The 144179-nt window shown below is 40.0% G+C and overlaps 7 protein-coding genes and 1 long non-coding RNA gene across 10 annotated transcripts; 5 read left to right on the top strand and 3 right to left on the bottom strand.

The window, feature by feature from the left end:
• Nucleotides 1-7458: 7458 nt before the first annotated feature.
• bfsp1 (beaded filament structural protein 1) lies at nucleotides 7459-22025 on the top strand. Its single transcript, XM_080868722.1, has 8 exons — nucleotides 7459-7921; nucleotides 8809-8869; nucleotides 10683-10778; nucleotides 12446-12538; nucleotides 17695-17808; nucleotides 19011-19231; nucleotides 20185-20276; nucleotides 20488-22025. The coding sequence occupies exons 1-8, from the start codon at nucleotides 7557-7559 to the stop codon at nucleotides 21483-21485; spliced, it is 2040 nt and encodes a 679-aa protein (XP_080724848.1). The 5' UTR covers nucleotides 7459-7556; the 3' UTR covers nucleotides 21486-22025.
• A 969-nt stretch (nucleotides 22026-22994) lies between these two features.
• Nucleotides 22995-52386, bottom strand: pcsk2 (proprotein convertase subtilisin/kexin type 2). Its single transcript, XM_080869473.1, has 12 exons — nucleotides 51881-52386; nucleotides 49946-50050; nucleotides 45738-45851; nucleotides 45197-45305; nucleotides 44464-44501; nucleotides 36528-36604; nucleotides 35498-35586; nucleotides 34760-34935; nucleotides 31475-31690; nucleotides 29802-29902; nucleotides 28241-28468; nucleotides 22995-24281 (listed from the first exon to the last, which is right to left on the bottom strand). Exons 1-12 carry the CDS (start codon nucleotides 52061-52063, stop codon nucleotides 23792-23794), a joined length of 1926 nt encoding a protein of 641 aa, XP_080725599.1. The 5' UTR covers nucleotides 52064-52386; the 3' UTR covers nucleotides 22995-23791.
• Nucleotides 52387-70676: 18290 nt separating this feature from the next.
• LOC308388225 (otoraplin-like) lies at nucleotides 70677-71558 on the bottom strand (the record flags this gene model as incomplete). Its single annotated transcript, XM_080868803.1, has 4 exons — nucleotides 70677-70700; nucleotides 70809-70919; nucleotides 71182-71321; nucleotides 71444-71558. 4 exons carry the CDS (start codon nucleotides 71556-71558, stop codon nucleotides 70677-70679), a joined length of 390 nt encoding a protein of 129 aa, XP_080724929.1.
• A 2765-nt stretch (nucleotides 71559-74323) lies between these two features.
• Nucleotides 74324-86233, top strand: gtpbp2a (GTP binding protein 2a). The gene is made up of 12 exons (XM_080869247.1): nucleotides 74324-74741; nucleotides 75716-75742; nucleotides 76087-76271; nucleotides 76383-76491; nucleotides 76582-76779; nucleotides 77551-77725; nucleotides 82055-82274; nucleotides 82404-82539; nucleotides 82785-82843; nucleotides 82942-83113; nucleotides 83290-83454; nucleotides 84239-86233. The coding sequence occupies exons 1-12, from the start codon at nucleotides 74547-74549 to the stop codon at nucleotides 84398-84400; spliced, it is 1803 nt and encodes a 600-aa protein (XP_080725373.1). The 5' UTR covers nucleotides 74324-74546; the 3' UTR covers nucleotides 84401-86233.
• Nucleotides 86234-86909: 676 nt separating this feature from the next.
• polh (polymerase (DNA directed), eta) lies at nucleotides 86910-92472 on the bottom strand. Its single transcript, XM_080868967.1, has 10 exons — nucleotides 92178-92472; nucleotides 90920-91054; nucleotides 90503-90735; nucleotides 90195-90373; nucleotides 90011-90114; nucleotides 89798-89917; nucleotides 89431-89554; nucleotides 89295-89360; nucleotides 88987-89159; nucleotides 86910-88866 (listed from the first exon to the last, which is right to left on the bottom strand). Exons 1-10 carry the CDS (start codon nucleotides 92312-92314, stop codon nucleotides 87921-87923), a joined length of 2217 nt encoding a protein of 738 aa, XP_080725093.1. The 5' UTR covers nucleotides 92315-92472; the 3' UTR covers nucleotides 86910-87920.
• Nucleotides 92473-92804: 332 nt separating this feature from the next.
• Nucleotides 92805-97858, top strand: LOC308388643. The gene is made up of 3 exons (XR_013970144.1): nucleotides 92805-97137; nucleotides 97355-97654; nucleotides 97789-97858. It is a non-coding gene; the product is annotated as an uncharacterized lncRNA (long non-coding RNA).
• A 2474-nt stretch (nucleotides 97859-100332) lies between these two features.
• LOC308388540 (polymeric immunoglobulin receptor-like) lies at nucleotides 100333-105315 on the top strand. 2 transcript variants are annotated; one of them, XM_080869311.1, is made up of 10 exons: nucleotides 100333-101097; nucleotides 101286-101606; nucleotides 101761-102060; nucleotides 102229-102289; nucleotides 102397-102491; nucleotides 102612-102646; nucleotides 102780-102836; nucleotides 103114-103170; nucleotides 103294-103395; nucleotides 104971-105315. In XM_080869311.1, exons 1-9 carry the CDS (start codon nucleotides 101052-101054, stop codon nucleotides 103357-103359), a joined length of 1038 nt encoding a protein of 345 aa, XP_080725437.1. In that variant the 5' UTR covers nucleotides 100333-101051; the 3' UTR covers nucleotides 103360-103395; nucleotides 104971-105315. The 2 variants fall into 2 exon arrangements, with proteins under 2 accessions (XP_080725437.1, XP_080725438.1); XM_080869312.1 differs by lacking the exon at nucleotides 102780-102836.
• An 8003-nt stretch (nucleotides 105316-113318) lies between these two features.
• Nucleotides 113319-116851, top strand: LOC308388728 (polymeric immunoglobulin receptor-like). Of its 2 annotated transcripts, XM_080869599.1 has the most exons (10): nucleotides 113319-113391; nucleotides 113768-113815; nucleotides 114015-114332; nucleotides 114524-114817; nucleotides 114947-115058; nucleotides 115202-115296; nucleotides 115422-115456; nucleotides 115596-115652; nucleotides 116150-116218; nucleotides 116344-116851. In XM_080869599.1, exons 2-10 carry the CDS (start codon nucleotides 113770-113772, stop codon nucleotides 116395-116397), a joined length of 1080 nt encoding a protein of 359 aa, XP_080725725.1. In that variant the 5' UTR covers nucleotides 113319-113391; nucleotides 113768-113769; the 3' UTR covers nucleotides 116398-116851. The 2 variants fall into 2 exon arrangements, with proteins under 2 accessions (XP_080725725.1, XP_080725726.1); XM_080869600.1 differs by lacking the exon at nucleotides 113319-113391 and having other exon boundaries at nucleotides 113448-113815.
• The last annotated feature ends 27328 nt before the right edge of the window (nucleotides 116852-144179 follow it).

Genomic DNA, 144179 nt, shown 5'->3' with positions numbered 1-144179 from the left:
TAGCCACTTGCTCTGCCTTGCTGTGTAACCCAGGAGGCTTGACCAGCAGGATAAACACCAAGCTTTCATTTCCAGCTAAGGGCAGCTCTATAATCTCACCCAGGCCCCAGATTTATTGCTTCTCGTAACCAGAGAAAATAGATAGAAAAGAGAACAAGGAGAACCTGCTTTTCTCTCCTCAGCCATGAATAATATGCACAAGACCTTTAATCTGTGGTTTCTGCATGTAGGTGGACGGATTGGAAATAATCTTTATTGGTTACAGTGTTTTCAGGGAATAAACAGCAAATGAATCAGAATCCATATAAATATATTTCAGGGGTTTTGAATTGGAACAGAAGCTGTTTGTTAAAAATGTTGGTTCTGTCAAGGACAACGGAACACATTTACAAGTCCCTTCGTTGGCCTGGCATAGGTAGTTTTCTGTTTCCTTCTCAGTCATTCATTATCTCTATGTGTGAAGTTGTGTGTAAACAAGTTATTAGATGTCCAGTTGTCTTTCTTTGCTTATGCAGGAAACAGATTGTATTGATCTGCTAGTAGGAGTCCCTCTTACAATGCTGATTGTAGGAAAGAAACAAACTTTCTAAATGAGGTCTAAATGAGCTTTGTTTAACAGGCAACATGTTAGGGTGCCCTTTAACCCTTTAAGACCTACCATAGAACCAAGTCCGCCAGAGCTTATATTATATTTTTACATGGTGTAGTGCCATTTTTGGGAGCATTTCAAGTTGCTATACATCAATACAACAATTATAGCCCAGATTTTAATAATATGTATTCATTAAGTGCATAGTAATTACATAAATTGCAAAAAAGTGCAATAAACTACAAAAAAATTGAAAATCGTTTTTGCTTTTTTAACATATATTTCTAGTTAGAGAATTTTAAGAGGCTTATCCCTCAAAACTGTAAATACAAAAAAGTTGCACAAAATAGTTTCCTACCACAGGAAATTTATTTTGAGTGTCTTCATAGTTTTATTTTTGAAATACACCAATTTTTATATACTGCAGGAAAAACGAAAATAAATATTATAGTGCAAATTTACAAAAAAGCAGCATATGCATCAAAATAAACTATTTCCAGCAGTGCAATTTGAGTTTTAAGCATCCCAGAAAAGACACAGAAAGTCATAAAGTCAAACATAACTTTTAAAAACACCAGTATAGGCCCTGAGGCCCTGATGGTAAAAAAAAACTACATTTCCGCGAAAATGACGTCACTTCCGGTTTCAGGCAGGTAATGGCGGACATGCAAAAGGCCACGCTGATGTCTATTCCAATGTAGGAAGTGTTATGAACAGCTGATCGGATCGGCAAAACGTGTTTCTGGAATATTATGTTTTTGTTGCTGCAAGTGCTTTTTATGCAGTTTTTGCAAAGCTATGTGGAAGGAATGTGACCTAGGACAAGCTGATGGCATAAGATGTAAGTACAACTCCTCCGGTTTCATATGCAAAAAAAATTACTGCGCTAGCTTACGTGGTTGCAGAGCTACCGGGATTTAAAAATAGTTACGCAAAACAGAGCATGCCCGCTCCGACCGGCTCTAAAGGGTTAATGTCAGTGAACATTTGTTGTAGTGCTACAGTTCAGTATGTGGAAAAGACAATTTCACAATCTAATCTCAGTGACTTTTGTTTGAAAGAGAAAAAAAATATATATATATATATATATATATATTTATATGTTGACATATGCAATGGTCTTTTCTACATTATGTATGAAGACCCTGATGAAGACCCTGGAGCAGCTGGTCCTGGCTCAGCTTCGGCACCTGGTGAGCTCATCATTGGACCCACTTCAGTTTGCCTACCAGCCTGGCATTGGTACGGATGATGCCGTCATTCACCTCGTGCGTCATTCCCTCGCTCACCTGGAGACCACTGGGAGCACTATGAGAATCGTGTTCTTTGATTTCACCAGTGCCTTCAACACTATTCTTCCCACAGTCCTGAAGGACAAGCTGGAGAACTCTGGAGTGGACCATCACCTCACTACCTGGATTTTGGACTACCTCACCGACCGACCACAGTATGTGAGAACTCAGGGCTGTGTGTCGGACAGGGTCGTCTGCAGTACGGGGGCCCCACAGGGAACGGTTCTGGCTCCATTCCTTTTCACCATCTACACTGCAGACTTCTCCCACAACTCCACCCAGTGCTTCCTGCAGAAGTTCTCTGATGACTCTGCAATAGTCGGCCTATTCACTGATGGGGACGACAAGGAGTACAGAGAACTGACACAAGACTTTGTGGACTGGTGCCAGCTGAACTACCTCCAGATTAACACCAGTAAAACCAAGGAGCTGGTGGTAGACTTTTGCAGGCACAAACATCCTCCACTGCAACCACTGAACATCCAAGGTATGGACACTGAGGCTGTGGACAGCTACAGGTACCTTGGTGTTCATCTGAACAACAAACTGGACTGGTCTCATAATTCAGACGCCCTCTACAGGAAAGGGCAGAGCAGGCTGTACCTGCTGCGGAGACTCAGATCTTTTGGAGTGGAGGGCCCACTCCTGAAGACCTTCTATGACTCTGTTGTGGCCTCAGCCATCTTTTATGGTGTGGTCTGCTGGGGTGGCAGCATCTCTGCTGGGAACAGGAAGAGACTGAACAGGCTGATCCGCAGGGCCAGCTCTGTTCTAGGATGCCCTCTGGACCCAGTGGAGGTGATGAGTGACATGAGAATGGTGGCTAAGTTGTCATCCCTGTTGGACAACATCTCCCACCCCATGCAGCAGACTCTGACAGCACTGAGCAGCTTCTTTAGTGGCAGGCTGCGGCACCCACGGTGTGGGACGGAGAGATTTCGCAGGTCTTTCCTCCCTACTGCTGTCAGACTCTACAACAAAAACTTCAACTGATCAAACACACACAAACCCACACATGTGCAATAAAACTAAGTGCAATATTCTTTTCTGACAAAGTTGTATTTTTACTCAGTTGTATATAGAATTTGTATTCTATTTTTTATCCTATTGTATATTTTATTCTATTTTATTCTACTGTATATAGTATTTTATTTTATTCTATTCTGTACAGCTGTGTACTGTATTTATTCTTATTATATTCTAATTTTTGCTATATAACTTTTGCACTGTCCACTTCCTGCTGTGACAAAACAAATTTCCCACGTGTGGGACTAATAAAGGTTATCTTATCTATGTTATCTATCTTATCTTATCTTATCTTATGTAGTGATGTAATGTAAAAAAAATAAATAAAAAGGAAATTGCTTTAAAAAAAAACATTTCTTTGAAACGCTGCCTACAGATAAAGATGGAATACTAAAACAGATCATACATAAAACCGACATACTGTAGTCATGTTTATCATGTCAAATTGTAATCAGTGAAATAAAACCCCTGGAGTCAAAGGGAGTGGAAAATATTGAAATAAGTCACCCTATTGTCAATCATTTGATGCAAACAATAAATCTCTAAGAACACTGCAAGTATTTCTTGCAGCACAAATTGCACAAATTTAACTTCCAAGAGAAATGTGCCCGGCAAAGCTTCTGCTTTCCGAAAGAAAGCCAGAGGAAAACTAATGTGTTCGAGTGAACATAAAAGCAAACACTATGCCTTCAAGAAACATTTATTCTGGACATCTGAATCCTTTTATTGCTTGCTTATAATAGCAGTAGACATGGTTGACTAAAGACTGCTTCCCAGGAGAACTCACAGCAAGTGTGAAATATGGTGGCTGAAGTTTTCAGACTTTAGTCTTTGGTTGAGGTTACTCTCAGCCTAAACCTCTCAGCTACATGGAAGCTTCCAGAGTGCTTGGCATATGCTTGTTGTAAGCATATGTTTGTTAAGGTTATTACAAGAGACTGGACAATTTTCTGCATTGTGTTTGAGAATAAAATAACGCTGTCTTTATAGCTAGAGTTGTACCTTTCAGCAGGATGGTGATCCTAAGCACATGGCTGAAATTTACATACTGATGCCAGCATGCTAGAATGGTGTACTATGAAGTAAAGGTGAAATGAAACAACAACAAAGGTGAAGCCAAAAAATAACCACTGGTGATAATAGGTATCACAACAGTGATTATCAACTGTCTTTCTGCCTAGACTTTCTGCTTGAGGCAAAAATGATGAATTTTCTGCTTCATTTGACTTGTTTTTTGGTCAAAATGGATCAATTGAGTGCCACCTGCTACTGCCAGAGACAATATGAGACACAGGTGTTAGAGACACATAAAGAATATAAAAAATATAACAAAAGGCAACCATTGTTGCTGCAAATATGGAATGGGAGAACTGCATCACAAAATCATCAGTCTTGTGAATTCATACGTTAATATATTGATTTATCCGCTCAGTAAGCTCTTAGCTCTGCCATTCATTTCTAAAAAGAGCAGATATGACACAAAAACGAATTCAATTAAATTATTAATTTTCCAGATTATTTGGGGACAAAACTGAATTACCTCGTAATCTACATCTCCAGAACAAATATTTTGCACAGTCTTTACGAGGTTTTGATAATGCTTTAAAAACTCAAATATGCTTGAGCAGCCTTTACCCCTGGGACTATTACTGGATGTCGTGTATGGGAAATTAAACGTTTCCTCAACATTTTGGTGAAAAAGAATTTATAATAATAATTTATGTAATTAATATTAATTATTATAAGAGATTGAGTGATTGATTGGTTGATCATTTATTTGGATCATATGTATACAAGTATACAAAAAAAAAAAAAAAAAAAAAATATATATATATATATATATATATATATATGTACATATATACATATATATAAAATAGACTGGGGCACACTACTGGGGGCCCACTACTGACCCTTAGGGGACTCCACAAGCAATTTCCATGTACCCAAATCTAAATTCTCTGTGTGACATATATTGTCACACATACTGTGTGACAATATGTGTGAATAGAAGAGTGAAGATACAGGAAAGAGTAATAAAGAGACTTTAATTTGTATTACTAAAACCTTGGAAGAATTTTCCTGGAGAGACTCTATATATCAGGTATCATAGTTTTCAGCGTTCTCTGTTAAGCCAGGCTTTCTGTGTGTATCTCTGTGTGTGTATTCAGATGAAGGGGGGGATTCATGCCTCATATGACTCATCTTGTGCACAATGTGATGCTTTTGAGCGCCGCCTACTCCACTAGAGACATTATCACATCACAATGGTAAAAGGGCGATAAAAGTCTATAAAGACCATTTGTAACACTGTTGCAAATAAGACAGGAAATAATACTGTCGAAAAATTATTAATTTGGGGATTTAGCGCACAGAGAGGCAAAATAAACATTTTAATTTGAGTTATTTTATTGCTGAGTGCATTCTCAGTGCTGCTGTTTATTTCTGCCACAATGGATGCACATTAGAGCTCTGAAAGTTTAAACTGCACGCATTTAAACATTAAATGTTACCGTCTCATAGCCTAACAGAGACATGGAAATCACTTTAGTTTGTCAGCAGATCATAGTGAAATTATACTGAACGAATAAGAATTCTTGGGGTGTGTTTGCAATTGCGGCACTTTAATTAAAACAAACTTAGCAGCAGATTAGAATCAAATATAAAAACAACCAACATTTTCCACATTACCAAATTAACACATGCATGTTTCAGTGACAATGAAATGCACAGTTTGCACTGCTGTAATTTTACAATTGTGGTTCACTGGCGAAGTACAACTTACAACTTACAAGTTGGACATAAAAAGCTCTGCTAAATATCACAATAAGTGCATGAGAAAGAATCTAATTTTAAAGCGGACAGGGGCTTTCATTTCATTAATAGCAAATTGTCATGTTTCTGCTTCAGAGCCATCTTTTCAGCAAAACACAGAGATTCTACTTTGCTTTTCACTTGACTGAGCTCTGCAATTTGATTTGAAGTTAAAACAAATAACACAATGTGCAAGTACAACATTAAAAGAAAAGTTGTATGTGGTTAGGTCAGGACTTATTTCAGTTATGTCATGGTTCTTGTATTTATTGCTTCTATTGGAAATTAATAAAAACCCATTATTAACAACCTTTTGCGAGGAACCTAGGAGTGATTTTTGACTCTAATCTAACGTTTGACAAACAGATTAATGCTGTAATCAAGACCAGTTTCCTTAACCTTTGGCTACTTGCTAAAGTGAAGCCATTTCTCTATTTTAGAGACTTTGAAAGAGCTATCCATGGCTTCATTTCATCTCGCCTCGACTACTGTAATAGTCTTCACTCTGAAGTTAGTCTGTCATCAATTAGCCATCTGCATCATGATTACTAACTGGCACATGCAAGCGAGGCCACATATCCCCCATACTGGCATCATTACACTGGCTGCCAGTTAGTTTTAGAATTAATTTTAAGATTTTATTATTTATTTTTAAGGCGTTGCACGGGTTAGCACCCTCATACCTTTCTGATCTTTTAAATTGGTACACTCCAATGTAGCTTGCCATCACCAATGTGTGAATGTGTGCGTGAATGGGTGAATGACTGAATGTAGTGTAAAGCACTTTGGGGTCCTTAGGGACTAAGTAAAGTGTTATACAAATAAAGGCCAATTACTCCTGCAAGATCACTGAGGTCTGCGGATCAATTGCTCCTGCCTGTCCCGAGGTCCAGATTTAAGCACAGAGGAGATCGGGCCTTTGCTGCTCCTAAATTGCGGAACAAACTTCCCCTTCACATCAGGACCTCACCAACATTGGACACTTTTAAAACCTGTCTGAAAACCCACTTTTACTCCATGACTTTTAAATCAGAATAAGTTTGTATTACTTTTATTTATCTTACTTCTTACTCAAATCTTTTAATTTTATGATTCTTTTTCTTAACTTTTATCATGTCTGTGTATGTTTTTATTTCTTTTGATTATCTTAATTGTACAGCACCTTGGTCAACATTTGTTGTTTTAAATGTGCTATATAAATAAATTTGACTTTGACTTTGAACAATTGACTATACTGGATATCTCTGTATCTACTCACATGGCTGCTGTAATTGCGTGAATGTTAATACATTTGTTGTGCAATACCTTTGAGGTTATAAACAAAAACAGAATCAATACCAACTTGTAAATATAAACATAAGCAGAATGAGTATCAACAAGTAGCCACTTTCGGCAGGAATTGTTCTCCACACCTCCCACAAACTGCACTACATGAAATTTCCCCTGTGTCCTGTGGTGTGCCAATATCCACGCTGCCAGGGATCTAGAAAGCAGCTGACTAAGAACCAAAACAATGGTATGTGACATCCCAGTGCTTTCGTGGGCTGGCCATTTGTGTTTTCTTTGTGGTTTTGCTTTGTCATCAACAGTATTGCTTTTCTACTTTCTGCCACAAAGGCAACAATAATCTCTGGAAGCCCCCAGGATCAAAGCATGCATGGCAACAGCCAGAGGGTGGTTTGGGGGGCTATTTCGCCATCAGCCACTACTGTGCAGCGCTCAGTCTAGCATGAGACAGCCAAGGGTGAGCAACCAAGTTTTCACACATTAAAGGTGCTAAGGTGGACCAAGCACTCCGGGAATACCACCAGCCCACGGGAGAGAAGCGTGCCATCATGTTTAAGACAAGCTACCGGCATGAGGTGCACAAGGAAAAGTATGAGCGCTCGGATATCTTTGAGGATGATGCTGAAGAATCTGCAGGTATCTCAGCCATCCAGGGCTGGGAGAGCCTCCAGGAGCTCAACAGCCGTTTTGCCCGGTACATCAACAGGGCAAGAGTCTTAGAGCAGCGCAATGCCGTGTTCCGCAAGCAGCTGGAGACACTGCAGCGAATGGAAGAGGCCAGCGGCTTGGAGGAAGCCTTCACAGAGCAGATTGAAGTCAACAGGCAACGCATTCGAGAGCTGTTCTCCGACCATGCCAAGCTGCAGCGGGAGCTGAAGGATGCTTGCCGCATGCTGGATGAATATACCAACAAGTAAGAGAGTGGGTAGTGGCTGGTGTTTTATGTGCGTAAGGAGTCAAACTTCTTCCTCAGATATGGAGTAATGAGAAAAATGTCGTTACTATAGAAATGTCATTAAAATGCTAATGAACCCAATACTAAGATGATGATGACAATTGTTGCAAGAAGCGTGGCATTTTTTAAAAAAGCCTTCAAATGATCCTATTCTATAAGCAAGAATTGGAATACGGCAGTCAGGAAAATTTGTTATAAATGGTTTAAATCATATGTGCTATACTGTGTCACTAGTAATTATAAAACACAATGTTAGACATTAAATTGTGATAATGCCGCGAACTGTATAAAGGAATCAGATTATATACTTTTATATACTTTTTTTCTTTTACCCATAACAAAAAAGCAACACAAGCAAATATCCATCCACCCATTTTCTAATGCTTATCCACTCCAGGGTCATAAGGAAAAGTCTCAAATGTTTGTGAAGTAAAGCCCGAAGTATATCCATGGCTCCAGTATACTATTAGGAAAACAAGGGGGAGGGAGAGAGCGAGATATTTCTTTTGTAAATAAGGTGAATCAGTTGATTAATTGGAACTGTCTAGAAAGGCCTTGTAATCATTTATCTGCAGGCAGTCTTGCTGCATTATTGATCAGTTAAGAATAACATTAACCAGCTTTGGTTGAATTAGCAGATAAAGGCAGGTGGATTTCAGCATGTATAATCGGGATTTTTTTACTATGACACATTACAAATACAACAGAGTTTGTTCAGCTATCCCTTCTCACTGTGAGCTTACCATGTCAGCAGGGCATTATATATAAATAATGTGGTGGTATATAGTGTAATCACTGCACTCTGGCTTTATATGAACACATAAATGAGTTCTTTTGTCATTCAGATACAGAAATGAATGTGATTATCAGGAGCAGCTTCGAGGCACACTGGAACAGTTAAACAAGGTAATATCTATAGTTAAAGCTATGTTTGTTTAAGCACCCCTACAAAAGGACATTTATGACTGCGTTTCAGTAAATGTGCACTGTTACTCTCTAACATTTAAGTGTGGAGCATGTGTAAGTAAAAATATAAAAACCTTCGCTGATGATATTTTGGAAAAATGAAAGTTTGCCTTTTTTCCAATGCATTCTTCTATGGGGCGCTGTTTGTAAAGTGAAACATGCTGAAATTAACGGCAACATTTTTCCACATTTAGCTCAAAACCTTACAAAAACATATTTTTTCGAGTAATTTTTTACAACATTTAGTAAAATATTTGTAACTTTTCATCAAATGTTAAATATTAAATCTAAATATTATATTTAAATCTAAATGTTAAATGTTAAATCTAAATGTTAAATGTTAAATCTAAATGTTAAATGTTAAATCTAAATCTAAATGTTAAATCTAAATGCTAAATGTTAAATGTTAAACCTAAATATTTAGGCTAATATGCAAATTTATTGTACGGATCAACGGAAATACCAAAATAAAAGCTTCCCGAAAACCTCTGGTGCAAAATTGTGTCTGTTCTCCTCCTCACTTCTCCCCGCCATGTGCTGCTTCACTTCTTGCCTACGAGCATGTCCAGCGATTTTGCTGGACATGTGCTGCAGCGATTGTGAAGTGAAGACTGCAGCTACTAAGAGTGCACTACTGCTGAACCTTTGGATGGCCGACAAAACGGATCTTCCGATGTTTTCAGCTAAATCGCCGGACGTGCTTTCTCATGGTCGGGTTATGGCTGAATTCCAGTGGAATGACGGTCCCGCCATAATAGACGTTTCAGCCATGTGTTCCAGCCCTAAACCTAACCTTATCCCTAACTATAACCATATTCCTAACCTTTACTAGCAGTTAAATGACGTAAAATAGTGTTTTCCAAATCGATCTTTAGAAAATGAACGAACATGTGTAGATTGAGTCCAAACGGTTCTCATGTGCTCTCCTTTTTCCGATGCCATAATTTAGGAACATGTTGGGTACCCGAAAGCATAAAATGTTGACAATTTGTCACCTAGCGAAAATTATTACGCTTTGGGAGTGAGAACGAACGTGTCTGACCACTACCGGCACACTTTTGCACCGGAGGTTTTCGGAAAGCTTTTATTTTGGTATTTCCGCTGATCCGTGCAATAAATTTGCATGTTAGCCTAAACATTTAGATTTAACATTTAACATTTAGCATTTAGATTTAACATTTAGATTTAGATTTAAATATAATATTTAGATTTAACATTTAACATTTAGATTTAAATATAATATTTAGATTTAACATTTAGATTTAACATTTAGATTTAGATTTAAATATAATATTTAGATTTAACATTTAACATTTAGATTGAATATTTAACATTTAGATTTAACATTTAAAATTCTGTTTTAAATATGAAAAGTTACAAATATTTTACTAAATGTTGTAAAAAAAAGACTTGTTTTGAGCTAAATGTGGAAAAATGTTGCCGTTAATTTCAGCATGTTTCACTTTACAAACGGCGCCCCATATTCTTCTGTATTTTAAAAATTGACGAAAAGCAGAACCACAATGAAAAGATATTTCATCTGAAAAAAAAAATATCAGTATAAAGGATCAGATATAATTCATTTAGATTGAAAATACCAGAGCGCTACCACTATGACACTTTGTGGGACAGTAGAGAATTTTCTTCATTGTTATTTGAATGCAGTCTGCCACTGATGTTTTTGTTAAAGAAAAAAAAAATAACATTGTGGCACTCAATTATTTTTTCCTCTCTTGGGTCTCTTTACCTGCAGGAGGCTGACAGCGCTCTGCTGAGAAACCTGGAGTACCAGATCCAGTCTCAGTTTCTGCAGGATGACATCAGTTCCACCAGAGACAGACACAAGAAGGTCAGTACTCTAATGGGAAATGATCAAAGTTAACCTAAACCAAAAAAAGGAAATTACTTATTGAGCTTTGCTAACTACTAATCCTCTTAAGATCTTATTTAATCATACATGAAGTATTCTCAGCAAGAAGGCAGTAAGAGCTCACTGAGATCTGACTTCTATCCTGGCAGTGAATAGTATTAACAGCCATCATAGCGACATAGCAACGAAGCATGTTTGCCTAAGTCACCGAGATTACTATATTCTATTTCATATTTATCTCCTTTTTTATATACATGGCAATATCTTTTCTTGATTGAATACTATGATTGCTACTTGAAAGATTTACAGCGCACCAGATTCTCCTGAGGCTAAATGTAGTCTGCAAAAGCACTACTTTATTAAACATTACTAGAATAACATGGACTTTTTTCTGCATATTTACACGAGATTATCATTGCCTAACTCGTGTTTAGGGTTCATAATTAGCAATGCCAATACTTTAGTTGCTATCAGCAGATATTATACTGCTGAAAAAAAGAAAACGTAGAAAAAAGGCAAAGTCATTGTTGTGCTTTGTGCATTAAGTTTCCTTCAAAACTAATTTGCAGTAACAAATTATGCAAATTTAAAGGGAAAATAAGCAAATGCTGTAATGACGTGGATTAGAGGTTTCTCTAAAAATGCTCTGCTTGTTTATGCCATGTGTCTTTAAAACATCGATTAAAATGGTTAAAACTCTATAAAACACAATTTTTTTTATCAACTACAAACAAAGAGCGCTCATATAATAACCCCCTTTCAGTGTTTAATTACGCTCTGGCATCTTGAAATTGTTTTTTGACAACATAAATAAACTCAAGAGAGTTTTTTTGGTCTCGATTTATTGCCTATTCCCCACTCAGTCCTGTTCCTTTTGACCAGGCAGCCCACCTCAGGCTGCAACTCTTTGTTGTGACTCAAATCCTTGAAATTATTGCCAGTGGATATATTATGATGTTCCTGGGGATTTGTGAATTTACTGTCGGTGATGTGAGCGCGGAAAGTATTGCTCAGAAAATGCTCATCATATGACTGCAAAGCACATAGAAAAAATAAAAATAGACCCTCTTTTGTGATGTAGCAATAGCTAGAAGGTCCAAAACAATGGGTGCAAAAACACTGAAACAAAACAAAACAGCATACTTTGCACAGAATTTCATGCCTAAGCATTTTCTCTCCTTTTTACTTTCACCCAGCGGCGTGTTTGGTAATGAATTAATACATGACTCTGCAATACTGAGATCATGAGCAGATCAATGGGCACTACTGTCAGTGTATTATGTCAGAAATAATAGAGTCCTCTCACATGAATATTGGGCTTGTGGTCTCGAGCTTTGAAGTATCCTTGTGGAAAGACTCTGAGCTCAGCCTATTACAAAAGGATTTGGACAGAAAGTCTCGGCCATGCTCGAAGTAAATGTTGTGCCATTTATAAATACATTTCAGCTAAATGAAAGCCTTTTATCAAATATTTCATTTTCAGCTGATTTTCAATAGATTGTGATAAAGAAAAGAGAAAGGTTTGTTAGCTGAAGATTTTAGTCTACAAAGTGGAAGAGTTACAGATTTATTATTTTTATTTTCATTCTACTTTTGCAGAGTTTTCTTACTAAAACTTTCCTTTTATATTGTCTTTCTCTCCATAGAACCTCGCAGAGATCCAAACCTATGTAAACATTTTAAAGCAAATCAACCAGACGCTCCCCCTTGTTCCCAATGTGTCAGTTGGCATCTCCGAGGTGAGGTCACTAATGCTGTCATTGTGTGTGTGTGTGTGTGTGTGTGTGTGCGAGTGTGCATGGCCCTCCCTGGGGGAGAAGATGGTGTTTGCATGTGTGCCAGCCCCGGTTACATGTCTGGGGTTGATGAGGTTACTGGCTTCTCTGTCCAATTGGTTGCCTGTGACTGCATCTGTTTTTGTATACGTGTGTGAGTGCATGTGCAGAAAGCACAGGAGAGAGACAGTCACAGTGCCATCCAGACACATTGACAGGCCTGCAGTATGAGAGTGTCAGGGCACATAATGAAGCAAATGCTGTGAAGAACGGCTGTGCATGCTAATTTTCTAGTAGCGGCGCCACAGTGACAAGCGTTTGTGTGGCAAATTGGAGATTTATTTATATAAACATTTCTCAGAGGCATGTTGACTCTAAATGCAGAAATTGTTTAATTGGTTGGATTAAGTCTCTGCGGGTACTAACAAAGAGCCACAACTCTTGGCTCTGCTGTGCTGAGCTGACATCCAGTGGAAAATAAAGTGTAAGCAAGTGGGCATGACTTGTGCATGTGTGGCAGTTCCAGATGTTTCCACAAAAGACAAAGGAGGACACTGATTGCTGATGAAAATGGAAACTGTGTGGCCTTTGGAATTGACAGACCACTTTGAATTGCTAGATATAATTTTGTTGCACATGTACAATGACAATAAAGGGGTGTTTTATTTTATTCTACACTCTAGTCTAGTCTATTATATTTAACTGGGTTGAAATGGGGGTATTCTTTCTTCTGAAAAAGATAAATGAGGTATTCTTTGGGGTATAGTCACCCTACAGGGAGGTTTCAAGAACATCAAATACATATATACTGCAGATTACTGAAACTACCAGTTTGCCCAGTAAGACTTTAATATGTCACATTGTATTTATGTTGTCTTTCATGTCATCTTGAGCTCTAGAACTCAAAGCATGTCTTTTCAGAGAAATATTTGCATGGCCATTTTTTGAGAAAATTGTGAGACATCACTTCTCCTCAACAAAACTTTAAATCAAATCAAATCAAATCACTTTTATTGTCACATCACATGTGCAGGCACACTGGCACAGCACATGCGAGTGAAATTCTTGTGTGCGAGCCCCACAAGCAACAGAGATGTGCAAACACAACAACACAAACGAGCAAAATACAAGAATGGCCAACCTGAAACTAATAAATATATGTACAATATATAATAGTGTATGCATTTCTGGATGTGTATACTAAATATTTTCCTGTGTGTGTGTGTGTGTGTGTGTGTGTGTGTGTGTGTGTGTGTGTATACACATTTTTACAAATTAAATAGTAAAAAAATAATAATAATAATAATAATAATAATAATAATAAAATATATAAAATATACAGAGTTGAATATGTGCAAAACAAGTGGCATTTATATACAGTGTGGAGTGCATAATGTTGAAGTTCCAGTAGTGAAGCTGAGGTGTCTATGACGTGTTCAGCAGTCTGATGGCCTGATGGAAAAAGCTGTCTCTCAGTCTGCTGGTACGGGACCGGATGCTGCAGAACCTCCTTCCTGATGGAAGCAGTCTGAACAGTTTATGGCTGGGGTGACTGGAGTCCTTGATGATCCTCCCCGCTTTCCTCAGGCAGCGCTTCCTGTAGATGTCTTGGAGGGAGGGAAGCTCACCTCCAATTATCCGTTCAGAGCACCGCACTACTTGCTGGAGAGCTTTGCAGTTGTAGGCGGTGCTGTTGCCATACCAGGTGGTGATGCATCCAGTGAGGATGCTCTCAATGGCACAGTGATAGAAGGTCCTGAGGATGCGGGGGCTCATGCCGAATCTTTTCAGTCTCCTGAGAAAGAAGAGGCGCTGCTGCGCCTTCTTCACTGTTTTGTTTGTGTGTACTGACCACGTAAGATCCTCAGCCAGATGTACTCCAAGGAACCGGAAGCTGCTCACTCTCTCCACAGCAGCGCCGTTGATGGTGATGGGGGTGTGTACTTCTCTGCACCTCCGGAAGTCCACTATCAACTCCTTTGTCTTTGCGACGTTGAGGGTGAGATGGTTGTCTTGACACCAGTGGGTCAGGGCGCTGACCTCCTCCCTGTAAGCCGTCTCATCACCGTTGGTGATAAGACCCACCACTGTAGTGTCATCCGCAAACTTCACAATGATGTTGGAGTTGTTAGTGGCTGTGCAGTCGTAGGTGTAGAGTGAGTACAGGAGAGGGCTCAGTACACACCCCTGTGGAGCACCAGTGTTCAGTGTGACGGGGGATGAGGTGATGCTGCCCAGTCTGACCACCTGGCGTCTGTCAGACAGGAAGCTAAGGATCCAGCTGCAGAGGGAGCTGCTCAGTCCTAGATCCTGCAGTTTCCTGTCCAGCTTCGAGGGAACGATGGTATTGAATGCTGAGCTGTAATCTACAAACAGCATTCTCACATACGTGTCTCTCTTCTCCAGGTGTGACAGGGCAATGTGTAGTGTCAGGGCTATGGCATCATCAGTGGACCTGTTGTGGCGGTATGCAAACTGTAGAGGGTCCAGTGAGTCGGGTAGTGCAGAGCAGATGAAGTCCCTGACCAGCTTCTCGAAGCATTTGCTTACGATGGGGGTCAGGGCTACAGGTCGCCAGTCGTTCAATGAGGAGATGGTGGAGGATTTGGGTACAGGGACGATGGTGGCCATTTTGAAGCAGGCTGGGACTACAGACAGAGAGAGGGAAAGGTTGAAGATGTGTGTGAACACTCCAGCCAGCTGAGCCGCGCATGACCTGAGGACGCGGCCGGGAATCCCGTCCGGACCAGTAGCTTTGCGCGCGTTCACCTTCCTGAAGCACTTCCGCACATCCTCCTCAGACACAGTGTGCGCACTGACGTCATCCGCGGTGTGCACACTGTCCGGTCTCATGGTGTTCGCTGCGTCGAATCTAGCGTAGAATACGTTTAGATCCTCACACAGAGAGGCCGTGGTCTGCGGTGTGCTGGTTTTCCCTCTAAAGTCTGTGATCGTGTTTAGTCCCTGCCACATACTCCGAGGGTTGTCAAACTGTTGCTCCACCCTGTCCCTGTACTCACGTTTGGCTGCTTTGATCGTTATCCGGAGTTGGTAATGTGCGTGTTTGTAGTCCGATGTGTTCGCGGAGGCAAAGGCGGTGTTCCGTGCCGCCAGTGCCGCGCGAACATCTCCGTTAATCCAGGGTTTTTGATTTGGGAAGGATTTAACTGTTCTGGATGGGACGACATCTTCCACGCATTTCCTGATAAATCCACAGACTGAGTCTGTGTATTCATCAATGTCTCTGGCGGCCACGTGAAACATTTCCCAGTCCGCGTGATCAAAACAGTCCCGCAGCGCAGACTCCGATTGGTCCGTCCAACAGTGCGCCGCCCTCCGGGTTGGAGCTTCCTGTTTCAGCTTCTGCCTGTAGGCGGGCAGGAGCAGGATGGAGCAGTGATCTGATTGGCCGAATGGGGCGCGGGGGAGGGCTTTGTACGCATCCCGGAAAGAGGTGTAACAGTGGTCGAGTAGCCGGTTTCCACGTGTGTTAAAAAGGATGTGTTGATGGAGTTTTGGTGAGACTTTCTTCAGGTTTCCCTTATTAAAGTCTCCGGCTGTGATAAACGCTGCCTCTGGGTGTGCAGTTTCCTCACTGCTGATCGCGCTGTACAGTTCCCTGAGTGCACGGTCAGTGTCGGCTTGTGGGGGAATGTAAACAGCCGTAATAATCACTGCTGTAAATTCCCTCGGTAGCCAGAATGGCCGGCACTTAATCATCAGGTACTCCAGGTCCGGTGAGCAGAAGGATTTGACCGGGTGCACGTTCGCATAATCACACCAGCTGTTGTTGATCATGAAACACACACCACCGCCTCTGCTTTTCCCAGTAAGATCCTGTGACCTGTCCGCGCGATGCACGGAGAACCCCGGTAGTTGTATTGCGGAGTCCGGTACCTTGTCCGATAGCCAGGTTTCTGTGAGGCAGATCACGCAGCAGTCCCGCATCTCTCGCTGGAATGAGATCTGTGCCCGAAGCTCGCACATCTTGTTCTCCAGAGACTGCACATTAGCCAGTAATAAACTGGGTAACGGTGGTCTGTTAGTGCGCCGTCTCAGTCGAACCAGAACGCCAGATCTTCTCCCTCTGCGTCGGCGTTTGCGGCCTCCAGGGCCAGAGAACAAAGGCGTCTCAGGTGAGATGAATGGGGGGTCTGCAAACGGAGCGTCCGTGTTGCAAAACTTGAACTCCGGAAAGTTATAAGAAAGACCGTCTTTTATGTCTAGTAAGGTTTGTCGGTCGTACACAAGGAGACAAGTGCTGCTCGTGAAAAAATAAAGGAAAAGTAAAATTAATAATATTTATTGGTAGCAGTAATTAGTTTAAAGTACATGTGAAGTGTTTTGTATGTTTCTTGGTTTCTTTTTAGTTGTTTTGAATGGAAAAAATGAAATAAACGTATTTCTCTAAACCTTTAAGCTATATAATAACAATTAAGCTATTTCAGTCTTATAAATGGATGCCTTTTAAAGGACAGAGAAGCACACCAGCTTGTGACTTCAGTGATGCAGATGTGACTGTCTCTATCTTTCAGGCAAGATTAAAAAAAAAACCCATTCTGGGCACATTGTGAGCCAAGCTGATCTCTGTATACTGTATTTGACTAACTGACCTGCCAGCTGTTTGAATGCCTTGCCATGAATGTAATGTGAGTAACTATGAACATTTATCAGATCCCAATTTATCTTTATTTCTACTTGCAGCCTTTAGTTTAAGATGACCTAAAAAGTGTAAATTTCAGAAACGTCCTCTTAGCTTAACCTTTTATTGACAGCAGAACAGCCGTACGTATTAGAGATTGTCAGAGTAGTACAGACTTTTACTGCAGTAGCTGATGATACGTTTCAAGTATGGATTGGAAAAAAATGTACAAATGTTAATAATGTCACTTTCAACGACAACAGCAGAAAAGCCAGTAAGTATTGAAAATTACAAACTGTTAGATCTAAAAGGAATGCATTTCAAATTAACATAAAAAGCCACAAAATTCATTGAAAATTCCTTACTTCGGGAAGAGAGACCTTACTGCTGGCTAAGTATGTGTGGTATTACCTTCATTTTGTAGAGACACACTGCATTTGTCTGCATGTCTTCACTGATTTGTGCTCCATGTGTGAAGGAGCAGGAGAAGCTGTTGGCCCAAAAAAAAGTACCAGTGCTACAGAGTCAGCTGGAGGAATACAAGAGTGCCCTCTGCCAGCTGCAGGCCCAGAAACAGCGACTACAGACTGAGGTGGGTCACCATGACAACAGGAGGTTTCGCCTTAATTACATCATGTTTTTTCTTTTTTGTTTTATTTCCTTTGCTCTTTTTTTTTTATTGCCAAGCTGATATTTATAGAAGCACACAAAAGGATTTCTCAAAGGAGCCAAGAGTGTTTTTATTAGAGGAAAACTATATTCCACAAAGACCAGTCCAAACTCCCAGTGGCTGCTGTAACTAAGCTCACTTTTAGAGTTAACTGATGATTCATTTGGTCTAATTCTGCAAACATTATTCAGTTGCAAAATACACATCTGAAAGACTACAATATCACACTGCTCATTATTTGATTTTTCTCAGACCAAAATTCCAAAATCAGAATTTATTCTGATATCTTTGCACATTTGAAAAGCTGCATTTTGTGTGCTTTTGTGCTGCGTATGTATTTCCTTGTCTAATTAATCAATCCTTTCCATTCTAATGCATAGAGTGGGCTGTTATACAATTTATTTACAATAGTTTGCATTTTTCAGTATATATATATATCAATCCACTGTTCTATAAATTGTGTTTCAGTCTTTTTTTTTCTACACTTGGATCTGTAAGATATCCATATCAGTGGACATCCTTAGATATACATACAACTCTCGCTCTAAGTGCAAAATCCTGGACTGAGAAATAAGGATCCTTTAAAGCTATTCTAGTAAAATTCAAAAGTTGAAACACGAAGCTTGAAATGGAGGTTACAGGTTCCCTTTAAATAGGTTTTCACCTAACAGCGTCATTATGTCACAGCAAAAGATGCCGCAAATGTGCCAGTAGGTGTCAGCAACGGCCCTGCTATGGAAGATTAATAAGCTAAAAGGTAGAGTTTTGTCAAAGTAGTGTGTCCTTTCATGAAAGAGAAACACAGCAGTGCTTTATTTCAATAGCACAGATAACTCAAAAATAAATATATTGTCTGCACTGATTTCAAAGCACGTTCTTTCATCTGGCTGCGTTGCTTTTGATATAAAACCTCTGCTATATGCACAAATAACAATCTTCAGTCAGCTTTCGTTATGCACTTTACATACCTGTCTATTTGATCCTGCAGGTATAATAAAGATGCATACAGTGGCATTTAGTTCATTCTCAATATTTCTTAGACACATTGCATTACCGCTAATAACGTGAATTTCTCCTTGAAATCACCCTTGTCTATTCTTCTCTGCCTCTTTCTATTCTATCAGAGTACAATGTTGGAGCAAGCCATCAAAAACACCCAGGAGAGCTATGACGATGAGATCCAAATGTACAATGAGAAAATCGAATCTCTGCGGAAAGGGATTGAGGAAACTGAGAGGTCCTTGGATAAGTACACCAACGAATGTCGCCACCTGGCAATGTATCAGACATCCCTTGAGAATGAGCTGGAGAGGTACAAGAGGATCATTGAGAATGAAGATAACAGGTAAGCTAACACCACTTTGCTTCTATTACACCTAAAGACACACTCGCACACACCTGAATGAGAACATTAGTTGCTCACTTCACTGAGTGATCACTAACAAGAATGTCACATACTGCTGGTGCCCAGTAAATCTGATACAGAGCAATAAATTCATTTAAATGAACAAATTATCACATGGCTAAAAAGGTTTAATCACACAGTCAGCGTGAGCATAGTCTTGCAGCTGCTAAAATAAATGTAATTTAAAAATAATAATAATAAATTTTAAAAAATAAATTAATTTTCTGAGATCAGCATAGATTCAGGCAGTGCACACTTCTATAAATATGATCTCTCTTAGGACCCTACAATAATAGAGAGAAACAATCAGAGAGCCCTCTATGAGAAAGCCTTTGGCAATGGAGCTGTTTTTATTAACAGGCTGAGAAGTGATGGGAAAAAGAAAAGAAAAAATAGAACACGTTCAAAACAAGACAAATTTGATGTACCTCTTGCAAAATATCCTTTTAATTGTGTGTAAAAACTTCAAAATGTAAAACATTAATACTGTCATGGGTAATTTGTAATTGGACAAGTATTTTTATGTATCACCTTTGTGGCTTTTTTGACACTTAAAGCTAAAACTGCCAGCATAACTTCCAGGGTCACTTTCTTGAAAGACCTTTGGTCACTTGGCCTAAGGCGTCAATGGAGGTTAGATTTGCTCCTTGTGACACTCAGTAGGTTTATTTTCTCTGCACAATCCACCAACAGATGGCACCGTGTGACAACAAATGTGTCCTTCCTTACCAGCTCAAGGCTTTTTGTTTTCATGTAAGATTGCCTATATTTAGGTCATTTTATGTGTTATGTGTTATTTCATACTTTGAATCATATGAATGATCAGGTTCCCCTGCACAGGAAAACTGTTCAGAACATCACCGTGTAACAATTTACTGCTCCCTTTACTGTAGGTTGAATTCAGCAATAATTGGCACTCCCATTACCCTGCTTACCCCTAATTACCGCTACACTCCCAGATCTACTGCATCAAGCAGAGGGAGAGGTAAGATCACCAAGAACATAAAACATAAAACAGCTAGTTTCAGTCGCAGTCGTTATAGTTGAGACACCAACATGTGTCCTTAAAGATTATGTCTAACAAAAGCAATTTCCTTATAATATTTAGAATGTACAAAGATTTAATAGTGCTGGTGTATACATTTTTAAATTTTATTTATTTATATCTAGTTGACCTAAACCTCATTTGTGTCTAGATATCACACAGGCTATTCAGGAGATCACCAGTATCAAGCCACGACAGAAGATAATGGTTAAGAAGGGCCTGAAGAAGAAGGATCTGACCCCAAAAGATGTGATGGATAGTGGCCAGGAGGAAGAAAACAGAGCCAGTGGAGAGGGTCCAAATGAAGAAACGACGGGGGTCAAGTCTGAGGAGGTGCAAGAGGAGGGGGTGAAGAGAGAAGAGCAGAGACCTGCTTTCAGTGGAGTGTCTCCACAGGATGTTCCAGATGGAGCTCAGATTAGCAAAGCCTTTGACACTCTCTGTAACATTGTCAGAGAAAGAATGAGGAAATACAAGAAGCCTGAACCAATCGCTGATTTCTACACCAAGGGTCGTTATGTGCTTGTCACCGGTGACGGAAGCTACCTAGATCCCTGCTTCTACACCTCCACACCATCAGCTGGCCACATCTTTGTTACTATCAGAGATGGAATGATGGCTCCCTATGAACCTTATGGGCGTGACACACCATCCCCTCCACCTCCTCAACCCATGATAGATCCTAGGCCTCTCAGTCCAACCGTGCCCACCTCTGGAGGAGAAGGAAAGGAGGATAAAAAGGGTGGAATACAAAAGGATAATGGAGAAAAAGGTAAAAACAACAATAGAGAGCCTCAACCTCACTCAAAGGAGCCAAGACCAGTATCTCCACCCTCTGGCCCAAGCTCTGGCCCCAAAGATCCCACCCCAGGTGCTAAACATCCCAAGAAAACTAGGGATGACAACGGCCCAAGCGGGCCCACTCCAAAGCCTGCACCTCGTGGTGCCAGCACCAGCTCCAGTTCAAGTTCCAGCACTAGCACCAGCACCAGCTCGACTAGCTTTACTCCAGATGCCATGACTTACGAGAAGGTGGAGGTTGTGGAGTCTGTGGAAAAGTTCTCCAATGGCCGCAAGATGAAAGGTTATGAGGAAACTTCCGTGGTGGTGGAGACCATGATTGAGAAGTCCAGCAAGAAGAAACACTGAAACCATGTCACCTGACATAAAGGGTCAGAAAACCAGGACCCTACATGAGACAGGTTCTCTAGCTGGAAGATAATATTGATACACTCGGACTTCATAACCACCACTGTTTCTAAAACTACTGTTTTAACTCTAATGTTCTTGTCTCTTAGGGAGACCATCCACACATAAAGAGCAACTAGACATTCCTGCTTTGATAAACATTGCTCTTCCATTTGCTTGCAGTCTCTGGTCTTGCGTCCAGAATATGTTTTGCTGGTTCCATAAGTACTGCTGTTGTTGTTCGAGATATTCACCCATACTCATGCTGAGTCCTTTACTGTCTGAAAACTTGGAACAATGAAAAAAACAAAGCGCCACCTATAAAAAGAGAGAAAAAACACAAAAAACTGAAAACAAAAAGCTGGGCCACCCTTTTTGAACTATGTCTTAGAACTCTGACCTTCCCCTTTTTAGCTCAATTGTTCAATTGGATGCCACTGCCTGCCCTCAGCACAATTTTGCTGTGTATTAATTTGCTTTGATATATTTAATAATAAAAAAGACCCAAACATCAATTGATACATTGTTGTGTTTGCCTTCACATAACCAACATGTAGCAAGCACCTTATACGTTCTATTAATATATGATAAAAGTCTTTTTTACTGGACATTGTAGGTGCCTTTGAACATTTACAAATGGCTTAGAAGGTCTTACTGCAAAGGCTGCAGAAAAAAGAATAATAGGATTTTTTTTAATGTGACCATACCTTGTTCATAATGTAAGACAATTGTAGGAGACAAATATGATACAGAGTATGTAAAACACTTCAGAGAAGATTTCTAAGACGTATTTGAACAGATTAGTCTGAAATCTCACTTTATAAAAATGTATATATTACTTGGATTACTGCTATTAATTGTGCTAACTTATTTGAGTAAGATTGAATAATGGCTGAGATAATTAAAAGTCTCCATGCTAGTAATGGTCTTTTTCCACATTCTCTCCTCATACATGAACACTGATTTAAATTTCTGCCCAACAGAGGAAGTGGAAGTAAGCTGTAAAAGCAATTTACTGACATTAGATTTTAAGAGCAACAGTTGCTTACTTACATACCGAACTGCACACTGAAATTAGCACAGGCATTAGCATTCATTTTGGATTATGAGGCAGCCTGATGAATGCATATCTGATATTCACATTGCTTTTAGTTCGGGTTGCATCTGGGTAGCTAGTTCAGACAATTGCTAACTTTCTGCTCTTTGCTGCTGCTCGTTTTTCATCCTGAAAGAGTTTGTTTTGTAGGAAAGTAAGTGTTTTAGCTCTCTTTAGACGATCCTTATTTACATCCTAAAACATATGTCCAGAAAACACTTTATTTACTGAGTGAAGCCTCTTTGTTTTAAATATTTACAGTCAATAGGCTGTAAATAATTTATATGACAGTGATTTATTGGTGCTACATTTTGCTTCTATAAATAAAGGAAGTGTCTATAGTACCTAGGCAAGGAGCCTTTTAGGGGGGTTATTCTGTTTATTGAACAGCACAATACAGAATGAAAGAAGCCTGGGAAAGATTAGACGATTTCACTTGTTGATGTGTTTTACAGTAGGGTGACTGCTATCCCACGGTGATCCTGCCTGTGCTCCAGTTTTAGTGGAGCACAGGCAGCATCATGTAACCGAGAATGGCTGGTTTTCTACATGCATTCACTGTATTTCAAATCACTCAAGTGCTTTAATAAACAGCTGAATAGATTTATTATAGTCCATCAAAGATTATGAAATATGAACTGATGACTACAGGCTGCAAAATGAATTACACATTCTTTCCATGTTTATATAAACAGTGCATGTCACAAAAATATAAACAGAAAGAAATAGCACTGCTCTGTTTGCAAGATATTAAACTTTAAGTAGAATGGCACAGAAAATCATTTACAGTCACAAACTGTACAACATTTGGCAGAAGAGAGGTGTAGGGCAGTTAAAGCAAGAGCATGAAAGAGTGGCTTGTGTTTGCTTTATGTACAGTTCTGTAGAGTGTAAAAACCCAAGTGATATAGTTTGTTTTCTCTCTATAGAATAGATTATTGAAGGTTACACTTTTATCATGACTGGATTACAAGAAACATTCATCGAAGGGGCTAATTTTAACATCTGATAACAAAAATCAGAGACAGGAGAGGAACGGAGGTAGACCAAAGGGAGGATAACAAGGGACTTAGGAGAACTTAAGAGATGCAGTGAAATTTTAGAGAAGGACAGAGCGAGACTGCAGAAGGAAGATAGGTGATAGGTGAGCTGGCAACATGCAGATGGGATTCTAGTTGTTTTTACTGAGCAAACTCTTCAGACTTCTCTCTACAGCCTCATCCAGCTCCTCCTCCAGCTCCTCCTTTTTGGACATGGCCAGTTTGGACTGATAATCACGTACTATCTGGTCTATATAAGGGGCACTTTGTGTTCCGTGCAGCATGAGAGTCCACTCCTTCAGGACCCCTCGCTGTGGCTCGTCACCCTGAAAGCCCACCTCAAGGACCCAGGTCCCACGGGGGTCCTCTCCCCAGGTATGCGTGGTCATGAAGGGCCACTTGTCAAAGCCCACCTTGGAGTCATCATCACGGGGCCTTCGGCTCAACAGTATGGATTTTGTGCCCATTGGTGAGGTCATGTTGATGTTGAGGTCACCACGGCGGCTGGCATTGACAGTGACTACAGTCTGAACATGCTCCAGGTAGCGGACAAAGTTGTCCTTTCCCTGACAGGCTTCAGTGGTTATGGCCAGCACCAGCTTGTTACCAGACTGGATTTTACTGGGGAAGAAGAATCAGATTGGAGAAATGAAAACTACATGTTAGAGAAACATAGCAAAGTAACATAACAGCTATGAAAGAGAATGATGAAACAAGACCATGTAGTATGTGTAGTAAGTATTATATGGCCCTGGACAATGGCACTGGGAATCCCTGAATGTAATCGTGAGAGAACAGGTGAAAGAACCGTTACCTTTTACCTGCTCTTATTTTAATGTTCCAGTAAATACAGCACCTGACCTATTTTTTCAATAGAACCAGCCAACCCTGGCAAAAAAAGGAAGCGCCTTTTTTTCTTGTTCCCTCATTGCACAAAAGCATTCATGACTGTCATGTCTGATTAATTTACTCTGTACTTTTTTTGTTGCAGTGAGAATAATATGCTCTTTGGTCAACACTAAAAGACCACATACATGATATTCTAGAAGTAACCAGTTTGAAATGAGTCTAAAGCTTGTTTTCCAAAATTTAGAGCACAGATGTCATAATTTCTTCTTACTCAGTAATTTCACAGGTGTTCCCTATTTGCTAAATTGACTGGTAGTTGCATAGCACCTTTTTACTACAAGTCTCACACAGTGCTTTTATTCTAATAGACGTCTATTATTGCATATGATCAAAATTTCTACTGATTTCTAGGCTCATCATGAGATTTGCTGTTTGCTATGATAGCTGGTTTCTCAAGTGTTGTCGCTTTTTGGTTGGTAAGACATACTTTTATAATTCCCTGGGTGATGGGAAGAAAGAGTGGGAACACAGCAGGGTAGGGGTGGTGGCCAAAGGCTGTGAAGAGGCTTAATAACATTATTAGAGGCTAAGGCCACATCACAGCAGTGGGAAATGGGCCTGGTTTAGGGGGTGAAGAGAGGGAAGCAGAGAAGAAACACAGAAACTGAGAGAGAGAGACGCATGGAACAGCATTCAGTTTGAAAAATGATTAATAGGGCGCTATGCAGAGCACAGCGAGGTGAGTGCAGTGGTGAGCTGATTAAGTAAATTGCTATTCCCAGAAAAACAGAACAGCTCGTAGCGCAGTACTGCACAACAAGTTACACCCTGTGATAAGAAATTTGACATAGCCAAATATAAGAGCTTTGTTTTTTCTCCATCAACATTAGAAGTGTTATATGTAAAAAGCCCATACTGTAAAGAAGAAACACTTCTTTAAAAACATGTAGTTAATGTCTGGATGTACTACAACAGCTTTTCTTGGCATCTTCATTTTTAAAAGCATTATTCTTGGGGAGTTAACTCGTGATTTATTTTTTTATTACAGCGTGTGCATATGAACCTAAAAAGGGGATCTTGTATGCAGCAGCTGCATTGTGCCTATCAGTTAACATGCAAGAATAATTACAGCAGTCGGCCGTGGAGCAGGGACAGAGATGCCTCTGAAGGGCAGGACCAGTGGAGATTAAAAACAAACCTGCCACACAGCGTGGCACTGTGTTCCAGCTCCACTGATAATGAGAAGTTCTCCTCCAGCAAAGTAAGCTGCAGCGAGCCCGAGCAGCTATCAGATCAGTGCTGAGAGTGTGTTTGCTAGAATGGCGATGTTAGTGTTTATTGCTTTTCTCCGCTGATACAATATCATCAGAGGTGGGCTTGTTGTAATTATAGCTCTACCACAATAGAGGCAGCAAAAACCCTGCAGTGCTGCTTTGGAAACAGTGAACTGATGAAAAATATGGCACAGCCAGTATAGCTTTCAATACACCACTCAAAAGAAGAGAGAGGTTTCTTTTGGAGCTTCTTACCTATGAACATCACCCGCTACTCATTTTTCCCTGAGATATGAAAACCTTTTTCATCTCTGTGTAAAAAATAGGTTATTTTTTGTTTGGGGGTTTTGTTTTGTTTTTTGCACTGGAAGCTTAAATATCCAGATAATAATGGCAGTGTAAAGTCACCAGCACTCTGTATAAGAGAGCAGGTTCTTTCCACCATTTGCATGTGGTCTCTCCAGGGATGCAATAAAAGCTGTACCATGCTCTTTTTTTTTATCTGTCACTGAACTCAGGGGAGGGACACACAGACACACACAAGCACACAAAGGAACATTTTCACACCATGTTGTCGTGACTGAATCGTCTGTGAAGCTCTGATTAGAGACCGAAATAAGGTACTGTGGGTGTTGATGGTGGAAGAAAATACAAAGACGGACTGCATTCACTCAGCTTTTTATCTTCACCCACACACTGACACTTTCACAATACATGTTAAAGCATTACTTTAGGTCACACACATCTACACAAATGTACACCTCCGCCAGGATTGATGGCATTTCCAGGGAACTCCAAGCCTACTTGTGTTGCTCTAATTAGAGCAAATAAGAGGGATGGAGGAAACCACCAGGCATCGCACACTTAAGCTCAAAGCCTTACGATATGACAGATGAATGGATACCAGAACCCTTGTGACTGGTGCAGTGGTGGGGACAGGGGAATCAGAGGAAGGAATTAAGACAGAGATGGAGATTGGAAGCACAGTGAAGTGAAAGCAAGGCTGTAGATGGACAAAATACAGGGAAAGGTAATGTACTAATGTAGTGAGGATAAGACGAGAGGGAGGACGCATTAACTACAGCTGCATCTGTGAAATATGAGGGCAGAGACTGAAGCTGCCAGAGCTCGAACTGATGTAGTTAACATTATTTCATGTGAGAAATGCATCATGCTTAGAATGATATAGTCATTTTAAAGGAATCCCATCCAAAAAACTATATTGCCTCCTTCCCGCCAACTCCTGATGTAGCCACAACTTGATTACGCACTCAGACATATGACTCATAAAGGTTACTTGTAACAGGCATGCAGTTTTAAGCATGTTACATATTCCCTTCTGTGCTTTAGTAATTCTGTTGCTAAAGATGCTCCCCAGACATTTTGTAGACATAGATTTCTTGTGAGTGCACACTGGGAAACAACAATAGTAATGGTAACATTAGCAAATTAAAGGAAAACCAACAAAATTTTAAAGGTCTCGTGGAATCTCCTGGAGACAAGGACCAAAGCAGTTGTTTTAATGGTGGTGGAGTAGAACGTTACCTTAGACATCAGGTTAAAATCTCGCTTAGGTTGTGATATAGTTCACTGTGTACTTCATATTATTGCCATACTCAAACATTCAGTGACTGCTTGTATCCTATGGTTTGGAGTATTGACATCCTGGAAGAGACCACTCCCAGCAGAACAGAGGTGTTCCATCATAGGATAAATATAATTATCATCCATAGCAACTTTGTATTGATTTGTAGGAAAGCTTCGCACATATGACACATCTGGACCCAAACCATGCCAGCAGTTCCCCTACCCCTCACCCTCACGGCTTTAGAGAACCACCATATCACCTTTCTCCGTAGGCGATTGCAGGCTTTTCCTTTATTTTGTCCCCTATCTGTAGTTGTATTGACACAAAATCCTTCTGGTAAGTGCAGACTTCATGATGTGCACTCAGTCACTTCCCTTTAACAGATAAATTAGTCATCTGGTAAACTGAGCACATACGTTATTCTTCACGATGAAGGTCAAACATCCCAGGGAAGTAAAATTAGCAAAACTGTCACTATCAATCAAAACAAGACAACACTAGACAAAATGCTCAAATCTATATGACCACTTTAGATGTTTAATTTAAGATGAAATTTAGAAATGTAATTCCTCCTCTACCAGGGTATTCAATGTTGATCTTTTAGAGGTTCAAGACCAGCAGAGACTGATGACCCAATCCAAACATTACAGCATCATGAAGTAGACACTCCCTTTGCAATGTTTTATTGAATTGGGCCATACTGGGATTACCCAGTAATTATTTGAGTGTGTCTTTTGCACTCAGCAGGGTTTCACTTTTAAACTTTTGGGTAAAAAAGCAGTTTGAGATCGTGGACTATACAGCGTACATATGTAATATGCAGCATTTGGGGCACAAGAAAATGCAGAATAAGTAGAAATGTGACTCACTGGACTTCCTGAATGGATCCAGCTACACAATGAAAACGCTCAGGCACAGTTTTCCATTCCTTTGCCATTTTCACCATGCCACCAGCATCCAGCACGCCATAGCCGAAAAGGTGATTGAACTCGAGTCCCACGCCATTCCTTCGCCACTGGTGAACTTCGTCATGGAGCTGGTTTCTCTTAGAAGTTAGGACTGACAGGTGCTGCATGTCTCTCCATGTCAGGTTAGGGCTGTGGATTGACAGTCATGAGTGCACATATGACAAAGGCAAGGGGGGAAAAAAAAGAGTGACAGAGAAGAGACAGCATTGTAGGTTAGCTGTGGTAGGGCTAACTAGAAAAACACGGAAAGCTTAGTTACAAGTAGTAAAAGCAAAAGAAAACAAATGTTACATTTGTAAACATTTCTGATTCGTGGGTTTGCTAAAATTAATTCAATTATCTAAAACATCATAGAGTCTATGCTTGGAGGCAGAAGGTTGCTTTTGTCTGTGTCTCCCTCCATTATATTGGCTGTGTGTAGTGACAGCTTTGTTCTGGCTGACTCACTGACTCCTGCTGCTGCACGATTCAAGTGTGTTTGGGCAGTAAAAAGGCTCGTGGGTTATTTGCTGCCGGACAGGGTGAGCATCCGCTCCTCCCAACAGCAACATCATTATTGTGTGTGCAAAGCAAACACCATTTCTTTACTCAACTTCACTATCTGGTGTTAGTTAAAGGCAAGAGAATCTTGTCACCCTTTAACGTGAGAAATGAAGCATCTGAGAAAAGGAAACGTCTCCCCTCGAGGATTATAGAAGCTGTAATTCTCCAGGTTTCATAATAATGTGTGGGTGGGTTTGCTTAAGTGTAAATGTTTTCAATTACTTTCTGATCCACAAGGATCCTTTTCTTTAGAACTAATGAAACTCATAAAGTGAATTCTATCTTGTAATGGAGTGTAAATGGCATGATTGACAGATTTAGTATGACACATCAAGAATGGAATCCATAGATTGCAAAGATTAGCCTCCAGACAGAAATATTTTCAGCAAGCTAAGATAATAAGTGTTGTTTTATTTGTTTGGTTTTTTTTGGTATCATCTGACATATATGGGAAAGTACTGAGACCTCTTAAAAGAAAATGAACTGAATTTCTTTTAGCCTTGCACTAAGGTATAAAGAGCATTGATCCAGGGTTATTTGTGCCGTTGGTACAAACATACATTGAGTCTGTGCTCTGTGGGCGTTAGAGTGAGTGCAGTTTTTCCTTTTCACAGTTGTGATAAATAAGCAACTCTGTGAAAAGTGGAGAGATTATTTGTGCTCTCAAGGAGTTTAGATGCACACAGACAGAGGACGTTAAAGCCATTACTTCAGAAATACACAAAAGCTCGAGGTTGTACTTAAAAACAAACTGAAGATTGTCCAGATCTAATGGTTAAAATTATACCTTGTGATTATCACTTTCTCCAGCAGAGTGAAGTTGAATAAGGAAACCTAATTATGTTTTTATACAGACAGTCTGTCTAAATCAATAATCGCAATTATTATAGCACTTTGAAAGGACCAGTAGAGTACATACTTAGCCTCAAGAGCCAGAGCAAAGACACCAGCTGCCTCTGGCGCTGCTGCTGAGGTTCCCGAGTGACGCAGTGTGCAGTTCCCGTACAGATCTGTAGTAGCCTAAAATAATCACAAAAAGGCAACTTTATACGTAGAATCAATCAACATTTTTTATTGTTTAAATTTGTTTTTAGAAGGCACTCTTCAAGTACAAGTGAAAAAATTATATATATCAAAGTAATTTTAATCTTTATTTTGTGTAGTTGATTTTGCCATTGTTGCAAATATGCAAAAAGATGTAACGTTATAATCAAAATTTCATTATAGTAAGTCAGTAATATGTTATAACAATTGTTGTATTAAATCAGATAACTCAATATGCATAAAGAAAATCCAATATTTCTTCATATACGGTACAGAATTTCTTTAAAGGACTTTGTGAAATACAAATAAATGTTGTGGACACGGGGAACAAGGACAAAAAAATTGTATGAAATAACAGTGATTTTGTCTGAAATAGACACAGTTGTGCATGTGCTTAGCAAGACGTCTGAAAGCCACAACTCCAGACCTGTTACTGAGCCATTACGAAATTTAAAAAGCAAACGTCAAGCCAAAAATGGGAAAAATTACAACGGCTGGTCTCCTCGGTTCCCACTTACAGAGTGACACGTGATGCAAGCCATGGGCAAACATGCTGTTGTCCTATTTGGAACCATATTGCTCGCATCAAATTAAAAACAAGCACAAAGTTTTAAAAGAATATATACATTCATGCATTCAATTTTTTGCACTTGACATGTTGTATTTATACTATTTTCAATGAAATCCTTTATTTAACGTGTTTTCATTGTCTTTGCATATATTATAATTATGTTAGTGAGAGTGCACAAGATACAAAACAACCTTTTTATTATGTTTCTGCACAAATATGAAAAGACATAGAGAGATGTGCATGACCAGGGTGCTTTGGCTGAATAGCTGTGCACACACATTGAGAAAATGTTTATGTCTCTGGATAAACAGTGATTTCAATTTTAATTTGTGCTTAATTAGAAATGATAACAGACTGACATTAATTAGAGGGGAAACCCTTGGGAAGATCCATGACTTTGTCAACAGCCAAAGGTGATTTGCATAATCGCTTATGCTGCCTTTGCATGCTTCATTCACAAGCATGTTATATAGGATGTTGATCAATTTATGTGCATACGAAGACAGAAGAGCAATTATTATTATATATTATTATCCTGGGATTATCCTAAAACAACCCAAGATGTCATGTATTTGTTCTTCACGTAAATGTGCAGATAGGCTTGAGCCAGCTGTACTTACACACACTCACACAAACACACAGACATCCATTATGCAATTAAATGCTGGGCTGTACGTCACAATGAGGAGCAATTCTTCCATCAGAAACTGACAGCTTCATAAGTTACATTCATAGTATCTTCTGACTGCAGGGCGAATTGAAAAGCTATTTACAGTTCCATCTATGAATCAGAAGAGCCATCATTTAAAGGCATTTAACATCACAAACAAGCCTTGAGTCATCTTTGAATGGAAAAAGATCAGGGACCCTGAACTATCAAAACATTTGATAGACATTACGGCAAACATTTGAGGTTGTTTCTTCTTTCAGAACTGTGTTGCACACTCAGAGATCAAATAAAACACAAGCACACTCACCACTCCAGCCTCTGGGTTCCTCTTCCGTCCATTACTGAATGTAGATGCCAGGGTGGATGAGCAGCTCTCGTCATACAGAGCAGTGCGCCCATCGTTGATGGCAGAGTTGATGGAGATTGTCCACATACTTGAGGCATAACCATCGCAGTTACAGTCATCATAGCTACCACCATCTCCTGAGGCCCAGACATAGATGCTGCCTTTCCCTCCGCGCCCCTAAAACAACATTATCATCATGATCCCAGTGAAATGAAAGTGTGTCACAGTTCTTGTCTTTTTCGCTGGAATTCATTTGGGTGAAATGAAAATTGGAAATCTGAGAGTTTATGATGCATATCAATGCGTGATACTTTGCTTAGAACTTTAAATGATGGAATAACAGGACTCCTGTGTATATTTCTCAATTACTCACTGACAACAGGCCAGTCAGACCTCCCTTGTCACAGGTGGTGGTTTCCTATTTGGAATCATTTCTTTTAGTCACTTCGGGCATGCTCTTTAGAAGAAACTGCTTAATCACCCACTGCCCACTGAAAGCTGGCAAAACTCTGCTGTCTTTTGGCAGGTGTTTTTTTTTTAATTTGTTTAATTATTTGTCTTCTTTATTATTTCGTGAAGTAGAAAGAAGGATCTGGGGAAAACTGGCAGGGAGTCAATGAACAATCTTACATTATTAAAGGATCGACACAGAGGATAGCATTTAAGCAAAACACATAAACTCCACTGGCCCACGCTGTCCAGCCCACTGGTATTAAAATAAATTGATTTCTAGAGCTAAATAAATTTTATTGTGATATTCTGTGCCTGTAAGCATGCAAAGCAGGCAGATCTCATCAGAAGGTCGTAATATTAAAAAAGACACAATGCTATTGATGAAAAACTTTGTGATTGCACAAATGATAGCAACAAGAAAAAAGAAAGCACTCAAAAGAATTCAGTGAAATTTCTATTGTGTACCAGAACTGGCAACTCACACAGGCACACAAGCCTGTTTTGTCCTGTCTCTTATTTTTCCATTACAGCATGTAAATTGGCATTGCTACAGTCGAGGAAGGTAAAATGACAGCATTTTTTTTGTCTTTTTTTCTACACCTCATTCTGCAAATTTAAACACAGTAAAATGATATCTTTGTTACCGATAGAGTGCCTTGAAACATGAAACAACTGACTGTGGCTCCACGCAGAGAGCATCCTCCTCACCAAATGCTGCACCTGTTCTACAAAAGGCCGACCATTTCCCCACAGAACAAAGGATCAAGTGGAGGAGGAGTGCCATGTCCTACCTTTCATGATGCTTATTTATCTCTTTTTATTTGAAATGCAAAAAGAGGTTTGAGTGTTGTTGAGCACACCTATGTGCTTTAGGCCTTCTGCAATCTGTCTCCTGCACTATCCAAACAAAGTGCTTTCATTTGGAACAGCACCCAGTGTATTTAATTCCATTAAAGCCATGCTGCCTTATTCAGCTGTTAATATGAAATAATGTGCTTCTTAATTTTAAATGTTTCCCTTTGTGCACAATGCACATCATGTTCGGCCTACACAATAGCTTACATAAGTGATCATTAGAATCTAAGTGGCAGATCGCAGAGTGGCTGCTTGATTAGTTGTGTTTACATGATCAGACATTACAGTGAGCTTTGCTCCGGCTCACCTACCCTGCCTACGACAGGGTCATTTCAGACCAACCCACACCTGGCTACATGATGATTAATCAGGCAAGCAACTGGCAGTGGCACTACTAGCATGACAGCTGTGTGAGTGTTTGTGTGTGTGTTTGGTCCAGACACTGCTGATGTTGTCTGGCCCTAAATTGAAAAATTATTTATTTTCAAGGTCAGAGTAATGGTTAGTAGTAGATGTTAGGTTAGAGTAAGTCTCTAGGAAGTGAATATGGAGTGTGTTCATGCATGCTCAGTCATCCAGTAAGGAAATCCCAGAAAGGTGATTATGTTTAACTGGAGAAAGGCATCCTGGACAGGGAGGAATGCTGGTTTGAGTCAAGGAGGGAAGACCATCCCTTTAGGGGGCCGAAGGGTTCATCTTTCACCATCTTCCAATGCTTTGATTGCAGCCATTCCCCAACTTTGTGTGAATGGTACTCATGGCCACTGATCAATGGTCGTTGACAGTTTGTATATTAATAATCAGGAAACTGACCACACGGCCCATTGTTAGTCAGTGGTCTTAGTTTCAGTCACTATGCAAATGTGCTGTTCATAAGGGTTGGAGAAATCTGCAGTCAGCTGAGACTGAAGAAGTCACTTGGATGAGTGAAAAAATCTACACTGATCTACACTGGCTGTAGTTCAGCATCAGTGTACTGTAGAGCGCATGGTACCCTGAAGGTATCACCTTTTCATCTTTGCGTTAGTATAGTAGTTACTTGTGCCTCACCATCCGCAAAGAGTAATTTGGCTCATGAGCATCACTCAAGCAAAACATGAAGAAGAGTGTGAGGCCTCTATGAGTCTGCATTGTAATCTACATGCTTTAAGCTTTGCTAAAATGCTCATAAGTACAATGCTGTCATATTAAAGTTGAGCGATAGATTGTCCACAGTTGCACTTGTTTAACTACATTTGCCTACATTTGATAACTGGCACAAAACACAAAGTATATTTGAGAGTAATTGGAATTGTTACGTACATGCAAATGCTTTGACTTTGACTAAAACTAGATTAAAAACTAAACGCTAAACATTTTAATTAATGGAAATAAAATAAATATTAAACTTAAAAACAGAAATAAGTGCACTCACAAATCTGAGATAAAACAAAAACAAATCATACAGCATTTTGTTGAACAAGGTGTGTATTGAGTCTTTAGACTACCTACATGATAGTGAGTCAATTAAAGGTAATTAAATATATTTGTATTCTAATGTCTCTTATGAACATGTAAAACATAAGCACCTGACAAATCACCTCATTCTAGAAGAATAGTAATAAAAAAGAAAATGTAATAAAACTAAACACAATAAAAAGAATATGAAATCATACTCTAGAAACTAATTGAAACATTAAATTAAAAACAAAATGAAAAGAAAATCTTATGGTAACCACAACCCATTTACAGTTTTGAACAGGTGACTTTACTCAATTTCTCAAAACCCTACAGCTGGTGTAATAAAAGACCCTGTGTACTTGTTAGTGCCACTTCAAGGGTGAGTAAAACCTTCACAGGGGGCGGCACTAAAAAAATGAAGATTTCATTCAAGAGATTTAAAGATAAATTTCCATCACAGGTTAAAGCTCACAGCACAAGGTGAAGGTGCGCCTTTACCTTGTTCACGCCGTCTGCCATAGCCTGCAATGTGAGCTCTCTGGGTCCATCCACTGTCTTGCCATCATCAGTTGGTCCCCAGCTAGCACTGTAGATGTCAATAATCTGGGGCATGTGACTGATGGATGATGCCTCAATGATGTCAGTCATAAATGGCTGGTCCAGCATTCTGATACCTGAAAGAGTAAAAGTCTGACTCCAGTTTTGTGGTACAAACAGATGCCGTCAAGTTGATACCAAAAAGTAAGTATAAGTTACTAATTTACTTGCTAATTAAAGAAAGCATAGGTTTTGCATATCCATAGTGTGCAAAAAGTATGATGCATTCATGCATGTAAACCCTAAACAATGTTTAAAGCAAATCTTTATGTTAGCTTTGTAGCAGAACATAAATCAAGCTGTCAGTACTGATTTTCTTATTTCTAATTTGTTACTCAAAAAGCGAAAAAATCAAAATCAAAATCAAAATGAAACAAAAACTGGACTCTTGTCCTGTTTTTCAGTTGAATCTAAATCTTCCTACTTCTGTGAGTAGAGAAATACCATTTTAACATGTTTCAGCAATGTAACTCTACTCTTCCATAATGCCCTACAGTATATTTTATAGGTGAAGCATTTAGTATCTCCCTTGCTGAATCACCCTCCCAGCTTTCACCACATCACCATCATCGTGTTTAACATTGCTGTCCCCTCATTGTTATTCCTCTGTTGAAACTGCAAGCTTATTATAACACACACCTGCCACCTTGGAGTTATAGGCGACTCCCACACCACAGATGTTGTTGTTGGCTGCCGCAGAAACCTCTCCAGCACATCTTGTGCCGTGACTTGTGACAGCGGAAAGCAAAGAAAGCGCTTAAAATGATTTGCATTCATTTACATACATTTGAAAATGATATATTGTGGTTTAGGTCTGAGCTAAGCATTCACACATTCATTGTACCCCTTGTCATTGTTGCCTTTGTGTGTGTCTAGAATGAGGATATTGATAACAGCATGGGTAGATTTAGCCATAAATCTATTATAATTAACAGAATGGATCTGCCTGAGGAAAAGCAACATTTCCATCCATTTTCAGAGCATTTATATGAGTCTGAGTACGACTGCACATATCAGCGTTTTGTGTTCGTCATGTGATGCGTGTCTATGTCTCCATCCCGTTACTCCCCACAGGGACACTGCAGTCAACCCTTCTTTCCCAGCATGCTTTGCTACAGACAGGCAGCTATTTATAACAACCAGCCGATTAACCAGCAAGTATTGCCCGGCAGTCAGCAACTGCTTCAGTACCAGACCCAAATACCCGCTTCTCTATGTAACAGACACTTGCACATATGTAGATATAGCTGAGCAGATGGAGGTACAGAAGGAGAGATAGAGAAAGAATATAGTTCTCTTTGCTCCTTTGCTCCATATGTGTTGTAGTGGTAGTGGATCCCCTGGTGTGATTGGGAGGCAGATAAGACGTTATCAGACAGAAGGTCACCACCATGAACACTTGTCCCTGAGAGGAGACTAGACTTGTGGTTGTCCGCCTTTATCCACCTTATCTCCTCCAAGTGAGAAGCTAAAAATAGCCATTGTGTTTTCTATTCTCTTGTGTTGGACAACAGCTCTGTTTATACCACACCATTATGTCTTAATGGAACTATGTGGAGAGAAAATCAATAGAAGAGAGCTGCCAGACTCTAGGGAGAGCACACACGTGCACACAAAAACACACTGAGTATGTGTATATAGAAATAGGCAATGTCTGGGCGAGCTTTACCTGTTAAACCAGTCATCTGTGTAGCGCGGAAATGGGAACGGGTCATTGCTGCTGAAGTCATAGCTGGCATCGGCATTCTGAAAGGACCGAATGGATGCATTTACGAAAACAACATAGAGACAGAAAAACAGCAGGAGAGACGACAGGGCAGAGCATTTCACAGTCAAGTGCTGACCTTATCACAGTCTGTTCTGTCATCCTTATGCACCGGTCAGGGGTGATTTTGAATTCTAAGCTTGCTAGTGCGGAAGCTAATCAGGTAAATCTAGCCACCCAACCTGCAGCTCAGGGAAGATTTAGGCATTTTTAGAAATGTTTTCATTCACTTTTTTTTGCCAAAACTACAGCATGAAGCAGCAGTGAAGGCAGGCTACATCTAGTCTGATATTGTTTTTGTTAAAAAACAAAACAAAACAAAAAAAACAATTTCTTTGCACATTCCTTTATATGTTGCATGGAAAATGGAAAATAGGTGAAGTAGTCTTTTGGAGCATTTTCAATCATACATGAAAACAGAATATATAAGACAATAGTCATTATTTGGTCTGACCACCTTTATTTACACAGCTTGAACTCTCTTAGGTTTTCTGGGAATTCTTTAAAGTTGTCTTCAGAAATAACTCTCTGAGTTTCTTGAAGGGCATTCAAAGCTTTTCTTTTTGTGTTGGTTGAGTTTTCCTCCATTGCGTGTCAAGATGATCACACTGCTACAATGCTGAGGTCCAGGCTCTGGGGAGGCCAGTCCATGAATGATAGTGTCCATTATGTGTTTTTCTATCTTTTATGCTTTTATATTTGACCTCATTGCCATGCTGAACAATGCAGTCATTGCCAATTAGAGTATTTCCAGACATGCTACAGCATGGTGTGTTGGACCAAAATACTTTTCCGTGATCATAATTTCCACAATTGTGAAAAGATTTCCAACACCAGTGCCTGAAATGCCACCTTAAACTATACCAGACCCACCACTATGTTTCACAGATGACTTCAACTCTCACTGTTTTACCTGACCTCTTTCATACATACTGATATTTGAATCAAAGATGGATTTATCATTCAGTTCATACCTGCCAGTTCTTGTGTAATTTGGCATACCTCAACCTGTTTCCCTACCTGAAGAATGACTCAGTCCTTGACAGCCACACTTTTATTGAGATCATTTCTGTTAAGACTTCAGAAAAAAGTCGATGAATCAACTGAAATGACAGATGCATCTCTCAGGTCTTCTGGCAGGTCTTTTGTTTGTTTTCCTATTTTTGAGTACATGACTTTCAAATACTGTTCAACTGTAGTAGTTTTTTAAGCCTAGTACTTCCTCTTTTGTCCTCCGCTTGTCCAGTTTCTTCAATTCTTCTTAAGGACACACTGCACACTATGCCAAGACTTGCCTAGGTTTTCATTTAATAGCTATTTTTTTTTCACCTTACTGAAAAAAAATATTTCATGCAAGTCAAACTGTGTTATCTTTGACATTTTTCACAGATTCAGCTAAGAAAATTGGAACAAATTGGTTCTTTGCCAAGTTGTCACCATAGAACAAATGTTATCTAGACAATACTGATTCATCCTTTAAGATATATGCCTTTTTATGTTTGAAAGATTGATAGGTCAGTGCTAAGTGGCTAAAACAAATAAACAAAAAAAAAACAATTCCTCTGAAATTAAAAAGATAAGACTCAGTAAAGAAGCAGTCAATGTCCAAAGAAAAACACTGAAAGACCTTTAGAAAGCCTGGAGAATTGTTGGCCTAGATCACTTTAAAAAGTCTGGCCTGGTTCTTTGGAAGCAAAATATAAAGAAATGAGTGGCGGCTCGAGACTTTTGCACAATACCTTAGAGCAGCATAGAAAAGCTTACATCAGCATTGAACATTATTGTCTAACCTTCATAAAGACATGATTTATTGTAGTGCAGAATTGTATTCGACTGTATTAGATTTAGCTAGCTTATCCTAATAAACTTACAGTATGGTTTATACATTAAAACTCATTTGAACACCTTCATGCAACACTTAACTACCAATATTTAATCTGCGGCAATACTAAAGTAATGTGTGGTCACAGTGGGGATTTCAAACTGAGAAAGTAATGGCCAAATCACTGCCAACATTTAATTCCACATGGCCAAAAGTAATATGATCAGAGCAAACAGCAACGGAAAAGCAAGAGAAAGAAAATGCAGGAGACAGACACACATCCGCTGACAGATAGTAACCCAGTCAACAGAATTATCAGAATAACCATGTCTGGAAGATATTCACACACAGTAAGACATCCTCGGGTAAACACTACACTTGTTCTTACTTTAATACAAAATGACCTATTGACTTATTGCAGCAGGTGAAGTCTCTCCTTTACTTGTCACTCTTGTCACTTGGAGTGCATCCTGTTTTGAGCTGTGTATTTAGTCCCTATAACATGCCGCTTTGTGTGGTCACGGAGAAAACACAGCACTGTTCATTAGCTACAGACCCAAATACATCAGATCATTCTTGGAGGCTGTTTCCATGCTGCAGATTGTGAGCTGTGTAGGCTGGCATTTGGAGGAGATGACTCAGTCAGCAACAATGGAAGAAGAAAAACGACAATAGCTTAGTGACCCAATGGAGAAACACTGTAATTATCACAATGTGGAGCAGACAACTAGAGGACAGTACAAATACTTAGAGCCACTAGGGTTACGTGATGGAGATCACTTCATAACTATGTAATTGTTTAAAGAGAAGGGGTAATAAACAGAAAGGTGAAAGTTACCTAAAGTATTTGTGACATTTGGTTTCCTCTTTTCGTGCTCTAAGTAGGTATGATGCCACACAAAAATTACATATAACATATGGCTCAACAAAAGCAAAGTTAGAAATCTAAAGTTTTGTCTTTAAATGTTAATACTCAGAGCAGAAACATTTGAAACTAGAACATGCCGTTCCCTAATAGATTTTGAGTCCATGTCAGACGCAGAAGTGTGTCCTTGTTGTCTTTTATTAAATGAAGTGAAAAGTCCTGAGCCCTAGTAATAAATGACACCAAGCCTGTCGATGAATGACTTTCTGTGCTTCTCAAGCTCTTCTTCTGCTATCAATCAGGCTCTACTCTTTCTCTGCTGTCCTGTGCACAGCAACAGTCGGAATAATGGATTCTGCCGAGCCTCAGCCTCGTCAGCTTTCCCCAGCAACCACTAGCTGTTCACTGTCACATGAGCTTATGGTACTTAAGTGAACAATGAAGCAAACTTGTCATCCATCCATGCTCATGTGGTAGTGAGGCAAGTATTTTTTTTTTCTAGAGTCAGCTATAGTAAGAATTAGATCACACGAGTTAACAGCTCATTCACTCAATTGACAGCTGCAAAGTAAGGTTGTGCAACTGTACAACTGTACAACTTCGTTTACTCCATATTTCTGTCAGCTTTTTGGCTTATCGGGCCAAAAGGAGAAGATGTATCCGGACAGGGCTCTTGCCACATTTACACTAAGCCTTTTTAAGATATCCTGTCAAAGAGATATTTCACCTTTAAATTTTACTATGGCTTTATTTAAACACTACTTTTAACTTTTTAACCTGAAGTGGTAAAAGTACTGAAAATACTGAAAACATTTAAGAAGAGCTTAAAGATGTTAATCTAACCCTCTCCTTATTTTACAAATCATGTTGTTTTGTCCGGCCCAACATGGGAATGACTGGACCAAGTCAGTGTAATACGACATATTAGTGGGACCCCTGAGAAATTGCTCTAAGTAGTTAAAATTTGTTTTATTTCCTGAGGTATGTTGGTGATGAAGGGGGAAACTCAGACAAAACTTTCTTATGTATCTCTCCCAGAACCATTTATCATGTTATCAGGACAGATTTCAACAGGCCACTAGTGCTGATAAGCAAATTTATAATGTAGGAAAGTTAATGCACGATTTCTTGGAAGCCCTTGGCAAAACACTTTAACTATAGTACAAGGTCCCAACCAATTTCAGGGAGTTTACACTGCCTATTCTCAGTTTTAGTGGACATAATCTTAGGCCACATAATTCCCTTTAAAATCTTTTAAAAAGTCTTTGTGAAGACATCTCTCCATTACAGAAAACAACATGACATTCCTCAGAAAGGACCTAAAACTCAATATTACAACCTTTCACAAAGTTCAATTTAAAAGAGAAAAGACAAATGTTATATCCTCTAAAGCGAATAACAAATAACACCATTGATCAAGTTGCATGCACTTGTCTCAGAACTATGGCCCCTATAAATAAGCAGTCTCTTTCTTGTGCCATATCGCTCATGCAACTTTTGACTAAAAAAAAAAGAAAGAAAATTGCTCTGACAACCATACACAGCAATCTGTAGTGGTCACTGAAATCAGCCAGTAATTACATTTTCATTTAATAAAAATCTAGAATATGTCCATGAATCAGCACAGTTTGAAATCCGCTCACATTTCAACCCTTATGTCTCAAAATACTATTAGTGTCTTAATCTGTTTACAGTCTTATGCAGATTTCAACCTTTTTGGTGCTAAGGTCACACCCCTAGAAACACCATAATAATTGTAAATAATTAAATTATCCTTAAATGTTATCAAACACAAAAGTTAGAGATCTCATACATGGCATATCTTTGCATATCTGATAATTTAACGATACATGAAAACATTTGCAAGAGTGTACGCACAAGAGTGTTTGTGTGCCGTTTGATTTGAAGTAGCAAAAGCTAAAGAAACGCATCCATGCCCATATAAGTAACAAACTAAATTAACAAGCGGCATCACTGTGGTATTTTAAAATGCCATCTCATCAGCCTGAAACACACTGGCTTCTTCAAAATGCCTTGGTTGTTTCATGGCACGCCACTCATTCAACACGCAGTGCAGCCGATTACTTAACGTTATAGAGAAATCATTTACAGGTGGATACAAGTGCCAAAATCAGTATTTATACTCTTATGATTACTTTCTTGAGAAAGCTCATTAGTCATTTGAAAACCAAGATGATTGTCATTTTCAGTATAAAGAATCTAAAAGATTCTAAAATGCTTTTACAACCACAGACATTCAACAATATAGAAGTTGAATTTAGAAGTCAGAGTCATTAGTTATTTAGACCTTTGAACCCCACATATCTCCTGAGACATCCATGTGGGCTCACGTGTCTGTGAGTGTTGAAATTGTGTCTGTGGATCCAGTTTGCAGTGTAAAAAAGGATTTGAGTGTTACGTGAGAGTAGAAGGGCATTATATAAACCAGGAGAGGATAGAACAAAGAGAACACTAACTGACAGCATTAAATACTATACGTAATGTAGTTAGATTAGTTATATCAGTGTATCAGCACAGAGCTACCGGTCACCTCACAGTAAGAAGGTTCTGTGTTTGAGTCTGTCCAAAGACGGGCTTACCAGGTTAACTGGTGGTTCTAAAGTGGCTGCTGGTGTGATGTAGTTATCTGTCTATCGGTGTTAGTGTTACCCTGTTAATAACAATGATAATAACAATAATAAATTGATGACAAGACATAGAAGAGCTGAGCCATGGGTAAAGAAGTCTTCATGCATTAAATACACGAATTTCACTGAACTTCAGGGGGATAAATGGGCCATGTTTGAATTAACTTGGTTTTCCTATGGTAGAATGCAGATAAATCAAAAGTTAAATGCTGAAATTTATCCAGTGGTTGAATCTTTGTAGTGAAGCAGTTGTTTCCTAGGAAGGGAATGACTGCCCAACTGCAACATTCCTAAATTTCACCCGGCTCATGGGACTTTTCAAACTAATGGCTGCAGAGGAAGAAGCGAAAAAACTCTCATGTATGTATCCACTTTTGAAAAATTGTTTCAGTTATCTGCTGCCTCATGCTGTTTCATTAGAACCATGCTAAATATAGTGAAGTGTCACTGTGGTATTTTAGCATACTGTTTCATCAGCCTGGAATACAAAGGCTTCCTCAAAATACCTGGCAGCTCAGAACAGCTGGTCCAACATACAGTAAAGCTTAGTGCTAAGCTTTCAGCTGAAACAGCTCTTCATTGCAGCTATGGGACTTCACCTTTTGTCACATCTTGTGCATCCTTTTGGAGAGGGACCTGTTACTACTTCACTCTTTCTGGCTGTTGTGCTGGTTAATTTCGACTATAATTCACTGTTTTTAACAACTGCTGATAACTGAACAATACTTAACCTTCTACGTGAGCTATGCTAACCTTTGTTAACAGGCGATGTCCTTTTGTTTGCTTTCTCTCCCTCTTCTTGCTTTCTTTTCTGTGTGGATACAGTGGCTCACGGTCCCCAAGGTAGAATAAATAAAATATTATCAGTGCTGCAAAGGGCAGTCCTGGTATGGGGTGGACCAAACCATTTTGTTTCATTTGTAAGGGGTGAGAGTTGGTATTTTAGGCAATCAAGCTCAAATCACACAGTCAGTTTATTCAGGCAATTATGTCATTGTTATTTAGAAATTGAAAAAAGCGAAATAAAATGAACTTTTCATTCCAGGCTTGCAAGGGTCACCAACACCATTGGGTCCTGTTTTCAACATTTTACTATAACTACAAGGCCCATGCAGATTGTCTGCGTGCTGAGATACAAAGAAAGATCAACTCCATTCTCATCTGTAGGAATTAAATCAGATTCAATGTCTGTTATTTTGCCTGTGATTTTTACTACTATTATTTTATATTCAGTTCTTTAATTTTTTTGATGGTAGTAAAAACAATATATAGAACTTGTTAGAATATAGTGAAAGACTTGAATTGTGAGATGTGTGTTTTTGTGAATCTTGTGAAGCACTATTACTCTTGCCCTTGCAAATAAAACACAGCCTCGCTTTTTATTTGTCATATCAAAATGTATCTCGTAAACTGTAGCATTATGATCTTGAAAAACAAGCAGCCTAAAACCCTTGCAAGAGCTGACATTTGTCTCCTCAAAGCAGCTCTACCACATAATCAATTCAAAGTAACGACTCGAGATCAACTCAAAATGGTTTTTAATGTTTTCTTCGTTTTGTTTCGGGGGGGTTTTCTAGGTATGTCTAGGTCTATAAAAAAGCACAACAACAATAGCACCACAGGATTACATACACAGTGCCACGCACACAGACACACACTTTGGATCTATGCACAGCATGATCCATCAATCCAGCGGAGGATGCTCCCGCATCAACACAGCTGAGGCTGTGTTATTTTTGGGCCACAGCTCATCTCTGTTCACAGGCAAGACATGCAAAGGCAGGCAAAAATGGATACATGCATGACAGGGGGAAAAAACAAGCCACATTTAATGAGCAATAGCTACAGCAGACAAGTACAAACAGAAAGCCCTTTGCATCAGGATAATCTCCTGGAAACAAAACATAAGCAAACAGCTGAAAAAAGAGTCAAAACTCTTGGCATTTTTAGATAAAAGCCTAAAATACCATAAACATCAGTTTTCAAGTAGGAGGATTTTGAACTCAACAAAGCATTAGAGTTTCTTTAGAAGGTTTGCATTTGTTCATCCCTAGATTGAAGAAGACACCACAATGCAGACACACTGATGAAACTGCACAAGTTATAGTGTAATCAGACTGAACCTTCAAGGCCGTGTTCCATTTAGCAATCCCTCTTGTCCTTTAAGGTTTTATCAGTATTCTGGAGATAGAGCATCACATTATGCAGCACCAACTACCCTGGCATTATCTCTGCTTGTGACAGATCGGCCTGCCATTGTGCCTGCTACAGTGCAGTGTGCATTAACATTAAACAGCTTGGCTGGCCGTCTGCCTGCCTCTGCGTCCTCCGGGAACACAAGGAGACTCAGCAGCCATGAAGGCAACTTGGAAAGCACCTGTCACTGGCAATGACAAACCACACGAAGCCCATGAAATCCTCGACCTAAACTCCTGCTTTGTTTATTAACAGCACTTTACGCAAATGAAGGAAAGTATGACATTAAAAGAAAATGTATGTACTCACATAATTTGATGCCAGGTCTGGATGTAGATAGTCAATACCTGAAATGGGACTTTTTTTAATTAATATTGAGTCATATAGCATGCATCACAGAGGATAGCAAAATATCTTGCCATTTTTATATCATGGTTTCCTTTTTGCTTTATTATATTCTGAATGCTTGATAATGAGGATAATGATGAATGATATTATTCTGACACAACTTTTCACAAATTTGCAAATGACTCAAATTGCGCAATTCAATTTAGATGATTAACGAACTGGGAAAAGAAAAAAAATTACATGTTAACAATCTCTAAAATTAATATTCCACAATCACAGGGCCCAGCGTCTCAAATATAATGAAATCAAATGCAGTTGTATCTTTGGACTTTAAACTAGAAAATTGAGCCTGTCAGCTTGGATTCAACAGTTGTAATGGTAATATTCAATATATACAAAAATGATTAAATGCTTCTTTGTGTGTATAAAAAAAAACAGCATGCATACTAAAGGAGAAAGAGGTTTCTGGTTTTTTTTATTGCACAATGACATGCGGCTGTTTGAAAACCTGGTCAGTAAATCCTGATTTCATGCTGTGAGTCCCCTCAAACAGGGAGACAAATTAATCAGAACCAAGATACATTCTTTATTAAGTTCAACATATACAAATAAATCGGCTCGATGGATATTTGGAGGTGTGATTAAGTGCTTCCAGACAGTGCTCCTGGTTATAAATTAAGGATTTTATACTCACCGTCATCCATGATTGCGATGGTAACTCCTTTGCCTGTGTAGCCCAGTTGCCAAGCTTCAGCCACATTAAGATCCAGCCCAGGGGTCCCGTCTGCCTGGCCTGTGTTTATCTAATCACTCAGACAATATGGAGAACGTCCATGACTCATGGCACCCAGGTGAGCCACCATTAGGAAATTAGTCAACATGCAGAATGTGTGTATGTGCAGGATGTTATGGATAAGGACTGCTTGAGGGTGATTTTGAAAGGAAGGGGAAGTAAATGTCAGCAGATTCATCTGACATGCCAGATGAATGAAAGCGAGCTTGTTACAGCATCAAATTCATGCTCACCGGTTAATGTAAACGAGGGGAAACTAGGCAACATGAATGCAGAGATGAGATGGCATGATATTTGCCAGGCTAATTTAACAAAGAATAACAATGTTCATACAGAAGGCGGTAGGGAATATGGTCGGTCTCTGAGTAATTAAGGTGGAAAAAATGTGGGCTGGTGCTAAAGGTCAGGCTTCACGCAGACAGCTAGCTGGCTTATTACTCACCAGATACCACTGCTTGGTGAATAGAGGGTCACTCATGTTAACTTCAATATCGTTGATATTTCTGTAGCCTCGCTTCTGACGACTGAATCCCTCCTGTTCCATGACATTCTTCACCTGCGGGGGAAAGGGAAAAAAGAAAAAAAAGTCAGGTCAATGTCAGTTTAAAATCAACAATGATCTCATGCACATTTTGAAAAGAATCATACAAAGAGCCAAATGAAACCCAGGTGTGTTTATGCTGGAGCACAGAAGCAATAAGATTCTGCTTGATATGACGCTTGAGATGTTGCCTGGGATTGCTCTGTGCACAGGAAATCACAAAACCCAGCTGTGCTCTACTGTACCGTGAAGGCAGAACATCACCTAAATGAAAGAGGCTATTTTTTTTCTCCTAATAAGAGTGGCTGCAGCTGGAGCCGGGGGCTCCCAAACTCACCTTGTCAGTATGCTCAAAAGCCACAGCAATTACACTCGCAAACACGCTTGTGTTTCTCTGAATCATCAAAGAAATCTCAGCAGATGAACAGCTCTGATTTGGATTACAAATGCTTACTGAATGCTGCCACAATAACCATTATCGAGCTCAGAAAGATAACATAGGACAGAACAAATAAATGATTGGGATGAAATGTAGTTGCTTGATTAGCTGGTGGTTGGCATGAAAATGACTGGTTGTCTTTGATAGCGATGTTGTATTTAATTTCTGCTCACACTTCAAATCATAGAGCTAAGAAAACACTCCCATTATTCCGCTGCCATCATCTCTGTCAGCAACTGAGGACAGGAGTAATAATAACCTATCAATTTAGTCATTCTAATTGGGAACTGCACCCCATCTCCTGTGACAGTTTAACTTTTCTCTCTCTCTCTCTCTAAAATACTGTACCCATATTCAGTCATTTGGAAAAGCTGAATATGTGAAGTAGAGGCAAAGGAACAACAAGCCACTTAATCTTTTAGAGTCTGGCACTGGCTAAACCAAGCCTGAAGAGAAGCTCTCAATTTGAAATTTATTGCCAACACTCTGCTTGTCTTGAAGGTCATATGGACAATGATTTCATTTGAAGGTTTTGGGTCAGTTTCTGATTCTCTCTATTTCTCTGTGCGGTTGTACGTGAGAAACTAAATGTGTTTTTCACAATTTCAAAGCTTCATTTTCAAAAGAGGTCTCCAGCTAAATGTTCCTCTTATGTTTACCCTTCACAAATTCCCTCTAGTGTGTCACAAAGAAACAGGCATTGTCTGGCGTGTTTACCCGCAAAGATAAGAGAGCGGAGCAGCACTTAAATGTGTCCTTCTAAAATGGCCAAAGCCTATTCAGCTGGCTCTCCTGTTATGGTATACCCTACACAATCATGAGGCAAAGAAACTGTAAATAAGCACACAAATCAGCTAAACAGAAACTAACTCTGTAAAGTAAGATCTCTTGCTTAAAGTAAGATCGCTGTTTTAGCCTTATATTACTTTTGTTTTCACAAAATTGCATTCATATTCAGAGCGGCTAGCGGCAATATCTATATTATCCTGGCATTTCCTCGTCTTCTTTCCATCCATCAGCAGTTTATTCCTTTACTTGGCAGGAGAGTTGGTATTTCCCTTGAGACAGCATGTCATACTGCCCACTCACAACATCAAACAGTGCCCATGCACTGCCATCACTCTCCGCCTTTGCCACTGCCTGCTCACAATGCTTCAGTTCACTCCAAATCAAAGAGCAGTGCTGGCTGTCTCCTTTCTCACTGCCCTCATTTCCCTCCTGGCTTTTCCATGCGTGCATCTTTCGGGGTCAGGGGATGCTGCTCACTCACAACATTTTTTTTAATGTTCTACATTCCACCTTTGTTCCATTCCCACTTTTTAATATAGCCTTTTAATCTCTATTAAAAGGCTATATTATATTATCTATGTCTCATTAAAAAAAGTGTATTTCAGGAATTATGGATGGACGGATCAGTGGATAAACTGGGAAAAAGCAGGGAAGTATAGACAGGTATGCACAGAGAGAAATGCAAAGGAGAGATACAAGTAGATTATTTGGGTCGGAAGTGGGTCAACACGCTCCACTAATAGAATCTGAGGAATAACAGGGTTCTTGGGACACCACCCAGTTCCATCAATACTGCTACTCAATTAGACTGCATGTTAAATGAGTGTTTAATGACTCAGTTACAGGTAAAAAGAGGTTTAACAGAATATAATATCTACTAAATACAATGCTTCTTTATTTAGGGCTGTGGAATACAATTTCCACCAATTAGATCTTTCTTTTATGTTCACAGAGCTGAGAGATATTACTGTAGGTTGGGAAATGACAGAAAGATACGTCAAAATTATAAACACAGAATATAAAATCAGACTTGTTGACCTCATAGGTTCTGGAAATCCAAAGAAAGCAAAAGCCTTGGTGTCACACGTGAGCATGTCAAGCAGCTGATTAAAACCTGGAATGTAGACCTGCCCATGTTCGTGCTGTCTCACTTCCATTTGCAGAATTAGCTCGTCAGAGTGGCTCGCATTTATTTTCATTAGCACCTCTCACAAACGCAATTAGAGAGGTTAGCTGATTGTCTGCAGCAGGACCTCCACTTTCACTGCATCCAACAGTGGACAGAGCTGAACACACACAGCTCAGCACACAACAGTACTGAGCTTCAAGATGCAGCGCATACGTGGTTTTTATATAAGAAAAAACAGCTGAAACAATTTGTGACTGAGTCCAGTGTCATGACTGTCATGAGATTACCATAATTTACACTTGCTTCATAATTGATTGAATTATTTTTCAAGCAAAAAGGGCAAATATTTACTGCCATAAATGTAAGAGTTGATACTTTTCTTCATTACTGTAAACTGATTATATTTTGGGGTATTGGACAGTTGGTCAGACAAAAAATAAATATTATTGTGAGACTTTGTCTTACAGGACAAGTAGCAGTTAATTGAGATTAAAACATCAGTGGAAGTGGGCGACTTGTAGCAGTGACAGGGGAAATAACCACTGGCAACCCAAAGTGGGCGAGTCAGGTCAAAACTAATCTCTACTTTGAGGTTGTCATAGGCCATTAGCTACAAAGCAATCCCCAAAAAAGGCATTGCTTTACGTGTGTAAGGCCTTATGAGCGGAAAAATTGTGGTAAATGGGTAGACTTATTAAATATTAACCCAAACAATAAGAAGATTACTTGAAAATGAGAATAATGTTTACTTACAGCTATTGTTTGTCAAGAGGTAACAAACTGTATGTGGAAATCGATCATTGCACGACTTATTACCCAATCCAAACATTTAAGATCCCAAATTAATGATTACATACTTAACCAAGTGCAACATAAACATCACCAGACTTTGTAAGAAAGTATATTTTCATTAGAAAAGCAGATGTCAGAAGAAAAAAAAAGCCACTTTTTCTCATTAATATAGCTCAGCTTTTACTACTGTAAATGCAGAACCACTGAAGCGCCGACTAATCCAAGAAATGGCCCTGTTTATTATTGTGTGCAATCAAAATGTTTCTGAGGAAAATGCTAATCATAAAATACAAAAATGAAATAAAACAAGGAATTAGATTCACTGCAACATTATGAAAAATAAAATCTAAAATAACGTCCAAAAACAAGTGTATTACGTTTTAGCATGTTATTTAGTGCTGGGTTTGGAATTGCTTGCATTCTATTTGGCTCTGATGGGAAAAACAAGTTTTATTTTTTTTTTGTTTTTCTGAAAAATAAACAGAAAAAAAGTCAGGACGACGACCAGTTAATCTTAGGCTGAGCCACAGCTTATCATAGTGTTACTGCATAATTACCCTGTAGTTGCGTAAGGACTGCAATTTCTCATTGAGAACTGGTGGTAAAACTGCTATGACTATATACACAATAAAGCACTAAACTAGATGTGGAGCCAAAGGATTTTGCTTCAGTAGCTCATTGGAAGTTTCAGTTTGATGAAATGAGGGTGATTGTGTAGTAGTTTATTTCATTTCTTAGAATTTCTTTAGCCTGCTGTTTGCCAAGTGGTTTGTGAAATCCCGTCCTTGTGAGAGTTTATATCTATGTATTGTCTTTATTTAGAATGTTTCTTGGAACCTGCACCTTGCTTTTTTGTAACAAGCACTGCTTAAGTTAAATCTCTTATTCAGGACTTTTTACATATAGAAAAAAGACACATGTATACACAGTATATTGTTTCATTGTCATATGCATTCTTACCCTTTTGTCTTTTTGGAGCTGCTGTCTCCTACGGGCACTGCGTTTGCTCCGCCTCTTCGAAGTATCCTGAGGGTAGAGGTGAAAGAGCCCTTCTCCGAAGGGAAGCTGGAAAGAAAAGAAAAGAAGTACAAGACAGGGAAATGGATCAGGGGCAGAAATACAGATGGGAGGGTTGAGGCAGCAATCATAAAGTGTGAATGACAAATCAAAATACAATAGTTCATAAAGGAAAGAGGATAGCAGGTTATCTTCCAGATGGAAACAAGGGCACTGACTCCCTGGCTTTCACAGACGGTTAAGCCTGGAGAACAGCATTGGGATCAACCATAATAAGTCACATGGGGAGGGAAATGAGATGCATCATCCAGAGCGTTCCCTCCAGCACTGTGCACAGATTAAAGACCCCCTTATGCTTTAGTAACAGTCAGGGCACAGGTCAATCCTCAAAATAAATGGTTTCAGATGCGGCTGTCAGATCTAATGTGAAAATGTAACACTTCTCAAAAGATTCTCCTTATCTGCCAATGCTCTTTTATTTGAACATTTTTGTCAGATTGAAATGTTCTCATAGTATTACAATATGTGTTATTATTATGGTGGCGATGATTAAGAGTAGTAGCAGTAGCAGTATCATTATCATTGCTTTACATTGGCTGATCACAGATCTGTTTTGCTGTCTTTCTTTTGCCACTCTTTAGGCTTACATTTGTATGTGTGTCCCCTGTCTGTATCCCAGTCTAGTTAATTAAGCTACAAAAGAAGAGAATTCAAACAACACAGACATTGTTTAATAGCGCATATCCCATTAAGACAAATATAGCTGCAGATTACATAACCTGGGAGGCAGTAGACGGAGGGGATGATCTATTGCCTACAAGAAAGCGAGCAAGCCATAGCAGAAATAGCAATGCTGCACAACTACCACAAGGATGTTATCAGATTATGATGATGAGATACAAATCAAACACTTTTCTTTATTATTATTATTACTGTGGAGGTGAGAGGAGAAAAAACACACATCCTCATTCAGAGCTGTGCAGACACCCCTCCGTTCACTGCTACGCCTCACTGACTAAGGCTCCAGCCAATTTCACCCACACATTTATTTTGACATGTGACAAGGAACACACACTGCTGGGGAATTATTTCTATCAGTCTGCCATAAACGCCTTGTTAAGTCTTCTGACATGTTGAAAGGCATCCGAAATTTGTCGAGCTATCTGATTTGTCTCAGGTGAGACAAAGGAGGGCCATGAATGTGAATACACTATGTGCTCTGCAAAAGACAAATAATAAAGAGGTGTTTTATATTTTATTGGAAAATGTGTTTTTCTATGTCAGTCTCTGACAAAGAGGGCATCCAACAAGGTATCCAAGTAAATTTGCTGTTTTTTGATGTGAAGCATTAAAAAAAGGGGAGGGGGTGTCCAAAACTGTGAGGATTATATCAAACCAGAACTTCGTGTGATGTTTTGTTCATGAAATGTTTTGTCTCTTCTTCGACAGCATCTTTCACAGATGGCTCCAGGTGCATCTTCCTTTTGCAGGACACTGAAATTTGATGCGTTTTTGAAATAGAATTTAGCCCACGGGCCGGTGGCAAACCTAATAAACAAGGCCTGCGGTTCAGTGAGAATGACGTCATGAAGTCAAGAAAAAGTGCAGTGAAGTCAAACCAGAAGAAAACCAGAAGAAGCTTCTCAATGTCTCCTCTACTGGATAGTTTCACTACGTGCAATATGTCTGATTGTTTTAAAAGAGCGAGAATGACCACAAACGTTACTAAACAACCAGAAATATTTCGCGCTGACATTTTCATTTAATAATATTTATTCGTTTATCAATTGGTCGGTTTACTTAAGAAAGAAAGAAAAGAAAAAGAAAAACAGTTGCTGCCAGGATTGCGTGATGCTTTTTTAATCAGAGCATCCCTACCTTTCGGGCACTCTGGAACCCATGTTGTGTTGCAACTTGGTGCGCTTCATCCTGTGCGTCCTCATGCAACTGAACCAGAAAATGGTCCGTTAAGACTCCTTCTGCAGCCTGCGTCGCAAGCAGCAGCGCGTTCAGCAGCACTGTAAATCCCAAGGCTGTCCCATATCGGGGCGATCCAAGCATCGTGTCTGGCTTGTGTCAGTATGCCTTGTCTGCTTGCCCGTCAGAGTAAAATCAGTGTATGGGATGCTCCACGTCAGAGAAGCGAAGAGGAGGAACAGGAGGAAGAACAGCGGGATGTAAAGGTGTCGAATCAACGCTTTTGCGAACGCATCTCCTCGTCGTCAGCTGATGGTGGCACTGGAAGTTGGATTTCACCGAGGTGTACCCGCTCTTACCGTGTGCTTCGAGTTGGGGCGGTTGTGGACCAAACCTGCATCCTCAGCTTTCTAGCTCTCCTCCTCCATCTCTTCCTCCTCTCATCTGTTATTCATCTACCTTCCTAGCTCGGGTAGTTTCTGCGCGTGACGTTGTACCAATGGCCTCGGCGGGTGTGTCCCGTCGTTTCCTCCCCCGGATGCGCTCGAGGGCACTTTTCAGCACCTTGGAGAATTCCTCCTATCGTCCTCAGAGTTGATGGAAATTCTATTGATGGGTAGGCTGTCTGGGGCTGGCCATCCAACTGGGGGGGGGGGGGACCGCTGAAAACTCATGTGACATATAGCGACCTTTAAATACAGCTTTCTATAGAAGTCCTACAGAAAGATTTTTATGACATGATTCTTCAATATATTTCTAAGGCTGAAGTTCTCTTGTTTTACCCTATATATGTGCAATGATCAACCTGACCGTTTCTGTGGAGTGGAATGAAAGCATAGTCCCACTGGACTATAATTGGTCATTTGGAGGTGAGCAGCATGTAGCAGCGAAAGGAGTGCTGGTACAAAGGTAGCTCATTAAAGGACTCCCTGTCCTCCTGCTTTCTTGCTGCTGTAAACTAGAAGGTGGGCATACAGGGCTGCTGGGAGGTGATATGAGGGTGGTCTGCATGAATGAGAAAGTACAGCAAGATGGGGAAATGGTTGCTTGCTGTGATGCTACTAATTTCCTTTACACAGACAACATTCACCAAAGAGCATCATGAGTGCTTATTGCTGCGCTGTTATCTGTTGTTAATCCTATAGTCTTTTCAGTTCAGCCACAAGGACTCAATAGTGAGAAGCACTCATTGCAATTGCTGAATAAAAATGCCCCCAGAGCCCCCTTCATTCATGAGCCAGTTTCAAATTCAGCAAATTTTCCTTTAATGCAACTTTTCATGCATTTTTGAACATGAGCAACGGATTGAGAGCGGTACCATTTTTGCATTCCTCAGTGTCCAGTAATAAGCAAAATATCATAATTACAAAAATACTCTTGTGCAAATCATTTCCTCCCCCACCAAATGTCAGTAAATGTCAAGAGGCAGCATCATTAAATCAAATATTTGTGGAACATAATTAGAACAGCCATAAAAAATATGCAAAACCTCATTTTGTATTTAAAATGTTCCTCTCTGTTAACTCTGTATGTACTTGTTTGAAATATACTAATGTACTTATATAATGGCATACTGTCTGGTATAATGTTCACATTAAATTAATCTGAAAGGCGTGACGAGGGAGAATGATAGCACGGGGATCAGTTAGATGTCTAGAAAATAATGAAGGTGGATTTTCTATAAGTGGATCTGCTTTACTAATCACTGTTTCCATGCACCATGCGGACATCCTCCCACACTCCTGCTATTCTGTAGCCCAGTGATTATTTATTTAGCTTGGGCAAGCCCTTCTCTTCAGCATCAGTAAAAATTTCTTCCCTGCTGGGGCCACATGAGTGATCCACATGTATGTTTTGACTGCTGACTCACATGGACTGTATCCTGGCCCGCCTGCCTCCCTATGTGCCTGACGTGCTGTAGCATCTTCTGCTTTTAAAGAGCAACCTTGATTGTTTTTGGCAGCTCAGTAACAGTTTTGTGAGAGACGTGGACATCAGCAGGATGTTGAAAATCTTCTCACTGTCTGAAGTGATGCTGACATTACACCTCTATCTGCAGTTATTACAGAAAGAAAAAAAATTCTTTGAAATGCAAGTAGTACAAACTGCTCACCTCTCACAATCAATATAAAGTTACACAATAAATGAGGGTTTTAATTTTAATTTAATGTTAAAATTAATAATATATATAAGGATACTTTTATAATAATACATAAATACAATGCATTTACATCATGCTCTTTATCTGAGATTGCTGGAACTGCTTGCTGTGCAGCTCTGCATCTCCCAAATGATTCTTTTGAATTTCCCTTGAGTTTTATAACAGTGTGTATATAAGAGATCTGTTTGTAGCTTGTGGGTGGATGAATAAAGTCAGATTTTTAGAGGTTTCGAGTAAGTGCATGAAATCCTGAGAAAATGTGAAATAAATTAATGAATCATTTGAAGAAACATGTTTTAGCTCATATTAAGGAAGGCATCCTCTTAACTCAAGTTTGCTTGTTAACTCATGAAGTAGAAATTTGTTATCCATTCAATTTTAATTGATCCAATTCTCCACATCTCACTGCAGTGGTTGTTCTATGAAACATATTATAACAATAGCATTTTAAAGTTGAAATATTGCTGATGTTCAGCACTGGAAAGTTTTGTTTCCACAAGCATGTACTGTCATAAGTTAATTATAGAGCTCAACCTCTGGCAACCTTTGGATACAGGATAAGTTACAGTGGAATTTAATTTACAACTGGACAACCATCTATTAAAAAACTGGCTTTGCAGAGATGGCATTACATAAATGGAGTTGTTAAAAGGCATTGATGTGTATCTGCAGTAGTGTTGGAGGAGGTGCTGAGAATCATGGCTCTTTAATTTTTCATATTTGCCCAAGGCTGTAGAGAAAGCAGGGTGCCTGTCAGAGTTTGGGCAAGAGGTAGAGAGATTAGACTGACAGCTACAAGGTGATAAACGGCAGATAATCAAACACACACACACACACACAATGAAACCCACTGATTGCTAAATCACAACAAAGCCTCTGCAGCCTTTACCAACCTTTCAACCAGACAAGAAAAAAAAACACTATTGATATTTCACGCTGAACTTTATATTGTGTTTCCAAAGATAAAATCAAATAAACACTGAAACAACCAAGACATTTACATCTGATTCCAGTTTCTTAATATATTTTGTGCGCAGAAATCATAAATATTTTAAGACTATAGAGAAAATGCATTCCCTGTGACTTATTTAAATGTTGAGCCCACACTCTAGAAATTAAACATTCAGTGAGAGAGCAAGTGTGTCTATTTTTTTTTGGGAAACCTGCAAAGCAAAACATTAATATATTGCAGTTCTCTTTGTTAGTGCCACATATGTTAGGAGCCACATGGAGAGCGAGGCAATGATAGAAATGACAGAAGCTTGTCTTATCTCCCTCAGTAGTTAAGCTGTCATTTCAGAGGCAATCCTCTAAAGCTTCGGCAGTGCTGGCTAGTGTTGTGGGATGGGATGTCTCTGAGCGTGTTGTGGGTTATGGTTGCTATACTCACAATGATTGCAGATAGTTTCAGCAGCCTCATATTTGATGGTTTTGTTCGCTTTCTCTTCTGTCTCCTTCTGTATGTTTCTCTGTTCCACTCTACTTAAGATATAAGCAGCTACTGCATGTCGATCTGCCCCTGTGACATAAGATGACGGCCTTTATGGGTAGACCTGGGTAGGCAGACATCAAAATTCAGACAACACTGGTCTTTCATGATTTCACGGAGGTTGCAAGTGATCATTACTTTACTGTCTCTTCCTTTAGATCATTCAGTTTGGCTTTGACTGCGGTTCAGGCATCGTGCAAACCAAATTTAAATGATGCATAAGTTGACATATGTAAAATGGGATTTTTGGCAGATCTCATTGCTCTAAAAATTGAGAATAGTTCATTTTACAGACTCGAGACATGAATACAAGGATGTAAAACTGTATTGACCAGATCTATTATATTCCATCGGAGCAGCTGGAGAAGAGGTTAACAGGGAGCTGCAAGAAGAGGGATTATATGTTAGTCTTAATGTGCTATGAGGCAGACAGCACATGGCCAGCTCAGGTGCAAACACCAGCCTGATTTGTCATGGACCACTCAGCTCAGCACCGAGGAAGATTAAACTGAAGTCATCACTCTCTCTATTCTTCCTGCAAAACACTGTATCATTTAACATTTCCTCCCCCACATCAAAGTTACTGAACTTGTCATGTTTCATTGTAAGTGCTGTTTACATCCCCTCAGTAGGTCTGAGGGAGTCTCAGGAAAGCCCGTTCTATCCTTGGGGAAACAGGTAATTCAAGTTACCACAGCCCACAGCTTTCATATGAAAAGTCCAAAGCTACACTGCTGTGATGTTTTGATTTTTCTCTCTGTGGGGCGCCAGCTAATATAGTGCTATTGATATTCCTGCCTGTGCTTCTGTTTAGCCTTGAGCTAATAATATAAACCATGAAATACTGTAATACATCTATCAATATAAGTGTAGGTGAGCCACATTCTACTTGTGTTTAATATGCAGCAATATGATGTAAACTGACTGGAGTAAAAACTCACTATATCCGTTTTGGTTGTATTGAAAATATACTATGTTGTGCACATGTTTTCCACTGCTAAAATATCGGCACTTTTTCGATTGATGTATTGGCCAGCTGCCGATTGTGATTTTGCGAGCAAATCGATTTATTTCTCAAGCAGATGAAAAGAATAAGTCTGTTTTTTATTCTCCCCATTACACTTAGTGCACAATTTTTCCAAGTATCTCCTGAAAATGTAGTCAATTAAATACCAGGAATACAGGGAAAAGGAGAACTTTCAACTATTCCTTTACAAACGTTAAATATACATGGAAATACAGTGTATACGGCAAAAACAGAGTTTGTAAAGTTTAATGAACTTGAAAGTCAATATTTGGTATGACCACGTTTAAGCTTTCTTATTATTTCTTTAAGTCGTAATAGCTTTGGGGAGGCTATTGTGTGTTTTGTCTGTCCAGGCACTCTTTTGCTGCATCAGGAGTGTATTTAGGATCATTACCATGCTGAAAAATGCCAACTAGATGGTAGCTTTTGTTGCACCCTCAGAGAGACATGACTCCATTCTAACTTTTTGCAACTTTATTCTCCTCAGTTCAGGTTTGGAGTTTACAGGCAGCATAGCGCATCATCAGCAAAACATTGCTTTCACGTCTCAGACACTGTTTTTTTTCCCTTTTTTTTCTGCGCTTACTGATGACATCACTCATCTGAACTCTGACCTCCTGGAGCTAGTGAACTACAAAAATTAACTAGAAATGTGTCCAAAAATAAAACACAATTAAATAAGAATAGTATTTAGAGATTTTCCCAACGATTCAGAAAATGTAAGTTTTATAACTACTTTTAGAGCACAACACTTTTATATGTTATTGAATGGTGAATCAAAATCTGAGTGATTAAAAAAATCTCCAACAATAAAATGGCTGAAATGTAGCCCCAAACCATGACAGAGATTCCACCATGTTTCACTGAGGTACAGCTGAGATACATTCACTGTTGTACATATTAATGACAATTTCACCCCAAAAATGTTAAATCTGGATTCATCACGCTTTAAGACCTGTTGTCATGTCTCGTGTTCTGTGTCAAGTCTTTGCTGGATACTTTTTCATATTTCTTTAGGACATAGCTTTTAGATACTGTTCATCTGTTGGAGATAGATTTCTAAGCCTGCCACTTTTACTTTTGCGCTCCACTTGTCCAGTTTTCTTGGATGTTTTAACAAGACTCTGCAGACCATGCTGAAATATGCCAAGTTTTTCGCTAATAGCTCTTTGGAAGTCACCTTCTTGGTGCACAACATTTATTTTATGCCTGTCAAACTATGTTATCATTAGCATTTTTCATGGTTTCAACTAAATTAATGGAACACCTTGTGCGTTTTTGTGACAGGCTGCTAGTAGCAAAGTGCCCTAAGATCAGGGGCTAAACAGAATGATTAGGGCACTTTTGGTTAATGAGTAATTAAATCTCATAGGCAGGTTACTGCATATTACTAGTGAATGAGTTCATTTTTCCTGAGCTACAGCCTGTCATCGCTTCCAGTGACAGCAGAGAGATACTAGCTCACTAATAACAAAATAATGACGTCCCACAGACTGCTTATAGTCTCATCGCACAGATTTTTCTTCTCATTTCTGTAATGTGTTCATGGTGCAGATGCAAAGTTGCTTAACAGTCAGTAATGACTATTCAGCACATGGAATTTAATAGTCTGAAAATGTAAATCTTACATGTGATGTGCTAAATAATTTTAGAGTTTTAAAATCAGATATTGAATCTCTACATTATGTTTTGGTTTTTGTGAAACATCTTGTAAAACTAACTCAAGTAATTACTGAAGCAATTCAAAGATTGCACAAACATATCAAGCAGTTTAATATAGCCTTTACAGTGATGAACTTTGGACTGGTTACACCTCGGGTATTGTTACTAGGTTACATCAAAGGCAGCAGACATTATTTTTTATTTAAGATGACGCAGAATAAATTCACTCACTGACTTCTACCTTTTATACAAGCTTTATATTCACAGTGTCAGTACAGCTTGCATAACATCTGCTTAGATCTTTGAATTGCGTTGGTTAAATCCACAAAGAGCAGTGAATAAATAGCAGAACAGGCCAGCTGATCATATTCCGTACACACACACACAAAAAAAAAAAATCTACATTGTTATATGACTTGGAGACACAAATCCCCCGGGTGTAGCAGATCAGCCAAATCACAGCTACCTGCTGTAGCATCCTCTTCTCAGTAAGGGAGCAGTGCTGTGCTGACTGTGTTGTATTGTGTTCCTCTTCACTCTCTTTTGTGACAAACTTACAAAAACAAAGTTGGAGGTTATTATTGTTATAAATAATGTACAAATGTACAAAGCAAATTATTTTGAATGTATTGCAAGTCATTTATAAGCATACATTTGAGCTGAATGTCTTTACTTGAAATGACTGATGCTTTATTAAACATCACACAATTTGGTTTTGGTCTCTAGCATCATTGTAGATTGAATCTAAATCGATGCCTGACATCTGAGCACTCTTTGTGTTTTTCACTATAGGTAAATTTATTATCCAATCAAAAAAGTGCCGTCTCAAGATACAATGCATTATAATTAACAGTCCATTAACAAGCATACCATAAAGCTAAAACTCTGGCTTAACTCTGACTATGATTACAAGTGTGTAAATATAATAGTAATTGATTGCCCTTAAGTTACATTCATTAATTTAATCTGATTTATCCCCATTATTATATTTTTTTAGTGGCTGTGCCATTGTCTGTTTATCTGTGTTAGTCATACGACATACCTTGCCTCTATAATTTCTTCTCTTTAGCCAGACTTTTCTGTAAACCCAGAAATAACATGAACTCACTGGGCTTGTACAAAGGCTTAGTATCAAAAGGGGGAAAATGCCCTATATTATCAAAGATGTATTGCTTTCTCAGAAACTGGCAAAAACAATACACCATTGTAGCCTGTAGCAATGCGGTTCTCACGCAGCTTTCTTCACAAACACCAGTGAAGGTGAGGCAAGAGCAGCCACCTGCTATGATATTCAGAGTGTGTTCTGAATATAAATTTAGTTTAATTGGAAAAGAAAAACAACTGTGCGAGCAAAGATTATGCATAATCACAATAATTATTTCCCTCTGTGTATTACTTATTTTGAGGTGTGCTTCCTAATGAAGGCGCCACCTAGGAGGGAATAAAGGACATGCAAATTAGCGTTAGGGATGAATCACTTGGAGAGAGGGCTGAGGGCTGAAAAAAAACATTAAATCTGATTTGATTAATTAACAAACTCACTTTTACTCTGAAGGAAATGGCATCTTTTACAATTTGCCTGAAAATATTAAGACAACAGTGTTTTCTTACTTTAAATTACCAAGTTGTGTCCACATTACATCAATCATTTGGGTTGATTTTCTTCTTCTTCTTAAACTACTGTGACACATTTGTTACTGGGATATCTGAATTTGATTCAAGCAATAATTTTCCTGTCTGCTCACACACTCCCTCCAAAGGTCTGGTTCCCTGCTTTGCTGCTATTTGAAAACAAAGTGATGCCTTTAAACTGCAGTCATTTTGGCTGTTGCCACTGCAGTAATGTCAGATCAGCAGTTTTAGGTAGAAAAGTATACTACATTGCTGGCATTGTATTTCATGCCAGTCTCATTTGCGAGAAACTGTTCAGTGACACATAATGAGATGATTTGTCAAAAGCACAACAGCAATCAGCTAAATGATACCAGTGGGTGCTTTATAGTTTACAGTAAGTTTGAGGATAAGTCATTCTCATCACTGTGACAAGCATTCATGCTCAGCATGCATTCAGAAATTATGTTGATGTTATGACTACAGCAGTTTAATTGCCATTAGTAGTGTATCATGCTGCGTGCCCCCAACATGCCAGATTCAAACACCATTTGCTGCTGATGATTTTGATTGAACACTGTGGAAAATATTACCTCAAAGTTAATTTTTACTAATCAAGCCTTCTGAGCTGGACCTAGTCCTCACCTACTCATAGCACTGCCAACTTTCCCATTTCCTTTCATGCGCTCATTAAGTCATCACAGAAATCAGCCACCTCCAATTGAAGGTGTCAGCAATTATTAGCTTTAGTCGAGCTGTGGTATTTGACAGTGACATTGCATGCCTTTTTAAAAAGCCTGCAGAAACACTTTGACCTTTGAACCACCAAAAATACTCATTCCCTGAGTATACATATGTCTCCAAAAAACAATGAGTCTCTAGAAAGTGGTAAAAATACCAAGAGAGGTCAACCTTCGGTTACGGACACTATAATATACAGAGGTGTGGACTCGAGTCACATGACTTGGACTCGAGTCAGACTCGAGTCATTAATTTTATGACTTTAGACTTGACTTGAAAAAATGTTCTAAGACTTGTGACTTGACTTGGACTTTTACACCAATGACTTGGGACTTGAATTGGACTTGAACCGGTTTACTTGAAAAGACTTGATATTTCACCCCAAATATAAAATTTAACACGCATATTATATAGAGATTGAAAATGTGACGTCATTCACGGGTAGAACCGCAAAGGATTCTGGGAACTCGTGGCAAGAAGTACTAGCGCACGCAGGCTTTCAATTAAAATCAGTTACACAGCGATAAAAAGAAACACAAAAATGTCAAGAAGCTGTTGTATTATTAACTGCAATAGCCGGTCACATGACAGCCACGGGAAGCCGACGGGTAAAGAGATCGGTTGTTATCGGATTACGTCGTTTAAGAGAAATTGTTCAGCCATGTTTCCGAAGTGACAAACAGGCGACGGATGGCCTGGATTGCAGCCATTCAAAGATCAAATATAACGTCCCAGAACACTCCAGCTCACAGGTTAGTCTGCTCCAAGCATTTCCACAAAGGTCAGTCTGCTGTTGTAGTTAATACGTCATTTTCATAACATAATTGGTGATATAGGTTACAAGCAAGTCTGGCGCTGAACAGAAATTGTCGTGCTATGCTCCTTTGTTTATTGTGCATAAATAGTGAATTGTCCTGACACAATATTGCGTTTCGCCTCTGTTATTATGGTACATTGACAAAAACATATACTTTTATTCACAGGATAAAACAGGTTTTTTGTATCACTAATTGTCCAGTACGATTACAGCATACAGTATTATTGTCACTGCTACATTTCTGTGATGCGTACCAGAAATTATTTCCACTACTAATTAATTACCGTTGAGCTCAAAGGTCCTATTAATAAACGGTTAAGGAATGTGTATTTATGAAGACGATTTGTGAGACTGGTAAACTTATGATACGTACGATGGTCTTTCGTTCTACACGGTGCGTTTCAAGGTCCTGCACCCATCTGTCGGTAAACTGTACCTGGGCTTGTTGCAGTGACCGGAAGTTACTAAACTTCATGAGTGTATGCACTCACTCCAAGAACCGTATGCTTATAAATATGCATATAAATATGCTACGATGAGATAGCTGACTTCATCTAACTAGCAAATGTTTTCCAGGCTACGTTGGTGATGCAGTTTTTTTTTAATGTGTATGATATTTTTGTCATGCGATTTTAAAGCCGGTCCTACAACCGCATCCAAGAATAACATGCAGCTTATCTCAGAACTGTCGGTGAAAATTATTCTTGGAGCTAGGTTTAATTGAGCTGCATTCTAAAGAGGTGCAATTTCACAATTTGTGTATATTTTCTAAGTTCACTATTTTGTCATGTGTTGAGAAAAACACAGATTTAAAATTACATGGTCTAATATTTACATTTAGCATAACTGCAACATGCTTTTTTTCGTTTTTTTTAATGACTCGAAAGGACTTGAAATTCAAAATTTCAGACTTGTGACTTGACTCGGACTTTTACACCAGTGACTTGAGACTCGACTCTGACTTGCCTGACATTACTTGAGACTTGACTTGAGACTTGAGGATAAAGACTTGAGACTTACTTGAGACTTGCAAAACAATGACTTGGTCCCACCTCTGATAATATACCTGAATGAAGCTAAAAATAGCTAAACAAACCCAGCAAATATTGGAAATGAATGTAAAATGCTCAACATTTCCTAATCAGCTCCTGCAGTATGCCAGTTGCCTCAGTGGCTAATTTCTAATGTGTCTGTGACTACAGGAAGGGGACAGGCCTGGTGACCTTGGCAGGATATCATGACAAAGAGTTTGTATCACTCAAACAACATACACAGCAGTCTCTGTGTGTGGGCTCTGATGCTCTTTCCATTTTAAAAGGACATTAGGGCTAATGGTAATGGTATCTCAGAGGTTTCCAAGCCCCTTTCCAGTACTGTCCTACACGCACAGCCAAAGAGCATAGTCCATTAAGAAAGCAAACAATGTGGATATTTTTCATAGTCCACACAGGGCACAGAGTAAACATAGCTACAACCACAAGCAATTAAAGGCTAATCATGTGCTTTAGCTTTTTACCAGTTCTCAAAATCTTGAAATTATTCTTTAATAACACAAAAGGGTGTAAGAGTAAACATTTCCAGGAATCTGCCTGTAAACTTGCAGGCAACATCCCTTTTACGCATTAGGTACTGAGGGCAAAGTTTATGTGTGGAAAAAAAAATGTGTTGCTGAGCATTGTGCATGTGAATACAAATTTTTTTTCCACGTCGCCAAGCTGCAAAGGCTCATTACGATTATGTGCTTTATGTGTAAACAGAGTACACGTTAGCTATAGCCACGCTCATGGAAACATGGGGTTTGACACCTTTTGGCAGACTCTTAGCACAATTGTGAGAAGCTGCATTGTTTGATCCAGCCTGGGATTAGCAATGGCCACAGACTCCTTTGTAGTCCAGTAACTCCACTGAGTTTCCAGGAGCTAACCGATAAGGCTGCCATTCTGTGTACTGGCTCTGAAGTCAAGGCAGCTAATTATCATCCTCCTCTGGGCTGATTAATTTATTCAGTCTAGACTAATTTATTTAATCGGGTAAAGGTAATTCATTCGAATGGTATTTTCACACTTTCACTTCCCAACTTAAATAACCATAGCCACTTAATATTCTTTTTATTATCAAAAGCTGTTTGTAGCCAGTCGACTGTGGATGATGTGTATTGCTTCCTTGAACACCTTCTTCACATATCCATCATGTCATTCTAAAAACAGGCTGTGAGCAAAGTGTGTAAATAAACACTGCACTTGCTGCTCCAGGAGGGTCAATAAAACTACAAAGAGAAATGCATTTAGAGATCCTCAATGAGAATCTCATTGTTCATTCCACCCCTGCAATTTGTGAGGATAGCCCAGCAAATCAATACAAGGACCATTAAGCTTAACAAACCTGGTTTGTCTATAAACTGCCTGCAGGCTCTCTAGGACAGCCTGCCTACCTGTAAAGGCTTAAAGGCAGGTGGTTTATATAAAGCAGAACGAAATTTGCCTCTGACACAGTGTATCCTGACATTTACTTGTCACTTAATACCAAGAACCTTTCAGGTGTCATGTGGTGACGTAGATAACCCCTCACATAACACCACAAATGTATGCCCTTGCACGCGCTCAAGCCCCCCCCCCCCCCCGCACCACCACCATCACTGCTTGGTATGATTTGACATCGTGAAATGGAGCAGTGCATAACCGTTTCCCCATTATGCAAAGTTATATTACAGCTATTTTTTTGTAATCTCTGTCAGTCATGTCATTCTGTGGCAACAACCTCTGGGTGGCTGTAACACTGAGATATGGAACTTGAAAGAAACAGGATGAAGCCTAATAGATGAAGCACAGCCTAATGCAGCATGCAGACACAATGACACATCAAGATTCAGCGCTGGAAATGAGAGCTGCTATTAAAAGTCCAACTCTATATATTTACTCTGAACTGATAGCACAGCTTTTAGCTTGAAAGAATGACATATGCCTCACTGTATATCTGTTTATTGCTGTTAAATTCAGTTCATTAGAGCATTCGTTTATTTTAATCATTTTAGGTTTTCCATTAATGTTTAGTTAACAATCACTATTAACAGCATACTACTTCTTCTTCTGCATAACAAATCACATTCCCTGTAAAATATTACTGTATAATTACATTAATGTTTCCTGTTGTTTAATAAAACAATATTGTTGTGGGATTGTTACTGTGAAAGTACAATTTTTACAAAAAAAATATTGCATAAGAAAATATTTCGATTTTCTTTCCTCTGTAAAACTCCACACAAGAGTATTTTGCTGCCTTCAGACACTTTTGCAAGCAGAAACACATGCAACAAACAATTTTTTTTCACCACTTAATTGCCTTACTTAGCCTTGCTGCTTTTGTAATGGGTAATTGGTTGTCATGACAGTCTATTCATAGCTCAGAAGCCTGAGCAACAAAAAAAAACCCTTACCAAATATATTTGAAGTCAGCATGTACAAGATCACTGATGGAAGCTTTCCTCTACTCTAATGTCTAGTAATAAAGGAAATTACAGAGTCTTGCTAATATCATGCAAACATGCTGAACTGGGTTTAGTTTATTCTTTGTGGTGGTGCAAGAAAATGTATTATTTATGTATGAGGTATCTGCGAACACTGCAATTATTTAACAAAATGAAACAGGAAATTTGGTCTGACAGCTTAAATTCTTTTAGCTTGCACATTTAAAGCTTACTAAAACCCATGTTTGCATGTAACATGATCATACTCACAACCTAGGTAGATTTCATCAGATGATTCTTTGTGTGCAAACATGACGAAAAGAGGTCAGATCTTAAAATATTCAGTCTTTGAGCTGTTGCAGAAAAACATGCAAAGCCAGCGTTCACCAAGGTCTGTTCAGAAAAGAAAGCACTATTAATGTAAGCTGCTAATGAGATATATACATTATGCTTAAGTGGACTGGCTTACAACAGATTTCTGCATGCTTCATTCAGTCATGGTGATTATCTGTTAGCGCTATTCGCAAGAATTTAGATTTTTTTTATCATTGTCGACAATTAAACGCTGCAAAATACTAATTATAGGAGCTGATGTTTGGATGATGTATTTCCACCTTTTGGAACACTACAATTGCTGGTCTTCAATTATGTATGTATCTTCTAGCACATCTACTACTAATTTGTTAGAGCTGTTTCAGAATAATACCTCTCTAATTTGTAAAACAAAATATTACAGGTTAATGCTGCCAATTTCCTCATGTTCACGTTCATTTCCTGTCTTGACCTTTTGACCTACAAGAACTTCACTGGCCGAACAGTTAAGGTTAACTGCTGTATATAACTAATTTCTTGAATCATGAAGGTCCTGCTGTACACTGCTAAGCTTCCAAACACCCGCTGTCATGCACAAACACACAGTAACCTTTCTCTGTCACTGTGGTAACCTTTCTGGTAACCACAGTGACAGGCAAAATAGAGGTGGGAAGTAATGGAAGGAAGTTAGCCCTCTCGGTTGGAGAAGGCTGACCTGTGGAGTTGGGTTTGTTCAGGTGTGACATAAATGTAGGCGGCCAAGGTAAGGAAACTGAAATAACAGAAACTCTTTTTGGCAGCTCACCTTCTCTTTACCAAACTCACACTTCCTATGAGATATTAACCAAGTTCACTGAGGGGGTACAGGTATTAATTTCACTGGAAAAGCGCAACTTATTTCACTCTATATCTCAGCTGCCCCCCTTTTATCCATGAATACAGGTTTTCAAATGCCTACCAGAATATAACAGTAAATATCAAACAGTAGATACAACTGACTCCTGAGCTATTTGGAGGGTTGAACAAGAAATTAAATCACTGGGTTCTTCGTGTCATTGCTTGACAGAGAATTGGGGGGAATTACACTAGCTGGTGTAATTATATGAGTCAGACATAACACAGACACACACACTCTAAGAGAGCAAGAATGTAAGATAGATAAATACAATAAGAGAAAAATAATATTATTGAAGCTGCACTTTCTTCTCACTTCTATTATGACTTATCCTTGAAATACAGCAGCAATACACTTGGCATGGCCTGCTGATGTGCACGCATTTTTTTGACACAAAACATGGATGACAAATGCACTTTGAAATCTAGAGTAAATTAAAGCAGGAAGGCCACCATACATCCTCAGGCTAAAGCAGTGATTGATTCGTGCCGACTGATTGATTGACTGGTTGAAACAAGCAGTGAGCTGGCATTTTCTGACATCCTTGAAGAAAATTAGTGCAGACAAAGCCTATTTTTCAAGCACCTTGAAGACACTACTGATTAAGTCAAATGCTGCCCCTAGTCGTGTATGCACACATAACCGGAGAGAATCTTCCATCACACAAATGCACAAGTTATCAAAGTTTTGATGACAGAGTGAGATTTTCTCAATGACTGCACAAGGAAAATGCACACGTCAAGCACTTTTGGGTAGTTTTTGTCAAGTGTCTGTTCAGGGGATGGTGTGTGTGTGTGTGTGTGTGTGTGTGTGTGTGTGTGTGTGTGTGTGTGTGTGTGTGTGTGTGTGTGTGTGTGTGTGTGTGTGTGTGTGTGTGTGTGTGTGTGTAACCATTACAGAGGTTGCTCCCTAACACTGGCTGTGTTTGTCATTGTTAGAATGGTTTGGCATGCTATTATGGGTAAAAAAGTTTAAACTAAAGATAGATGCTGATTGGTCTCTTTCTGTACTTCTGTATGACATTATTAAATGTCATACATACTTGAGGGCTGTATATAATGTTACTACTGGGCACACTGAGTACCATGGCTTTAGTGTTCGGGAAATTGGTGTTCTCTCTATCCTTTTCCTGACCAAGAAATAACCCTTTTTCCACTGGAAAAAATATATAAAAGCAACAGTTGAAGCAAATTGAGCTGTTTCCATTAGAAAAAGTGAGGATGGGTCATCCTGTGTACGAGGACTGCACAGCAGGTATTTGCTTCAGCTGTTCTTCTCCTCTCCTCTTACTTTTCATTAGTTTTCATTTGATGTCAATTATGCAGTTTTTTTAGATTATATTTATATAATCTAAAAATATAATCTAAAATATATATATTTATATTTTAGATATACATTTATTTAAAAAAAAATCCCCTCTTGTCCCTGTTGTCCTTCAAGCTTGGGTCCTCTACCAGAGGTCTAGGAGCTTGAGGGTCCTGTGCGGTATCTTTGCTGTTCCTAGAACTGCGCTCTTCTGAACAGAGATCTTGGCTGCTATTCCTGGGATCTGCTGGAGCCACTCGCCTAGCTTGGGGGGTTACTGCACCGAGTGCTCTGATTACCAGTGGGACCACTCGAGCTCTTTTCTGAGCCCTTGGTACTTCTCTAGCTTCTCCTGTTCCTTCTTCCTGATGTTGCAGTCATTAGGTATCACTACATCTATCACTACAGCCGTTTTCCTTTGCTTTTCCACTACTACTATTTCCGGTTGGTTAGCCGTCTGTATCTGGAAGTCCCAGGATCTTAGCTCGGTCATTCTCGACCATCGGATGTCTCCCATTTTGACCTCGGGACTTCCAGGCCATACTTGGCACAGATATTCTGCTGGCAATTTGGTTATGACGTTCCATCTATGCCCTGCCTGCGAGCATCATGCACTTATGTGCTGCAATGTGCTGAATTGTCTCAGCGGCATCTTTACACAGCATGCACCTGGGATCTTGCCTGGTGTGGTACACCCCTGCCTCTATGGAGCTTGTACTTGGTTGCGGCCATCTTCTTGATGTACTTGTGGATGTTCATTGTCTCCTCCTGGTCCGTGGTACTGATACTCACTAGCCCCCCAGCATCCTTCCTTCCACTTAGCTCATATCCGAGGTAGGCTTGGTTAGCATGGGGGGTCTAGCTCGGGGACCCTTACTGGATACAAACGCCCTGGTTGGGAGTCGAACTCACGACTCCTGTTTCAAAGGCGTGGAACGGTATATACTATTTTTATCTTTTTCTTTCTTTCTTATTATTTCTTTGTTTTTGTTTTTTAAATGTATCGCCACCAATTGGATCACATAGGCAAGCAAAGCATTTTTTGGCCATGGCAACTTTGGAAAATTCTAAAGGAAGATGCATATCACGTCTTAAATGTCACACTTCGCTGGCAGCCAGCCCCGAGGTTGTTGATTTCCAAACTCCACGGGGCACTATGCCGCTGACCGCAGAGGTGTGGGTGGGATACAAGGTGGAAGGAGGAAAAAAGTGTTTCTTGCGTTTGCCAGCTGCTCCTTTAGCTCACACAGAAGAAACACACAAACATGCACATACATCAATCTCTTGTGTCACAGTTTCACTGCCTGTCACCATGGTGACACCCTAAAGCTACAGCTGTCTGACAGAAGACTGACTGAACTTGCCGTGATTTGTGAATTTTGTGGTTTTGCATAGGCTTACACAAATACTCTCGCAACTTCAATTGGCAATCAGCTGAAAAAAGGCAGAGTTTTTCTCCTCTTTAGGTCAATTGTTAATAACAATCACATTCACATTCATCATCCACTTCCTCTGTGGATGCTGTGCAATGATTAGAATTTCATTCAAATATGAACACGTATTAAAACAGATGTTGTTTTCCTTCAGGAAATGTTTCACTCTTCTCTTCTCTTCTCTTCTCTTCTCTTCTCTTCTCTTCTCTTCTCTTCTCTTCTCTTCTCTTCTCTTCTCTTCTCTTCTCTTCTCTTCTCTTCTCTTGCTCTATCAGACCCTTGCCCCAGGCATGTTTTTTTCTGAGTGACATTCACTGGTGGCACATATAAAGCAGGTTAATATTGATCTGGGCTGAGCAGGTGATGGGTTAAATCGATTATGTATGTGACAGCCCTATTTCCTAAACTTGTAAAGCTTACTAAAGAATGCCTCCAGTCAAACAGAAATAAACAAGATGAAAATGCACAATTTTGCAGTAGTATCAAAAAAATCTGTGCATTCAGTAGTGATGTGAGAGACTTCTTGAGATGGCAGAGACACTAAATGGCAGCTCTGAAATGCATGAACTAAATCATAGAGTCTTCCTTTATCAAAATGAAATGTCTAACTTTGATAATCCACAGTTGGAAACGTCAAAGAAAGATTTGATTGAGATGTTATATTCAGCACTTTATCTGGGTGGGTACTGTGACGCAGAAATAAAAAAAAAAGACTGATGATTCAAAACCAATCAAAAGGAGATTTAAATCATCCTTTGGAAAGAGTCTTAACAGCGACAATATGCCAGGCCATGTTTAATCATGACAGATCTTTAGAAACTGCGTGGGCGTGTGGGAGGGTGGGTGAGTGCAGGCAGAGAGACAGACTGGAAGACAACGTGCACTCATTTCATACATCGTAACATTTGGGCATTTTAGCATTTTTATTTTGTATAAAAAAAACGTGGCACTATTCTTTTTTTCTTTTTTTTTTGGAAAAGCGATAACAGTCATAAAATGTGAAAGGGCAATAAGCAGCCTTTGTGAGCTTTTAAGGATGTCTGACCTGGGTATTTTTCCAAATCACCATGAAACATCTAACAGAGCTTTTAGTAAAGCAGGTGCATTTTTAGAAAATGCATTCATTTATTTGAAAATTACCACTGTGTTTCTGCTGCTCCATCAAAACATGCTGTCATGTTGTCTCAAATGCTGGTAAAATAAGAATACCCTGATAAAAACAACAACAACAAAAATACTTTAAATAGTGTTTTATGTATTTTTGTCACATATAACATCTTTGGATACTTACATTTTTTCTCTATAGGATGAATAAAAATGTAAAATAGAATCTGAATTTAGGCCTTCTGTCCTGAGCTCTTCACACCAGTCATGATACTTTTTTTTAAATTACTTTTTTAAAAATTAATTCTATTAGATGACATTTCTTTTGAGAACATAGTGGAGTAGAACATAGTAGAATGAATGAAAAGTCAGGATTTTATAAGATGTCTCTGATAACACTACCAAGAAACCTTGACTCCAATAAAAAAAAAGACTGTAAGCTTTAGAAAACGAATTTAATCATTTTCACAGCAGCTATTTCTCAGCATAAGCAGCTTCAAGCCAGTTTCTAGATGTGTAACAAAGACAAGTACAATATAATTGCAATTACTAGTCAAGAAAAATCATAAAAAAGGTGTCTGGAAAATTCATTTCTTTAACTTTTATATATTTATATAATCAAAATGTTGGAATAATATAGACAAAAAGACTCATTGAGTTAATGTCTGCATACTTTGTCCTTTATAAATGCCAGAGTTACTAACAGAAAGAGTTGACAAGGAAGAGGTTTCAGCCCCTTAATCGCAGTAGAAGTCCATGTCCTGAAAGACAAGCAAAACATCAGGTTCTACTTCCTAACATGGAATGGGGAAAAAAAAGTATTCATTCATTTAAAAAAAATGTTGCATAAAAGAATTCAATGTACTAACAGTTGTTTGGATCTTAACTGTGTTTTCTGTAAACCTCTGTGTCTCCTTCACCACAGTTGCAGGGAAGTATCCAATGATGCCCATCTGGTCCACGTACCGCTCACTGTAAATCTGCCAGCAAAAATAATATAACTCCAGCAAATTAGCATGCACCACACTCTATATGTATTATGCATAACCTTTCTTACAAAACTTGACATAATGAAAAGCCTGCTCGTTTCAGATACGGTGGACTCTGATATGCAACCAAATGTCTTTTCTTGTCAGAAAAGCCAGAAGGTTTGTGTTTGTTTACCACAGCTGTTGCACATCTTCTGTCTTTCACAACTCAAGTGTACAGTGCCATTAAACAGTGTACAAAATCTGCACATACGCTTCCAGACCAGAAGACTCCAGCGCCCTCTGCTGCAATGAGTTTGGAGTACACATAAACCACCTGACCCTTTCTGAGGTTGAGAAATCGGCAGTCAGGAGATATGAAGTAATCCAAGACTGTGGCCATGGAGAGAACATCTAATACAGCACAGGAAAAAATACAAAAGAAGAATGCGAAACATAAGCATCTACTGTTGATTTTGAAACGTGCTGCATCCTGCATGCTCTGCTATGCTTCTGTTTTTAATGCTCAGACTTACATGAGCACTCTGCATCTCCGCAAATCTTCTGGTCTGCTAGTTTATCCATATGGACAGCCCTCGTGGTCTGGTGGAGCAGTCCCACACACAACAGAATCACCAGTGGATAACCCATCCTCGCCAAAAGACCAAGAACAAGCGACTGTTGTGAGTGTGTGTACGTCCGCATGTGAATGCAGATGTTTGATGGAACTTAAGACTATAAAAATCACAAACACTTCTCTCAGCCAGGACAGAATGGGCTGAGCCCCTTCATCACACATCGACTAGCCAATCAGTGTCGAGTCTCAGAAATTCCACACTCTGTAAGTATTCATTTCCATCAGGGGAGTTGGCTGACTTTTCTCAATTCTCAGCCTCTTTGCAGAAAGAAAGTTTGCTGTAAACTGTAAGTGTTACACTCTATAAAAAAACACATTCGTAAGCAGTAAAGGCCTTTAAATGCTATTTCTTTACAGTCAACCAGCTTTAAGATTTATCAAATCGATTTGACCATAAACCATCTTCAATAAATATGCAAATAAAGTACTGTTCAAAAGTCTTATGCTACCACTCATCCCTTTTGCCTCCAAGAAGCCAGACTTTGTTGTAATTTTTTAAGTTGTCTTGAGGACTAGTTCTTTAGTTTTCTTTGTAGGCCTTTCAAAGGTTTTCTTTGAACACTGGCTGCTGACTCATTTTCTGTCCACTCTTTGCACCTGACTACTTTCACTGACCGACCTATGAATCACTGAAGCAAAACATGTTTACTTAACTCATAGAATCAACCAGTGTTGAGTCTACACATAACAGACAACTTCGCAAATAATCTATTTTAAATTGTATCCTTTTAGCTGCCTGTTGCCAAAACACATCTATTGTTCCCATGTCTTTAACTGAATTCCAGAATAATGCACAAGATAACACAGTTTGACAGGTATAAAATAGTATTTTTGCACCAATAAGGCAATTCCAAAGGCGCTATTAGCTAAAATCTTGCTGTATCTCGGCAAAGTGTGCAGTGTGTCCATTAAAACATTTGAAATTGGACAAGTGGGGGACAAAACAAGAAGCAGCCTACAAACCTGTCTATAGCAAATGAAAATCATGCTCTTAATAAACAGAAAAAGATCCACCAGAGACTTGACACGGGAGCTTAGATGTATATCTGGGCCTTCAGTTGATCCATCTACTGTTCACTGAAGCTTAATCATCAATTATCTCAGTGGAAGTGTGGCTGCTTAAAAGGGAAGCATGCTTGCATGCTTAAGAAAGGGAAACAGTTAGAAAACGCTGAAGTATGCCATATTACACAAGATCATCATCAATATGTAAAAGGGAGGTCAGGTTAGACGTACAACAGTGAGTGCCTACAGCCCTCTGTGAAACACAGCAGCAGTTGTGTTAGTGTCTTCTTAAAATTGTTGCAAGTATGATTGTAGAAAAGTACTATCAGATCCACCATGCAATGCCATTTCTGTAGTGTGGGATTTGCAATTGCTTAATTTTGGCAACGATCCAAAACACACTGAAAATGCCTGGATACAAACACATCAGCGTATCAGTCATGGATTGACCTACTGAAGCAGTGTGGGATCATTTTGATAGCGAAGAGAATGAAAGGCAGCCAACAACCAAAAGAAGAGCTTATAATGTCCTGGGGAACTATTCCAGAAGACTACTTAAAGAAGCTGCAAGAAACCTTCCTAAGACAGAGCTCATCATCATGCTGAAGAATAAAGCGGCCATACAAATATTGACTTTCAAGCTGGTTAGACTTATAAAGTTTGTTTTTTTACCTTGCAAACTCTGTTTGCATTTATGTTTGCACACATTTCAATAAAAGCCTGCACCTAGTTCCCACTTTACTAGCAAAATATAAAGAAACAAAGGGTGACAAGACTTTTGCACAGCATTGTGATTCATATCGAGTTTGTAAAATGTTTAGCTTACACATCACTTCCTTTGGGTGTCGCTAAAGCGGCTGCAAAAAATATAGGTCAAACAAAATTACTAAATATTGTGTAAAATTGGGTACCCGATTTTACATTGATTTTAACTGTCTGTGAAACAGCTTATATCCAGACTTGAATTGAAAAACCTTGCGTATATGACGTGACGTGTAAAGAAATAAATCCCTTAATCTTAGCAGTACAAGATGACAAAATCACTAATTTAATATGTAAATACATAAATAAATACCTAAATGTAAATACCTTACAACGTTGAAGGTAAATGTGCTTGACGGTCATGAGGTTCTGGTTGAAATATAGTTCGATTGCAAATATAACAATGCCCAATCAAGTTTAATTTTTCAAATAGTAATCTATTTGAAAAGTTCAATGTTGTCCTTTCACCCACTGTGTTCTCGGGATCCCGAAGATTTTATATATAAGAGCTGTATTTTCAACACATCTTGTCTAACTTATGGTCAAGAAATCACACCATTTTACAATTCCCTCAGTTTCTTTTCGCTGCTTGCTGGATATCAATTCAACAAACCACTTTCAGTTTACCTGGCTAGATGATAATTGTTAGTAATTATGTCTTTCTTAGCAGCTGAAATAATGAAGTTGAATCTTCCCAGAAATACCATACAGATACAAAACCTGAGGTAATAAAGCCTCAAGGGCGTTGGCATGCAGGTCACATTCCTTATAATTAAACTGGTGACATATTTTAGATGTCATCAACTTTGTAAACAAGCTGGACATTACGCACTTATTTCCTTCATCTGATGCAAACCACTGAAAACCCAGTATGTTTACATCTAGATGTAGGCGGGTGGGGTTTAAACTGACATGCAATATGAGTAAATAGGAAAACAAAATGAACCTCTCCCTCGCGCTACGCAGTTATTTAAAACAAACGCACCATTGGCATTTGGCTGTGACGTAGGCATACTGTAAACTCAAAGCCGTAGTCTCGGCCGGTGCTGTTATTGTTCAGTTCGCGGAGTTTGGGGGGAGGGTATTGCTTTATTTTTTATTTTGGGGGCTGCACACTGCCATTATCGGGGTAATTACAACCACCCCAATGCCTGGCCCGAGGTATATATTATTTATATAGCGTCAGAATCTGTCTAAGTAGTTGTAAGCTAACAAGTTAGGTCCCAAAGTAGCCGATGGATGCGCGGGTATCGGAGTTATTTGGCTCAGGAAACGGACACAGCTCTGGATCTGGTGGTGTGTCCAGCGGCAAGCCTGCGAATGGCTATGGGGTAGCCCCCAAAAAATCCTCTGCAAAGAACAAGAAAGCAAAAGCTCGATTATCCCGCAACTTCAAACCAAGCAATAACACCCCGTATCTACCTCCAGAGGTAAGGCTAAAAATACGCGCACAATTAGCTATTTCGAGTTAATATTTCCCGGGCACTGGAAAGCCTGTCACTAAGAGTAAGCAAATGGATTTTTGTCTGTTGTAACGCTACTCGTAGGTTTGTCATTGTATTTCCTGTTTTGAGGGTTAGCTTCCCCACTATTGACTTGTCTTTGAACCTGCAGTGACACGTAGCTAGTCGGTACAAAGAAAATGAATGGTACCATTTCAAGCGTAGAAGTTTTGCGTTTGCTGTTGGCTTACGACTTTCTATTTACAGTAGTTTTGCAGAAATAGGCCTAACGTATGTTAATTGAAAGTTTTTTGATTAAAAAAATGCAAGTATTTTGCTAGCTAGCAAAAGAAGATCAGCTGTGTTTGTAAATAGGGGGCGGGTGCATAGCTCAGCCAGCCGACCTCTAGATAGTGATACTGTGAGTGTCTGACATTCACTCAGCCAAGGACTGTGTTACTACACAAAACTTTTTTTTTTTTACATGTATTTATTTATTTATTTATTGTACAGTGGCCTCCGTGTGTTGTCATTACCCACCAGCTGCGTTTTTTAAACGTGACACTTAATCCTAAACTGTTCTTTAACCTTTACTGATCATAAACTGCCCAGTATAAAATTGCTGTCAGCTGATCACTGAATATAACTAGGTCCCCTGTCATAAGTGATTACATGACAGATATTTTCGCGACTTGGTTTACCTTAAATGTATTGATTTTGACTTTTAAGCATGTGTATGTAATGTGTAATAACATATTAAGTCGCTGTGTAAGGCTAAGCAAGCGGTTAGCCTGTTTGTATAGCTCTCAGTGACTGCCTATTCATAGAGAACACTGACTGCACATTCAGTCAAACTGCTTTTCTTTTTCTCTTTAAACAAATCAATAGTCTGTTGTCTTCCTTACAGTTTTACAGCTGTTGTTTCTTTTCTGTCTCTCTTTGTTTTACTCCCTGTCTCTTAGGCTGAAGAGGGAAATATAGAGTACAAGGTAAGCAAATTAGCTGTGACGCAAAGTCTTTGTTTTGTTCATAGAGCTAAAATGCTTTACATAACACCATAAAACTGATTTATATATGGATCAATTCTTGTGATGTGGATGTTATTGGAAATTTATCAGTATGCAGTATGTGTGAATATATAGGGGCAGTCTTTCCATTGAAATATAACACCACTGTGGATTAAGTTAATCTCTAGTTACTAGAGCATTTGTAGTATCAGGACAGCCGCTTCTTGTCAATATAGAGCTTTTTTATTGCCTTGGTCCTACAGTAATCATTTGTTTATGTCCAAAATAGTGTTGAGTACTAATTAGTAATTTCTTTTCTTGAATAGCTCAAGCTAGTGAACCCCACACAATACCGCTTTGAGCACTTAGCAACACAAATGAAATGGCGACTGCAGGAGGGCCGAGGTGAAGCTGTCTATCAAATAGGTGTCGAGGACAATGGCATGCTGGTGGGACTATCAGAGGAGGAAATGAGGGCTTCACTAAAAACGCTCCATCGGCTTGCAGAGAAGTAAGTCCAGTATTTTTATTCCGTTTACTGACTGATAGTTATTCTGCTGTTGTAGTTTACCTCATCTACCAAAACACAAAGAACTGTACTTACGTTTGTTTTTCGTGACAGAGTTGGAGCGGACATCACAATTTTAAGAGAGCGAGAGGTGGACTGTGACTCTGATGTGCCTCGTAAGATTGCTGAAGTTCTCATTCGCAAAGTGCCAGATGACCAGCAGGTTAGTGTGGCTACCTGCACATGGATATCTCTGGATGTTTAAATTCTTGGGCATTTTTAAGTCATTTTGGTGTTGTGTTTTTCTCCTTAGTTCTTAGACCTACGAGTAGCCGTACTGGGCAATGTGGACTCGGGCAAGTCCACTCTTTTGGGTGTTTTGACACAAGGTGAGCTGGACAATGGACGGGGAAGAGCGAGGCTCAACCTTTTCAGACATCTACATGAGATTCAGACTGGACGTACTTCGAGCATTAGCTTTGAGATTCTTGGCTTTAACAGCAAAGGAGAGGTGAGAAAACGTCCTCTATAAAATAATATATATTACACCTTATTTATGTACTTTTACATCAGTTGTGATAAGTAGCAAAGAGTAATTCAAATTCAAATTCAAATTCAAATTTTATTTGTCACGTACACAGTCATACACAGTACGATATGTAGTGAAATGCTTGGACAACTGCTCGTGACCAAAAGAAAACAAAAAAGGAAAAGGCTATGAATAAGATAGGAAATAAATATGAAAAATTAAAAAGGGTAAATTTAACTAGGAAGGAATAAAATATAAATTAAGGTTAAAAATGAAATAACTGTACAACACAAATTAGAATGAAGGGTAAATTTAACTGGGAAGAATAAGATAAAGATAAATATATAAATTAAAGTTGAAAATAAAATAACTGTACAACAAAATACACAATACACAATATAGAACTATATAAGAATGTATGAAGAAATCTAAATATAAATAAATATATACACAATAACAGCAGCTGTACAAGTATTAACCGGAAATGAAGAATATAGTGACCAGTGTTGTGCAAAACCAAAGTCCAGAAAGTCCAGTGTGTGTGTAAGAACCATATGTGTGGGTCAGGACTGTGTGGTGGTGTGATTGAGAGACCGTATCGCCTGAGTAAATACATCCATTATATCATAATTTTTACAATTTTGGATGTTTTACTACAGATTCCTATTCTGATATATATTAAACTACTCCATCTGCATGAAATGTTAGTAACTGATAGCTAATTTTGTTTGTTTGTTTGTTTTCTTTTTTTAGGTTGTGAATTACAGCGAGTCTCGGACAGCAGAGGAGATTTGTGAGAGTGCCTCTAAAATGATCACATTCATTGATCTGGCGGGTCACCACAAGTACTTGAAAACCACCATCTTTGGCCTCACCAGTTATTGTCCAGATTTTGCAATGCTTGTGGTCAGTGCGAATACTGGAATTGGTGAGTATTAAAAACCCTCAGAGGTCCTTAGGGACATTTATTGTCTTTTGCATTTTTAATTTTAAACCATTTTCACTGTGTTGAGTGGAATATAGCCAAATTTGTCAAAGAATTTTCTTTTTAATTATATTTTATAATTGTGGTGTAAATTCATTGAATTAGCCTAAAATGGCTAAGCTACAGAAATGCATCCACCTTAGTCCCTTTGGACAAAAATGTCCACATTGAAACCCATTATAAACGCTATTTTTCACGCCAGAAAAATTACGGTCAAAGGGATCGTCAGGTTTCCAGCTTAGGTTTCGTTTTGGACTACAGGCCTTAGAGTTGTAATTTTTTTATTTGTCCACCGGGTGGCGCCCTTGCTTCACATTTGACCTCTGCTGGAAAACAGCGGGCTGCTTGGACAGACCTGCCGGAAATGAAGCCTCATCTCCGGCGTGCAGCAGCGGCTTCGCCCGCTGATCGGGCGGGACCATTTTTTGGTCCCTAGGACCATGAGAGGGTGCATTTTTTTTTTTTAGTCAACAGGAAATGACGTATTTGTTGTCACGTGGTATCGGGCGTGTGTGCTGGAAAAAGGGGTCCCCGGTGATCGTGCCCCGGTAATCGTCGCGACTTACCCCGGCAAGATGCACTTATTTCGGCCTAGAGGAGGAGCATTTGCCGCCTGGAGACCATTTTCTGGTCCTGAAAAAAAAAAAAAAAGGCGATCGAAATGAATGTTGGTGCCAATCTTTAGTCCATCTAAAGGCCTAATTATAATAACAATTGAATATTACCTCAAATGGTTTTTTTGGAAAATATTCAAGTTTTATGTTTTTTGGGGCAAAAAAAGCAGTGCGCTCATGTGACGAAACCGGGATATAAAGGGTTAAAATCCGCGAAATGTAATTAAAACTTGACATGAATATTTCAAGGAGAAGTAGTTTTAAAAGACTGACCAATTTAAAGTGAAAAAAAAATTAATATTTAATATTTTTATTGCACATTTTGGGGAATGGACATAGGCTTAAAGGTGGATGCATTTTTTTTTTTAATGTGCTCCTGCAAAAAAAATAATGGCAGGTCAAAATGAATTTTGGTGCCAATCTTTGGACCATCTAAAGGCCTAATTATAATAACAATCAAATATTACTTCAAATGTTTTTTTTGGAAAATATTTAGTTTTTTTGTTTTTTGGGCTAAAAAAAACAGGGCGCTCGTGTAATACAACTGGGATTTAAAGGGTTAAAACAACGAAAATATAATTAAAACTTTATATGAATATTTCAGGGAGAAGTAGTTTTAAAAGACTGACCAATTTAAAGTGGAAAAAAATATTAATACATAAGATTTTTATTGCACTTTTTGGGGAATGGACATTTATGTCCATTAGGGACCAAGGTGGATGTCTTTTTTAAGGATCTCCAAGGTTAAGTGAACGATTAAATTTTCTCCAAGTTCTATTCAAATGTAACTGTTGTTGTGCAAGATAGTAATGCAGTTTGCTGTTCTGGTTGAGAGATAGCCCATGTTTGTGTACACCATACCCCCACACTGTAGTGCACAGTTATGGCTTGGCACTTTGCTGACATGTGATAGCTGAGGTTATGCAATAAACCAACCTTCATCTTTGCTTGGCAGTGTAAGTCCCAAAATATCTCAGATATCATAATTTCAGGGCAGAGTACTTTGACCCACTGGGGATAGTGCTGCGCTCTTGCAAAGCTAGTGTGTATTTCAGCATTGCACTTGACAGTCACAAGAGGTTTTCTCAAATCTTGCAAGCATTTGGCCTTTTCAGTGGGGTTAAGGCTTGACATGTGTTTTTACCATATAACCAAAGATAAGAAGAGAATTCAGATAAGTTGATCAGGTGCTACACTCTTCCAGAGGCAAAAGAAACATGCTGATTTGCATATTGTTGTGATGCAAATCGGATCTTCACAGTCCAGCTTTACCCAAGTTCTTCCTGTATTTTTATTCTTCTGTAAAAATGAAATCACTAAACCTTACTTCAGTATTATGTTTCACATCTTGTTCTATTTATAGGTAATGTGTTATTGTATAATGTGCTCAACCCCAACATTTTCATGATAGCATTAGCTGACATTGAGTGCAGGAAGCTTGTATCCAGGAAGGACCTACTTGGAAACCTGAGCCTCCGAGACTCGTTGGTCAGCCTAAACAGCTTTCTGTTTTACATTTGAAAACATACTGTTTGATTATGTTTGCTGTTAGAGCTGAAAATATAAATATGAATAAGTGTTGCACTACAAAGCCGTTTGGGATTTACACCAACAATACCAGGTGGCACACCCTTAGACCATTCACCCATTGTGACACACAGCATTTCAGTGTGTATCAGTGAACACAGATAAGAACCCTTTGCTCAAGGCAAGAGACCATCTGGAAACAGTCCTCTATGCAATACACCAAAGTAATATATTATTATTAAGAAAGCTGTAGTTTTGTTTACGTTTCGCAAGTGGCACTAAAGCCTGTATAGGAAACCTGAGCCTTTGAGATGTTAGTCATTAAGTGCTGTAGCTCACATCCGGTTGGAGTTATTGGATGAGCTATATGCATCTGCTGTTAATGCATGGCTGTACTTTTGGCTTCTCCCTTACTCACAAGGGGTTGTTTCGCGTTTTTCATTTGGTAGATTTTATCCCAGATTTCCCGACACAGCCCCAAAGGGCTTTGTGTCACTTCCTGGGAGCGAACAAGAGATCTTTCACTTTTAGGCCGATATGAAAACCATGACATTACAGAGCCAATTAAAAAAAAATATATTTTTAGCTGCTCTTATTATTCACAAGGGGTTGCCACAGCAGTTAGCTCTGCCTGTTTGATTTGGCAATGTTTTTATGTTGGATTCCTTTCCTGACACAACCCTGATGGGATTTGTGTTTTCTTCCAGGGTTGAACTGCTATTTAAGCTTATTTTGATTATATGAGTTGACTGATTCCATGCCAAAATAAGTCTGTGTTATTTTCCGAGGCTGTTTATTTCTAAACAGTATTAAATTGAAATACTGCAATTTCATAAGCAGTTAGTTTTAGTGCTAACGCAAAAACATAACTGATTATTAAATATTAAAAAATACTAAAGGGTTTATTGGGCACAGTCAGAGTATAATTAAATGCTTCAGAAAGTCCTATCTGTACTCCTTGTTTATTTACACTGTTCTGCAATGGTTTGTCTATCTTTGAGTAAATAACTAATAACACTGTCAGCATCAAACGAATAACTACACTCAGTAAAAATAAAGGTAATTTAAATAATTTGTAACAACAGGATAATACATTTATTTCTGATTTTTAGCAAAATAATTAAAAACACATTAAAGTACAATGCATTTTTTTCATAAAAAGGGCATGGATAAATTAAGTTCCTAAGTGTATATTTGTTTATACTTAAATAACCCTTATTAATGCAGCGTAGGCGTTACTGTGTTTATGTGGGTGTCTGTTCTAAAATAGGACGTGCAGGGAAAATGGGGTCAAGAATGTAGATAGGAAGGGACATGCCGTCTGCAACCCAAGAACTACAGCTTTAATTATGAAACAGCGTAATGGATCCGTGTAATGCATAGGGCTTCTCTTGGGTTGTAACTTTTAAGCTAAGAAGCCAAAGGGCGAGTAATCTTTTTGCATCATTTAGTTATGCTTTACTTTTTACTGCACTGTGACACATTTACCTCACCTCAATTTTTTTTTCAAAACTCAGTTTGTGTTTTTCTGAAATGTGAATCTTCTTGAGACCAAAATTAAGAGAACATGAGAAGTCACTTTGTTTAGAAGAGCTACTATTTGGCACTCGTGGAAACATCAGAGACATAGTTACAGTATATGTTTGAATACTTTGAATCAGTCCTATCCTCAAACTGTTTCTCTAATGACATAAAAGTCTTTTATTGTGGTATGTGCTATATAACCCTTCGTGTATATAGTCTTTGATTTGCATTAAGTCTGGGTTTGTAGATAAGCACTCTTATGCTAAGCAATAGGTGTTTGAGACTCAGAGGGCAGCTGTTGTGTTTGTACAAAGAATAAATCCCCTGTTTGAATTGGCGTATCTTTTTAAATTTCTTGCAAAGTCTTATTTGGATTACCGAGTCAACAGTTGGAGGTTTATAGGTTGGATTTAGCTTAGGCAATAGTATTTACGTGTGTTTAGGAAGACTTCATCCCTTCTGAAAACATGACATTAAATAAACATTGCCTTTGTCTGCTTGCTTGTGAAAGTTATTTTTGGTGAACAAGTAGTAGGCAAGATATAAGCAATGCAAAATCCCAGGTAAATCCTCTTTCTTTCTTCCTCTCCTTCTCATTCTTTTCCAGCTGGTACCACACGGGAGCATCTTGGCCTTGCCATGGCACTGAAGGTTCCCATCTTCATTGTTATCAGTAAAGTGGACCTCTGCACACGGGCCACTGTTGAGCGCACAGTGCGGCAGTTGGAGCGTGTCTTGAAGCAACCAGGCTGCAACAAGGTGCCCATGGTTGTAAGCAGTACAGATGATGCTGTCACAGCAGCACAGCAGTTTGCACAGTCACCAAGGTATGAAACACACAAGTGCAGTTTTCCATTTAATAACATGCAGTAAAGTTTGCACTCCTTCTATAATAAATACTGTAAACAAAAACTGGAAAGTAATCATTTTTATTTTTTCCTGAAACTCTCTCTCAGCATCACGCCAATCTTCACCTTGTCCAGTGTTTCTGGAGAGAGTCTAGATTTGCTTAAAGTTTTCTTCAACATCATCCCTCCTCTGAGCAACAGCAAGGAGCAGGAGGAACTAATGCAGCAGCTAACAGAGTTTCAGGTCAGTCTGAAATAATTCAATTCAGTTCAATTCAATTCGATTTTATTTATAGAGCGTTAGTTTCCAGCAACTGTCGCCTTAAGGCGCTTTATATTGTAAGTTACAGACTCCACAACATTAAAATGAAATAAAGTTTGTCTGTCCGTGCAAAATGATCTTCTGGCTGTGAGCTACTGTCTTCCAAATGCACAGTGTAAATACACAGATTATTTTGATCTGAATGACAGCCATGTGCATCATTGCAGGTGGATGAGATCTACACAGTTCCAGAGGTGGGGACAGTGGTTGGAGGTACTCTATACAGGTCAGTATGTTGAAATTATTGTTTCATTACAGGTTAAGTGGGTTCTTTGTTTTTAACCCAGAAATCCCTCTGACTCGCTATTCTCTCTGGTCTTACAGTGGTATTTGCCGCGAAGGGGATCATCTTGTAGTAGGGCCCACAGACTCGGGTCAGTTCCACCAGTTGACCGTAGGCAGCATCCAAAGGAACCGCTCGGCATGCAGGGTGCTCAGGGCGGGCCAGGCTGCTACACTTGCTCTGGGCAACTTTGACCGCTCATTATTGCGCAAGGTCAGACTCAGAGCTTGTCTAAATTAGTGTTTTATTAGTTAATCACATTAAAAGTATAATATATCTATCTATTGGTTAATGTAAATTGCAGTAAAAGAAACTTGGAATTTGAAATCATTATTTTCATACAAATCTGAACTATGTATGTACACCATCCATATGTTTTCCACTTACAGGGCATGGTGATGGTGAGCCCAGAGATGGATCCTACCATCTGCTGGATGTTTGAGGCTGAGATTGTCCTGCTTTTCCATGCCAAGACCTTCCACAAGGGCTTCCAGGTTACTGTGCACATTGGCAATGTGAGACAAACTGCAACAGTGGAAGCAGTGTATGGCAAGGTTGGTCCATCCGCTGAGCTAAAATGCTCTCATTAACACAGAGAAAGTGAAAAAATGGTGTTTTCAAGGCAGGAGACACACTCATCAATAAATCCATGTTTGTCACAGGCTACGTGGTTTATTAACAGTGTGTAATGGCTGGTGACCAATGGAGTTAAATCCTCAGATGGGTGTTCAGATTTGTCGTGTAGAACATAATCCATTTCTTTCATGGTGAGCACAGTTGCTCCTCTCTTTTACAACAGAAGTACTTCCTTCTGCTAGCTACAAGCAATCTATTGCCAGCTACAAGAGTACTTAAAGATGTGAAAGGCTCTGGGTAGGTGTATCTTGGTTTTCTCACATTATCAGTCTTTCAAACCAGGAATCCAAAAAACTATTCTGTTTAGTGTCTGCTCTGAAATGATACAGCAGTGATTCAAAACAAGAGAAACCAAGAATTTTGATACAATCCAGAATTATAACAAATCCTTTCTGGGATTTTTTTAAGGACTCTATTGGCACTACAGAGCTATTTTATTTGTTTGTTGAGTGTGTGCCCTTTAATCTTAATCTTGGTGTCACTATTCCACTGATTGATTTTAAAATTAAATCTGCAAGTTTAAAAGTGCAATTATATATACACAGAAAAACTCATCTTTCATTTAAAAGAACAGCCCACAGGTTAATTTCTAATTTAGTGCCACTAAAGCCTCTGCTGCTGTATTTGGCCCAGATCACCTATCTCATTAATAATCCTGCCTTTGTTTGATTCCTGTTCTCGTGCTACACCACTGTACAACAGGAGGAGCTGAGGACGGGAGAGAAAGCGGTGGTTCTCTTCAAGTTCATCAAGCATCCAGAATATCTGAAGGTGGGAGCAAAGATTCTCTTCAGAGAGGGGGTAACCAAAGGTATCGGGCACGTCACCAAGCTGCTTCCCATCGTCGAGTACCAGCCATCCTAAAGACGAGATGAGGATGAGCCCTAACATTCTTCAGGCAACCACAGAACCAAACACCGTCCCACCTCAAAACAGAGTGCTTTAAAAACCACCTCCTGCTTTCTCCAAAGGCCACGCTGCCAAGTTCCCTTCACAGTAAAAGCCTTTTTGCGCGATTCTGTTGTCTCACCATGTTCCAAAGCTTTGTCACCTTCTTACATTTTGTTCCTTAGAGCCTTTTCAGTACCTGCTGATATTTTCCATCTGCTTTGTGTTGTTGAGGCTTAAAAAGTGTTGCTTTTCTTGGTACTGATGAGAAACCTTTCATCCATATCTACAACACAATGACCAAGCATCATCTACCAAAGTTCGCTTTGGAAACTTTGAAAACTGCATTCTGGCCTTTACAACGAGGTGCTGCTCACACAGTTTACACCTAAATGCACTGTTAATACATACTTCAACAATATGCTCACATGCATATTTGCACTGAGGTATAAACGCCAGCGATGATATACCCGTGCCAGGTAACTGTTTTTATAAACTCAACAGTTGCAGGTATGGAATGATTTCACACCAGTGTAACACAAGGCGCAAGTGTCACCGCCTCACAGCGCAGTGTCTGTGCAAAGTGCCTGACTGACAATTACAAACTTTTATATGCTCTTAAATCATCTCCTTGTCATAGTAACTGCTGTGTGAGCAGGTCAGAAGCTTCATTATCTTGCGTTGAGCTTTGTTGTTTCATCACTTTTATGAAGATAACGGAGAGCATTGTGTGGTATGAAAAGCTAGAACATGGCCCAGTTTGTATGTCAGTCTGCCAGGATAACTCACATTGGCAATCACTTTTTAACTGTCACATTTATCAGTGAGAACTATTTTTTCTTTAATTCACAAGTACTGCCTCACAATAGGGCGGTAAGATGATAATGATCTTGCTGCCTGTCTTTCAAGTGCTTTAGTTACTCAGGTCAGTGTAGATATTGTATTAGACAGCATTCCACTTTCACAGAACGACTCCAGTGGGACGTTGTTGCTAATTTGGGTCGAAAGGAGAACTGATGAAAAACAGATACTCCAGATTCTCCCAAAGCGATGCGTGTGATTACACATTAGTATGTGGAACTGCCTACTGATGCAGCTTTATTTAAGAGCAATTATGTTAAAGGTACTTGATGTACTCTTCACTTAAGTTACTGATGTCACAAACTCGAAGGGGTTTAGCATAGTGCCTAATGGAACTCCTATTCAAGAAGCCTTCCATTACAGCCCATTGTTTTATAACTTAGTAAAAAAAAATGAAGTTGGTGCTATTGGAAAACTTTTGATATTTAGAGGAAAAAAATGTAATAAGTGAACGTTAATTACTGCTCTGTTCACGCCTGCTGTTGGCCTCACCATCTGTCTTTCTATTGCATGTTGACGTGACTTATACGCGCATTCAAAGTTTGTATTGTTTTTTTGCACCGACATCATTGATGCACAGTGTGTGTGTGTGTGTGTGTGTGTGCAAGCAAAGACAGGTAAGCTAAGAATGCATTTCAACCAAAATATTTTATAGCATTTATAAAGAGTTCAGGTGTTAAAATTTGTTTTACCGCATCTCGGAAGATTTTTATAGATTTGTAGTAGTTCTGGATTTTACAATTCATTCAAAGATTTTTCAGTCTTCTTCTTAACACCAGCTTATTTTCACTCTTTTGAAATCCTTTGAAGTCAGTTTTCCTTTTAATTCAACGTGTATTTTGATCATTTTCTGGGTGAAATGCAATATTTATGTACAGATCCAATTCGTGTATTATGATGTACATGAATAAAAGTTTTATTGTCACTTTAGCAGCTGTTTAACAGTGTTTTTTCAAAGTAAAATGTGACATTGCAGTGTTTTAAACGATATATCCTATGTGAATAGATCATGACTTCCTTCACAATAGTTTTTTTTCCCTGGTTTGGCTCCTCCTATCCTGCTCTCCAGCTGATGCAAGAAAGTGCAAGCATAATTTAGCCATTCAGGTCTGTCAATGGCTCTACAGGACAATAAGTTCACCACTGCAGAAAACATGAAGAGGATGACTCATCTATTTATGCTGCAATTGCACTCTTTGGAGTGGCAATCATGTCAAAGGTTGAACAAGCCATTGGGTTGTCTGTAATTTATGCCATTAAAGCTGCAACAGGAAAAAAAATTCTAATACAATAATACAAAAACTGTAATTTGGCAACTGACAGGCCCTCTGACGTTATACGTCAGCTCCCTACCTGGACAACCACAGACACACAGAACCATGAACTACCACACACTTAGTGTATTTATGTTTTTACTTTTTTTTTTTATAACACTTTATATTACTCACCTGATTTGGGTTGATTAGACTTAACGAGTGGAAATGGCCTCCATTGTGAGCCAAAGCCTTAAACATTGCTTGAATTATAATATCATTAAAAGTTATTATGGAAATATTTGTTTATTGGGGGTTTTTTGTTTTGTTTTTTACAGTGACACCAAAATCACACACACCCTTTGCTTTAATTCAATTAATCCAGCTGATACTTATTAGCTCATCCAGCTGAAGGGCCAATGAGCTTATGTCACAGTCAGGCATCTGTCCATACTGAACAATAATCCTTCCTCTGAGGCTATTGTTCAGATTTTACAATAACTCAGACACAATAATCATCTAATAGATCTTCAACCAAATTCTGCTCCGGGTCAGGGTCAGATGTGTCATTTCACAGGCAATAACCTGTGAATTGTTATGGATTTTGAGCCAGAGGAGCTGCTACATTATTGACCTGATTGATCTTTTATAACATTTCAATCTGCCCTCCGCTACATTATTTTATGAGTTATCAGCTCATCTTGTACCAGTCCATGATGTAGGCTGTGAGCTCGGCTATGGCAATATAAATTTACATTTGTGAAGTTAGCAATATCCTTGTGATAAAGGATGACAAGTTCAGGGCTACTTTTGTCACATTTGTTCTTATAGAAACCTAAAAGGCTTGCTCACAAGGGTGTGTGGTTTCCTATGTGAATCTGAGTCTTCTATGTAAATGTACTTAGTTGTGTTTGGAAAACTCATTGACACCAAGAGTATTTCAAATACTACCTTCTTGTCTTACAAATCACAATCATGTGCCCCTCTCTCTTTCTTACTAGAACACTTCATACTGTTGATCGAGTGAGGATTTCTGCTCTACATTCAACTAACTAGTGTCATCTGCTGGTAAGTCAAAGTACTACAGCATACTGCATGTTACTAGGATGAGTAAAACGAATCTTTAATACACTCTGCTTTAAAAAAAATGTCTCTTAATAATATTGTCTTTTTATTTATCATTAAAAAGTAAATTAAATAAATCAAATAAATATGATTTTTTTTTTATACACATTGTTATCATCACCCAACTTCAACATTGAAAGCAGAAAAGTCTTAATGTACTGTTTAGGATATGGCTTTGTAAACAAACATTTTTTAAAACGTACATAATCAGAACTACGTTTGAGTTTAATTTAAAACTGCGGTTCTGCATTAGATCTTCAGTTTTTCTTGAAGAATGAATCCAGAGTGCCCGTGCTTGCACTTTGGGAGCGGGGTCTTTTTGGTGCTGGTCCCGACTGGCCTCTTGTTTTAGTCTTGCCCCGAGAGGAGTGGGCTGTGTCTGCTGCTGCTCTGAGAGGATTCATAGCGGTACCGGAAGAAGAAGAGGAAGTGATGGTTGATGTGCCTGAAGAGAAGGACTGCTGGAGGTCCAGAGCAAAATGATAGTCATTGTGTTCTGGCATTTCCCACGCTAACACCTCCTGACCACAGCGTTCACAGCTCATCAGATCTTCACTGGCCACAGTGGGAGGAGGGTGATTTGACTCCACATTAATGTCCAGTTCATTCCTTAACTCCTCACTTGCCGACTCATGAGATGCATTCTCTGAGCTAAGTTTTGACTCCAAGCCTGATGCCACAACAACAATGTCTTTGGTGTCTTCCTCATCAACGGGACCTGGCATTTGTCCGTTTTCAGGCTTGTTCAGTGCTGACCCTGAAACCTGGAGGCTTTTTTCAATGATCTTCTTGTGAAAGAAAGAGGAAATGCCTGGGTGGGGGCTGGATGAACCAATTTTGGACTGAGAAACAGGTGTAAAAGAGGAAGCAGGACAGACGGCGTCTGACTTCAACTGACTAACAGAAACAGAAGTATTGTGAAGCGAGGAAGCTGGGAGACCTTCATTGCTGTGTGTACCAGAATCCTCTTCATCATCATCATCATCATCCTCCTCCTTTCTAACCTTCTGTTTTTGTTTCTCAACTGCCTTTTGAAAAAAGGACTGGATGGAGCCGGTTTGTTTACACGGGGAGACATTTTTTGGTTCACGGGGTGGCTGCGTTGAAGTGCTATCACTGGAAAGAAAGACAGCGATCCCCCCCGCTGATGAAACATCGCTGAATTTACTAGCTGAGAGGTATAACATGCTGAGGGGTGGAGTCCTGGGGACATGATGGAAGACAGTTTAAATTAAAAAATTTAAAAAAATAAATAAATAAAAATCACAGAACATCCCTTTGGCAAATTACTTTAAACCCTCTGCAGTATCCTGTTCTAATTACCATGCAGCCTGATGGTTTCCTGCTGTGTTCAGACTCTTGATAATGGCAAAGGTGTCGCTGGATATTTTGGTCGCCTCGTAGCGCACTAAAGCACAACATCTAGAGAAGCTGCTCATCCTCTTGTCGCCAAGCTGACGTACACCAACTGTCAGCATTTTAGCCACACGACCGTTCTATAAGAAATTAAAGGAACTGAGCTGAAAATAGTTGCATTTACGGGATTTGGCACTAATGTGAAACCCAACTGAAAAAAATATGGTTTAATGAGGGAAAAGAACTAAATTACACAACCAAGTATTGTGTCTTACCACTTCTCTGTCCTTGGTCAGCCTCTCCTCTAACTCAAGAGCCAGTTGATGAAGCCAGTACTGTACCTGCACAAATACAAATACTTTAAAAATGCTTGTGGAACACACTGAAAGAGCACAGAAACATTGGCTCTACCTGCTCTTTAGTAGCCAGCGATGTCTTCCCAGGAAAGTTTTTACTGCAGCCAATGGACTTTGGAAGCTGTCTTGGTTTCACAGCTTCAAAATCAATCCCCCGGCACAAGTCGTACAGCCACTGACTACATTAAACAAGGAAGCAGGATAAAGTTTAACGTCCCTGTAGTGCAGAAGGGTTTCCAAAATTACAAAGTTTCTTTTCTGAAGCAGAAGTTCAAGTACAGAAGTTCAGAAATGTTTAAGGAAGTTTAAAAGTGCAAAACTACTTGTTATTATTTTAATAACACCATGTGATTACTTTCTTAAGCAAGTTATGTCACCATTATCAAAATGATAGTGTTTGAAGGCATTTCTGGCTCTCTCACCCTGTTTTTTCTCCAAAGTGCTGCTCCAACTGAGCCTTAGAGAAGCGAGTGAGATCGCCCATGTTCTCTATTCCCAGAGTTTCTGTGATTGAAGTTCCCAGCTTACCCCCCAGGTTACGGCTGCAGGGAAATAAATAATACAAGAGGACAGGGTTTAATTTTAAGTTTTTGCTGCCACTCTGTCAATGTAAGCGATGACATAACTAAACTTACATCTTGCCAATGGGGAGACTGCTGAAAAGTTCTGTCACAGAGTCCAGAGGAAGAACAGTTTGTCTGTTGGGCTTGTTCAGACCACAGGCTAGTTTAGCCAATACCTTGGAAAGGTGAGCGGTAAATGATTATCTCTGCAAACACAGTTACCGGTCTGAGACTATTAAATAGGAGTTTATCCTACCTTATTGTGTGATATTCCTGCAGAACAACTGAAACCTGTGTGTTTCTCCACAGCTGCTCTCATTTCCTCAACAATCAGTGCTCCAACAGTTAGCTGCAGTTCTGCAGAGTTCTGCTCACCCACTGACGGGAACGTTAAAGATTCCAGCCACTGCTGGAGACCTCTGGATCGCTGTTCCTCTGAGCACAAACATGATGTTGTTAGGAGGATAAAGCCTGCCAGAGTTTTCTAGCTGTTATTCTTCGACAGCTTTCTGTGTCAACTGCAGAAACAACTCATTGGGTAACTGAAGTTAGCTTACAGCCTACCTTTATCCAACACAGTGTCCTCTGCAGAGTCTTCAGCTGCAGGTGAACTTTGTGGGTACCCCTGGATGTAGGTAGTTCTCAAGAGTGAAGTTTCGATTTGTTTGTCAGTCATATTTTTCAGTCGCTGCTGGACAGCAGCAGTCAAATCCATGTAGGCCTCATCAATGCTAGCTCTCTCAATCACAGCAAAGCGAGACATGACCTCAATCACCTCCACACTCGCCTCTCTGTAACTACAAAGGGGACAGAAAGAAGATATTTGCAGTACAGCTTTGGCCATAAGGATTTAAGACAATTCAAAAAATAATCGTAAATTTAATTAAAGACAATGTTGATCGAGTGTTGATCCAAAGATTTAATGTTGATCCAATTAAAAAGAGGAAGTCTCTGGGGATGTACATCAGCAGCAGCACTTACTTTGTCAAGTCAGCCTTGCCATGAGACTCACGCACTCGTGCCACCTGGAGGTCTGGGCACAGTTTTTTTGCATCATCCACCCACATGTTCCTGGTGACACCATGAGCCCTGGCCTCGTAGCTCACAGCTATAATACTAAGAAACAATAACATTTAGTCAAAGATCACAAAAAAAAAAAATCATAAAGTGTGAAAACATTTTAGAAGGATGTCTAAGCGGTTATTTGTGGGACATGAGGGCGGGTGAGTTGCCAACACAGAGACATCAATTCAAATGGTCAATGCAACTGAACACACGCAGTCGTGGGAACGAATTCACCAGTGGGTTACAAAGAGAGAGGGGAATGTTTAAATTCTCTGTAATCTAGTCAACATTCTGTTTTACAGAGTATTTCATTATTTCAAAATCTGCTGCTCTACTGGCATTTTCTCCCCTAACACCAACTATATGGTTTACAGAGAATGGTCTGAAAAAAGAGAAAATAAAGCTGCAGTTTTCTGGGTGAAAGTGCCTTGTGCAACTAAGAGGTCAAAGAAAATGGCTTCACGCTGATAGGAAGGCAACAGGAACTCAAATTCAAATAACCACTCAACTAAGTTATGCAAAAAAAACAACATTTTTAAACACAAAAAACGATGAACCTTGAAGCAGATGGGCTACAGCCACGTAAGACCACAGCAGGTGCCACTTCTGTCAGCTAAAAAACAGGAAACTAAAGCTACAGTTCACATGGGCTCACCAAAATTAGACAAGAAATGACTAATAGGACAGTGTTGCCTGGTCTGATGTGATTCAGGTTGGTGGTGGTGGTGTAATGTTGTGGTTTTTTTAGCAGAGTTTGTGCCCCTTAGTACAAACTGAGCATCATTTAAACAGCACGGCCTACCATGTCCATCCCTTTATGACTACAGTATAACCATGTTCTGATGGGTGCTTCCAGCGGGATAACACACCACGTCACAAACCTCAAATCATCTCAAACTGGTTCCTTGAACATGCCAGTGAGTTCACTGCACTCGAATGACTTCCACAGTCACCAGATATCAGTCCACTAGAGCAACCTTTGGCTTTTTCATCAACCTTTTAACTCGATTTACACGAGTACGAACAGGATGTACGTAAGGCACACCAGAAAAAGAAAACTTTCGTAACTTTAGCTTTAGGAACCTAAGTCACCCACAGACCCAGGTTTTGTGTCACGGCTAGGTGTTTCAATTGCGTCGATCACAAAAACGGTATCTCTGTGTCAGAAACTCACCTGCCTCCTTTCCACGTCTTGTACTGGGCCACCACACAGGGAGTATTCCTCAGAGCTGGATTCAGCCTCTGCTCCACCTGCACGTAAAAGCAGTCCATGTCTACCAACGCCACCACCCTCTCCTTCCCGTACTCCATTATTAACGATGAAAATCTGTCGGTGGTGCTAAGATATGTGTCCGCTTCTTGGCGGGGCTGTTAATTCACAGCTGTCATCAGAACTGAAAGTTCGGTGGACTTGAACGGACCGCCAAAATACACATCGATCGCTTTGCATTTCGAGGGTTACATAAATACGTCATCAACAGTCGACGAAGAAGTCCCTTGGTAATATCGTCATCACTGAAGAAAACCAGAACTTATGTCATTCTACAGTTGCCTGCACATCGAAATTAGCTACCAAGACCACAAAGGTGCAAGAAAGTGACCAGATTCAAAACAACAATATAAAAACACTATATACACAATGTATAAGTTACAAGAAACACTGTGGGGCTGTATACAAGGGCATCCATAATATATTAAGGGCGGAAGGGCATTTGGTGATAGTTAGTGACACTTGCAAAATATGGAAAATGCAATATATTAATAGTGTCATTCTGAAATATTTTAAAAGCTGAAGTCTTCCTTTTTCGCCTTCTCCCTTTAGTGACCATCACATCGGATCATCTGCCTTCATTTCCTGATTACTCCAAATGAAAATCCCAAAAAGTAAATTGTGTTCTGTGGGAGAAACGTTTTCGTCACTCATCCGAATTACTACTTCAGTTTCAGCTGAAGTAGCATATTAAAAACAGCATGAAACTGACCTCACATCGTTTCGTCAGTCATTATGCAAATCTACTGTTTATAAGGTTGGGGAAACTAGCGGTCACCTGAGACTGAAAAAGTCAATTGGATAAGTAAAAAAACGTTTCTCCCACTTGAAATGCTACTTCCCACAACTTAGACATTCACATTACTCACACTCTCATTACACATACATATAGGATCTTGGGGGTGGGCACGATACACGGAGTCCAAATTACCATCAGGGTGTACACCTCACCCCTGGCGTCGTTGCCCACCTCTCAATTTTGAATACACGTAGACATTGAGGGCTAGCAGGAGGGACTATGCGCTTACCTGCTGCTCTCTGGCAGGTAGCTCCATGCCCTCCTGGGTTTTAAATGCACCTTAGAACACACATGCATCAACACTACAATGAGTGGGTGGAGGGAGGTTTGGAGTCTTCTCTCACCCCCGTTCTCTGCGGCCTGCTGGAGCGGGGGGGCTAGGAGGAGAAGTTGGCCGTCCGACTGCGGTCTGGAGTGTGGGGCCTCCCTGCTGCTGCGGAGTCGGGGCGGTCTGCCTCTCCCCACCGCAGGGAAAAGGGTAACACCACCTGGGTCTGGGTGCAGTTCCCCCCTCCAGGGGCAAGGGTACCTAGACCCAGTTCGTAGAGTACGCTTGGGGAGTGTGATCGTGTGTACAGCGTCAGCGTCTCTTTATGTCTGTCTCCACGTTGGTTGAGTGTGGAGTAAGTGCATATGAGAGCATGAGGGTGGGAATGGATGTTTGTGTCTGTGTGTGCCTGTATGTCTGTGTCTATATGTCAGGTTGGGTATCAGACGCCACCTCTCTGGGGACATCTCAGGCCCTCCAAGGTTTGGAGGCCTATCTCCACCCACCACCACTTCCCCTGCCAGTGGCGGACTCCCTCAGGTGTCGGTGCGTTGGTGGTTCTTTGTGTCTGGGGGTGGGCGTCCGGGTACACACCGGCTCACTCCTTGGCGGCCGCTTATCGGGGCCTGGAGCCTGGGGCTCGCTCGGGCCACTTCGGAGGTGGGGTGTCCCCGGCCTCTCGGCCTGGGGCTCGGTCACTCAGGCACAGCTGGCTGCCGGCGGAGCTCACGGGCGCGTCACTGCAACTCCCCCTGGCTTCTGCTCCGCGGCTGCTGAGTGAGCCCTCATCTGGGACTCTCCTCAGCTCTTACTGGGACAGTGGCGTGGCTGCCCCTCTGTTGGTCTTCCTTGGTCTCTTGTGTTCTGGGGGCCTCTGGATGTCTGGAGTTTTGATCTCCTCCATACCTGCTTCATACCCTGGAGGACGGGGCTGTGCACACTCCCTAGCAGATCGTTACATGGAGAAACCTTTGGAATGCAAGCATGCTGATCCACACAGGTATGCACACAGGTGTACACACGGGTATTCACAGACGCGGACTACAGCTTTCTTGGCTGCTGCCTCAAAGCACATTGTGCGCTGTCTATCTTGCGTGCTGCACAATATCGTTTATTATTTAGTATCTACTGATATCTACTGCTAGCTAGTTTATTGTGATGGTGCCGTTTTTTTTATTATGTTGCTCTTTGTTGTTTGCTTTCTCTTCTGTTTTTTTTCTCCATACAGGTGACCCAGGTGTTTTGTTTCTTTTTGTTTGTTTGTTTTTTTCTTTCTTCCCCCCCTTCTCACCGTCTTTTCTCCCCTTTGGTTTTCTTTCTCTCCCTCTCTTTCTTTCATTCTTTCTCCCTGTCCTATCCCCCAGTCATGTCTGTCCCGTTTGTAGCAACTGAAAATAAAATAAATTCATAATTATAATAAAGGTCAATCAAATGGACCAATATGGCAAGGCCATGATGATCCACTTGGTAAAATAAATCCGCTTGGCTTCTTTGTTGGCCTTAAGACAACAATTCTTATGGCTAAAGATCCAAACGGGACACACACACACAAAAAAAAAGAAGCAAGGTTTCATCTCCATGCTAAGTTGTAAAGAAGCATGACTGTATTTGTAACAGTACGAGCAGCCCCGCGTGGACCTCCGTCAGTCTGAGACAGCGGGGTCAGGCTGCGCAGGCCGCTACCAGAAACGTCACGGTAATGTTTTGGTATTGTGGGTCGTTTACGCCCAGAGCATTGTCTTGCAGGAAGGTCATGCGTATAGATTTGTTTTCTTTTCATTATGAAGGTTGGCACTCCCGCACACTATTTTATATAAAGTTTTTGATACAAACATGTTTTATTGCTTAAGTATAATTGAGGTTTTTGCAAAAGTATGAAGCTGTTTAATATGTGACTCTTAATGAGTTGTGAAATAGATGGAAGTTGCACACGGTATAGAGAAGTAAGTTTCATGTTCAGTGTGCTGTAAAAGATGTGTGTTTATTTTTGATCAATTTCAGTATTCAGAACAGGTACAGTTATCCACTTTAATTTCAACCAGATAAGAGTGTGGTTTGCCTTAAATACAGTTGAATATTGCTGTAAATTCACTGTAAACTTACAGTGGCATTTAATCGCTTAAGCAAGCAGGGATTTCATCTTTGTTATTGTGGCACCATTCCTGGGGCCCGTAACATTATAGTTTAGTATTTTATGGCTTTGGCATATATGGCTGCTACAGGTATTAACTAACTTATCTTCATTGATGATGTAACTGCTGATGGCTGATGGAAGTTGCAGAATGAATTCTGAGGAAGATGGAAACATCTGCTCATGTTCCAGTAAATGCCTGCAAACTCATTGAATAACTCTTCATCCTGCAACAAGATAACTTACTGCTAAGGCAACACAAAACTTTCTCAAGCTCCAAAAGGTTAGTCACCTGATAGATAGACATCAAAAAGGTGGTGAGCATCTATGACAGCTGGCACTGCATGCAAGGGATATGCAACAAAGTATTAAACATGACTGCATTCATGTACCTACCATTACTTTGTCCCAAGCACTGTTGTGCCCTAAAATGAGGTGGCAAGTGTTGTAATTGATATATGGTGGAACTAAAATGTATGTTAATGATTATGAATTAAAGTTCAGAATGTGCACTTTAATCACATCTGCACTGTTTGGTTTAAATTTTGACACTGAGAAGAACATTGTGGCTTTAGCAGACACTGAGTCAGAGTAACAGGAAAAGTTGTCAGAAACCACAGAAATGTCACTCACGTTACCAAAGAACTGACACCCGCTCAGAGAAGATGACCTTGCACAATGTAGAACAGTATTTAATTTGCACAATGAAACCCTTTCACTTTCCTGTTTTGACTACATTTTTATATTTTAGTTTTCTCTGTTCTATTTTCTTTTTCAATTTTCTATATGTTGCTAAGAATGATGGGTTTTGAAAAGCCACCAGCTTGACAGATGTTGGATGTATTACTATTTACTACATACACTCTTTATTTTGTGAGCCAACTTATGTAAAATTACTGATTTACATATGAGGAAGAATAACAGAAACGGCAGTGACAGATGCATATAAGGATGAAAAAAAGGAAGTGGAACTCACACTGTTTTTTCTGTTCATTTATCGATATGGCTGTCTATGCCAGGATTATTTATATGTTGACTGGACTAACAGGTATGAGGGGGAGGCTTTTAAAGTCCTTTAGCTTGTTTATTAATTTTTATGCTGATTATAAAAGTTCCAATAACAAAAATATATTTGTAATAGCCTTGTAATTGTTTTTATTTTATTGAGTTTTTTGAAGACATTATCTAATAAGGAAAAATGAAGATTTTTAAAAGCGTCTAGCCGATCAATGTAATTATTCCACTAAAGTGCTTTATTTGTTCTGTTCATGTACAAAATATAAGCCAAAAAGAAAAAACCTTTTAAGCAAACGAAATAATGTAATACTTTATTTGTTCTCTGCAGGAGTTCACAGCATAACTACAGTCAGTAAAGTCTCAGTGAAAACTGGGAAATCTATCTCCATCCCATGTCTCTATGAGTCCCAATACAAATACCATGTGAAGTACTTGTGTGAAGGATATTATTGGAACTCCTGCAGTGATGTAGTAAAAACAAACACAGCAGACCCTTCAGGAAAATATTCAATCTCTGATGACAAAAAACAGCAAATTTTCACTGTGACTATAAACCAGCTGGCCTATGAAAACACTGACTACTGGTGTGTGGTGGAGATTAATAATGGAGCAGATTATCGAAAATATTTTAAACTGTCAGTTACCAGTGGTAAGTGCACATCTTTGTACATATTTTACATTGTTTCCAGGATTTCTTGTCACGATTTCTAACAAAAAAAAACACAAATATGTTTTTATTTTACTAAAAAAGACTGAATGTGCTCTCATTTGTTGTTAAACGTCAATAAGAGAAGATATCTTAAGTCTGAATTACCAATGAATTTTGAAGGGTTTTTGTATGTATTGTATTTTTTGTGAACTTTAAGGGACCCCCAGTCTCCATGTGAATCATCAGAGGATTACAGGATATATTGGAGAAAGCACAACTATCAGATGTCACCACAGTTACTCTGGAGAAATGAAGTGGTGCCGGCTGGGCAGGAACTGTGTGACAGGATCATCTGGATCCATAGATGGAACAACAGTGACCACTTATATGAGCGAACCAAATGTTTTCACAGTGACAATGAGTGGACTACAGTCAGAGGACAGTGGCTGGTATTGGTGTGCTGAAGGGGACATTCAGATACCAGTATATTTAAATGTTACTGAGAAACCAATCACCAGTGAGTACAGCAAGCTATCATAAACTCCACATATATATCAATTCCATCCATTTTTAAATGTTAGTACTCTAAGAGATATTAGGATAATGATTGTCATAGTGCTCTAGTAATTATTTATGTATATTTAATTATAGCCACTGCCTCTACTGTTGCTCACGTTACTGGAAATGGAACAATTCACACATTTGAAGACAAACAAGAAAGGTTTGTTTTTCAGTTTTATGTGCAGTATTTAATGAACTGTTCTTGTAAGGGAAACTGTCAAAAATTCCTTTATGCATGTTATTGATCCTTGTTAAGCTAAACTAAATTATACATTTTGCAGAGTTCCGTTTGACCTAAAGATCCTCATCATTCCTCTGAGCCTGCTGGTCGTGGTAGTAATTGTAGCTTTTCTTATCTGGTTTATAATGAGACAAAGTAAGTGTTATTGAAATCATTGAAACATTTAAAATGCAATTAAAGTTTTGAATATTGTGCATTGTTACACGGTCAGTAACAGCAGTTATCTTTTACTAGAGCTGAGAAAAGCAGAATCAACTCCCACAGCAAAGGTAAGAGATCCTGTGTGACAGGTCTATATGCAAAGAGTTCTGTGTGACACCAGTCTGACAGCGTTAAGTCTTTCTGTAAATTACATTTTGCTCATTCTACACAGATTGATGAGGAAGTGACATACGCCAGTGTAAGAAATGTGGGAAGAAAAACAGCTGAGGTAGCCCTAACATACCACAGCTAAACATTTATATTTAAGAATATAAGTAGACTTTCTTTTTTAAAGCATGTTGGAACTGTAAAGTGTTGGCTTTCTATTTTTGTTCATTCCCAGGGGTCATTTACAGAAGGTGATGGGGAAATCACATACAGTTCGGTTGTGACCATAAAGAATCAAAGTATCAAAATGGTAAATATTAAACATGATAGCAACCGCATCCTGTTTCCCACTTCCTGTGTTTCCTTCATTTAAAATGTTGTCCTGGTATTTTGTGTGTCACTTGGAATTTGGTCACATTCTGCTTCCCCCCCCCCCCCCCCCCCCCCAACTGTCATTTTTGTTTCTGTTCTCCAACAGGGTGAAGAAAAAGGCACAGAAGTTACATACAGCACATTAGCTACTCTCCACTGAAATATTTAAATATTATAACTTGGCAACTTTTTTGTCACGTTTAACTGTTGTTTGACAAAACTATATTCCTAAAGTATATTCCTGCATATTTGCAAAGGGAGTCAAAGAAGCGTTGATCTGTTTGCTCTTTTATAGAGATCAGTGACATTATTCTTGTTTTTTATTGTAATAAAGAAGCATTGCAAGCATCAACAATAATGGCTAATCCTGACTTCTATCATCTTTGTTGAATGAGAGTGGAATGATATACTATTTGGAACGATTAAGCATGCAGTCTGCCTTTACGTACATTTTTTAAACATAAATATGTGTGTAATGAGTCATTCTAAAGAGCTCACTAAATCGGTACTGCAGTGGTATTGTAATAGGACGCCACCACTGCAACAAGTCACTTTGTTAAATTTCCTAGACATTTCAGAATCAGCTGTAAGTTAGAACAGTTGTGGCCATCTTCCTGATGCAATCATGGATATTTGTTGTTTCATCCTGGACACGGTTCTGACACACACATCCTCAGCCTCTTTCCTTCCACTTAGCCTACAGTCTGAGGGTGCTATATTTGGGACTAAAACCCTCCATGCATAGGACAGAGTTAGTGGCATCTAACTTCTCCTTTGCCCAGCTTATTAACCCAGCAGGGTATTTGATGACTAGCATGGTGTAGGTATTAATAACCCAGGATTTGTTCTTTCCATTCAGCTGAGTCCTCAGGACTTGACTTACACTCTGGAGGTATTTGGTGGTTGCGGCCTTCTTAGTAACATCTTCATGGTTCCCATTTGCCTGTGAGATTCCACCGTACTCAGGCTACGTTCACACTGCAGGCCTTAATGCTCAAATTCAATTTTTTGTCTGCTTGTTCACACTACAAATAAAATTTGACAGCAAACACGCTCTAGTGTGAACCCTCAAAGCGGCCCGCATGCGCAAAAGAAGACGTCACACACAACGCGCTCTGTTTAGACCCAGACCAAACAGTATTGTTTGACTGATGGCCCTTAATATAAAGACTTTTTTCAGACTTTACATTTTCCAATTTTGCTTTAAGTTATAAAATTATTTTGTTATTTACATATGGCCTAATAATTATCCTTATTGCTGTTTTAGAGAGGAGCGGTGCTTCAAAGGCTAGTTGCAGATTTCTGTCAGAATCAGCAGATTATACAGTACAAATAAAATCTTCACGTTTCTCCAGCGTCTTCCCAACAGTTTCACTAACATCTACACGGGATGGCTAGGAAGCGTTCACGATGTCTTCTCGGACGCTTCTCCAGCGCTTCTTCGGTGCTGATAATTGGCGTCTGTCTTGTGTCAGTGACGTAAAAGACGGATTTAATCCGACTTGACCATTCAAACAGCAGTCGCTGTCTAAAACATCAGATATGTATCGGATTCAGTACCACATACGAAAGTGGCCCAGGTCGGATTTGAAAATATTGGATTTGTACTGTTCACACTGTCATACCATGATCGGATATGTGTCACAAAGGGTCAAAAAAGTCAGATATGATGCACTTTCATCTGCAGTGTGAACGTAGCCTTAGTTATTCTCAAGGTCTGCAGTGTTGCCTTCTGGTAGTGCAGTCCCCTCAGGGCTGGACGGGGACAAAAAGTCAATATGGCCGGTGTGCCATATATCTATATATTATACATATATCTATGCATTTCATTTTGTTTGACAGTTTTTAATCAGTTTGGTACAATTGCTGTTATTTATTTCTTTGTTGCATTGCAGAACGTCAAAATTTAAAGCTACACTTTAGCTGTTAGCAGTGGCTCATGGTTAAAGTAGCCAATTATTTAACCCAAATCCTTGAATCTCTCATATCATATTTATGTTCCTCCATCTATACTCTATAATTTTACTTTGTCTCTTCCTCACTTATCTACAGCTGGTGCTCCACCAGTAGCCTCCTGAGACTGTGAGGCCTGGTTACGAGTTGTTACTGGTACTAAAGCCCCACAGCTAACAAGTCGGTAAATTTGACACACTATTACTAGCTTGCTTTTTGTTGTTTTCTCTCAGTTTTCAAGCTCCACCTTTTCACCACTTCTTCCAAACTAAAGTTTTCCTACAACGTGCATAAGCGCACAGTGAAGATAGGGGAGGGGCTGGTCCTTTGTCAGCTCACTTTCGTGTGTTTTACATAGGAGGAAGAGTGATTGCAACTGCAGTGGCAGTGACATACTTAGAGTTGAAAAATAGGAAGTGTTGCACTTGGAGTTTTCAAGTGCAACAGTTCATACGATTTTGTCTGCTCACTTATCAATATGGCTCTCTGTCTCAGGATTATTTATATCATCACTGGACTAACAGGTATGTGGCAGGGGCTTTTAAAAATTGCTTAGCATCTCTGTTGATTTTCAATTTCCAATAGTATTAATTTGTAATTTGTAATAACTTACCAAAAGAGATTTTATTTTATTAGCAAAACATTTAATTCTGAAAACATGTAGATAATCAACAGAACTATTCTATTAAAATGTGCATTTGTTTCTTTGCAGGAGTTCACAGCATAACTACAGTCAGTAAAGTATCAGTGAAAACTGGGAAATCTATCTCCATCCCATGTCTCTATGAGTCCAAATACAGAAACCATGTGAAGTACTTGTGTGAAGGAGCTAAATGGAGATCCTGCAACGATGTATTAAAAACAAACACAGCAGACCCTTCAGGAAAATATTCAATCTCTGATGATAAAAACCAATTTTTTTTTACTGTAACTATAAACAATCTGACAAATGAAAACACTGATTACTGGTGTGTGGTGGAGATTAATAATGGACTGGATTATGGAGAGCATTTTCAACTGTCAGTTACCAGTGGTGAGGTTCCATCTTTGTTAACATTTTAAAGTTGTTGTTATTAAAAGTTAATAGAAATAGACGTGAAATCTAAATTGCCAATGGTTTTTCAAATCTGTATTTTTGTCCTTCTATCCACTCATTACTTTATTTATTTTAATGTTTGTCCTTGAAGGGACCCCCAGTCTCTATGTGGATCATCAGATGATTACAGGATACATTGGAGAAAGCATAACCATCAGATGTCACCACAGTAACTCTGGAGAAATGAAGTGGTGCAGGCTGGGCAGGAACTGTGTGACAGGATCATCTGGATCCATAGATGGAACAACAGTGACCGCTTATATGAGCGAACCAAATGTTTTCACAGTGACAATGAGTGGACTACAGTCAGAGGACAGTGGCTGGTATTGGTGTGCTAAAGGGGACATTCAGATACCAGTATATTTAACTGTTACTGAGAAACCAATCACCAGTGAGTACAGCAAGTAATTATGAACTTGACATGTGCACAAGAGATATTAGCACAATCATTGTTACGTGTATGAAATCCATCCATTTATAAATTTTAGTACTCTCAGAGATATTAGGACAATCATTGTTACAGTACTCTAGTACTGACTGTTGTTTTGTTGAATTATAGCTACTGCCCATACTTTTACTGGAGATAGAACAATTACCACATTTAAAAATGGACAACAAAGGTCAGATATCTTTTGTATTTGCAGTAGATTTAGCGACAAAACTGTTATTTTGACTAAAAACCTTTTATGCTAAACTTAATTATGTGTTCTCAAACTGCATGTTGCAGAGCTTCATTTGACCTCAAGATCCTCATCATCCCTCTGAGTGTGTTGATCTTTATTGTAATTGTGGTGTTGTTCATCTGGTTGATACTGAGAAACAGTAAGTCTTGTTAAACTTTGATTTAAATCCAAACAGTATTTACTTGAATTTATGCATTATTGTTGGCTATTTTGCATTGTTAACACAGAGTCTGTAACAGGTGCTTTGTTTTTTCTCTAGAGCAGAGAAAAGCAGACTCATCAGCCACAGCAATGGTGAGTTATATTGATTTATTTCTCTGTGAGCTTGGTACATGATTCTACAAGAATAGCTAAATTAATTGATAGGGAAAACTTTTATAAGTACAGTTTTGCAGATGTTCTAATTATTTTCTGTTTTCCAATGCAGGCCGGAGTGGAGGTAGCATACGCTGAAGTTAGACCCAAGAAAAAACACTTAGGCAAGGTAAACAACAGCTGTCCTATCAAGAAATCAAGTCTAGGATTTTCAGTGAATATACTGACATTGGAAAGTAAAATGTCTAATTGATCAAATTAATCTTCCAGTATTGTCTTCATGCATGCTCAATCATCCATAGAACGAAATCCAAAAAGTTAATCTGTTCTACGTCCAGAAGAACAGATTCAACTCTCCTTTAAAGCTCTGTATGGAAAGAGTTTGGAGTAACCAGGCTGACACCTTTCAGTCTTTCTCTAAATTACATTTTGTTTATCCTACACAGGTGGACCAGGAAGTAATATACACCAATGTGGGAAACATTAGAAGAAAATCACCCGAGGTAACCCTAACATACTACAACTATACATTTGTATTTGAGTATAAGCAGACTTTAACTTTTTTTTTCTTAAAGAATGACACGACTGTAAAGTGTTCTGTTTCCACTCCTTTTGTTTTCCCCCAGATGTCACTTCCTGAAAGTGATGGGGAAGTCATGTACAGTTCAGTTGTTACCCCCAGGGATCAATAAAGTATTCTGATTCTGATTAGAAGAAAATCACCCGAGGTAACCCTAACATGTGTCTGTGAAGGTTCTCAGTCATCCAGGTCATCGTAGTCAAAGGAGCTTGCAAAGAAAAGCGTCTGGACTTCTTTAAGTTGCTTGAAGACGTTTCACCTCTCATCCGAGAAGCTTCTTCAGTTCTAAGGTCAAATGGTGGAGAGTCCATCTATGTCCACTGTGAGCGATCATCTGTGAACAGAGGCGGGGGTTTACGACACCAACTCTCTGCCATCTATAATCCAGTTTTGAGATCCCTTCCCAGACGCCTTAACGCCCACTCACATCCTGGGCCATCTGACCTCAGGAATTCGCATGATAAGGTGGGGCCAGGTTTCACAATGAACACACCCGAAACTCTGGCTGATTGGAACCCACACCCAGTTTCACACCTTGGCTCAGGCGATTAGAGGATCATCAGGGGGTCCTTTTGTCCCTCTGTGGGGGGTTACTCCCACTGGAACTCTCCACCATTTGACCTTAGAACTGAAGAAGCTTCTCGGATGAGAGGTGAAATGTCTTCAAGCAACTTAAAGAAGTCCAGACGCTTTTCTTTGCAAGCTCCTTTGACTAACCCTAACATACTACAACTATACATTTGTATTTGAGTATAAGCAGACTTTAACTTTTTTTTCTTAAAGAATGACACGACTGTAAAGTGTTCTGTTTCCACTCCTTTTGTTTGTTCAGTTGTTACCATAAAGAAACAAGAGGGTAAATATTAAAAGACCTGAAACCAACACACACGATTTCTCACATACTGTTTCTCTCTTTTCAAATAATTTAGCTCATTATCCTCATAAGACATGATTCGCTTTAAATTTGGTCACCTTGGTCTTTGCTTTTTCTTTCTAATCGTCATATTTGTTTCTGTTCTCTGTTCTCAGGGTGAGGCAAAAGACACAGAAGTTACATGCAGCACATTAGCCAATCACTACTGAAATCTTTAAATATTAGAACTTTTGGCCTTTCTGTCTCTTTATATCTACCTTTTACTGGTGTTTTTGCAGGATACAGTGTTTTTTTTTTTTTACTGTCAGCAGATCAGTCACCTAGCCATGCAGTATGGCTACAGATTTGCATTCTCCAAAGAGCTACTGAACTGGTCCAGTAATGGTATAGTAATAGGATGGGACTGTTGCAACAAGTCAGTTTGTGAAATTTCTTCCACAATCAACTCTAAGTTATGTTATTGCAACCTGGAAACATTTTGGAACCACAGAATCTCAACAATGTATTGGCAGTACATGTAAAGTTACAGAGCAAGATTGCTGAGAACTGAGGCGTATAGGGTGTCTTGTCTTGTCACTTCCTGTTTTGCTTTGTATAACCTGTTCCTGTGTGTGTGTGTGTGTGTGTGTGTGTGTGTGTGTGTGTGTGTGTGTGTGTGTGTGTGTGTGTGTGTGTGTGTGTGTGTGTGTGTGTTGTGTATGTTGTGTGTTTAGATTTATGGAGATTGTTTCCTGCTATTCAGTTAGTTTTCTGTCTGCTATAAACACACTCTTAAACCTTGTTGAAAGAACATCCCAGAAGAGTCGAAGCTCTTATAGTTGCTTAACTGTCAATTTTGTTTCTCAACAGGGTGAAGAAAAAGGCACAGAAGTTACATATAGCACATTAGCTACTCTCCACTGAAATATTTAAATGTTATAACCTTTTGCATTTTGTGTACCTGTATTACTGGAGTCTTTGTCAGACAAGTGCTGCAATGTGTTATCTGCTCTCATCAGCTTGTTATATCATTTTTTGTTTTTAACTGCTGTTTAAGAACTATATTCCTGCATATTTGCAAAGTGAGTCAAAGAAGTGTTGATCTGTTTGCTCTTTTATCAAGATCGTTGACATTAATCTTGTTTTTTTGTTATTTTTTGTAATAAAGAAGCATTGCAAGCATCAACAATAATGGGTAATCCTGACCTCTATCTTCAGGTTGTGTGAGAACTCTCAGTGTATATCAAACATTTTGTCTTTGTTGAATGAGAGTGGAATTATATACTATTTGGAAAGATTAAGCATGCAGTCTGCCTTTATGTAAATTTTTTAAAACATAAATATGTGTGTAATGAGTCATTCTAAAGACCTCACTAAATTGGTACTGCATCTTTGTTTCATCCTGGACACGATTCTGACACACACTAATCCTCAGCCTCCTTCCTTCCACTTAGCCTACAGTCTCAGGGTGCTACATCTTGGACTAAAACCCTCCGTGCATAGGACAGAGTCAGTGGCATCTAACTTCTCCTTTGGCCAGCTTATTAACCCAGCAGGCTATTTGATGACTGGCAGGGTGCAGGTGTTGATAGCCCAGGATTTTGTTCTTCCCATTCAGCTGAGTCCTCAAGACTTGCCTTACCCTCTGGAGGTATTTGGTGGTTGTGGCTTTCCTAGTAACTTCTTCATGGTTCCCATTTGCCTGTGAGATTCCACCTAGCTAACCTCAATGTCTGCAATGTTCCCTTCTGGAAGTGCAGTCCCCTCAGTTTGTTACCGTATGACTCAGGGCTGGACGGGGACAAAAATTCAATATGGCTAGTGGGCCATATATCTACATATTAGATTAGATTAGATTAGATTAGATGAAACTTTATTAATCCCTCGGGTGGGTTCCTCTGGGAAATCCAGTAGCAAAGCATCGAAAGAAGTTGCATGTTACAGATACATTAAGGGGAATGAGAGTAAGGATATAAGCATAAATACACCATATATACACATATATAGATACGGAAAATACAATATGGATATATAGGATTGCTCATTTGAGTAAGTATATTGCACAGTGATTATTGCACAGTCAAATATAAGAAAAAAGACAAAACAAAAAACAAATATTGCAAATATTGCACAGTGTAGAAAAGCACCTACAACTCAGTTGTTCCCGCCCTCCCTTGTCCCCCTGTTTCTCCTCCCTCTCCCCTCCAGTGAGGAGTTAAACAGTCTGATGGCGTGTGGGACAAAGGAGTTTTTAAGTCTGTTGGTTTTTGACTTTGGGAGAAGATACATATATCTATGCATTTCATTTTGTTTGACAGGTTTTAATCAGGTTGGTACAGTTGCTGTTATTTATTTCTTAGTTGCATTGCAGCATGTGACAATTAAAAATTACACTTTAGCTGTTAGCAGTGGCTCATGCTCAAAGTAGCCATTCATTTAACCCAAATCCTTGAATCTCTCATATCCTATTTATGTTCCTCCATCTATACTCTTACTCTTTGATTTCATCTTCCTTCATCTCTTTCTCACTTCTCTACAGCTGGTGCTCCAGCAGCAGCCTTCTGTGACTGTTGTGGTCGCAAATTTTGAAGCCATCATGATAACCTTATCTTCACCAGCGATTTGGAGGTCCAGCTTTTTTTTTTTTTTTTTTTTAGATCCAATTGAAATCAATGCATTGAAAATGATTCTGTGGGAAAAGAGTAGTATTCTTGGAACAGTTTAATACACTGCATCATATGAACAGGAGGAAAAATACATACAAACATTTTACCTGAGAATTAAATAGCAGAAAGCAAGCAAAGCAAAACCCCAGGGTGTACAGGTTTAAGCGCATGCAGATTGGGACCAACCCCACCAGACAGATAGCAGTAAAAAAAGCTCAGAGGGTTTTCCCAGGTCCTCATTTAAAGGTGCCAGTAGTCCCACCTCCTGCTGCTGAGTAAGTTTCCCATGCGGCCAAAAACAGTAGGTGCAGGGTCAAGTATGGGCCAGGGCCATTTCCCAGAGGGGCACCCTTAGGCTACGTTCACACTGCAGGTCTTAATGCTCAATTCCGATTTTTTGATCAAATCCGATTTTTTTTGTCTGCTCGTTCACACTACAAATAAAATGCGACAGCAAACGCGCTCTAGTGTGAACGCTCAGAGCGGCCCGCATGCGCAAAAGAAGACGTCACACACAACGCGCTCTGTTTAGACCCAGAGCAAACAATATTGTTTGACTGATGGCCCTTAATATAAAGACTTCGGACTTTACGTTTCCCAATTTTTGCTTTAAGTTATTTTGTTATTTACATAATAATGTAAATAACCTAATAATTATCCTTATTGCTGTTTTAGAGAGGAGCGGTGCTTCAAAGGATAGCTGCAGATTTCTGTCAGAATCTGCAGATTATGTACAAATAAAATGTTAACGTTTCTCCAACGTTGTCTTCCCAGCAGTTTCACCGGATGGCTAGGAAGCGTTCGCGATGTCGTCTCGGTCGCTGATAATTGGCGTCTGTCTTGTGTCGGTGACGTAAAAGACGGATTTAATGCGACATGACCATTCACACAGCAGTCGCTTTCTGAAACATCGGATATGTACCACATACGAAAGTGACCCAGATCGGATTTGAAAATATCGGATTTGTGCCGTTCACACTGTCATACCATGATCGGATATGGGTCGCATAGGGTCAAAAAAATCGGATTTGATGCGCTTTCGCCTGCAGTGTGAACGTAGCCTAAGTTTAACCATTTGCTTTGTCTTCTGACAGTAGGTCACAACATAGTGTGGTGGCAGATTTCTTTTCTCGTGTATTAATCACATATTTCAACTATATCACTTTAGTATAGTAAGAGTACTCCTGTCACCAGTTTGTTTGCATGTGGAATGTGATCATAAGTGGGGCCCAAGTTTTATTGCACCTTCACAGCAGACTCATTTTCCTCTTGAGGACTCTGGACATCCTGTTGCAGATGAGGTGACGGTTGGTCGGAGCTTTTCTTACACTGAACAGTTAAGGATCTGCTAATAATTGATCTGCTGTGGAATGTTCTTTGTTTAAGAGTGTCTGTGTCTGCGTATATAAGATGTAAGGGCGGTGTTAGGTATTTTAGTACCATGGTAGCATTTACTGGATATTGTTTTATAGTGACATTATACAGGAAAACTCTGTCATTCAATAAGGCCCCTTTGTTTTAGTTATTTTTCTCTTTGACCCAAGAATTGATGTGTGAGAATCACAGGCTGGTACAAGGTTGAAATACCACAGAGATCACTCCCTCAGCTACATTAGTTTCTTAATCTCTTAGGAGACGCCTGTTGAAGGCCAGATGGTTTGTTTCAGAATTCACTAATGAAAGAACAGTTCTTGTCCATTATGCATTAAGAAGTCTCACAGCTTCTGAAATAAAGCTGTTTCTCAGTCTGGTAGTTTTGCATTTAAAGCTCCTCAGCCTCCTGCCTGAGAGGAGCGGGACACAGAGTGAGCGTGCTGGGTGAGTGGGCTCCTTCATGATACAGGTGGCCCTCTTCCTGCATTTGCATAGAGCATAGAACACTCTCCACTAGTGATGTTCGATTCGTGAACGAATCGTTCAATACTCGAGAATCACTTTACTGACTCGTGAATCATGATTCACAAGCCCAACTGACTCACTGACTCATCCCTGTTGTTGTTAGCAAACTAATTCCATTAGTAGAAATATATCTAGCTTATAATTACAATTGTGGGGGGGGGGGGGGACAAAAGCATTTCTACTCTGAACTGGAAGAAAAAACCCTGAGTAGAAGCTCACATCAAGAAAATAGCTCCTCGGTTCAGAGTAGCATCGCTCTGCTAACATGCTAACAACACATTTGATCTACTCACCCCCTCCCTTCCTGTGCTGAATCATAGAGCGAACGAATCACTCACTCACTCACTCACTAACCCCCTCCCTCCTGTGCTGAATCGTAAGCGTAAGCAAATCACTCAGCACTCACTAACCCCCTCCCTCCTGTGCTGAATCGTAAGCATAAGCGAATCACTCAGGACTCGCTCACCCCCTCCCTCCTGTGCTGAATCATAGAGCGAGCGAGGGAATCACTCACTCACTCACCCCCTCCCTCCTGTGCTGTATCATAGAGCGAGCGAACGAATCACTCACTCACCCCCTCCCTCCTGTGCTGTATCATAGAGCGAGCGAACGAATCACTCACTCACCCCCTCCCTCCTGTGCTGTATCATAGAGCGAGCGAACGAATCACTCACTCACCCCCTCCCTCCTGGCTCACAGCTTCTTCTTCTTCTTGGTTGGAAACCAATGTTAAGGCGCATTGCCGCCCCCTGGCTCACAGTTCAGTGGACATTTAGATGAGAAAATATATATTTGACACACTTAAGGAAAATACTAATAAAATACAAATAAACAAAATAAATGTTTATTAAGCAATTTTGATAGGAAATTGCTTAATTTTAGAAATGTTTTTGCTCTTTTTCGCTCTATAAAATAGTTGTTGTTTTTTTTTTTTGAATCATTCATCTTAGCAGTGGGATTTACATGAAAAGAGAAACAAATTAAGTTTGAGTGAAAATGTAAAATTTTTGCACCCTCTGGTCAACTGACTCAGTGAATCAAATGACTCAAAAAATCCGATTCATTTTGGTGAGTGACTCATTAAAACTCGATTCAGTAAAAAGAATCAAATTTACCATCACTACTCTCCACACACATCTATAAAAGGAGATGAGAACAGAGCTCTCAAGCGGAAGTGTTGCATCTTTACTTAAATTAGGAAATAGAATCAAGTGTTTCTCTGTTCACTCACAAACATGCCTGCCCACCTCACTGTTCTGCTCATCTTTAGAATAGAATAGAATTGGAGTGCCACTCCCTTGGTGCAAGTTTCAATAATAAATATAAATGTAAAATATAAAAAATACAAAAAAACAATCGTAAGTACTCAAACAATAGTATGTACAATATATACAGAATAGCAGCATTAATATAATGACAGTGACGGTATGGAATAGGTTCAATTGTTTTTGTGCTTATTTACTACGGTGATAGCTCTGGGAAAGAAGCTATCCCTGAATCTGTTTGTCCTGGTTTTATGTGACCTGTACCGTCGGCCTGACGGTAATAGTTCAAACAGTTGGTTGCTGGGGTGAGAGTGGTCCTTGATGATATTGCCAGCTCTGCTGAGGTACCGAGAGTTTGCAGTGACCTCCAGGCTGGGCAGAGAGCAGCCAGTGATCTTCTGGGCTGTGTTGATGACCCTCTGCAGTACTTTCCTGTCTGCAGCTGAGCACCCTGCATACCATGTTGTTATGCCGTACGTTAGGATGCTCTCTATGGTGGCTCTGTAAAATGTCACCAGCAGCCTCTCCTCCAGGTTGTTCCTCCTGAGCACTCTCAGAAAGTGGAGACGCTGCTGGGCCTTTTTAACCACCGCTGTAGTATTTGCAGTCCAGGAGAGGTCATCAGAGATCTGCACGCCCAGAAACCTTATGGAGTGTACCCTCTCCACACAGCTCCCGTGAATGTAAAGTGGGGCCGGGTCTGCTCTACCCTTCCTGAAGTCCAAGATAAGTTCTTTAGTTTTCGTGGTGTTCAGTTGGAGGTTGTTAACTGAACACCACTCAGTCAGTCTGTTGACCTCATCTCTGTAGTCCGACTCATCCCCCCTTGAGATGAGTCCAACCACTGTGGTGTCATCCGCGAACTTTATGATGGTGTTTGAGAGCTGGGTAGGGGAGCAGTCGGATGTGTAGAGCGTAAACAGGAGGGGACTCAAAACACATCCTTGTGGAGACCCGGTGCTGAGTGTGATGGTGCTGGACCGGTGGGGGCCGAGTCTGACAGACTGTGGTCTATTTGTCAGGAAGTCCTTGATCCAGAGGCAGATGGGGTTGGAGAGTCCCAGGTGAGACAGTTTCTGGACCAGGATCTCCGGGATGATATGATTGAATGCTGAGCTGAAGTCCAGAAAGAGCATTCTCACATAGCTTCCTTGGTGCTCCAGGTGACTCAGCGCAGTGTGGAGTGCTATGGTGATAGCGTCCTCGGTGGAACGATTTGTCCTGTAGGCAAATTGGTGGGGGTCCAGAGTGGGAGGCAGACCGGCCCTGATGTGCTGACAGACCAGTCTCTCAAAGCACTTCATCACTACAGGCGTAAGTGCAACAGGCCTGTAGTCATTTGGGCTGGCCACAGCTGTCTTCTTGGCGATGGGGATGATGGTGGAGGTTTTGAGGCAGGGCGGGACGGTGTTTGATGACAAGGAAAGGTTGAAGATTTTAGTGAAGACTCCGGTCAGTTCGTCAGCACATGCTCTGAGAACCTTTCCATGTATTCCATCAGGACCTGCCGCCTTCCTGGGATTCACTGACCTTAGAACACACCTCACTTGGTGCTCCCTAAGCGTTAGTGTGCCAGTGCTGGGGGCGGGTGGAAGTGGTGTGGCAGCTGAGGGCCTCGTCGTCTCAAAGCGGGCGAAGAAACGGTTTAGATCCTCAGCCAGTGAGGCATCAGTCCTAGATGTTGCCTGGTTATTGCTTCTGTAGTTGGTAATGTGATTGATCCCCTGCCACATTTTTCTGGGGTCGTTGTCAGCAAAGTGATCTTCAATCCTCCTCCTATAGGCAGCCTTAGCTTTCCTGATGCCTCTACTCAGGTCTGCCCTGGCCACCCTATACGCAGCCCTGTCCCCTGACTTGAAGGCAGTGTTGCGGCTTTTTAGGAGGGATTGCACTTCGCTATTCATCCAGGGTTTTTGATTTGGAAACACCCTGACCCTTTTGTTGACGGTGACATTGTCAACACAGTTCCTGATGTACGAGAGTACAGTGTCCGTGTACTCCTGGAGGTTGTGGCTGGAGAATAAATCCCATACAGTTGTTGAGATGCAGTTGAGAAAGGGCTCCTTCAGGCCAGGTTTTTATTGTCTTTGTCTGGGGCTTTGTTTTTCTCAGCAGGGGGGTGTAGGTGGGGGTGAGGGACATGCAGAGGTGGTCAGATCCAGCCAGGTGGGGGAGGGGTGTCGCTCTGAAAGCATGCTTGATGTTTGAATAGACATGGTCCAGTGTACTCAAAGGTCATCACAGGAATCATTTAAATACTTCATGTTTCACAAGCTACTGCCAGCAGATGACAAAACTAATGATTATAAAAATGTGTGATGACAAACACCAAAAAACCTTCAGTGTGACTATTAAAAATTTGACATATTAGGACAGTCATTAGTGATGTGTTGTGATGAGATCAGGCTTTCTGTAATTTACATTTTCACATTCGAGACAGGAAGAGGAAGTAACATAACATAAACTGGTTTAAAGTATTCTCAGTTATCCCCAATATAATACAACTATGTCTTTGTATTTAAAAATATCAGCACACTTTCCCCCCAAAGTGCAGAATAATAAAACTATTTTAAATGCCTCAAAGTGTAAAGCATTCAATTTCTATTCTGACATACAGGTCATTTAGTCAGTGATGTGGACAGCATGTGCAGTTAAATTTTAATCATAAAAGATATGAAATTGGCAAATAGTAAAAGAAGTAAAAACAAATCAAACTGTTTCTTCCGTCCTGTGTTTCCTTCATTTGCTTGTTGTCCTAGTATGTCATGTTTCCATTGTGATTTAATCACCTTTTTGTTGCTTTTCCTTCTCAATTGTCATATTTGTTATGTTCTACAACAGGGTGAAAAACGGTCACAGAAACACACTTTAGCTAATCACCACACATTTTTTTAATACTAAACCTATATTTGCTTTTTTATCCATATCTATGTTATTGGACTCTTTGTCACTCACTGCTGCAGCATGTTGTGTGCTCACATCATCTTGTAGCCTATTTTAATCGCCTGTATATAACAACATTATAAAACCCTTGTGCTTTATTCTTAAAAACATACAGCTTTATTGCACAGTTCTTTGTTACGTTTGGCTGTCTTTAACATCATTGACACGATGCCTGGTTTAAATGAAATAAAGAAGCATCAAAAGCATCAACATCAATGCATAATCCTGACCTCTAGTTTCAGGATTTATGAGAACTCACAGCACTTGTTTACCTTTTTTTGTTTTTAAATTTCACTCATGTACTGTCAGTGTTATTCAATATTATGGGAATGCATATTAATGTTTTCTTGTAGCAATAAGTAAATCAGTCCATAAAGTTGTCAAGTAGTGGTCGAGAGACCGCGGAGATTGGCTTTAAAAGTAAGATCCACCCACCTGTTCTTCGCTCAGACGTCGTTACTTTCGTGTCAGGAGCTCGGATACCTTCTGATCGTCAGCCTTCCTTCACCGTAGGTTCCGTAAGTACTGTGTCTCTTTGCATTCTGCCATCCCGGTTGATAACTCCGTTGATAACACCGATTTCTGTCCGAATCCGCGGTTTGCGCTCTTGGTGTTACTAAATTAAACTGTGTGCATTTTCCAACCCATCGCCAGGTCTTTGCCGCGTCTAGTCAGCACGCAACACGGGCGAATCCGTGCGTCCCCGTACTGACAAAAGCTTTTAAATGTTGTGGATGGTAATTTCTATACCTACTCTACAGCAAAAGATAAAAAATAAAAAATAACACCTGATAGCAGAGGGATTAGGAGGAAGGAAGGACTGTTGCATTTGTATGTTGCATTAATTCAAAAATAGATGCAGACTTGACCGTGTCTAATTCCACTCACTCACAGCCATGGCTGCTCATCTCATCGTTCTTTTCCTCTTCAGTGTGAAAACAGGTTGGTGACCTCATTTTTCAAAGGTTAATGTCAGCAGATGAAAAAATTAATGACTGTTATTTATTTTGTTTTGTATTATTCAGTTTTATACTTGACAATACTGTAATGTTTCTACATGTGCAACATAGTTGTGCAAGATAAGTAAACAAAGAATGTATTAAGTAAACATAACCATCAAAACACTTTGTTCTTTTTGCAGGAGTTCACAGCACAACTGTAGTCAGTAAAGTTTCAGTAAAAGCTGGAAAATCTATCTCCATCCCATGTTTCTATCACTACCAATACAGAGACCATGTGAAGTACTTGTGTAAAGGATATTTTTGGAGATCCTGCAAATATGCAGTGAAAACAAATGAAGCAGACCCTTCAGGAAAATATTTAATCTCTGATGACAAAAAAGAGCAAATTTTCACTGTGACTATAAACCATCTGACAAATCAAAACACTGATTACTGGTGTGGACTGAAGAATACAGCACTAGATAATGGAGTGTATTTTCAGCTGTTAGTTACCAATGGTAAGTGCCTATTTTTATAGTCCAAATTTTTTTTCTTAAAAAATTTGAGTTTTTCTTAGAATATTTTTAACAGTGACTGAATGTGCTTTTATTTGTCATTTAAACCTAATGAGAATCGATATGAAGTCAGAATTACCCATTATTTTATCATTAATCAATTGTTTCCATTTTTGTATTCATTTTACCTTAAGGTACTCCCAGTCTCTATGTGGATCATCAGAGGATTACAGGATATATTGGAGAAAACATAACCATCAGATGTCACCACAGTAACTCTGGAGAAATGAAGTGGTGCAGGCTGGGCAGGAACTGTGTGACAGGATCATCTGGATCCATAGATGGAACAACAGTGACCACTTATATGAGCGAACCAAATGTTTTCACAGTGACCATGAGTGGACTAGGGACGAAGGACAGTGGCTGGTATTGGTGTGCTGAAGGCGACATTCAGATACCAGTATATTTAACTGTTACTGAGAACACTAGTAAGTACTGCAAATTATAAATTCTACATGTATGTGAATCACATCCATTGTAAATGTTAGTACTCTAAGAGATATTAAGACAGTCATTGTTACAGTACTCTGCTGATGATGTTCTTTTTTGAATTATAGCCACCACCCCTACTACTACTGGTATTACTATTCACACTGTTAATGGAAATGGAAAATTTACTACAATGGAGCAATGGAATAATTTTACAATAGTACAAAATAGACAACACAGGTCAGATTTTGTTATTTTTTTTATATGCAGCATTTAGTAATACTATACTTTTTAAGGGAGTCTGTATAATGATTTTTTATTTTGTTTTGTTTTTTTACGGACTAAATAAAGCAAATTATCTTTTTTTGAACTGCATGTTGCAGAGCTTCATTTCCTCCAAAGATCCTCATCATCCCTCTAAGTGTTTTGATCGTGATCGTAATTGTGGTGCTGTTCATCTGGTTTATACTCAGACACAGTAAGTCTCACTGAACTTTGATTTAGATCTGTGGAAAATTTACTAGGAAATCTTTAAAATGAAATGAATATTTAAGTTATTCTGCATCATACACAGAGTTAATAACAGCAGTTTTATTTTACTAGAACAGAGCAAAGCAGAATCATCAGCCACAGCAATGGTAAGTTATACTGACTGTTTTTCCCCTTCTGGGTATTGGTACATGATACTAAAAAAAAAATAGGAAAAGTACATCACAGGGCAAACTTTCATAATGACAGTTTACTGATGTTTTACTTGTGTTATGTTCTTCAATGCAGGTTGGAGAGGAAGTAACATACTCTGAAGTTAGAACCAAGAAAAAACGTTTACCCAAGGTAACCAACTACAGCAGTATCAAGCAATTAAATTTAAGAATTTTCATTAAATATTTCGGTCATCTGACAGTACATTAGATGTATAAACTATTACAGATTCATTTGTAATATGTCTGAGAAAAATCAATCCTCATAGGGTAAACTGTTCTTGTGTGTTTTTATAACTTGAAAAATACAACGGCAGCTATCAGAAGAAATTAGATCATGAGTAAAAAAGCTGTATTTTGCTTCTGATAAGTCAAACCTTTATCTCTTTTAATTTTTTTGAATACTGATATTTTGTCAACAACACTGACACCCTGCACTTACAAAAGTGAGAGTGCTACAGTAGCAGAAAAGTCTGCTCCAGTCATGGAAATGTGGGAAAAATCACCTGAGGTAATCCTAACATGGTACAAATACACGTTTATCTTAGGAATACAAGTAGGCTTCTTCTTTTTTTTACTTAAAGCACAGCAGAAGTGTAAAGTGCTCAGTTTCTACTTTTCATTTTTCAGAGTTCATTTGCTGAAAGTGACATGGAACTCGTGTATAGTTCTGTTGTTGAGAAACAGCGTAATAAAAGGGTAAATATTAAAAGACCTGAAACCAACCACACACCGTTTCTCACTTCCTTTGTTTCCTTTTAATTTGGTCACATTTTTCTTTGCTTTTATTCCTAATTGTCAGATTTGTTTCTATTCCCCAACAGGCTGAAGGAAAAGAAACAGAAGTTACATACAGCACATTAGCTAATCTCTACTGAAATGCTTTGACATTCAAACATTTATGCAATCTTAACTTTCTCTGTACCTATGTTACTGGAGTCCTTGTGAGACAAATGATGTAATGTGTTATCTGATGCCATCAACATGTTATGTAGCAAATATTTTCTTCATCTTTTCAAAGATTTTGTAAAAAATCTATTGAGTTGTTCAAAAATCAAAGTTGTTGTCACAGGCTGGGTCTTTGACCCTGCATTTTGTGTTCATTTTGTTTAGTGGATTTTTTTATATTCTACTTCTTATTTAGTACTTATTGTTGGTATTATTAGTTAGGATTTGAGTTGACATTCCTTTATGTTAAGTTCATCTAGTTATCTTAAAGCTCCTAAATTGCACAGTGTTTAGTCCTTTGTTCATCAGGTCCTTCTTTGTGTCATCGCCCCTTGTGTTTTAGTCTCCCTCGTTGGTTCATGCTGTCAAGTTAATATCATGTCTGCATCATGTAACCTGGACGTGTGTCCCTCTATCTATAAAGAGATGATCTATACTGCTCGCCCAAGTGCAATGTCTACAATATCCGAATCTAGGTTTGGGAAGGAGATTGGCGGTAGCAACTCTGTAAGAGCAATGAGACTTCCAACCCACATAACACGCACGACCACAGGTTTATGAAACAAAGTTTGCTTTATATATTTCCTTTTGGATCAGTTCCCTTTGCTCATCCTCAATGTAGGGATATCTTCAAATGCAGTAACCATCTCAAATGCATCACAAAAATAATTGAAACAATCAAAATAGATGTAAGACAAGAAACACAATATTTCAACACCCCAAAGAAAAGGAAAAAGAAAAGAAAATAGCACGTGAGTGTCCAGTTCCTTATGGTGTCAGTTTATTCAGTTACCCACTGTCCTGGGTTAAGAACTGAAAACGACCTGAATCTCAGGCGGAGAAAAAGTAGCAAAAGAAAATGATAAGGTATCTCTCAGGTGGGCTTCCTTTTGTTTTTTTTCCTACCGCCCTCCTGGTACGGCAGGCATCAACGTGTAGCGTCCTGACACAGAGAAGGCCTCCACAGCAGCAACAGTGTCTTAGACCCACGATACCAGCTCCTCACTTGGCACCCATGGAACTGTACCTCAAAAAAAAACCAGTCTGCACACAAATATGCAGAATGTTAGATGTCCACATTCCTTAAATGTCCTTGTTCCTAATGTCCTTGGTTCTTTTGAAATATTAAAATAAATTTGCATCTTGTGACACATTAAAAGTAAACACACCGGTATTACTGTGCATCACCCGCAGTTACAGTAACAGCACAGCTATTGCACGTGAACTGCGCATAACCACTTAGCTGGCCGCGGCTGAACTAGCAGGCCCAAGAAAGTAAAACACTAGACACTCATAATAACCAAAACTGTCACAACATTGCAATACTATGAAAACACATCTTAAACATCATTAAACACATTTACTACTATTCTGACTGGTTAGTTATTTTTTCCAGTGCATTGAACTGCAATAGCGGTGCTAAGTGAGCTAGGCTAACTCACCAGAATAGTTCAAAAAAGTTCGAAGAAATACTCCGGCTCCTTTCAGGTAGGTACCCGTCTGTGGTTCACCGCTAACGACAGCTCTCTCACAAATGTTAATTAAACCTCTTTCCTCTCTTTCAACTGGAAAAAACCGTGCTCCGCGGCAGCATGGAGTTTTTCCTTGCCGTCCTTTTTCCTCTACACCACACCTTCACGTGCACGGAGCCGCAGATGGTGCCTTCAGGGCAAGCCCGGAAATTAAACTATCAGACAAGGACTACGATGCATTCAAAGAACCCTGTACTTCTGATTGCTGTAAATCTTACCAGGGTTACATTCTCCCCCTCTAGACTGCATGAGTCCCAGCATGCATACCTGCCCCTACCGGTACAGACACATGTGAAATAGCAGCCCCTAAAGCCTGAAAGAATGAACTAATGGCCAAGGTTAAAGGCTCCCCCAGCTCATCGTAGGTGAGTTTCCGAGGCGGACGTCTCTCCCTAGTAGAACGCCGGACACTTGCGTTCTCGGACTCTTGACTCTCAGATACTACATTGTCAGTGTCTGCAACTACAGGGTCTGTGGTGATGAGATCTGTGTTCTCTTCATCAGGTGAGATTTGTGTCACATCAGGTTCAGGAATATCAATGACAATATGGTCCGGAGTCCTACAGTGTGAAGTAGGATGTGTAACTGAACCACTATTCTCAGAGCTAACATAAGGAGTTCCTGGTTGAAGCTCGTGAGTAGGTCTTTCAGGTAAGTGTGCGGAACTTTGGGGCACAAAAGAAGGGGTGTCTGGGTTTAATACCCTGGAAACTGGCTGAGGCTCATTGAAGCCTCCTTCCCTCTGCAGGAAAGGACCCTTCGTGATGATTTCTGGCATCCATGTATTAGGATACAGTTCATCTTCATCACTGTACGACTCGTCCTCCTGACAATCAGTGTCCCCTTGCACGCCTTTTGTTGTTTTGCCCCTCAGTCTCATTTTCCTCGATGCGTCAGTGGAAGAACTTTGCTCTCTGATCTCAGTTACAGGTAGGAACCCGCACGGCAAAAGAAGGTCTCTATGCAACGTACGGTGTGGCCCCTCCCCTGTCTCAGGTTTGACTACATAAACAGGACTGTCGCTAATCCGTCTGACAACAACATGGATTTTCTGTTCCCACCGATCTGCCAGTTTGTGTTTCCCCCTGATATTCACGTTTCTCACTAAGACCCTATCCCCTTCTAAGAGTTCAGCTGCCCTGACCTCCCTGTCAAACCTAGCCTTGTTCTTCTCTCCCATCTTCTTGGCATTTTTAGCAGCTAATGAGTAGCTCTCCTGTAGGCGTTGACGAAGGCCCTTGACATACTCTGAGTGGGTCTTGTGACTTGCCATATCAGGTTGGATTCCCAGGACAAGATCAATCGGCAGTCTGGGCTGCCTACCAAACATTAGTTCGTAAGGCGAATAGCCTGTTGTACTGTTTCTCGTGCAATTGTATGCGTGGACCAGAGGTTTGACAAAATCTCTCCAATGATATTTGTCTCTTTCTTCCAGGGTCCCTAGCATACCAAGGAGGGTCCGGTTAAATCGTTCCACTGGGTTTCCCCGGGGATGGTACGGGGTGGTACGAACTTTGTCTGCTCCAATCAGTGTGCAGAGTTCTCTGATCGTCTTAGACTCAAAGTCCCTGCCCTGGTCGCTGAGCAGACGACTGGGGAACCCGTAGTGAACAATAAAGTTCTCCCATAAAGCCTTCGCAACAGTTCTGGCTTTCTGATCCCTAGTCGGCACCGCCACAGCAAATTTTGTAAAGTGGTCGGTGATGACTAAAATGTTTCTCGTGTCTCTATCATCCGGCTCAAGGGATAGATAATCCATACAAAGAAGTTCAAGTGGATAAGTAGCAGAAATGTTTTCCAAAGGCGCGGCCCTCTGAGGCACAGCCTTCCGCCTGAAACAGCGTTCGCACTTTTTGCACTTCTCCTCGATGTCTCTGGCCATTCTCGGCCAGTAGAACCTGGCACGAGCAAGCTGAAGTGCACGCTCAGAACCGAGATGGCCAACATCATCATGCACTCCTTGCAGTGCCCTCTCTCTGAACTGTTCGGGTAAGACCAACTGATACACCAGTTCGCCTCGCTCAGACCACTTCCTGTACAGGACACCATCCCTGAGTTCAAGTTTTTTCCACTCCCTAAAAAGAAGTTTGACATCGGGATGTTCAAGGTTTGTCTCTCTGAAACTGGGTTTTACAGCTCTCCTCACAAAGGTGATGACACGTGAGAGAGACGGATCATTATTTTGAGCATTACACCAGTCAGAGTTAGCCATGGATGGTAAAGTGTCCTCATCGAAAACATCAGGCACTACAGAAGGGTCGACAACAAGAGACTCCGCAATGACAGGCTGCTCTGAATGAGGGTGACGTTCATCTTTAACCATCACAAGATGACGTTGACATAATGCAGAGAACACCTCATGATCCATGTCATCTCCTGCTTCCATGAACCGTTTTTTCATGTCCTCTATTCTCTCTCTTTCTTTAGTGAAAGCTTCATCCTCAAGAGGCGGACCTTGAGGCCGCCGGGATAACCCATCTGCATCGCGGTTGGCCTGCCCTGCTCTGTACTTGATGGTAAACTGGTAAGTAGAAAGAGCGGCTAACCAGCGATGACCAGCAGCATCTAACTTCGCAGATGTCAAGACGTATGTGAGGGGGTTGTTGTCGGTAAGCACAGTGAAACTTGACCCATAAAGGAAATCACTGAACTTTTCACAAACGGCCCACTTTAAGGCCAAGAATTCGAGTTTGTGCGTAGGGTAGTTTCTCTCGCTCTTGGAAAGACCTCGACTGGCATACGCGACAACTCTGAGCTTCCCCTCCTGCTCTTGATAGAGCGCTGCCCCCAATCCATCGCGACAAGCGTCAGTATGTACAACATATGGTAGTTGTGGATTCGCAAAAGCAAGGATGGGCGCAGACGTCAGTTTCTTGATCAGGGTTCTGAATGCACTCTCACACTCCGAAGTCCACTCCTCACCGAGCGGTGCATTAGGGCTCACAAGAGTCGTGAAGCGTTCCCTCTTGTACACTTTGCCCCTTTTCTTTGGTGGATAGTAGCCTGCTGTCAGGCTATTAAGAGGTTTGGCTATCTGGGAATATCCTTCGACAAACCGCCGATAATACCCAGCGAAGCCTAAGAAACATTTAAGCTCTTTCCTATTTGAAGGACGAGGCCAGTCTCTCAAGGCGGATATCTTGTCAGGGTCAGTATGAACTCCTCGTGCATCCACGACATGACCAAGATACTTTACTGACGTCTTAAAGAAGTGACATTTCTCCGGAGAAAGCTTTAGACCGAAATCTTTAAGACGGTTCAGCACCTTCATGAGTCGTGCTTCATGTTCTTCCAATGTGTCTGAAAAGACAATCAAGTCGTCCAGAAACACCAATACCTCATTGAGATGCAAGTCACCGACACACCTTTCCATAAGGCGCTGAAAAGTGCTTGGTGCGTTCGTGACACCCTGAGGCATGCGATTGAATTCAAAGAAGCCGAGGGGACACGTGAAAGCGGTTTTAGGCTTGTCTTCTTCGGCCATCTCAACCTGGTAATAACCAGATTTAAGGTCCATGACGGAGAACCATTTAGCACCGCTAAGGGCAGCAAAGGTCTCCTCAATGTTCGGAAGAGCGTATGCATCTCTGATGGTTCGAGCATTTAGCTTCCTGTAGTCGATGCATAACCTGATAGAACCATTCTTTTTCCGGACCAAGACCACTGGGGATGCAAAAGGGCTCTGTGACTCTTTAATGATTCCTGCATCAAGCAGTTCTTTAAGATGCTCCTTGACTGCCTCCCTGTCACTGGGATGAATAGGCCTTGGCCTCTCCTTAAAAGGAGTCTCGTCATGTAGCCTGATGTGATGTTTCACTGCAGTGGTGTGACCATATGACAGGTCATCCACAGCAAAGACTTCTGGAATAGATCTAAGCTTGGTGATGATACGATCTTTCCATTGTTCAGATATTGGTGAATCATCAAGATTGAACTCGAGGTTGTCACTGTCAGGCTTATTGTGATGAGAGTCACCTTTCACTGGTCCAAGTGATGTGACCTGCTGAGCTGCACATATTTGAGCAATGATGCATTTTGGCTGCAGCGTAACATCATGGTCACTAAGATTGCGCAGGACGACCGGGACCTTGCAGCTAGACTTAAATGGAATGTCCATCAGAGCAGCCTCAAGGAACACGCCACCTGGCAACCTGTGATGTTCATTGGGTTCAAGCACAAATGTGGTCTGACTGTTCCTTTTCAACCTGACATCACCTGTGATGCAGCACTTTTGTTTTGCAGGGATGGTGATGGGGTTTCCACCATGTAACCTGACAGGATGAGCATGGTTGTTGAGGTCATGGATCTGGGCAATATGCTGGAAGATCACTGCAAAATCTCTAGAGAAGAGTCTGCAAACAACCTCTGGACCATCCTGTTCAAGTACTTGTTCATAAAGTCGTAATAACACATTGGTACCAATCAACAGGGGGGTCCTGCTGTTGAACTGACACTCTGGCACCACAAGTGCTAACACGACTAGCTCCTCTTTCCTGCCAGGAACAGACAGCGGGAAAGTGACATGCGCTTCTATGTAACCAAGATAGGGGACCTGCTGTCCACCTGCTCCTTCGATTTCAAGAAGGGCATGAATTGGATGTATAGGTAAGTGAGACAGATGGTTCTTATGGAAACACTCGGACACTGTTGTAACTTGTGAGCCGGTGTCCATTATGGACTCACACTGTACACCCTCAAGAAAGACAGAAGCCGCACAACGAGGACCTACAAGCCCTGCAGGTATAGATCGCTCTGTGCAACGGTAGGTTTCAGTCATTGTGTGGGTTATGACTTTCTTCTGTGTTCCAGCACCATCAACTGATCTGTTGGGACAGGGGTTATCATCAACTGCAGCTCCTGGACGTCCCACAACAGGAGCTGCTACTAGTTTAAAGTGAATGGGGAAGCAGCCTGCTGAGCTAAAAACTTATCCTGCCTCTCCCGGAGTTCTGCATTTTTCTTGCGAACCAGTGCGGGGTTGGGTTCATTGGAGCAGTGAGCAGCAATGTGGTTGTCTTCCCCACACTTAAAACAAAACCACGGCCTCGGCATTCCAGGCACCTTAAGGCCCCTCTTCATGTTACTACTACTGATTGCAAAGCAGTCGGTCTTTTCAGTACTCTCTCTCTGATTTTGTGCTAGTTTTTCAACTTGCTTTGTCAGTTCAGCTATCTTGTTCTCAATATCAGAGGTTTCATCTCGCTTTGCTTTTACCACTAGGGGAGGATTACTATCATGAGTGAGGCTCGGTGGCTTTTTGTTTAGCTTTTCCAACTGTTTAGTTAGCTCATTTACTTTCTTTTCAAGCTTTGATGTCTCATTCGGCTTTGAGTTAGGCAGTGGGACAGGCTCACAGTCATAAGAGGGCATATCAAAAACATGGTGGGCATACATGTTAGCTTTCGAAGCACCTAAATGCTTTTTCATCCTATCTAGCTTTGTGGAACGGCGGTCTTCCTCAGTCCTCAGCATGAGGAGGAATTCAGGAAATGTTGGTGGATTTCCCTTTTTGCACTCTAACTGTAAGCCGATGATGATGCTCTGATCCCAACAGCCCCTACAAAACTGTCTGAGCAAATGATCATTGGAATTTCCAGCTGAGGCTCCCCCTCTAGAAATTGCTCTTGTGAGGAGGCTATGGAGCCTGTTCAAGTATGTTGATGGCTTCTCTCCACTATCTTGGTTAGAGCCGAGAAATGCCGCAAACAACTCCTCTCCATCCTCCACAACACCAAAAGCAGAATCAAGTTGAGTGATGTAGACACTTGGTGGTGAAGAGATGCCAAGAGGCTTCACAACATCAGCTGCTGGACTCAGCAAGCTCTCAAGAATCCTTCTCACCTTGTGAGCATCATTCAAGGAAGGATCGTTAAGGAGAAGATCAACTTGGGTGTGCCATGTTTCGTAGTCCACCTCACCGTTTGGCCTTGGCATCCGCCCAGAGAAGGTGCGCAACCTTATTTGTGGGGATGGTGAAGTGGTGGACTCACTTCGGATGACATGCTCCACAATCACTCTCTGGATCTGGGGGGGGTTAAAAACATCCTCACTGATGTGGACTGGGCTCGTTGGTAAACTAGCAGATGCACTATAAACATGTGTGGGCTCTGCAGGCTCATTTTGATCATTATTAGGTGTGTTAGCATTTTGAGCTGCATAGGGCTGTGTAGCATTACTGTGTACGTCATGTGATGTGCCCTGGTTCCCATGCAGTTCCTCCTGAAGCACATTCAAGAAACCTTTCCTGCCACTGCCTGCGACAGACTTTAGTTCGTCCAGGTATCTGCAAGCTATCTCCCTCCCCACCACTTCCTGACAAACATCTCTAATGGTCCTCGCAAACCACATCACAGCTGGGTCCTTTGGACTTGGTACGGTACCCAAAGTAATGGGGTCGATTCTAGAGATAGACCTGTCAGATGCATACTGGACCAGGGCTCTACCCTCTGGTTGTCCTGATTCGTCAGGGATCCTCACTAATTTAGAAATATCTCCATTAACTTTGAACACAGCAGTTATTTCCTCATCTGTGTATTCTGGTCCTATACCTGTTACATACAGGGAGTTTTGACCATTAACCTCAAAACGATTGCAAATATCCATACCTGACTCAGTGGAACAAATCTCAAAAATCTCAAACGTGCGTAGTGTGGGGTGGAAGATCAGAAAGCTACTATTAACCAATCTCCTGGCTGGCCCGCCACTTTTTATGTAACCTGGACGTGTGTCCCTCTATCTATAAAGAGATGATCTATACTGCTCGCCCAAGTGCAATGTCTACAATATCCGAATCTAGGTTTGGGAAGGAGATTGGCGGTAGCAACTCTGTAAGAGCAATGAGACTTCCAACCCACATAACACGCACGACCACAGGTTTATGAAACAAAGTTTGCTTTATATATTTCCTTTTGGATCAGTTCCCTTTGCTCATCCTCAATGTAGGGATATCTTCAAATGCAGTAACCATCTCAAATGCATCACAAAAATAATTGAAACAATCAAAATAGATGTAAGACAAGAAACACAATATTTCAACACCCCAAAGAAAAGGAAAAAGAAAAGAAAATAGCACGTGAGTGTCCAGTTCCTTATGGTGTCAGTTTATTCAGTTACCCACTGTCCTGGGTTAAGAACTGAAAACGACCTGAATCTCAGGCGGAGAAAAAGTAGCAAAAGAAAATGATAAGGTATCTCTCAGGTGGGCTTCCTTTTGTTTTTTTTCCTACCGCCCTCCTGGTACGGCAGGCATCAACGTGTAGCGTCCTGACACAGAGAAGGCCTCCACAGCAGCAACAGTGTCTTAGACCCACGATACCAGCTCCTCACTTGGCACCCATGGAACTGTACCTCAAAAAAAAACCAGTCTGCACACAAATATGCAGAATGTTAGATGTCCACATTCCTTAAATGTCCTTGTTCCTAATGTCCTTGGTTCTTTTGAAATATTAAAATAAATTTGCATCTTGTGACACATTAAAAGTAAACACACCGGTATTACTGTGCATCACCCGCAGTTACAGTAACAGCACAGCTATTGCACGTGAACTGCGCATAACCACTTAGCTGGCCGCGGCTGAACTAGCAGGCCCAAGAAAGTAAAACACTAGACACTCATAATAACCAAAACTGTCACAACATTGCAATACTATGAAAACACATCTTAAACATCATTAAACACATTTACTACTATTCTGACTGGTTAGTTATTTTTTCCAGTGCATTGAACTGCAATAGCGGTGCTAAGTGAGCTAGGCTAACTCACCAGAATAGTTCAAAAAAGTTCGAAGAAATACTCCGGCTCCTTTCAGGTAGGTACCCGTCTGTGGTTCACCGCTAACGACAGCTCTCTCACAAATGTTAATTAAACCTCTTTCCTCTCTTTCAACTGGAAAAAACCGTGCTCCGCGGCAGCATGGAGTTTTTCCTTGCCGTCCTTTTTCCTCTACACCACACCTTCACGTGCACGGAGCCGCAGATGGTGCCTTCAGGGCAAGCCCGGAAATTAAACTATCAGACAAGGACTACGATGCATTCAAAGAACCCTGTACTTCTGATTGCTGTAAATCTTACCAGGGTTACAATCACATCATGTTTCCTTTTTATTTTTTAAAATCTTGCTTCCATGTTCTGTGTGCTCAGTTTACACTTCTCCTGTGGTGTTATTATGGTCTATTGTGTCAGCTGTTTTCTCATGTGTTTTCACTTCCCCTAAACTTCCCTATGTGTATTTTAGTCTGTGTGTGTTCTTTCAGTCTTCGTCAGATCGTCTGTGTTACCACCCATCTCGTCTTGTCAAGTTTTTTTCATGATTTTTTTGTTCTGGGCATGTTCACGTTTCTAGTTCATGTTTATTGATGTCGTAGTTCCTCTCATGCCCCAGTGCAAAATCATGTTCATAGTTGTTGATAGTCTGTTCTAGTGTTCCCAGTTTAGGATTTAGTTTAGTTTTCACTAGGGATGGGTATCGAAACCCGGTTCTTGTTGAGAACCGGTTCTCACTGTTTCAGTTCCTTGGAATTGTTTGCCATTTTTATCGATTCCAGTCGCCCTGAATGACGTCACCACGTTGCAGAGCGTCATTTACCTGGCAGGAAACATGGCGGCTCAAACGCTCAAAAGTTTGGTTATGCTTTACGAGAACGGATGACAACAGGGCAACTTGCAATACTTGCAAAGTAGATACTTCATTTAAGGGAGGAAACACTACGAATATGCAAAAGCATTTGCTCACGAAACACACGATAACCTTAAATGAATGTCGTGTTTTTAATTCCACTCCGGACTCGTGAATCTCAACCCAACAGCAGCGGTAACGTTTGCACGTCCTCTCCCGTTAATGCAGCAGGTAAATAATACTAACAGTGCATATTATGTTAGCGCGATCTGCCTTATTACAAAACCTGCCATTACTGTGCATTTAGGTGACCATGATGAGAGAGACAGAGTCTGGCTGGCTCAGATGCTAGCAGTTGTCGCTGCAGTCTACCGTTAGCGTTTCCTTTCAGGCAAGGATAGACGAATGTCACCGAGCAGTGACTAAGTTTGTGGTCAAAGGCTTGCACCCATTTGCCACAGCAGATGCCCCGATTTTCAGTAAGTGAATGTGTTTAATTGTAGGCAGGGACATTACTGGATATTCTTGTGTAATTGCTACTGAATAATTTATGTTACCCTTTGTTATTGCTACAGAAGAATATTTATTTTATTGCTTTACATTTACAGTTTTTTTTCCTGGGGACCCTGTGACACCCCATTGAAGAGCCGTAGGCTGGATCTCTTAAGATCTTACTGTTGGGTTTGTAAGGCCATGTTACTCCTAAATTTCTATCTTGTTCAAAGAGAAGATATAAAGCAAAGTTCTAAGCTAATCGACCTTAGTGTTCTCCTTTTTTTTAAAAAAAAGAATCGATAAAGAATCAAATCGTTAAACAGAATCGAAAATGGAATCGGGATTGTGAAAATCTTATCAATACCCATCCCTAGTTTTCGCTACGGCTCATGTTGCCTTGTTTTGTTTCTTGTAATCAGCTGTAATAAAGGCTTGTTTTCACTTTAACACTCAAGTCAAGTTCTTTGTCCCTTTGTGTCTGCTCTTTGGTCTGTTAAACTAAAACAAGAAGCATAGACCTGTCCTTTTGCTCTAAGCATCAACATCAACATTTGTATTTGTTGTACTTTGTTTATCTAGATTCTAAATGATGTAGATGCTTGGTTCTAACTTACAACAATTTATAAAATTGATGTAACTAAAAATAAGACCACAAGGAACTAGTAGCAAGGCACGTTTGAAGTGTTGGATTTTGCATACATTTCAAAATAGAGCCAGACTTGACAGCGGTTCATGTAGTTTTCCACACACAGGCATGGCTACTTATTGTTTTTCTTTTTCTCTTTAATGTACTTGAAGGTCTGTCACATGAGTTGTTTAAATACATCCTGTTTCAAAGGCTAACATCAGCAGATTATAATAAATTTGTCAGTAAAATCCAGTAATGTAATGGTGAATTTTTGAAGTAAACATAATCATTAAAATAAATTACATACATTAAAAAGTTATTTGTTCTTGTTGCAGGGGTTACAGCATAACTACAGTCAGCAAAGTCTCAGTAACAGAATAAAAATCTATGTCTCCATGATTCCCAATATAAAAACCTGTACTTTTGAGACACATGTCACTGGTACATGTGCTATAATGCAGTAAAACAAACAAGCCATACATTTCAGGAAAGTATTTGATTTCAAAAAAAAAATAGCGCATTATTCTATGCAGTTGAGATTTATGAAGGGGTTATGTTTAAATTAAACAAATGTATCTTTATGGCTCCGCCTATTTGTATCCATATGGTCATCAATCCAGTCCTTTTTAGTCACTTCAAGCGAGTTTACAGGACTGTGATGTTAAATTTCTTAGAATTACTGCTGTCCTCTTGGCTAAATTTCTCTTAAAAAACACATTTTTGATGTCAATGACACTTTTTGCCCAGATATAAACTGATTGCAGGGGCTGATAGGAGCTTCTAAGTAGGGTAGGTAGGGTAGGGTAGGGTAGGTAGGGCTGGGTATCGTCACTGATTTAAAAAATAGATTCAATTCTGGTTCACAAGGTCCCAAATCGATTCGATCCACGATTCGATTCGAATCGGGGAAATATTGCCTCAGACAGAAATATTATAACTCTGATCACTTATCAGTACATGTCGATATTTTTATATCTATAAAAAGAAAACTGACACTTGTGAGACTTTATCAAAGGTGTAAGCATCACAGCAGATTCCTTTGTGTCAAAGTAACTGAGGATAAAACACAGAAAAACGTGAAGGCAGTTTTCCTGGTCTGGGATTTTATAGCAGATGACCTTATGTCAGAGATTTACAGTTAACAAACAGTCAGGTGAATAAACAACAATGAGACACTTGTGTAGGTTAACGTGCTGCACGGGTGAAAAGCTCAGAGCAAATCACACCGAACTGCAGTATTCGTTTATTTTTATAGGTTACATCGTCAATATGCAAATATAATCACATTTCCTGTTACGCAGGTCCTGATGCTGTCGGTGTGCAAGCTGTGTGTGTAAGCTGTGTGTGTGTGTGTGTCACAAAGTATGTGTGTTGCAGGTCAATTTCTAAGAATAATATAATGCAAGTCAACTTCTGCGGATATGTATTTCTGTGCTGGTCTCTTGTCAGTGTCACAGGGTCAGCTTCCTGTTTTAACAGAAAACTGTGTCTGGTGAAATATGTATAACATAACTTTTGAAGCATAAGCAAATAAAACAATAAAAACTCCCTAACATTCCTCCCTGTTTTTACCGTATTTCACCACTTCAACCCTACTTTATTATCAGCTAACAATCACTTGCTTATAACATTTTCAATTGTAGCATCATTCAGTATGTGTGAGTGTGTGTGTTCCTATACTAAATCTTCTTCGTCCGGTTCACCTTCTTGTGGCAGTCCAACATAGGTGATTACTGTGGCCTGTACCATTTTTGTCAATCATCGATCTGATACAGGGTAGAATGCAAGTTGAGAACATGCAAAGCAATAAAAGAAAAACTCCTATCAAGACAAGTCCTTTGATCATGAGGGTCTTCCAGCTGCCGCTCAGCAGCCAGGTCAGCCAGTCCTCTGTGTTCATGACATAGTCTTGTTGCTGTGCATTACTCAGTTGTCGTAACTTCTCCAGGGCGGTGGTCATGGTCAAAGAATGCACGTTATCTGGAATATAGGTGCAGCAAGTGGTGTTGAATAAGACACAGAGGCCCCCTCTCTCAGCGAGAATCATGTCCAGGGCGACTCTGTGTTGCATGACCAACATTCTGATCGCGTCGATTTCCTCATTCTGAGCCTTGTTTATCCATGTTGAGCTGTTCAGGAAAAGTCCAAATCGGTAGTCAAGAGTCTCGATTCTTAGCATGTTTTTTCCATTCCCGATCCATGGGAAAAGTGAGTGCAGGACTTTCTGTCCGGTGGTCCACAACTTGAACTCCGCTGGCACATCACTGCCCCAGATTGGATCATGAGGTTGCACGTCATCAGTGCTCCTCTTGCGTCTTGGTTGGTCCTGATGGAATATTCTGAATGTGTGGTCTGACACTAAAATTGGGGCGCAGAGTCCGGTGCTGTTGGGTGGGATGGTGAAGTATGTCTTTGAGCCACATGCCCAAGCTGTACCCTGCACCCAATATGTGCCATTCAGGAAGTTTGTCTGTGCCTTTCTGTCCTGCGGCATGCGGAAAGTCTGGGAGCAGTTCTTGTTCATCCCCAGCTTTCTTTTGCCGTATGCGAAGGTGAAACACATTGGATGTTGTATTCCTGGTTCCCTCCTGACGTTGAAAGATTTTCCCTTGTCTTTTTAACTCAAACTTGAAGAAGAAGATGTCTTCGGGGGAACATGTTCCGCTGGTGGCTTTGTAGAATATACATAGGGCTTCGGAAAGGCTGGGTGATTTTCCATATAGGGTGGCTTGCATTGCTGTTGTTGGGAGGTGTGAACAGACGTAGCAGCCAGTGTGGTTGTCTTCTGTATGTACTCGGTTGTAGACGTACCGGTACCAGGCATTGTTCAGCCAGGGGTGGTTCTGCACTATATCCATATCCTTTAGGTGTAAGTTGTTATATGACCATTTCTTCTGCAGGTGGTGCTGTGGGTCCTCGTCTTTCCAGGTGAGTATCAGTAGGCTCTCTAGGAGCGCAATGCCAGTCATTATGAGGACAAGGTTCTTCAAATGTGGAATAATCACCTGGCTTCGCTGTTGCCAGTCTGTCGGGCGTCTCTTTTCAAGCCCCAGCGCCGTGGGCCTGTAAGACGTCGGCCAGGACCCGAATTTTAGCGTCCCTGGACTTTCAACCCTTCCTGGAGGGCGCTCTGCAGAGACTTCGACGCAGGCTTGTCACGGCGTCGGGACTTGAGAAAGGATACCACTGTGAGATGGAGCATAATATTATCATTAATACCAGTCCATTAACGGCTTCGAAGGACCAATTAAATGTCAGAGATTTACAGTTAACAAACAGTCAGGTGAATAAACAACAATGAGACACTTGTGTAGGTTAACGTGCTGCACGGGTGAAAAGCTCAGAGCAAATCACACCGAACTGCAGTATTCATCATCATCATCATCATCAACTTTATTTATAAAGCACTTTAAAACAACCACAGCTGACACAAAGTGCTGTACATTGGAACTGTAAAATAAAATTACATGAGATATAAATAAAAAACAAATAAAAGAAGAGTGAAATCATTAATTAAATAACTACTGCATTAAAAAAGAAACTAAGTCTCACTGAGGTTAAAAGCCAAGGAATAAAAGTGGGTTTTAAGACGTGATTTAAAAGTGGACAGTGAAGGGGCCTCTCTAACATGCATGGGCAAATTATTCCATAATTTTGGAGCCACAATAGAGAAGGCCCTGTCCCCTCTGAGCTTCCTCCTGGATCTCGGTACCTCCAGGAGCAGCTGGTCAGCTGACCTGAGAGACCGACAGGGTATGTGGGGATGAAGAAGCTCAGAGAGGTAAGGCGGGGCAAGACTGTGTAGACATTTAAAAACAAACATAAGAATTTTAAAATTAACTCTAAAAGACACAGGCAGCCAGTGCAGAGAGGCCAGCACGGGGGTTATATGCTCTCTTTTTCGAGTTCCTGTTAGGAGTCGTGCAGCCGCATTTTGAACCAGCTGCAGACGTGAGAGCAATAACTGACTGACCCCCACAAAGTGAGTTACAGTAGTCCAGGCGGGAAGAAATAAAAGCATGGATCACTGTTTCAAGGTGCTGCCTCGAAAGAAAAGATTTTAGTCTTGCCAGTCGCCTTAAATGATAAAAACTGGACTTCACCACTGCTCTGATTTGGTTGTCCAATTTAAAATCACTGTCCAACTTAAAACCAAGGTCAGTAACAACAGATTTAAAATAGACTTCCAGGGATCCTAAAACAACAGAGGAGGACTCACAGGGACCACTGGGTCCAAACACCAACACTTCTGTTTTCTTTTTATTAAAATTTAAAAAGTTTCGAGCCAACCAAGCTTTAATGTCATCTAGACATGTCAAGAGAGGTTTTATGGAGATGGCATCCTTGCGTTTTAGTGTCAAATAAATTTGGCAGTCATCGGCATAACAGTGAAATGAGATCCCATGCCTTCTAAGGATAGAACCCAGAGGCAGTAGATACAGAGAAAAGAGCAGTGGCCCTAAAATTGAGCCCTGTGGGACACCACATGACAGAGGAGCAGAAGACGATTCGTAACCGAGAAGGCTGACAGAGAAAGTTCTATCTGACAAATAAGACCTAAACCAATTGAGTGCAGTGCCACCAATACCCACTACATCATGTAATCGAGAAATTAAAATATTGTGGTCTACTGTGTCAAAGGCAGCAGTTAGGTCAAGCAAGACAAGAACAACATGGTTACCAGAATCACATGCCAGAAGGATGTCATTAAAAACCCTTAGTAATGCAGATTCTGTGCTGTGAAGGGTTTTAAAACCTGACTGAAAAACCTCAAAGATTCCATTTTCATCTAGAAAATCTTTCAGTTGACTAAAAACAATTTTCTCTAAAACCTTGGAGACTAAAGGCAGCTTGGAAATAGGCCTATAGTTCGCTAAAACTGTGTGATCAAGGCCAGGTTTCTTAAGCAGTGGCTGTACTACTGCATGTTTGAAATTTGCAGGAACCACACCAGAAGACAGACTGCTGTTAATAATGTCAAGGACATACTGTTGTATACTAGGAAAAATTTCTTTAAACAATTGTGGAGGGACAGGATCCCGTGGGGAACCTGTGGGCTTAATATGGCGAACCACATCCTCTAAATAGGAGAGCGTCACAAGCTCAAACTGAGTGAAAACAGCAGCGCAAGGGACAGAGACAGAGGGGTCAGAGTCAGGAGCTGTGATAAGAGCCCTGATGGTGACAACCTTTTCAATAAAAAAGTTCAGAAAATCATTGCAAATCTCAGGAGAAACTTCCAAACAGACATTCAAAGGAGTATTAAGAACAGTGTCAATGGTCCTAAATAACACACGTGGGTTATGACAGTTGGAAGAAATAATATTTGCAAAATATTCCCTTTTTGCCTCTTTAACAGTGTTCTGGTAGCGATGCCAGCAGTCTTTGAGAATTTGAAATGATACATGCAGTTTATCCTTTTTCCACCTCCGTTCTGCTCGACGACATTCCCTCTTAACAGCACGACTGCTCTCATTAAACCAAGGCTCAGGTTTAGCCTTAAGCTGCCTGGTTTTTAAAGGAGCCACAGAGTCCATGATTTTTTGACAGCAAGAATTAAACCAGGAATGTAGGTCTTCTGTGTCAGAGGAAACAAAGTCAGAAGGCCCGCCGAGCTGATTAAAAGCAGCAGAAAACTGCGCAGCAGTGGCGGGGTTAATAACCCGACAGCACCGAGTAGCAGCGCCAGGTTTAACTGCGGTATATGTCAAACCAACGGTGAATAACACAGGCATATGATCTGAGAGTGCACAGTCACAAATCTCCAAGTCAGTGACAGGCAGACCATATGACAGAACAAGGTCCAGTGTGTGTCCGTGCTCATGTGTAGGGCCACGTACGGACTGTACCAGGCTAAAAGAGTCAATAAGGCTTAAAAAGTCCTTTACCAGTGGCTTATCAGGACAGCATACATGTATATTAAAATCTCCAACAATAAGAACACTATCATAGTTGGGCATAATCCCAGCTAAAAAAATCAGAAAAGTCGTTTATGAAGTTCTTATTGTATTTCGGGGGGCGATAGATGACAGCGCAGAAAATCGGGTTTGTACGACTCACCTCAAATGAGGTAAGTTCAAAGCTGGAGAACGAAGGCTGTAGAAAACACTGCTTACATTTAAAATCCTTTTTGTAAACAGTCACTGTGCCTCCACCTCTGCCTGACGTCCGTGGCGAGTTAAAATAGCAACAATCCACAGGTAAAAGTTCAGATAGAACACTGGACTCACAAACACTCAGCCACGTCTCAGTCACACACAGAAAATCCAGATCACGGGAACTGAAGAAGTCCCGAAGAATAAAAGTTTTGTTTAAAAGTGATCTGGCGTTCACCAGGCCAATCCTAGCGGGAGCTGGAGTTGGCGCTCGGGGTTCAGGGGGTCCAGAAACCCGCCGCAGCGATCTCAGATTCCGATAATGTTGACAGCGGAGGTTTAGCCTGGGAGGGCATGGGCAGCGAGGCCGAGGAGCATCATCATCAAAGCCGACCACAGGCACCAAACAGGTATCAACAGGATCCAGAAAACGCCGAGACGCAAACAGCCTTGGCAAGAATCCATGCACTGGTCGGAAAACAGCAGAATAATTCTTTAGGTAAACCTTTAGCTTCACCAGGCGACCGCTTCGTTTACCCCGGCGACGAGGACGCTTTCGCCGGGAAGGTAGCGTGGGAACCCGGTACAGGTAACCCGGGGTTTCCGATGCAAATGGGGGCAGGGGTTGCTGCCCACCAGCTCCAAAGGACACAATATTTTGGACCACAGGTTTGAGGTCCAATAGTGTCTGGCGATCATACCTCAGCAGAGACTTTGTTTCATGAATGACACAAATTAAAAATAACATAAACAGGAACAAACTTGGCAGTGACAGACGAGCAGCCACACACACCGGCGCCATCTTGCCAATGCTTTATTCGTTTATTTTTATAGGTTACATCGTCAATATGCAAATATAATCACATTTCCTGTTACGCAGGTCCTGATGCTGTCGGTGTGCAAGCTGTGTGTGTAAGCTGTGTGTGTCACAAAGTATGTGTGTTGCAGGTCAATTTCTAAGAATAATATAATGCAAGTCAACTTCTGCGGATATGTATTTCTGTGCTGGTCTCTTGTCAGTGTCACAGGGTCAGCTTCCTGTTTTAACAGAAAACTGTGTCTGGTGAAATATGTATAACATAACTTTTGAAGCATAAGCAAATAAAACAATAAAAACTCCCTAACACCTTAAAAATATTGTGCAGTCAAAAACAAAGTGAAGCAGAGCAAAGTTACAGAGGTTTGATTAGAGACACAGCTAAGCATTTTGAAATTTTTCATAATTTTAAAAAGTTTAAATTTTTTTTCAGTATTGAACAGCAGAAATGAGGCTTTCTTGTCGGAAGTAAAAAAACAAACAAACAGCAGCCGACACCGTAGACTGGTGGGTAATAACTAAGCGAATAATGCAAAAAACTTTTTAGATGGGAAACTATTCCTGAGAGAGAGAGAGAGTTCTACATGAAGTGTGATTTTATCGTGGTGGAAGCAAAACAGCAAAAGTCAGAGGAAATTCGTGACGATGTTTATGTGAAGCGAAATGTGAAGCGTAGTTTGGATTGTCTTTGGCTGCTGGTTCAGTCAATATTGTTTGGAGAGAGATAAAACCTGCAGCTTCAGAATCTAGCACAAAAAGGACATAAACACAAAGCGCCTGCTGACGCTTCAAAATCAGTGAGCTGTCGGCTTTCAGCCCCGACGCCGTGTCCGCGTATGTGCCGTCGGGTGAGAAACATCTCAATTCTCCAAAAGGTGGCAGAATTTCTACCCCCTGAAAGCTGAGAACTCAGGTTATCAGGTTTCAAGGGGAGTTAAAGTTGGTCAAGTTTTCTTACCTTTTCATCAGTCTGTTTATCCACTGGTTTTTGGTTTATAAGGAAACGGGTTGTATATTTGTGCTTTCTCATAAAAACAAATGCTTATTTAGTTCTGTGATGTTCAACTTTATTTTTTATTATGACACCGAGAAAACTACGGTGGCCCCTAGAGACAAAGCACGTACAAACTCCAAAACACTTACAAACTGCAAAACACGTACAAATTTCAAAGCACGTACGAGCTCCGAAGCACGTGCAAACTCCAAAACACATGCAAACTCCAAAGCACAAACAAACTCCAAAACACTTACAAACTGCAAAGCACGTACGAGCTCCGAAGCACGTGCAAACTCCAAAACACGTACAAACTCCAAAGCACAAACAAACTCCAAAACACTTACAAACTGCAAAACACGTACAAATTTCAAAGCACGTAGGAGCTCCGAAGCACGTGCAAACTCCAAAACACATGCAAACTCCAAAGCACAAACAAACTCCAAAACACTTACAAACTGCAAAGCACGTACGAGCTCCGAAGCACGTGCAAACTCCAAAACACATGCAAACTCCAAAGCACAAACAAACTCCAAAACACTTACAAACTGCAAAGCACGTACAAAACTCCAAAACACATGCAAACTCCAAAATAGGTACAAAATGCTATTTCTATAGGGGCCACCGTAGAAAACAGATCTTCACGTAGAAAGACCTGTTGATGGAGATGGCAAATAGAGGAGAGAATGAGGGAAGGAGGGGGTAAGGTAGTGATGTGCGATACCACTGATTTCCTTTCCGATCCGATACCAAGTAATATTCAGGGTGGTATCGACGATACTGATCTGATAACGATACTTTGTACAAAAACTTATTTTATTTATTGTATCTCAAATTATAGCGTCATAATGATTAAAGGACATCAGATTACTTGTTCTTATCACTTAATAATGCAGGATTCATCATATAGAAATAAAAAAAAAAACTGAAGTTGTGCGCTATTTGAACACCTTGCCTGCCTGCAGCAGGCAAAGGACTCCGTGAGAGACGTCTGTCTCGCCCTAGCAGCACCTGTCCCTCTCATCCTCTTCAGTTTGCCTCAACATACGCTTGTCATATTCTGTGATATGATTTACTCTGAGGTGTTTGACAAGGTTAGTGATGTTGCCACAACCATACATGCCAACCCTCCCAATTTTCCCGGGAGAATCCCGAATTTCAGTGTCCTTCCCGAAAATCTCCCGGAGCCACCATTCTCCCGATTTTCCACCCGGACAACAAAATTGAAAAACCATATCGCAGAATTCATAGCGCGACCCAGCCAATTCCAGTTTCCAACAATGGTGGCAGCTGCTTAGTTTTAATATTACTCTTATTTCTCTTTTCTGGGTCGCAAAAAAACTTTTAACATATTTTCAGGTGAGGATGTAGCTGTGTAAACTTCAAATATCTGAGCCGACCGACACATCATTTTCAAACCCCCGCGGTCTTTCGCTACTCGTGTTAAACATGATATATAAGTCACTTTGATAGCTTAAAAATGTTATTGTTTGGCTTTTTCAGTGTTTTATTTGTTCGTGGGTAAATCGGTTTGGCTGAGATTAAAGTTATTAGATTAGATTAAATTAAATGTAACTTTATTAATCCATCCGGTGGGTTCCTCCGGGGTTTTCACACAGCTGAATAAACGTCAAACAGAAAACTGATTAAACAGAAGTGTGAGACGGTCGAGAGTTTACGTCAGCGCCCCGTTATATTTTAGATAGCGAGGAGCAGACGGCAGCATTTCACTCCACCGAGGGAGCTCGTGACATGCTTTCTTTAGACCGCGAAGGCCGGGTCCTCAGGTGGAAGCAGCCTCTGAATTTGGACACCCCCACTGTTTCCAGGCCAGCCAATAATAGTGGTGACATTTAATGTATTTTATCTGATAAATAAACCCTGTAAAATTTATTTATCACCCCCCACCCTAACAGCCCTTTTGAATATCTCCCTAATTCTGAGGTCTCAAGGTTGGCAAGTATGGCTACAACGCCTCACTCTTGGAGCACTTTTTTGCCACATGTATCGCAAACCACGTCTTACCTGTTTGTGGAGGTAAAATACGTCCACACATGACTGCAATGACGCGCAGCCATTGTTGTGAGTGCACACGCCAGCGCCTGCTGATTGGTATCGGAGGAATCGATATTTCAGGATCGATCCGCACATCACTAGTGCAAGGAGGATATTAGTGGAGATGTGAAGGGGGTAGACGAAGGTCAAGGTCAAATTTATTTATATAGCACATTTCCAGACAGACGATGCTGCACAAAGTGCTTAACAATATAAAAACGCCATTAAAAAGAGACAATATAAAACAATGATGGGACAATAAAAGAATTAAAACAATAACTAAGACAATTAAAATAAGACCAAAATGCTTGGGTCACAGTGTGTTAAAAGCCAGGGCATAAAAATTTATCTTTAGTAGTGATTTAAATTGATTAAGTGTTTGTGCAGATCTAATCTTTAGGGGGAGACTATTCCAAAGTCTGGGACCTGCCACAGAGAAGGCTCTATCACCACAAGATTTGAGACTAGTCCAAGGGATGGAAAGCATTAATTTTGAGCTAGACCTCATGGTTTTTCCTGGAGCTCACACAGGTAAGAAGGGGCTCGGCTGTTAAGTGACTTAAAAACAAAAAAGTTAAAGTTTAAATTGGAACCTGCAGGAGACAGGAAGCCAGTGTAGAGAAGCTAAACCAAAATACAATGAATTGCAGTAGTCCAACCTGCAAGTAAGGAAGAGGTGAATAACACGTTCAAAGACATTAGTCGGGAGGTATGGCTTTACCTTGGCTAGCTGTCTTAACTGAAAGAAGCAGGACTGCACTTACCTGCACCAAGACACCAAGGTTTTTTACATGTGTTTTACAATAGGAGGTAAAGGGGCCCAGAGTGCTATCGATGTGATTATTGACTAAGTTGCCGAAAATGACAACTTCAGTTTTATTTTCGTTTAGCTTTAGAAAATTTAACAACATCCACTGTTTGATGTCGTCAAGGCAGTGTAATAAGAGCTGGGGACAGTCTGACCCTGTTCTTTGTGAATCCTCTCAAGTTATTCATATATTGTCCTGGACTTTTTTATGCTTCTGCTCAAGCTATGTATATTTGCCTTGTACTTTTTTCTTCTCTTCCTTCCTCAAATTCTTTATTCTTGTCCTCTAGTTTTGTCTTGTCTTCCTGCAATTCTTTATTTTTGTCTTCTAATTTAGTCTTCTCTTGCTCAATTTCTCTGATTATGTCCTCCAACAGTGGCTGCAGCTTTGGACTTCTTCCAAATGTATCTGCCTTAGAAAATCCTGGTACTCATTTTCTGCTTCAATTCTTGTGTATGCCTCCAGCTTTTCCTTCAAGTCATACATGTCTAGCTGATTCCCGTCTTCTAGTATTTTGTTTTCTTGTTCCAGCTTTTCATATCTTTTCTCCAGTTGCATGTATTTGGACTCCATTTCTTCTCTAAGAGCTACAAGCGCATCCTTATGGCATAAATTCCTCCTCTATGCCAGAAGACCATTTAGGCAACTTTTCAGTTGGTACGTGCTCTCTCGTAGATGAAGGTTTTCCCTCCTGCAGTTCTCAAAAGCTCTTCTGAGACCATTGTATTCACCGGGGGACCGTACTGCCCACTGCAGTGAGGAGGAGGTCCTCTGAATCTCAGTTGATAGTTGTTTTAAGACATAGCAAAACAAACCAACGCAGTTCTTTTTTTGTTCAAGACGAATAGAAAATCTTTTTAGAGACAAATTCAAAACTTGTTTAAATGCTGTTAGAATTGTGGCGATGTGAACATCTAACCGGCGAAAACACACTAAAAACGATACCAAACACTGTGGTTACTTCACAGACTGCACTTCATCTTAACATTAAAACTTTCTATATGCAAATTAGGCTGAGACGGCGCTTGTCTATCACGTGACATCAAATCTGACTTAAAACAAATTTTTTTTTTGAGTGTATTTATTTTGCCATTTTCAATAAAGTTTTAATGTCTCATTCTTCATCATATTTAGGATCCTTCTTACCGAGTGTTTACATAAGGTGTCCAAGGCCAATATTTCAGAGAAAATGTGAATACTGTTTATATTATAATAGTGGTGCTTTGCTATTACTACCAGATAGTAATAGCAAATATCCAGATAGCAAATATCCATTGAAACAATGTTTAGTCAATATCAGTTGATTCTATTGAATCAACGTTGAAATCTGATATTGGCGTAACATCACTCTTATACGTCAGAATTTGATATTGAATCAATGTTGAACGCTGTTGAACCTAGGATCTTTGTAAGTCAGCCTGGTCTCTGAGTTTCCCTTTCTGTCTTCATCAAGTCTGCATTTCTGTTCCTGAATTCTGCTATATCTTAATAGTGTTTTATTCTGTGGGCATTATGTTCCGTTTTGCTTACCTTGGTTCTCCACGTGTCACTTCTTTGCCCTTACCTTATGTGCATGTTTAAGCCCTCAGTTTGCTTCTTTTCTTTGTTGCATCATCCATCATATTAGTGTGCTGAGTGTATTTCATGGTTTTTGTTTGCTTAAGACTAAACTGCAGCACTTTTAATCTAGTTCCTCCTACTGTAAAGTAGGCACTAAAGCTGATCTGCCAGTGTCTTACTAAGAGGATGGTTCTTTGGATAAAAGGGGGAGCAAGCAAGTCAATAATCAAGACACAGGGATGATGTAGGTCTAATCAGAAACTTTATTCCCAGGCCAGGGAGCACAAATAAAATAAAACTCTCAAAAAACATACTTAATAGAATGTCTTCAATATACTAATATCCCCCAGGAATAAACCCAATTTTAAAACTGCTAGAAATAAAATTTTCTACGTGCACTAAAATCCTCTGATGTAACTACCCCACAAATCCAGATAAATGTTCATTTTTGGTCCACCAGCCGGCCACAAACTCCTCCAGAGCGGGTTCCACGCCAGCCTCGTCCCAGACAGACGAGGAGGAGCCTCCTGTCCCCCTCTCGTCCCTTCACTGGGCCCATCACATCCCAGCTCGCATTCTACACTGGAGTCCATCGTGGGATGCCACCACGGTACCCCTCGCGTCAGCACAGATAAGAGCCAGAAAAATCATCCTGGAAGCGGCCCTGGCTTATAGTAATGGTGACCCTCTATCAACACAGCTGCATCCGGTGAACAACAGTAGAGACAATACTCACGAATGCAGGCAGAGGTATACCTCTGCCCTGCTGTGAAACGCACGCGCTGTCTCCTACTGTTGCCGTTCCTGCTGTCGGGACTGGGTCACTGCATCACGCTGACCAGTCCATCTCCAGATGAAGCGCCGCAACCCCACGATCAGGCAGCATGTCCCTCTTTTTCACCTGGCCTTCTTGTGTGCATTTCATTTCTGGGGCATCTCTCCTCCAGTGTTCAGCTAGCTTCCTTTTAATAGGTCTTTAGACAGCTGATAGGCCACCTCTGCACACACCCGTGCCTCAGCAGGTGATCCCTATCAGCTAGCGCCCAGCCAGTCCACATTGTATTAAAACAATGTCAAATAACACACTAAAAACATGCAATACAAACAGAATAAAATCATGCAAACTACACACAAATAAACACTAAAATCCAAATAAAACCAATATAAAAGATAAATACAAATTTACATTTTTTGACATATGGTCTTCATTTTAGTTACTTGTAGACTGGGTGTGAAGTCAGGCATCTACAAGATATACAAGTGTTTATTTTTTTTGTTTTGGTTTTTTCACCTATGTTGTACGCATAAATTCAGATCATGAAAATAGATGACATGGACAAAACTACTGGGCCAACAACAAATTACACTTACAGGAGCAGCACAGCCATGGAAAACCATGTCATGAAGCTCCAGAAGGCACAGTTTTTATGCTAAGGTTGATACCAGCGGTTCAGAGCTCTGCAGTGACCGGATCAGAAGAGCGATGGCAACGTTTATGCAGTATATGCTTCAGAACTCGGTGAACCTTTTCTATAGATTTACATGGTTTACCACTTCATAGCTGAAACGCTTTAGTTCCTAAAATGCTTCCACATTACAATAATACTACTTACAGCTGATTGTGGAATATCTACAACTATCTAAGAGTGTACAATCTAACAGTCTGTAATACTTCTTTATTACAAGAATGAAGAATGGTCTTGAAAAAAAAGAAATTATCTTGTTTACAAAACAGTTAAAAGGGTTAAGGTTAAAAGTTACTACATAACAAGTAAATGAAGGAAGATAACAGAGCAGCAAATACAAATACTCTAGTAATAAAAGATACAGAAAAAAGAGATACAACTCTTTAACATTAAAGTTTTAACATTAAAACATTTCAGCTAATGTGCTGTATGTAACTTCCGCGGCTTTTTTGTCACCCTGTTGGAGAACAGAAGCAAATGATAATTAGAGAGAAAAAGCAAAATATGACCAAATTCAAAGTGAAACATGTCATATCAGGACAACAAGTAAAATGTGTGTGTTTGGTTTCAGGTCATTTAATATTTACCCTTTCAGTACACTTCTGTACAACAACTGAACTGTAAATGATTTCCACATCACTTTCACCAAATGAACTCTGGAAGAGAAGAAATATAGAAATTGGACTATTTACAGTTCTGCTGTGCTTTAACAAAAAATAGATTAAACTCTACTTGTATTCTAAAGTGTAAATGTGTAGTTGTAGTATGTTAGGACAACCTCAGGTGATATTTCTTCTGCATTTACAAATCTGGTGTGTCAGGTATCAGTGTTATTGACAAAATAACAATATTTAAATGAAAGAGAAGGGGTAGAGGTTTGAATCTTCAGAAGCAAAATACAGCTTTGTGATTCATGATCTAATTTCTTCTGATAGCTGTTGTTGTATTTTGCAAGTTATAAAAAATACAAGAACAGTTTACCCTATGAGGATTCATTTTTCTCAGACATATCAGAAATGAATCTACAGTAGATTACATATCCAATGTACTCTCAGATGACCGGTATGTTCACTGAAAATTCTTAGATTTGAATTGCTTGATGCTGCTGTAGTTGGTTACCTTGGGTGAACGTTTTTTCTTGGGTCTGACTTCAGAGTATGTTACTTCATCTCCAGCCTGCATTGAAGTACAAAACACAGTTTGAACATCTGTCAAACTGTAATTATGAAACCGTTTTACTTTCTCTATTCTTTTAGTATCATGTACGATGCCCACATAGAAATAAATCAGTACAACTTACCATTGCTGTGGCGGATGATTCTGCTTTGTTCTGCTCTAATAAAACAAAATGACTGTTACTGATTCTTTGTAGCAATGCACAATAACTTAAATGTTGAACTATTTCTAAAGATTTGCAAATAAATTTGAAATGGATTTTAATCAAATTTCTAGTAGACTTACTGTGTCTAATTATAAACCAGATGAACAGCATCACAATTACAATCAAGCTCAACACACTCAGAGGGATGATGAGGATCTTTGGGTCAAATGAAGATCTACAACATGCAGTTTATAAACAGAATTTAAATGAATAAGTAATAATAGCATCTGTAAAAATGTTTGTAGAATCTTTCTTACACAAAACATTTTACCACTAAATACTGCATGGAAATATAAAGAAATGAAGAAAAAATTATCTGACCTGTGTTCTTTATTTTCTTCTACTGTAGAAATGTTCCATTGTTCCATTGTAGTAAATGTTCCACTTCCAGTAACAGTATGAATAGTACTACTGCCAGTAGCAGTTGTAGGGGTAGTGGCTACATTTCCAGAAAGAACATCATCAGTACAGTACTGTAATGATTATTATGCTAATACCTCTTACAGTCCTAACACTTAGAATATGTAGAATTGCTGAATTTTTTTTTTTACCTGAGGTAGTAGTACTAGTAATTGGCTTCTCAGTAACAGTTAAATATACTGGTATCTGAATGTCCCCTCCAGCACACAAATACCAGCCACTGTCCTCTGACTGTAGTCCACTCATTGTCACTGTGAAAACATTTGGATCTCTCATATAAGCGGTCACTGTTGTTCCATCTATGGATCCAAATGATCCTGTCACACAGTTCCTGTCTAGTCTGCACCACTTCATTGCTCCAGAGTTACTGTGGTGACATCTGATGGTTATGCTTTCTCCAGTAATTCCTGTAATCCTCTGATGATCGACGTAGACACTGGGGGTACCTTTCCGATAAAACAAATATCTAATGAATTAATTAAAAATAAGAGCACATTCAGTCTTTCTGAAAAACTTACATTTTTCTGAAGGAAATGATAAACTATTTGAAATGTGCATGAAAATAGGCACTTACCACTGATAACTAACAATCGAAAATACTGTCCATAATCCTTTCCATTATCAATCTCCACCACACACCAGTAGTCAGTGTTTTTATCTGTCAGTTCGTTTATAGTAACGGTGAAAATTTTCTGTATTTTGTCATCAGAGATTAAATATTTTCCTGAAGGGTCTGCTGTGTTTGTTTTTACTGCATAGCTGCAGGATCTCCATGTACAGTGGGGCAAAAAAGTATTTAGTCAGCCACCGATTGTGCAAGTTCACCCACCTAAAATGATGACAGAG

Source organism: Rhamphochromis sp. 'chilingali' (assembly GCF_963969265.1).
Source record: "Rhamphochromis sp. 'chilingali' genome assembly, chromosome: 20".
NCBI classification, from domain to species: Eukaryota; Metazoa; Chordata; class Actinopteri; order Cichliformes; family Cichlidae; genus Rhamphochromis; species Rhamphochromis sp. 'chilingali'.
The sequence above is the reverse complement of the archived record's forward strand: the minus strand, read 5'-3'. Positions and strand labels throughout refer to the sequence as shown.

Bases quoted from the DNA above. Each gene is read 5' to 3' on its own strand.
- bfsp1 (XM_080868722.1), top strand. From the start codon at position 7,557: ATGTTTAAGACAAGCTACCGGCATGAGGTGCACAAGGAAAAGTATGAG. The intron at 8,870-10,682 runs GTAATATCTATA...CTTTACCTGCAG, and splicing joins CACTGGAACAGTTAAACAAG to GAGGCTGACAGCGCTCTGCT. The intron at 12,539-17,694 runs GTGAGGTCACTA...CCATGTGTGAAG, and splicing joins TGTCAGTTGGCATCTCCGAG to GAGCAGGAGAAGCTGTTGGC.
- pcsk2 (XM_080869473.1), bottom strand. From the start codon at position 52,063: ATGCTTGGATCGCCCCGATATGGGACAGCCTTGGGATTTACAGTGCTG. The intron at 50,051-51,880 runs GTAGGGATGCTC...TTTTCTTTCCAG, and splicing joins GGTTCCAGAGTGCCCGAAAG to CTTCCCTTCGGAGAAGGGCT. The intron at 35,587-36,527 runs GTAAAGCTCGCC...CGCTGTCACAAG, and splicing joins ACAGATGACTGGTTTAACAG to TCACGGCACAAGATGTGCTG.
- gtpbp2a (XM_080869247.1), top strand. From the start codon at position 74,547: ATGGATGCGCGGGTATCGGAGTTATTTGGCTCAGGAAACGGACACAGC. The intron at 82,540-82,784 runs GTCAGTCTGAAA...GCATCATTGCAG, and splicing joins AGCAGCTAACAGAGTTTCAG to GTGGATGAGATCTACACAGT. The intron at 82,844-82,941 runs GTCAGTATGTTG...CTGGTCTTACAG, and splicing joins GTTGGAGGTACTCTATACAG to TGGTATTTGCCGCGAAGGGG.
- polh (XM_080868967.1), bottom strand. From the start codon at position 92,314: ATGGAGTACGGGAAGGAGAGGGTGGTGGCGTTGGTAGACATGGACTGC. The intron at 90,736-90,919 runs GTAAGTGCTGCT...TCCCCTTTGTAG, and splicing joins GGCAAGGCTGACTTGACAAA to TTACAGAGAGGCGAGTGTGG. The intron at 89,918-90,010 runs GTAAGTTTAGTT...ATTTCCCTGCAG, and splicing joins AGTCTCCCCATTGGCAAGAT to CCGTAACCTGGGGGGTAAGC.
- LOC308388540 (XM_080869311.1), top strand. From the start codon at position 101,052: ATGGCTCTCTGTCTCAGGATTATTTATATCATCACTGGACTAACAG. The intron at 101,607-101,760 runs GTGAGGTTCCAT...TTGTCCTTGAAG, and splicing joins TCAACTGTCAGTTACCAGTG to GGACCCCCAGTCTCTATGTG. The intron at 102,647-102,779 runs GTGAGTTATATT...TTTCCAATGCAG, and splicing joins ACTCATCAGCCACAGCAATG to GCCGGAGTGGAGGTAGCATA.
- LOC308388728 (XM_080869599.1), top strand. From the start codon at position 113,770: ATGGCTGCTCATCTCATCGTTCTTTTCCTCTTCAGTGTGAAAACAG. The intron at 114,818-114,946 runs GTAAGTACTGCA...TTTGAATTATAG, and splicing joins AACTGTTACTGAGAACACTA to CCACCACCCCTACTACTACT. The intron at 116,219-116,343 runs GTAAATATTAAA...ATTCCCCAACAG, and splicing joins AGAAACAGCGTAATAAAAGG to GCTGAAGGAAAAGAAACAGA.